Source organism: Acomys russatus, chromosome 5, assembly GCF_903995435.1.
Source record: "Acomys russatus chromosome 5, mAcoRus1.1, whole genome shotgun sequence".
In the NCBI taxonomy this organism is placed as follows: domain Eukaryota; kingdom Metazoa; phylum Chordata; class Mammalia; order Rodentia; family Muridae; genus Acomys; species Acomys russatus.
In genome coordinates, this window is record NC_067141.1 from 63105197 (window position 1) to 63247739 (window position 142543).

At 45.5% G+C, this 142543-nt stretch overlaps 5 protein-coding genes, 1 non-coding gene and 1 pseudogene across 6 annotated transcripts; 6 read left to right on the top strand and 1 right to left on the bottom strand.

The window, feature by feature from the left end:
• Positions 1 to 1077: 1077 nt before the first annotated feature.
• Positions 1078 to 33376, bottom strand: Pkd2l1 (polycystin 2 like 1, transient receptor potential cation channel). Its single transcript, XM_051146626.1, has 14 exons — positions 33143 to 33376; positions 32544 to 32657; positions 9661 to 9788; positions 9031 to 9284; positions 7804 to 8028; positions 7411 to 7639; positions 6870 to 7040; positions 5933 to 6114; positions 5514 to 5634; positions 4410 to 4508; positions 4079 to 4200; positions 2377 to 2503; positions 1651 to 1775; positions 1078 to 1396 (listed from the first exon to the last, which is right to left on the bottom strand). The coding sequence occupies exons 1-14, from the start codon at positions 33363 to 33365 to the stop codon at positions 1228 to 1230; spliced, it is 2289 nt and encodes a 762-aa protein (XP_051002583.1). The 5' UTR covers positions 33366 to 33376; the 3' UTR covers positions 1078 to 1227.
• Positions 29292 to 30552, top strand: LOC127189626 (COP9 signalosome complex subunit 5-like). The gene has a single exon (XM_051146625.1). The coding sequence runs from the start codon at positions 29411 to 29413 to the stop codon at positions 29726 to 29728; it is 318 nt and encodes a 105-aa protein (XP_051002582.1). The 5' UTR covers positions 29292 to 29410; the 3' UTR covers positions 29729 to 30552.
• A 12395-nt stretch (positions 33377 to 45771) lies between the features above and the next one.
• LOC127189896 (60S ribosomal protein L32-like) lies at positions 45772 to 49437 on the top strand (annotated as a pseudogene).
• A 17-nt stretch (positions 49438 to 49454) lies between these two features.
• Positions 49455 to 49558, top strand: LOC127190256 (U6 spliceosomal RNA). Its single transcript, XR_007830753.1, has one exon. It is a non-coding gene; the product is annotated as a U6 spliceosomal RNA (small nuclear RNA).
• A 29526-nt stretch (positions 49559 to 79084) lies between these two features.
• LOC127189630 (acyl-CoA desaturase 3) lies at positions 79085 to 92503 on the top strand. Its single transcript, XM_051146629.1, has 5 exons — positions 79085 to 79385; positions 83566 to 83696; positions 86097 to 86302; positions 87124 to 87356; positions 92283 to 92503. Exons 1-5 carry the CDS (start codon positions 79100 to 79102, stop codon positions 92480 to 92482), a joined length of 1056 nt encoding a protein of 351 aa, XP_051002586.1. The 5' UTR covers positions 79085 to 79099; the 3' UTR covers positions 92483 to 92503.
• An 11566-nt stretch (positions 92504 to 104069) lies between these two features.
• On the top strand, positions 104070 to 106311 carry LOC127189629 (acyl-CoA desaturase 1-like). The gene is made up of 2 exons (XM_051146628.1): positions 104070 to 104167; positions 105949 to 106311. The coding sequence occupies exon 2, from the start codon at positions 105964 to 105966 to the stop codon at positions 106294 to 106296; it is 333 nt and encodes a 110-aa protein (XP_051002585.1). The 5' UTR covers positions 104070 to 104167; positions 105949 to 105963; the 3' UTR covers positions 106297 to 106311.
• A 4626-nt stretch (positions 106312 to 110937) lies between these two features.
• On the top strand, positions 110938 to 116681 carry LOC127189897 (acyl-CoA desaturase 1-like). The gene is made up of 4 exons (XM_051146959.1): positions 110938 to 111048; positions 111604 to 111809; positions 112879 to 113111; positions 116467 to 116681. Exons 1-4 carry the CDS (start codon positions 110938 to 110940, stop codon positions 116664 to 116666), a joined length of 750 nt encoding a protein of 249 aa, XP_051002916.1. The 3' UTR covers positions 116667 to 116681.
• Positions 116682 to 142543: the final 25862 nt, after the last annotated feature.

The window sequence follows — 142543 nt, forward strand, 5'->3', positions numbered from 1 at the left end:
CTTCTGCTTCCAAGTATGAAGTCCCCTTGGTCCCAGGTATTCAGTGGAACATCAGATTCAGAAGGCAGGCTTCTCCAGAAGAGCCTTCACCAACATCAGTTTTATCACCTCTGTCGGAATCTCCACACAGGAGTCTCCTTTCCTCTCTTACAGGGAAACTCCTGTGAGGGAAGAGAATACCCCCACATCCACCCCCACCTGCCAGTGGGTGTGTGTAAGAGGAAGAGTAAGGGCTACTGGACTGTAGGAAGACATATCCATGGCCTACTCTTTGGGCTTCTACCTTTTGGCCAATCACAGCTCTCCGAGTTCTTCAGGAGAGGCACTGCCATCTCTTCCTGTCTCTTGTTTGTTATTGATGTTAGTCACTACAGCGGAAGTAAATGCAGGGGAAGTGAGAAGCCAGGTAGGAAGTGCTGCTTTCCAGAGCTGTGTGACTACATACACAAACACCAACGGACAAGCCTAAGCATGCTGCCCAGCTACGCACAAAGACACTGGTTCAAAAGGCCAGACACAGGGTGAGACTCCACAGCAGCTATCATGAGACATGCTGTCCTAAGAGTCGGGGCACATATGGAGAAGAGGCTTCTGGGAAGTCACAGAGAGAGGAACGTGCTGTCTGACTCTCTAGGATTTTTTTCCATTCTCCTGCCCCACCCCAGGGGGCTGAAGTGACAGTTAGGACTGAGTATACAGGTTCCCCCAGACAGCTGGCTCCTCCTGTTGGAAGAAAAAGGAAGAGCTCCTTTGAAGGAGTAATTAATTTCTTTTTCTCTGAACCTAATTACAGAGAGCCTTGGCTGCAATAAACAAATGTTTGTGTCTCCCCCAAAGTCATACGCTGATGTGCTAACAACCCCCAACATGACGGTACTGGGAAATGAGGCCTTTGGTGGGTCACGATGTCATGAGTGTAGAGCCCTTACAAAGGGAATTAACGCCCTTTTCCTGCCACCATGAGAACACATCAAGGATTCAGTGGTCCGTGAAGCAAGAAGCTGGCTTTCCACCAGATCCTGAACTTCCAGTAAGCGTGGTCTTAGACTTCCCAGCCTCCCAAGCATACTCCTGTTGTGTATTAGCAGTCTGATCTTTTATTGTAACAACTCAAAGAAACTAAGACAAAGACCCTCCTATAAGGTCAAGGTAGTCTAGAGGCTGACTTAAGCAAGTTCTGGGCCGGCCCTCCACCCCTATCTCCGCTGACATACTCCACAGGTCTTTCTAGAATGTCCTCTGTAAGATGGATTCTAACTGAAGGGCACTCACCCTTCCTGGGGAGGGAGGCAGTGCCTCCTTCCTCTCCAACATCTTCAGCTTTGAGCCCACAGCATCAACCTGGGACACAACTCCTTCTAGAACACTCTCCAGCTGCAGAACTCTCCTTGTGAGCCTGTGTGAGATTTGAGAGCGACCAGGGAAGCAGGAATGGTGTCTGGGCACACGCATGGGTATTGTATTGTATTAGATACAGTACAGTGGGGTTTGTCTGCATGGGAGTGAGGACAGTGAGGCCCAACCTTGTAGGCAAATCTCAGGGGAACAGGAACTCCCCCCTGGACTAGGAAAGGCAATCGGGAAGTTGTATAAAGAGTCTCAAGAGAAAATGTCGCAGCCGGCCATCCCTGGATCCCTGCCTCCACATACCTGTAGAATTCTTCTCTAGAAACCCCTCCTCCTTCTGCTCCTCCAGCAGCCTCGGTGCCCAGTTCGCCTGCTTGGCAGTTGCCAATGGACTGGCCTAGGTTCTCAATCTCAGCACTGAGGGCCACCTGATCCAGAAATAGATATTAGAGTGGAGAAGATGAGGCTGGAAAGTCACCCATGTTCACCCCAGCCTCGGGTGTGACTAGGGCTCCCAAGGCCAGCCTTGAGCTTTCTCTCTCTCTCTCTCTCTCTCTCTCTCTCTCTCTCTCTCTCTCTCTCTCTCTCTCTCTCTCTCTGTCCTTCCCTATCTCACCTATATGGAATGGGGTTGGAACCGGCATCATAGGATCAATTTCAAAATTCCAAAAAACAAGTCCTCATAGAGGATTACCAAGGGATTATCTTGGGAACTGGTCCCTTTTGCAGAGCTGTGGCTGTGTGCTGGAACCACCTTGGAAGTCGTTAGAAAGTTCTAATGTTTTAGCCCTACCACCCAGAGCTTCCAATCTGATTAGTCTAGGACGTGGGGCCTGAGAATGAGGGTGTTTAAAGGCTCTCCTGAATATGTAATATGCAGCAGTTTGGGAACTATTATTCTAGAGAGTTCTTTCTTGCTCATGGGAGGATGGACATTCAACTTGGATTTGGTTTGGGTATGCTGGGGAGGGAGGACAAGCGAGGGACGGGTTTATATATACTTCCTCTCCACCAACCAGTCCTGCTCACCCGCTCCTCTTCCAGATCTTGTCGCATCTGTTCCTGCTCCTTCTCATCCAAAGTCTGATTCCCATCCCGATCAAACCTGGTGAAGGCAGCCGTGAGTTCAGAGACCTCGTGCTCCACGTGGCCCAGTCTAAGAAAAACAAGGTGATGAAGCAACTGTAACCACCCAAACATGGACTCTCTGCTCTTGTACTAGATTCTTGTAACAGTCCTGACCTCAAGCCAGGCTTGGTGGCACATGCCTTTAATCCCAGCGCTTGGAAGACAGAGGCAGGTGGACCGCTATGAGTTCGAGGCCAGCCTGGTCTACAAAGGGAGTCCAGGACAGCCAAGGCTACACAGAGAGACCCTGTTTAAAAAAAAAAAAGAGTCTTGCCTTCTGAGTCTCGCTTTCTGGAGAAGAGGATCGCAAGAAAAAGGCAGGATCTTTAGGGCTTAGCGATTCTACTCCCAACAAGTTCTTTCATTTCTTCTTCATGTCCTGACTCTTACTGGTTAAGTGAGGACCTCAGGATCTCATACAGAGATTATTGCATTTCTTTGCCCCCAAATAACCTACTGCCACCCCAACAGCTATAGCTTCTCTTTCACTTCCTACTCCTGAGACCCATCCTCCATAACAAGAGTAATTAACATTTTAAGTGCAAGTTTAATATCTGAGCCTGGAGAAAAATGCCTATTAACTCTTAGGTATTTGGGAAGCTGAGGCTAGAAGAACTAAGTCAAGTTCAAGGTGAACCTGGGTACTAAAGTAAGATCCAGCTCAAAAATAATAAAATGTAATAGAAAAATGCACATCCAACAGCACCAATCCCCTGCTTTAAAGTCCCTCCTAAGCACCCTGTTCCTTGGATACAGTAGTGACATTCAAGGCCTTGGCCGTGGCCCCAATCCATTCTATAACTCATCATTGACTTGGTATCCTTTTTTTGAGACAGGGTCTCTCTGTGTAGCCTTGACTGTCCTGGAACTCTCTTTGTAGACCAGGCTGGCCTCGAACTCACAAAGACCCACCTGCCTCAGCCTCCCGAGTGCTGAGACTAAAGGCATGCACCACCTTGCCCAGCTTCACTTGATATCTTACCAATGCTCTGCTATCACACTGGCCTTCCTCTGCTTGTTCACTTGTAAGCTAGGCAATCTCCTAAGCCCTTACAGTCATCACCTCTCCCTGGAAGCCTTCCTTTACTCTCAAAGGGGATTGATAACTCTCTATATTCCATGCCTCTTTCTCTTCAAGTCACTTCTGTTCTTGAACTTAGTCTGTGTCTTGGCTTATTGGCTCATGTGCCTTGGAGCTCCTAGGGGACAGAGGATTTTGTCTCATTTAATTATGTCATCCCCTACTCAGGCCTGGTCTACAGATGGTCCTCACAATATATTTACCCAATATTTTGGATAGGGAATACACACACACACACACATACATGTATATATATATATATATATATATATATATATATATATATATATATATATATATATATATATATTTGCATTAAGTATAAGAGTTGTTCAACAATGCCCAGAATATGTATAAGCTATGATCAGAGATCTGTAAAGCAAGGTCACAGTTCTGAAGGTCAGCAACCCCTAAGTCAAGATCATGGGCCCATAGGCCAAGGCTTATCAGCAAAGAATGTATAGTTGAGGGTCACAAACATTTAGACCAATTTCAAGGAACATTGGATCTTTATTTGCTCACTCCCTCAAGGTGTTGGTGAAATCTTCAAACTGGATCTCCGGCTCCCCCCCCTTCAGGACCTTCTGCATATCAGAAACCCGCTCCTTCCTCAGGCGCAGCCTTAGGAGGGTCTTGTTGTAGCTCTGAAAGGGAGAGGAATCAGGTGGAAGGTCTCACGGGGCCTTCAGCACATTGGCCCCCGCCTTCATCTAAAGACCCCAAGCCCTCCGTACAGGTCAAAGGCATTCAAGAGCGCAGGCGCCTGCCCCAGTCAAGACCCGCCTACCATGGCGCAGCGCCTTAGACCCAAGCCCAGCTGTGGATATGCCACTCAAACAGACTGAGTAGTCACCTGCTTCAGAAGGTCAGAAAGCTGTAATTCATCCTGCTGGCCTGCCAGCTCCTCCTTGACCTCTGAGTATGTGTCATTGATGATGGCCAGGAACATGTTCTAACAGAAAAGGTAGGGACACGGGCATTTTGGCTTGTTTTGGGGTTTTGAGGCAGGATGTTTCTATATATCCCTGGCTATCCTAGAACTTGCTATATAGTCTAGGCCCCACCTCTTACCCTAAGTCCCACCCATACCTGCCTCTCAAGAGCCTAAAAATATGCCTCTCGGCACATTTATGTTAATGACAGACCATGTTCCCTCATCAACCAGAGGTTCCTCAGTCTCAGATGCTGCAGTAACCTTTCTAAACATCAAGACATCCCAGCATGCGGCATAGACCTCCCCTCTAAAACTCACTGGAGTCACCATTGTACAAATGCACTCTCTTTTTTACCAGTGACCCCAATTCCATACCTGTGTCTCCTTCAGCTAATCAAATAAGGACACATTTTGTTAATATTAATAAAAACCAGACTCAGGGGCTTGGAGAGATGGCTTGGCACTTAAGAGCACTTGTTGCTCTTGCAGATGATCAGAGCTCAGTCCCCAGCACTCACACCGTAGCTCACAGCCATCTGTAACTCCAGATCTGGGGAGACCCACCTCCCTTTTTTCACCTCTGCAGGCACCATACATGCAAGCAAAAATACATACACATAAACTAAACTAAATAAATCTAAAAAAAAAAATTTAAAAAGAAATAAAGCTCAGGTATTTCCTGGTTGTCATGAAGAGAGCTACCACAAACACTGGCAGGAGAAACCATCATGACCTCTGCAGAGGAAGGGGCCTCTGAGAGGACAGATTCTGAAGGCTCCAGAGCGTGAAGAGGAGATGGTTTTCCTGGAAGAATCTGTGGTTTCTTTATGCCCCACACAGCATCTGGCCATCCTGTATCCATTGTTCCATTAATTGACTCCCAGAAAACCCGAAAGAACCCCCCAACACACACTTCCCTCATGCCGTGAGAAACTGTTTATAGTCCGAAGTGGAAGGCCTGTGGGGTCAAAACCCCACCTTGAAGGCCTTCTATGACACCCACCCCCCCAGAGGGACCCTCACCAGGAGCACGAAGAAGACGAAGAAGACAAAGGTGACAAAGTACACAGGGCCTAGGATTCGGTTGGCACTGTCGATCGCATTGTAGTCAAAGTCCCCAAGGATTATCCGGAACTGAGTGAAACTGAGAGAGCATATCTGAGTTTCACCCAGAGCCTAGCCAAACATTTGCCCCAAGTCATACCCCATCTCACGTTCTTAACTGCAAACAGACCCCCTCACTGCACCTCATGCAATATACTCAATATAATAGAAACAGCAGATGTGTAAATTACTGAGCGCACACCTGAACTTTGGGACACTCTCAGATACTTTAAGCACTTGACACACCCATACACCTCCACCCCTCTTCCCCAAGGTTACACACACTCTATAAGGTGGGGGGCGAGGGGCCCAGGGGTGGGGGTGGGGGCAGGACACACATGCACTTGACAAAAGAGCTAAAGTTTTCCACTTGGGTCCCAAAAAGCAGGTAGCCGAGCTGCGCATAGGCGAAGAAGACAACGAAGAACATGACAGCGAAGCCCAGGATGTCCTTGGCGCAGCGAGCCAGTGTGGAGGAGAGCTGGGTCATGGTCCTGTTGAAGCTGATATACTTGAATACCTGCAAGGGGGCGAGAAGCATGGGGTACTCCCGGGATTGACGGAGGCCACAGAAGGTGTCCAATCAGACAAGGAAGACTGTGGCTCTCCTCTTCCCTGGAGGGCTGATGGCCACCAGCCCACTGAAGAAGGCCTTAAGCAGGACAGAGACCAACCACTCCAGGAACAAGTTCCACTTTACTCAGGGAGAACAAAGGCTATACAACCCTTGGGGAGTAGATGGGGGGGGGGGGCTTCCAGGATAGGTGTTCATAATTTGTTGAAACCAGGCAATTAAAAGATGCTTCTTTGGGGGCTGGAGAGATGGCTCAGTGGTTAAAGGCACTGACTGTTCTTCCAGAGGACCCGGGTTCAATTCCCAGCACCCACATGGCAGCTCACAACTGTCTGTAACTCCGAGATCTGATACTGCCACACAGACATACATGCAGGCAAAACACCAATGCTACACACAAAAGAAAGATGTTTCTTTTTTATTTGGCAGCATACGCCTATCATAGGGAGAGGAGAGCTAGCAGGAAGCTGTGTCAAGGGCCATATATCAAGTGTGATTGGGGGTGTCTATGTCTAAAGACACTCTCCAGATGGAGTCAGGCAGAGGGCCAGAGGCCCTGCTGAGGAGATGGAGTCCTGCACCTAATGCCTTAGGTCAGAATGGCTATCAAACAGCAGCGTCCTTCCAGTGGAAAAAACGAGGCTCATAAAAGGAATGTAAACAGAACCTTGTGGTGGAGGTGGGAGGCGACTCCCATGTACCTTGATCCAGGCAAAGAAAAGGTTAACAGCATTCATGTTGTTGTACTGCGTCTGCCAGAAGGCCAGGAACTCAAAGTCTGCATACGTGTCTGGCTGCCGCAGGAGCTTTCCCATCAGTCGGTTTACTTCCAGGGTTCGGAATACGTGGAAACCCACAGCCACAAAGGAGAGCTGCCATGCACGAGTCGTGGGGAAATGTCAGAGAAGATAAGGGAATCTTAAGTTCAAAGATGAACACCCACAGGAGGATTCAAATAGAAAAGAGAAGACAGCAGGGTTCGCAAGAGGTCAGGTCATAAAACAAAAAGCAGAAGAGGTTCAGAATAGATTCGCATCTGTTCTGATACCAAAGGAAGATGGAGGGCCCCTTTGCAGGTGAGGAGGAGAGGAGATGTGTAAGGCAAGACTTCCCAAGGTCTGAGCCCCCGGGAGACATGGCACAGTGCTTCTATAAAGTCAAAAGGAGGCCTTGAGCCTCCAAAAGAAAGAACTCAGGCCCCCTATCAAACCAGTCTCCCCAAGTATGTCCCAAGTCCCTCACCAAGACGACCACCAGGTCCAGAATGTTCCAGATGCTTCTGAGGTACTGAAGCCGATGCATGTGGATTTCCAGAATTTCCTCCACCACATAGTAGAAGATGAAAACACAGAAGATGACCTCACAGCCCACGATGAAGAAGTCCCAGTTACTCACGTAGCGGATCAGCTTAACCGTGCGGATTTGCCAAGACGGGATGGTCCCTCCCGTAGCTGGGAACTCTACCACCAGTCTGTGAGGAAGGTGAGCCGGCTAGTGGGGACTGGGCTGGGACAGTCCCTCCTACTTCCCTGGCTCCTCACACCCAACCTAGGGTGCTGGTAGGGAACCATCTCAAGTACATCAGAGGGACCAGGAAGCACCGACAGGGAGATGCCGTGGGGGAAGGGGACTCACCTCAGAATACAGAAAAGATTGATGTTGGCATTGTAGACTGAGAAGTCGATGAAGACCACCCGAGTGCCCCTGTCCAGCCACAGTCCCTCCTGAAGGCTGTGGAGGGCCTCTGCACTGGCTTGTCGAGATCCCGGAAGGTCCAAGTAGTAGCCACCTCCACTGTAGCTTGTGAGCCTGCCCCAGTGGGAGGAGCCCCCCAGCTCATTCTGTGAATGGTACGTCCACCTGCCAGGGGAAAAAAAGAAAAAGGCCATCTGAGCAAAGAGGTCAGAACCAGATTAAACACTCACCCCCTAAGGCAATTACGAAAGCCTGGCCTTACAGTTCCACATGCACTGTATATGATAATACTTACTGTAGGACTCATATATGTGTGTGCATATATTATATGCAGCACGCACATAATTTTGTGGGAAGCATATCTTATTCAGCCTGTAGGTGACGTCACACACAGTGCACATAATGTCGTGTACAATTCATGTTTCGCGTATATCATTTTGTTTGCAACTAACAATTATTTGGGAAGGGAGGGAAGAATGCTGTCCCTCTTTTGCAGGAGAGGAAATGAAAATCCAGGGACCTCCAAGATAGTCAGCTGTCCTGGTGATAGTCCTGAAGCTCAAGTAAAAGGCTTTTCCTTTTTCACTAGGTGAATGCACTCTTGGCCCAGGCTGTGCAGTGTACATAAGGGAAACACTTGGACCATACATCCAGAAATGCTCTTGCTGGTTCCTGTGGTCCTATAGCTCACTGGCCAAGCCCCAGGATTCCTTGGTTCTAGTGCCCTCTAGTGCCCCCCGCCCCCGTGTCTTTGTGTTTACTCCTTTCCTATCCTCTCTACCCTCTTCTTCCCACTCTCCTTCCTCATCCATCTTCCATCCCCTGATGCTTCTGGCATCAAGTCCTTGCATGGCAACATGGACCACACACCCCAAGGGACTCTGCCTTCAAGAAAGGATAGGACTGTCCCCTTGTGTGTGGGAACAAGTCTAGAGGCTGTGCCTTTTCTTCTAATCTGCCTCTTCCACACCTGAACGACACACCAAGTGTGTGCCCTTCAAGAGTCATTTTTGGGACTTAGAGAGAGGTCCTCGAGTCTCCGGAGGTGCCCGCCCTTAAGTTTTTCAAAGTTCAACACAAGTGTTTTCCACACCCTGGAGTGATGGCAAGCTCGAAGCAGGGGGGGGGGGGGGGCGGGGGCTGAGCTTTTGGCAGGGGCTCACTCACGCTGTGCCATTGAGAGGCCCAAAAGGGAGCTGATCTTCTTTATCTGGAGAGTAGACATCGTAGCAATTCAAAATGTCCTCACGGAAGTCCTCATGAACCACACAGGAGTCGTTACGCACCCGCAGCTGCCGCAACCTCGGGACCCCCAGCAGCAGGTTCTCATAGTAGATGAAGGAGTGGGAGCCATGACCTAGGCTCTGGTTGTTGTACCACTTTGTCCAGTACAAACTGTCCAGGAGTGGGCCCTGAGCAAACTGGACCAGCATCTGGGTCAGGTCTGGTCCAGCCTCCTGCTAACCCCAGTGCCCTCACTCCCTGGCCCCACCTTGCCTCTTGCCTATTTTTGGACCCCAGCAGCAGACCTACTGAACTTGACCAAAATAGTTTAAACTATTGTATTTTGACGTTCAGCTTCCCTTCTGACTCAAACACTAGCCTGGCTCCTGCTGGTCAACCCCCAAATCAATACCACCATCTCTCGCCAACTTCCCCCTGCACTTTATAGCCCAGTCTGCTAATTCAGCTCTATCCCTTCACTTGCCCTGGTTCCAGAACGATGTTCCGGGGTTCTTCCCTGTATCTCAGACCACTAAGAAGGCAGAGGAGGGGTGAAGGCCGTGTCATACTCACGTCCCAGAAGTCTGACATGCTGCCGATGGTCTGGAAGGAGACTCCAGAGACCGATGGGGTATGTAGGAACAGCTCAGACATCACTTTGGTGTAGTAATAGGCACTTGAGCTTGTCATTCCATAGGTCACTAGAACATAACCCGGAGAAGCATGGTCCTCAAGGTCCATCTCCCCAGAGGGGTCAGGAAAACCCATTGTTCTGGGGCCAGGTCAGGTGGGAGACTATCAGACCTTCCCCCCACCCCCCGAATTGTCTGGGGAGGGTGATGGCCCCACCAAGGGACGCTCCAGGGAACAGGGTGGTGGCTCCAGGGAACGGTGTGACTGCAAGGTCGCCTAGAAGAGCTGCACTCCACTTAGAGATCCTCTGTTGGCACTGTCATTCTGAAATCTCACCTTTCTCTCTAGACTCCGCTTAACTGCTCAGTCCTTGCATTGCCAGAGCCGTGAGATGTCTGCGCTGGGTGATGTTTCCCATTATTTTTTTCTCAATTTTAGTTTTTAAATTCTGGAGTAGGACTCATGCTGATCTCCTCTCAATGGAGAGGAAACCTCCTAGCTTCTAGAGTCATTGAGTCTATAGCCATGAGAGTAGTAGATGGCATAGCAGGGACCAGCATCTCCTGGAAACAGGAGGGTCTAGCCTCTGCTCTGAAGAATGGCATCTCACTCAACCACTCTGATGCCCACAGACCCAGCCCTGTGTGCCAAAATGGATAAGCCCTACGTTTCCTTGCTTGTAGGAACCAGGCCCGACTGGGCTGCCTGCCTGTCTTGCTGTTTCATGTCCTGTTTCTAGCAGCTTCCATGTCTGTGTTTATCTTGGCTAGCTAGTCATGTTTACTACTCTGAGAAGGCACCCCTCCCATCCTCGAGACTTTTCCTCCTGTGTGCAATCACCTCTTGAGGGATTTCACCTGGGAGGAGGATTCCTGTTTTGCTGCCTATAAGAAGGCTCTTTGGAACTCTGGGGAAGGAGAATAATAAACCACTGTCGCGGCTGCTGCAGCAGCTGCTGCTCTCTTAGCACGAAGGACCCGCTGTGTTAGTGTGTGTGTGTGCGCGCGCGCGAGCGTGTGTGCATACATGAGTTAAATCCGCAGCCCCTCGCCCTCAACTCGGTACCGTGGTGGCGCGGGTGCCACACTTGCAGGAAAGCAGGGCTTAAAATGAGCACCCCGCTTATTTCATAGGTTGTCCCTCACTGTGGGCTTGTCTGCTGTTCCCTCATGATTGCATTCAGGTATGGGTTTGAGGGAGACGTGCCTCAGGGGTGATCTTGTGTCCTTGACAGTACATCTCATCTGAAGATACAAGCTGTTGATGCCTTACTATTGAACTTACTTCTGATCCCTTATTAAGATGATGTTTGTAGCAGCCGGGCACGGTGGCGCATGCCTTTAATCCCAGCACTCAAGGAGGCAGAGGCAGGCGGATTGCTGTGGGTTCGAGGCCAGCCTGGTCTACAAAGCAAGTCCAAGACAGCCAAGGCTACACAGAGAAACCCTATCTTGAAAAACAAACCAAACAAGGTGGTGTGTACTATTTCTTCAATGTAAAATTATGGTTTTCTTTTTTAGAATTAATATTCATTCTGGGACATAGTCTGACGCTGTATAAGTATCTTACTACTAATTCACCTTTTACCTATGAGATGGAAGTACTCACTGATGGATTTTGTCTAATTATTACCAAAATGATTATCAAATGGTGAGTTTCTTCTCCATCAATTACTGCTTTTACATTTATTAGTTGATTGTGGTGGTTTGAATAATGATGGCCTCCAGAGACTCATATTTGAATGCTTAGTCACCAGGGAGTAAACCTGTTTGAGAAGGATTAAAGAGGATTAGGACTTGTGGCCTTGTTAAGGGAAGTGTGTCACTGAAGGTAGGCTTTGAGGTTTCAAAAGCCCATGCCAATTTCTCTCTCTCCTCTCTCTCTCTCTCTCTCTCTCCTCTCTCTCTCTCTCTCTCTCTCTCTCTCTCTCTCTCTCTCTGTCTCTCTCTCTCTCTCTCTCTCTCTCTCATCTTTCTCTCCAGTGCCTTCTGCCATGATAATAAACCTCTGAAACTGTAAGCCAGTTCCTGTTAAATGCTTTCTTTGGTTATGGTGTCTCTTTTCACAGAAATAGAACAGTCACTAAGTCACTGGTCTTTTCAGGAATAGATTCTGCTTATCAGTTTGGATTCCTGAATGATGGCTTTTTATCCCTTCTAGGCTCTAATTTGTTATTATGATTTAGCTTGTTTCTCAGTGGTTTTTTGTTTGTTTTGTTTTTGAGACAGGGTTGCTCAATGTAGTCCTGGCTGCCATGGAGCTTGCTATGTAGACCAGGCTAGACTTAAACTCACAGAGATATGCTTGCCTCAGCCTCCTGAGTGCTGGGATGAAAGACGTGTGCCACCACACCTGGCTGGGTTTTTTGTTTTTCTTTTTAACAAGATGAAAGGCTAAAAACAACATTTAATAAGAGCTTCTTTGATTGATTCTGGGTCACACTCTCTCTTTTGCTGTAACAGCTATCAGTAAAATAATTGGTCAAATTGTAATAAGGTTTGTTCATTAAATGACAGTACTAGATAAGTGGCAATATCTTATTTTGACAAAAGAATATTCTCCATCTTAAGAAAATGTATTAATATATTTAGGAATAATGAGACTTTACACAATAGGTCTTTAAGTTTACTTTCAAAAGAGAGTGGGGGAGGGGAGGCAGCATTTTCATATTTGAGTATCTAGGTGAATGTATGAATTATTTTTTAAAAGAATCTTCTTTTTTAAGATTTATTTATTTATTATGTATACAGTGCTCTGCCTGCTAGTACATCTGCAGGCCAGAAGAGGGCATCAGATCACATTATAGATGCTTATGAGCCACCATGTGGTTGCTCAAAGTTGAACTCAGGACCTCTGGGGGAGCAGACAGTGCCCTTAACCACTGAGCCATCATCTTTCCAGCCCAAATGTATAAATTCTTTACTTTTTTTTTTTGGAGACAGGGTTTCCTCTGTGTAGCCTTGGCTGTACTGGAACTCATTTTACAGACCAGGCTGGCTTTGAACTCCCAAAGATCTGCCTGTTTCTGTCTTCTGAGTGCTGGGATTAAAGGCGTGCACCACCACTGCCTGGCAATTCTTTACATCTTTATTATAATTTCCTGTATGTATATAATTGCACATTAGTAATTAGTAAAAGTAGGAATTATCAGCCTCTTGTAAACAATTCCTTGAAATTTTCCAATGGAACTCAGATACTAATATCTCACGAAGTAGAGTTTAAATCAAAATTAATCAGAAGAGCTAAAGAAGGTCACTTTATGCTGATTAAGGAGGCTATAACATTAAGGAAATAGTTCATTAGGAGGCTATAACAATTCTAAATATATATGCACCAAGCACTGTTGCAACCAATTTCATAAAACAAACACCAGTGAATATAAATGCAGAGATTGGCCTCACCACCATAAAAGTGTGTGGCCAAAAAAAAAAAAAGCAATGATTAAAGGAGTGGAGAAACAGCCTATAGGATGGGAGGGATGGGAGGGAAGTCTTTACCAGCTGTATATCTGTTAGAGTACTAATATCAGGAATACATATAGAATTTAAGCTAAATAAGAAAACAATCTAATCAATAAGTGTGCAAATGAAATGAATAAATAGTCCTTGAAAGATGAAGCACAAATGGCACATAAGCATAGGAAAATATCCTACATGTTTAGCACCAGGGATATGCAAATCAAAACTCCACTGACATTCCATCACACACTAGTCTGAATGGCGGACATTAAGGAAACCACAACAATAAATGCTGACAGGAATGGAAGTGGAGATGGAACCCTCATGTGCTGCTAATAGGAATATAAGTTAGTCCATCCACTGTGGAAATCAGTATAGAGGTTCCTCACAAGATCAAAACTAGATGTGCCGAGGGAGGGAGGAATGGGAGGATACAAGGGATGGGGTAACAATTGAGATGTAATAGGAATAAATTAATAAAATGTTTTTTTTAAAAAAAAAACTACATGTGCCGTGTGGTATGGCTGTACCTTGCCTAGGGATGTCTCTAAAGGAATCTGAGTCAGCCTATCACAGAGTCACCTGCAGATCCACATTTACTATTGTACTGTTCAATAGCCAAGTTATGCAACCAGCCCACAGGCCCATCAACAGATGAAAGCAAATACAGCACATATACAATAAAATCAGCTGTAAAGAAGACTAAAATCACAGCTACCACCTGTGGAAAAGTTGATGCAGTTGGAGATCATAATATTAAGCAAGATAAAGCAAACCCAGGAAGAAAAATACCAAATATTTTCTCTCACACGTTGATCCAAGCTTGATTTTACACAGACACACACATGGGGGGGGATAAATAGGGAGGGTACTAGAAGAGGGAGAAAGGGGTAAAATGGGAGGTTATTGAGGATGTAAGACTCTAGTCGGGAGAGTCTTCCTGGAAGCCCACAAGTGAGAGATGGAGACCGGATCGATGCAAAACCAAGAGATTTATTGTTCCAGTGCATGGGATCTACCCACACATCAGAGTGAGGTGACCCTGAGCAGCAAAATCGTAGGGTTTTTTTTATAGGTTTTAGACAAAGAAATGAGTTTTACAGTATGTGATTGGTTGGCATTTGGGCAGAAAAGCTGCAAGCAGGGAGTTACAAGTCTTGGCGTTTGGTGGTTGAGTAATGGGTTTTGGGGGGGGGGGCAAGTTGATCTATGGAAAAGATTGATTGAAGCAGTCATAGGGGGCGTTAGGAACTTTGGCCTGGCTTCCCCTAATTTGTTGCTGTTATGTGCTAGATCATTTACTGGTCTGCCCTGGCAGGTGGTTAGGGTCAGTTAAGAGTTGTGGCTCCTCTCAGAATTGTTTTACTGGCAGAGAAGGGAAGTGTTAAAGTAGTCTGCAGCAAAGGAGTTTTACAGACTTTGGCTTTAATGGGGGGGGGGTCCTTAAGGGAGGACTGGGTAGGCCAGCTTTTATATTCCCCCAGACTTTGGCCTTAATGGGGGTCCTTAAGGAGGGGGGCCTGGTTCCTTCAAGGAGTGAGTGTAATCAAAGTTTTGGTATACTTGAATGAAGGTATCTTTATGAGACCTGAAAAAAATATTTCAATAGATAAAGGCACTTGAGGACAAGCCTGATGGCAAGAGTTCAGTTCTCATGACCAACTCCCTCCAGCTGTCCTCTGATTTCCACATACATACCGTGGCATGTGTATGCATGCACACACAAAATAACTGATTAAGTAAGTGCACCACTATGTGTGTAAATACATACCAATAAGAACAGTAGCTTGATTTTTCAGATCTTGGGACATATTTTTCCTTTACACCTAAGTCAGGAAGAGAAGGATTTAGGCGAACTGGAGTTTATCTAGCGTGATCCCTGGTTACAGGTGCAGACACCATCCGTCACCATGATGGGACATTAGTAAAGAAAACAGCATCGACCCTTGCATTATCCCATCTGACCCTATTAATACTGCCCAAGACGTGGCTTTATTCCTAACGGGTCTGTGATTACATCCTCGGTATTTGGAGAAAGACAGGCAATGCTCTCAAATGGGCTACTGAGAGCCCAGTGGACTGAACTGGGCCAACGCGGCACTAAATTGTTACACTGCTGAGCGGCCACTAGGTGGTACACTTTCCCAGGGCTTTTCCTAGTCTAAGTCTAAATTAAAGCCCAGAACTATGGTAGCTCTGATGATGGGAGTTTAAGATCTTAAGTCTTTTGCTTGTTTGCTTGCTTACTTGTTCTGATACAGAGTCTCATGTATCTATCCCAGGATGCCCTTGGACTTCTATGTAGATGAGGCTGATCTAAAACTCCAGAACCTCCCGACTCCACCTCCCAAGTGCTGTGATTATAGCTGCCCCTGCGCCTGGTTTTATTTTTGTTTTTCCAGTACTGAGAATTGCACCCAAGGTCTTGAGTATGCTAGGCAGTTATCTACCGTTGATCTACAGGCCCAGGCTCAATAATCTGATTATTTTCTAAGAAAAATGCCTTTACCTGGTCAAATGCTTAGTAATACACAGAAATTCAGTATTCATTTTTCCTTTATGACTCTTCAAAGTTTATAAAAGCAAAAAAAAAAAAAAACTTTCCGGATTAAAGCCTAAACGTGGTCTCCTGATTCGGATACTCTCAGTTCCCAGAGCTGGAGAGATGGCTCGGCACTTTAGAGCACTTACTTCTCTTTCAAGAATCAATTTTCAGCATCCACCTGGTGCTGCCTGACTTCAGTTCCAGGGGCTCTGATGCCCATTTTGAGCTCTGAGGACACCAGGTATACATGGGATACACATATGTACATACATGCAGTCAAAACAGTCATACACAAATGCTCTGTGGTTCTTGTTAATGTTTATTTGTGAACATTCTGTACTTTGTAGACAAATGTTACCTTAAAGATAGGAAAAGGAAACATTGTATATCAGTTACCCTCAAATATTTATGTGTGTGTGTGTGTGTGTATGTGTGTGTGTGTGTGTGTGTGTGTGTGTGTGTGTGTTCATGTAGAGGGCAGGTTGGGGGGAGAGAATTATAGCACGAATAAGAGGCATCTTCTGTCATCACCAAACTATTTCAAATGTCATTTGGTTTTGATGTAGAGTGTATTATCAATCCAGATTATTATAAAGATGCTTTCTGTATTAATTATACAAACAGTATTTAAAGTCTAACATTGTGCAAAATACTTTGCTAGGTGCTATGATTCCACACCTCAGAAAATTCTATTGAGGAAGATCTGTCCCGGAATAATACCTTTCATCATGTTATAGAATACAAAAGTAACATGTCCAGGGTGCATGGAATATGATAGACTCACTTAGTAGACCAGGCTGGCCTCAAATTCACAGCAATCACCTGCCTCTGCCTCCTGAGTACTGGGATTAAAGGCATGCACCACTGTGCCTGGCTAATTCTTTTTTTTTTTTAAATAAGCATTTATTTATTTATTTTGGTTTTTTTGAGACAGGGATTCTCTGTGTAGCCTTGGTTGTCCTGGACTCACTTTGTAGACCAGGCTGGCCTCAAATCACAGCAATCTGTCTGCCTCTGCCTCCTGAAAACTGGGATTAAAGGCATGCGCTACCACCACCTGGCTAATTCAGTGATTCCTAAGATTGGGAGAGGCAAGGAATCAATTACACCTCTCCTGGAGCTCTTAACGCCTCCTTGAAGAGTTTGCAAAATGCACAGGACACTTAGAGCATGCCCTCCCCACCCCAGAAGAAAATCACAGAGTTCATTGTCCACCTGAACCACTGGATGTCACAGCAGGGCATCGTACCCTCTGGCCCCCTGGGGTGGAGGAATACTGAAAACAAAGTGTTGGGTTTTCTTTGTGTCTCCCTGCTGCATCCCATTAGTTTCTATTATGGTAATAAGATTCCCTAGTTGACTTTGTTGTCAAGAAGCAGTTTCTCTAACTGGAGTAGCTGGCTCAGAGATTTCTGAAAAGGATTCAACAGGTCTCTCTTCTCCTCATTCTTTCCTGTACCACGCAAAGAAAAGAGCCGAGTGCCCACTCCTTTGTCAGGACACCAATCCTTTGCCCTGTGCTGTGCACTTGGCACACTTTTTCATTTAGTCCGACAACAAACTATATGGTGACCGCTATGATGATCCCCTTCTCCGACCTCGAGAGAGGTCTTCACCTGCCCCAGGTACAAAATTAATAAAGTCAAGATTCAAACACAAATCTGCCTGCCTCCATGGGTAGGCTGAACAGGAACTGCTCCAAGAACAGAACTATGTTCAAAAGAGTGAATCTGTGGGGCAAAAACTTAGGGCTCCATAAAAGACAGCCCAGCTGGGTGTGGTGGCACACACCTTTAATCCCAGAACTTGGGAGGCAGGTGGATCCCTGTGAGTTTGAGGCCAGCCTGGTCTACAAAAGCGAGTCCAGGACAGCCAGGACTGTTACACAGAGAAACCCTGTCTCGGAGGGCGGGGGGTGGGGGGGAGATAGCCCTTCTGAGCCACTACCGTGTTCTGATATGAAATGGTCATTGTTCCAAACACTCCTTTTACTCCTGGGAGTGTCAATACAGACCATCTGCTGCTCTACCTGATCTGGGTGGAGCTGGCCTTTCTGTCTCTCCAAGGTCTGGGGAAGGAGAGCATTTTGCTCTATGTCTTTCAAATGGTGACACTGGACCAGGGAACGGAAAGGGTCAGAATTGGACTAAGAATACTGACTGCCAGTGTGTTGGTTTAGCTACTGCGGCATTATTCCGGATTCGGAGACCAGACACATTTGCACTTCAACACCAAGAGGAGGTGGCATCTTCCTCTTCTTCTTTCCCCTTCTCTTCCTCTTCTTAGAAGAGATGAAATCATCTCCCAAACCTATGATTGCTCAACTATATTTATACTCATGGCTTTGAGTCAAAGCCACAGTTACCCAAGCACAGTAACAATACCATGATTGATGCTTGCTGTCTCCAGGGCTCAGTATAAACCATCTATTGCAATGCTTACAAAACCTGCGAAAGTAGGAACTGCCAATCTCCGTTTCATACAGATAAACTGAAGTCAAGAATGTTGTTAATAGTGAGTTCCAAGACAGCCAGAGCTACACAGAGTGACCCTGTCTCAAGAGAAAAAAAAAAAGTAGGGCCTGGAGAGATGGATCGGAGGCTAAGAGCACTGACTGCTCTTCCAAAGGTCCTGAGTTCAATTCCCAGCAACCACTTGGTGGCTCACAACCATCTATGAGATCTGATGATCTCTCCTGGCCTGCAAGTGTCCTGGACTCACTTTGTAGACCAGGCTGGCCTCGAACTCACAGCGATCTGCCTGCCTCTGCCTCCCAAGTTCTGGGATTAAGGGTGTGTTCTACTATGCCCAGCCAAATTTTAACGTTTTAAGACCAACTTTATAGTCTATGTACTGTATATACGAATGGTCAACACCAATTCCTCTGAAGTTTACATCTCATTATTATTTTATTTCGGTTTTTCAAAACAGGTTTTCTTTGCAAAATAGCCGTGGCTGTCCTGAACTCACTTTGTAGACCAGGCTGGTCTTGAACTCACAGAGACCCACCTTCCTCTGCTTCCTGAGTGCTGGGATTAAAGGTGTGTGCCACTATGCTCGGAGACTCCACAGGCTAGTCCCCCCATTTGAACTGCTGGGAGACAGCCCAGCTCAGAGTGACAAGCAGGCAGCACTGTGCTTTGTGCTTTCCATTCCCAGGAACTGTCACCATGGCCACCGAGAGCTGCAGAGCATCTTCTTGTCCCTAGTTGTGGCTAAATGCAACACATCTGTGCCATTCTAGCCAGCAATTCTTTGGGCAGGACTGGGGTCCATTCCCTGAATGGACTGGCAAGACCATTGGCCGGCTGGGTTGCCTATACAGCAAATGTATAGAGCTTTTATGAGCCTGCTCTATTCTTATACCAGAAATCGGATGTTTCGGGTTGGTAAGACGGCTTAGTAGGTTTTAAAGGGCTTGCTGGTGGTAAGTCTTCAGTCCAGGTAGAAGAGAGAGCCGACTCTTGAAAGTTGTTTTTTGACTTTCACACATACACCTGGCACTTGCATGCCTGTAACACACACACACACATCATCATCATCATCATCATAATAATAATAATACTTTTTAAAATAAAGTGGATTTTTCTGTACAAATGGCTCTGTGTTGTTATGAATCTTGCTCTTTAAAAGAGATTTTTTTTTTTACTTTTTTACTAAGTTTATTTATTTATTCACTTTACATTTCAACTATAGCCCCTCCCCCCTCTCTTCATGGTCCCACCCTCCCACTTCTCTTCCCCTATTCACCCCACTCCTTCTTCTCAGAAAAGGGGAGTCCCCTCAAGCCTATTTGAAGCCACCCAAGCACTTCAGGTCTCATCAGGACTGAACACATTCTCTTCCGCCGAGGCCAGGAAAGGCAGCCCCACTAGGTGAAAGGGATCTGATAGCAGGCAACAGAGTTCATGTCAGAAACATCCCCCATGCCACTTGCTAGGGGACCCCTATGAGAACCAAGTGCTCATCAGTTACATATGTGTAAGGGCCTAGGTCCAGACCACGCATGCTCTTTGGTTGGTGCTTTAGTCTCTGTATGTCTCTGTATGCGTATGTGTATGTGTGTGTATGTGTACGGATGTAGTGCAGAGGGAGGGGATGAGTATTTGTGTGTGCCTTTTGCCGGCAGAGGCTAGAGGTATGGGAGCCCCCAGGAGCTGGAGTTACAATTCATTGCTGAGTCATCTCTCCAGTTGCAACAAAAACTTTTAAACAAGAACAGCCCAGAAACTAACCCCCAAGTCTCAGCAGATGGGATTATATGAAAATAAATAAATAAATAAAAGGTCTCTGTTCAGCAAAGGAAGCAACAGTGGCCTCAGAGTGAGAGGAACCCTTTACCAGCTCCAATCAGACAAAGGGCTGATATCCAGAATTTACAAAGAATTGCGGAAATTGCAAGAAAATAAAATGCTTTCAGATTTTGAGAGCCAAAAGCCCTTTGCTCTTTCATAAGCTGAGGAGAATGCTTACATCACAGCTTCTCTGGCTCTGGGGTCTGGGGTCTCTTTCCACCCCAATTCTTGTGCATATGGCTTCCACTGTTCTGTCATTTTCTACTGCAGCGCTTCTCAGCATACAATAGTAGTGTGTTGTGACCCCTTTGGGGTCAAAGGACGCTTTCACAGGGGTCGCTTAAGACCATCTGCAGATCAGATATTTACATTCTGATTCATAAAAGCAGCAAAAATTACATTATGGAGTAGCAATGAAATAATTGTATGGTTGGGGTCACCACAACATGAAGTACTGTATTAAGACTTGAGGTGTTAGGAAGGCTGAGAACCACTGCTCTCGTGGCTGAAGGCTTGACAGCACCCCTCAAGGCCTCCTCCTGAACCCCTCTTGCTGCTTGGTTTTTTTTGGGAAGTTCTCTAAAAAGACTGCACTTTTTTTTTTTCAAACTGGACCCAGCATAGCTTTTATCAAATGTATAATTAGGGTTGGGAAGAGACAGGGTAACATTTTCTAGTTTCTACTTTCTTATGGAAACAGTATCCAGTGTCAAGAGTTTACCTTTCCTTATGCCTTCCCTACAGCCTCCTATAAAACACTTTCACAGTACTTTCCCTAAACAGTGGAACGTCTGTCATAGTGGCGGGGGGGGGGGGGGGGGGGGGGGGGGGGGGGAGGGAAGCTTTCATCTGTCTCCCCAGTGATTTTTATCTTGGGAGGTTTATTTCAGGTCACACTCTGGTTTCTCCAGTTCTGCTTACTGTTGCTGCCTCCAGTGCCAGGCTATAGACAATATTTCTTCTCATTTTATCTAGCACTTGCAGATGCCTTTCTCGCTGTTCTTCCTAATAATATAATTTTATGTAGGGTTTGACACTGTCCAACCGAATGCCACATTATGAAACTTCCATTGTACGATAAGTACGGTAAACAGTTTACTAAGTTCTAGGAACCAGGATGGGAGTAGAGGGACAGACTTCCACTTAACAGCTCCTGTTTCATGTCCTAGGAGTGCAGGACATGCCTCCCTCTCTACCCTCCTACTTCCTCTGAGCTGCGGTGTATGGGAAAGGTCTTGCATGTTCATAGCCTACAGAGTTAGTAGGTCATCCTCCAACAAATACTGTATCCAGGCAGAGAGCCTGCCCCATTAGAATAAAAAGCAAGCTGATGGCAGTGACGTTGGGTCTCCTTGACAACACTTCCTCAGACTTTCGTGGATACCTGCTCCGGGCCCTGGAAGATGCTCTATGTCTCCCCTTGCTACTTTGTCTACTACATCGTGCCAGGGTTCTGGAACAGTCTGCCATTGTTGCATGCAGCACAACTGATGTCACTGTCGATTACATATCAGAGTCCTTTCTTCCTTAAAGGCAGATGCGCCTAGTATACTTCACAGTCCTTTCCAATCATCCTAAGGTTTAGCACATAATAAAGCTTCATACGTGCTTGAGTGAATGAGTGTGTGAATGCCCACTCACTCTTAACCTCATCTGCTTTTTCCTCCAGAGTGTCAGGTGACCTCGCTAAGAAAGCATAAGGCCCTGGGTTCAATCCCTAGCCTTTAAAAAAGATGACAAACACAGGGCATGTAAACATAAATGATATTTGTATTTAAAGCCACTATATTCTCTAAAAATAAAAACCACTTTTTAAAAGCTGAACTTGCAAGCTCCTTAGCATTCAGCTTAAGAGAGGGCAGCACAGCTGGGCGTGGTGGCACACGCCTTTAATCCCAGCACTTGGGAGACAGAGGCAGGTGGATCGTTATGAGTTTGAGACCACCCCGGTCTACAAAGTGAGTCCAGGACAGCCAAGGCTATCACAGAGAGACCCTGTCTTGAAAAACCAAAAAGAAAGAAAGAAAGAAAGAAAGAAAGAAACAACTAACTAACTAAATAAATAAATAAAAGGGGGGTGGGCAGCACATGCTGATGTTGGCTTTTGCAGTCAGTGTGTTGCAATCTGTCACTTTGACCAAGGTTGAGGAGAAAATGGCCTTACACAATTGTGTCATTGGGTAAGAGACACCATTACAATATCCCTGAAAGGGTCACAGGAACCCCTAGGCTCCACCAAGCACACCTCTGAGAACCATTACCCTATGCCTTACTTCTGAGCCTAGAACCCAGGCCCAGGGCAACCCTACAGCCTGACACCTGATGCCACCACCCAGGACACAGAATTTGTTATTGGTGTCCTCAGAACCTCTCACCTCTCTACCTGATTTCATAGCCTCCAAGATCTTTCTACAGACTAGCTCCTTGCACTCTGTGGCATTGCAGCTACCAGTAAGCTCCTGACCAAGAGCCTGCTGCCATGACTCCCCTAGGTACCCAGATTTCTCTCTTCCTGGAGTGAGGTTGCCAGACTCCCAATATCGAAGGGCTGCCAGTGACTAGCATCTTCCTTAGGCTTCTGTTGCTGTGATAAAACACAAAGACCAGAAGCACCTTGGGGGGGGGGGGGAAGAGTTTTTTATATTCCACAGCTTGTAGTCCATCATCGAGGGAAGTCAAGTAGGGCCTCAGGCAGAAACAGAGGCAGGAGCATCTACAAAAGGCGGTGGAGCAATGTTACTTACTGGACATGGCTTACTTAGTCTGCTTTCTTTCTCTCTTTCTCTCTTTTTTTGGGGGGTGGAGGGGTTTTCTCTGTGTAACAGCTTTGGCTGTGCTAGACTCATTTTGTAGGCCAGGCTGGCCTCGAACTCACAGAGATCCGCCTGCCTCTGCCTCCTGAGTGCTGGGATTAAAAGCGTGCGCCACAACACCAGGCTTAGCCTGCTTTCTTATAGCACCCAGCAACCCAAGTGTGGTACCACCCACAATGAACTGGAGGTTTTCTATATCGATTGATCAAGCAGCGATTCAAAAAATGCACCACGGTTTTTCCCACAGGCCAGTCTGGTGGGGGCATTTTCTTAGTCGAGATTCCTGCTTCCCAAGTGATTCTAGATTTTATTTTTATTTTATGTGTACGGATGTTTTGTCTGCATGTATGTCTGTGCACCACATGCATGCAGTGCCTACGGAGGCAAGAAGAGGATGTCAAATCTGGGACTGAAGTTACAGATGGTCCTGAGCTGCCACACATGAATTCTAGGAACTGAACTCAGGTCCTCTGAAAGAGCAGACAGTGCTCTTAACCACTGAGCCATCTCTCCAGCACTGATCAACTTTATTTTTTTAAACTCCAAAAGATAATCTGCCTCAGTGTCGCTCTTGAACCTTAAACCCCAGACCTTCCTCTCGTGAGCTGAGTTCTCTGTGAATTGTGTAGTTCAGTTTCTATGCTTTGCTCATGGCCATTCAGCAGGGTAGAGTCAGGGCGAGCACTCAGACTAGAGCCATGGGATACTAGCAGCCTCTTTTCCTCCTGGCCACTTAGACCAGCCAAGCCAGAGCCTAAGCTCACCCACAGTGAGATCACAGTGCCTTCCTTCCTTGTGCTTCCTGTAGAATGGCAACTGATATCTTTTGAAAGCCTAATCCAGGCACTACTTTCCCTCTTTGTTTCTATCAACTTTAGAGAGGCAGACATCAGCTTCCCTTGAGGAAGAGATCAAGGCTCAAAGAGATTTAAATATCCCAACCTCTATGGCTAAAAACTGGTAGCTCCATTACTTGAATCAGGTGACCTTATTCCAGGCCAAGCTTCTTCCATTTACTGGTGCCACGGCCCATGTGACCAACTGTTAATTTACGCCAGCATAACAGCGACACAGGGGCTCTAGGGTCTACAGACCCTGGTTAGATCTCCCAGATACATTTTGTTTCTTTCCTCCTAGATTCTAGAAATGTGCAGTGAAGAGAGACACACTTTTCCCGGATGATGTAAGACTCTACCTGAACCTTGAATCCATCCCACTGAAAGAGAGCAGAGCGATGGATTGGTGAGCTGGCTCAGCGGGAAAAGGTGATTGCTGCCGAGGGTGACAACATGAGGCTGGACCCTAGGGACCCACATGGTGGAAAGAGGGAACTGACTCTGGCAAGTTGTCCTCTTATCTCCACAGGTGTCCCCAAATATATGCTAAAAATAAATAAATAATAAAGGCAGAGCGAGGAAAGGCAGACATACTTCCGCAAGAGTCAGCAATGACAAGGAGCAATCAGCCCGCATTTCCTGATGGGTAGACATGAGTTGTAAAAGACTGAGGGTCTCTATACTCCTCCCCAACTCCACAGTGACCAGACTCAGGCTAGGTCATGGCTCAGAGCCTCTCCTCTATAGGGATAGTCCCAGGTGCACCTTTGAGATAACAAAAATGCTTCCAAAAACAAACAGCCTTTGTTCCTACACAAAGACCTTCAGTGTTTCCTCCTTCCACAAAAGGCTGTAGCCATCCCTCCAAGAAGACAAAAGGCTGGGAGCTCTTTCATAAATATGGTGATGGGAGGCAGGGAGGTGGGGGAGGGGCAGGACCATCACTCCCTGCCCTGTACTTCTCTGCTGGACAGTAGCTGAGACAAGACGGACTCCACCTAATAGGGGCCTTTCTGAATGGCCCCTCATCCCTGCACTCTTGCTAATGACAAGAATGACATTTCCCTAGTCTTTGGCATGGAAATAAGATTGCTATCCCTTACAGAATTGCTGTCATGGTCAAGTGAGGTCATAAGCATGAATGCTCCCTGTGGGGTTTCCAGGGCTGCATAATGACATTAGGAGGAGATGGATGGCTTCTCCATGTTGCCTGGCTGAAGAAGATAGCTCCCTATTAGCCAAATGAGTCACCAAATACTCATCAAGTTGCTAGAGCAAAACATAAGGGAGAGGCATTGGGTTGGCATGGCTGTCTGTGACAGGTTGTTCACAGGGGCTCATCCCAGCCCTAGTGGCTCTGAGGGCGATGTCCAACCTCATAGGCTCTTCTTCCTGCTCCCAGGATTCCAGTTTCCAAAATGAAGGCCCTAGTAGTTGGTTACCGCCACAGATCTAACAAGCCTTCATTCCTAAAACTGCCCTCTCTTTAAGACAGTGTCTGTCTCATGCAATTTATACGACATGGATTTGAGTCACAAAGTAGACATAAGAAAACTCTCTGTCCCTACTGTGAATCAAAGACAAGCAAATTAAGGCAGATTGTTATATCATTTTATACCTACTTAAGACTAAAAATAATAAGTGAGAGTATCTCATTTTGATGGACCGCTGGTGTACAGGCAGAGTGCTTTAATAAATATGTAAAATCTTCAACAGAGGCAAATGGCCATACACAGCACTAATGAGCTATCTCCATCTGTGTGCTTAATATCCTTAGAAACACCCTGTCTTGATTTAACAAGAGCAAGAGAAAGTAACAGGTATGGACATACTTACCCGTAGTGAATACTGAAGTAGTAAGAGAAAATTGTAATAAGTCGTGATATAATTGTGACCATAAAATTAAGATGTATCAACGGCTCAGAAACACAACTGACCAAACCATGGCTGACATAATTATATGTAAAAGTGCAGAAGGTATATGGATAAATGTTGGTAATAGTTTAAAAATTAAATGCCTTTGGACAGGGTGGAGATGAATTATAAATAAAACTGTTCTTTCACCTTGGTGGTGGTGGTGCCTTTGATCTCAGTACTCAGGAGGCAGAGGCAGGTGAAAGTCTGTGATTTCGAGATCACCCTGGTGGACAGAGCAAGTTCCGTTTGGGTAGGGAAGGGAGTTGATTTCAACTAGATGCAGACAGGATGGTGCTGGGTCAGTCAGGTCACGAGAAATACATGTCCTCAAGTCACTGAGTTAGGATGAGGTGACAGTAAAGCAACATTTGCATGAAGTACCCAGTGTGCTCCTTCAAATCTTCAGCCTTGGAGGTGGCCCAATAAAGACTGCTCAATTGGCTTCCTGCTTCTTCCTCTCACTTCCTGTCCCCAGGGAAGCTCTTTGTCATACTGAAACTTTTCCTTACCTGGGACATGGGAACACAGATTACGCAGTTTTGTAGAAACCTTGGGAACAGTTGATGACTTGTTACTTCAGAACCTAATCAGTAAAGCCGTGCTGTTTCTGCTCTCAGCAGCAGTGGTAATAAACAGGCCTCCGGAGAAATTATTAACTAAAAGTCTGGAGAAATGGCTCAGAGGTTCAGAGCACTGTCTTCCAGAGGTCCTGAGTTCAATTCCCAGCAACCACATTGTGGCTCACAACCATCTATATAATGAGATCAGTTGCCCTCTCCTGGTGGGCAGGCCAGGACACTGTATACATAATAAATAAATAAATCATTAAAAAAAGAGAAAAGAGCAGGGCATGGTGGGGCACGCCTTTAATCGCAGCACTCAGGAGGCAGAGGCAGGCAGATCGCTGTGAGTTCGAGGCCAGCCTGGTCTACAAAGTGAGTCCAGGACAGCTAAGGCTACACAAAGAGACCCTGTCTTGAAAAACCAAAATAAACAAATAAATAAAGTAAAATAAATAAAGAGAAAAGGGTCTGGAGTCTCTAGGAGGGTCCTCAAATGACACTGTCCCTCTAGATAGAACCAGATACAATTTTAAAAGGCATTTTCATATGTATTATTTCCTCATTTTTATTTTATTCAAATACTTTGCTAACAAGTATGTAAATGCAGGACATGCATGTAGTGCCTATGGAGGTCTCAAAAGGGAATCAGATTCCGTGGACTGGAGTTACCGACATCTGTGTGCTGCCATGTGGGTGCTGGAAATCAAACCTGGTCCTCTGCACGAGCAGCCAGGGTCTTAACCACTGAACCATCTCTCCAGGCCCCTCCTTTATTTTTAAATTGACAGATAATACTCCCATGAATAGATGGGGCAATGTGGTGTTTCTTTACTTATCTATGCTGTATATACTGATCAAACAAGACACTCAAAGCAGCCATTACTTCCAATACTTCTTGGGGTTGTGTGTGTGTGTGTGTGTGTGTGTGTGTGTGTGCGCGCGTGTGTGTGTGCGCGCGTGCGCGTGTAGTTAAAAAATGTTTAAAACCTCTCTTCTTTTTTAGCTAATTCAAAGTTTATATTTCTTTTTAATTAAGTGTAAAATTATTTTTGTTGCTTGTTTGTTTGTTTGTTTGTTTGAAGACAGAGTTTCACTATGTAGCTCCAGCTGGCCTGGAACTTGCTGTGTAGTCCAGGCTAGCCTCAAATTCAAGCAATCTGTCTGCCTCTGTCTCTGCTTCTTGGATACTGGAATTAAAGGCATGTACCAATACCCCTGTCCTAATAAAGGTTACTTTTAATATAGTTTTAAAAGTAAGGACCAGGGGTATAGATCAGTGATGGGGAATTAACCTTGCACGTATGAGGTCCCAGTTTCAGGACTCAGTAATGTGAAACACAAAAACCAGAGCCTAGTGGCTCAGGCTACCCCAGTGCCCAGAAGAGAAAGGCAAGATTGGGCTAACCTGGCCTATTGTCTCCACAAACAAGCAACAACAAACTAAGTAAACAAGGTCTCCCTGTGTAGTCCTGGCTGCTCTAGAATTCCTTGAGTAGACAAGGCTGACTTCAAACTCACAGAGATCCTCCTGCCTCCGCTTTCAGAGTGTTGGTGTTATGTGCCACTACTCCCAGCCTGATTTTGTTTTTCTTTTTTTTTTTTTTTCTTCTTCTTCTTCTTTTTTTAACAGCAGGTTTGGATTCACTGTGAAATTGAACCAAAGGCACAGAGATTTCCCATACACCTCTGGCCCCCATATAAACAGCCATTTCCTGTATGAAAATCCCAACCAGAAAGATACACTGGTCATAAAAGGAAGCTGACACCGTGTAACTGACACATGGGCATCACACTGAGTACTCTTAAAACCTTTCTCATCTGTTTCTTTCTCTGCCTTCAAGCCCTGCAACTGCTGCTGGCTCTCAGTCCCTTCTAGAATGCCATGTTGGTGCAGTGCACAACGTTTTTACACTGACTTTTTTCTTAAAAGATTTTTGTTCTTTTTTGTTTTCCCCTTAGTTTTTTGAGACAGGGTTTCTCTGTGTAGCCTTGGCTGTCCTGGATTCACTTTGTAGACCAGGCTGGCCTCGAATTTAGAGCGATCCACCTGCCTGTGCCTCCCGAGTACCAGGATTAAAGGCGTGTGCCACCACGCCCGGCCCAAGATTTTTGTTCTTATTTATTTTTAAATAAAAAATTTAAAAGTTAGGTGAGGCTGGAGAGGTGGCTCAGCAGTGAAGAGCATTAGATGTGCTTCCAAACGACCTGGGTTCAATTCCCAGCACCCATACAGCAGCTCACAACCGTCCGTAACTCTTGTTCCAGAGGGATCTGACCCCTTCATACAGTCATACAAGCAGGCAGAATATCAACGTACATAAAATAAGAAAAAGAAATACACCATTTAAAATTTTATAAGAAAAAAGAAACCTAGGCTGGGGGACCATGCAAGAATGGTGTGATCCCACTAACAAACACAATGATAATTACTTCCGGAAACTGAGTGGTATTTCTCCTGCGTGATATCCCCACAAGGGATCTTGTTATAATGTATAGGAAGACGGGTCTGTAGAAAGGCAGTTGAGATGAATTACAGCACTGGTGGCTGAAGTGGAAGAGCAAGGCTTCACAGGTCTAGTGATTTCTTCATGAGGAAAGAACGCAGTGTATCATAGTCACGGGCTGCCGTGGTGGTGAGGTAGGGCAAAAGGAGAGGCAGGAGAGTCAGACCCTTCAGTTTAGAGAAAGCTAATAGGTTTTCATGGAGTGTAGCTATAAGTCCCATATTGTGTGGCCTCCGTGAGGATAAGCATTGATAATGCAAGGTTGTCTTGTGTTTGGGTGGTAGGGAGTGGGGCAAAATGGTAACTGCAGGCAGGAAGGAGAGAATTCAGTCAGCTCTGTGAAAACTGCCAAGTTCTAACAGGTCTGCTTACAACAGAAGCAATGATGGCACAGGGCACTGTACCAGTTAGATGTCCCTCAGTGTATTTCTTCTAGTAAAAAAGCTCAAACTGCTCAGGGCTGAGATAGTCAACTACATGGTAAACATTCGGAGCTATTGTCAAAGCATGCCATGCTGAGCAAATGGCCCATAAAATGGCCACAGAGTCCTGATGGTCAGGTAGGGATAGAGAGGGAAAACTGACACTAAAAGAAGTTAAGTAACTACTGCAACCTCCGGTCTTAAGTGTCATGGCTGCCTTGAGAGTCTAGTGAGTGTGCGCCCATGGTGGGGAAGGTGCAAAGCCCGCACGCAGAGCCCCAGCAAAGTAAAGTTGCTACTTGATTGTGGAGGCGACAGCTTCTCTGGTCCCTCGGCCATGGCAGCTTCCGGGAGCGGTATGGCCCAGAAAACCTGGGAATTGGCCAACAACATGCAGGAAGCCCAGAGTATCGATGAAACCTACAAATATGACAAAAAACAACAGCAAGAAATCCTGGCGGCGAAACCCTGGACTAAGGATCACCATTACTTTAAATACTGCAAAATCTCAGCGTTGGATCTACTGAAAATGGTGATGCATGCCAGATCACGTGGCAACTTGGAAGTGATGGGTCTGATGCTGGGGAAAGTGGATGGTGAGACCATGATCATCATGGACAGCTTTGCTTTGCCCGTAGAGGGCACTGAAACCTGAGTAAATGCTCAGGCTGCTGCCTGTGAGTATATGGCTGCGTACATAGAAAATGCCAAACAGGTTGGCCGCCTTGAAAATGCAATTGGCTGGTACCATAGCCACCCTGGTTACGACTGCTGGCTCTCTGGGATTGACGTTGGCACACAGATGCTCGACCAGCAGTTCCAGGAACCGTTCGTAGCAGAGGTGATTGACCCAACCAGAACAATCTCTGCAGGAAAAGTGAATCTTGGCGCCTTTAGGACACATCCAAGGGGCTACAAACCTCCAGATGAAGGACCTTCTGAGTACCAGACTATACCACTTAATAAAATAGGAGATTTTGGTGCGCACTGCAAACAATATTATGCCTTAGAAGTCTCATATTTCAAATCATCTTTGGATCGTAAACTGCTTGAGCTTTTGTGGAATAAATACTGGGTGAATACCCTGAGTTCCTCTAGCTTGCTTGCTAATGCTGACTATACCACTGGCCAGGTGTTCGACTTGTCTGAAAAGTTAGAGCAGTCTGAAGCCCAACTGGGACGCGGGAGCTTCGTGTTGGGTTTGGAAACACATGACCGGAAGTCAGAAGACAAACTTGCCAAAGCTACTAGAGACAGCTGTAAAACTACCATAGAAGCCATCCATGGATTGATGCCTCAGGTTATTAAGGATAAACTGTTTAATCAAATTAATGTCGCTTAGCTACCACTGAGTACTTTTTCCTGAAAGCTGGTATGTGGAAGGAAAAAGAGCTCAAGTAACACTTTTAACACAGTTACCAAGACTCCGATTAGAAGACTAAGGTACTGTGCAGTGTCCTGAGTGTTAGCACTATAATAAAGTATCACATGAAAAAAAAAGTAACTACTGCAAGGTCCCCCAGTTGGTAAATGACAGAGTGAAGTGTTTGAACCTAAATCTACAGCTTCAGCGCTCAGATTTCAATCTCTGTGTAAGTCACCCTTGATCACTATGTGGCAGTGACTCCTTTCAGGAGAAAAAAAAAAAAAAGAGGAGAAATTCCCGAGCATGGGAACAGGCTGTCTAAGGGCAAAACGTGACCACTACACATTCATTCCAGAACTTGGAGGCTGCCACTTTGGAGAGTAACAGAAATATATAGAACAAAAGGAGAAAAGTCTAGAAATGAGGTAAGCGCTTGGAGCAGGAAGTCACGTATATGCCTTCTGTCCAATGTCTGGCACAGAGGAAGGGGGCTCCAGAAATGGGAGAAAGTAGAGCTGTCTGCAGTAAAATTGACGTCCTGCAAGACAGTGAAATCCTCACTGGGAGGGGCTGGTGGGATACCAGACAGAACCTATGGGAAGTGTCATAATGAGTGACCTATATATCCTGTGATCACCTATATCTGGTGAATCACCCATATCCTGCCTTGCATTGCTGCCTAAACCATCCTAGGATTTTCCAATAGTAAGTGAGTTTGGCCCAGGATACGAACCCAAGCTAGTCTCAGAGAGTTTGGCCCCCAATCAGAGCCATAAGCTCACAAGAGTTAGAAGTAACAGGCAGATAAGGCTCAAGCGTCCACCGTTCACCATTCCAGACCCATACCCAGCTGTGTAGGATAGTCCGTAATGCCTCTGGAGAGCTGGAAAAACTGCTAACCCTGTTCCAAAGCTTTTGTGTCTGGGGCGGCAGTTATTTGCAGAGAAAGGCTTTCTTTGTGAGCTTTGGCTGCCGTGGCAGGGTTGAAGGAGGAGAGGAACATCTGCCCTAACAGATGCTGACAGCAGAAAACCAACACATCAACAAACCATTGTCTGGTAGTCATGTGCCCAAAGGGCTTGAATGGGGCCCACAGCCCTTTGTCCCATCTCCTCTATCTCACACTGCACAGCAGCTTGCTCTAGGAGGGAAAAGCTCCAGACAGCACAGACCCAGCAAGTGCATCACCAGAGGGGTGCTCTCCTTTCAGTGGCTGGCCTGGGGAGCCTTCCCATCACACCTCCATTGTCAGACCCTCACACTCACTTGCTAATGATTTGTGCATGCTAAAAAGCAGAGAGCCTTCCGAGAGGACAGATGCCAACTAGTTGGGGAGGCATTGCATTGCGGTCGGGGGTGCCAGCTGCAGTTTTGGTCAACACAGAGAACACTTCTGCAGGAGGCAAGCACCACTTGCTGTGCAAACACTTAACTGAATATGGCATCGGTTGCCTCACCTACAGGCTGGGTAGCCTCTGTGTACTCCAGCTTTCTAATCTAGTGTGTTCTTTCACACCATCTTTCTAGTCTAGGTTGTATTCTTTCTACTTACTTCTCTGAACTAAAGCGCCCCAGCTGGTGCTCCACAGAGACAGCCCTACTTGCCTGTGGTGGAGTGGGCTTTCCCACAGGGCACTGCCACACTACTGGACCCCAACCCTTTTCTCCAGAGCCCTCGAAGGCCTGAATCATTTTCCTCCTGGCCCTAAGGAAGCACAGGTCAGATGTTTCACAGGGACCAATGACACAAAACCCACTAAACAGAAAGGGGAACTCTCCACCCTTTACAGAGGGCTAAACACGCCCACCGATCATCACAAGGCCATGGCTGCTGGCTCAGCATTAGGCATTTGGACTTGAACACTGGGTTACCAAGTACTTTGAGAGAAATCTCCTTTTATTAACAGATCTTTCTACCAACTGGGTTTCCTCCACTGAACTCAGTGTGATAAGCCACAAGGGTTGTATGTTCGTGTGTACACAAAATCCCCAGAATCCACACACTTCACACAGATGTTCAAGCATTGCCTGCATACGTGTGTACAGATACTTGGAATACGTGTGCCTCTCACGGGCAGATGCGCACAGGACAGCAGCTACTCACACAGACAGACGTCCACAAGGAACACGATGTACACCACAAGCTCCCTCAGGGTGGTCTTGACATAAAGTTCTCTGTTCTCAGCTGTGTTCTCAGTCAGGGTTGTCCCCCAGAGTCCTATGGGCGTGGAAAGAACCCAGAGTCCCCAACAGCACATCTTTTTAGTTGTCCCACTCCTACCTGTCCCTAGACCTCACTCATCTCCACCTGGTCCTGCCTCGCCCATTGGTAACCCCTGGGACCTGGTTCCTCCACCCACACCCCTGCCTGCCCTCCTACAAAGACCGTTTGGGAGACAGAGTGTGGACACTGGGTCGGAGTGAAGCCGTAAAATGGGCAGGCATCTGCTCAGGTAGGTGGCCTAGAGTCTCCTCACCTCAGCCCTCCAGCTCCCTCACCCCTGGGTCCCCGAATGATGACTATGCCAAACGACTTTTCAGCAGACCAGGAGCTTGGCCTCTGTCCTGGGGCAAGGCCGCTCTTTTACTAGCCGACACCAAGATTTCTTCTTCTTTGCGTCACTTTTGTCCCCCTCTCAAACCTTGAGGTGGTCCCTTTTCTGACTCTAACACCCCAGGAAGTCCTCTCCTCCTGCCCGGTACCTCTGATTCTGCGACAGATGTGAAAGCAGCAGCTGGACACCAGGGTTCTCTGTGGCTTCTGCGATTTGTCTTCAGGCTTCTTAGGTTGAGGCTGGGGGATAGCCGCACTGGAGACAGTGCAGATCTTCAGGGTCCCATTTGGGGAAGGAGGGCTACTGTAGGCAGGATTCTCCCAGGCTCCGCTCCCCAGTGTTCGCAGTTCCTGCTCCTTGGGACTTTCCATAATACTTGTGGGGAAGGTGGCACCACGGGTGTGCACTCTCACAGGAGACACAGGGACAGAGACCCAGACTGACACTGTGGCAGCAGAGTGCCTAGGGAACACTAACCGAGAGCAGCGGCTCTCTCTTAGCCTCTGCCTTCTGTCTGGGTGGGGGAGCTGAGCTCACCTAGTGGAGGGAGGAGGAAGGATGACACCATGGAATGGTTGTCAATCCTTACAGATTTCTCTCTCCCCCTTCGCCCTCCCTCTCCTCCTTCCTCTCTCCCCATCCCCCCTCCTTCTCCCTCCTCCCTCTGAGCCAGAACACAAAAGGAAAGGAACCTTAAGGGAACTGGAATTGAGATTTAAAGTGAAGAGGGAAAGGGTGTTGTGTAGGCTGAGGAGGAGGGGGGCAGTGCAGTGCAGACCGTCCAGGATGGGGCACCCAGACTTCCCACAGATGGTCAAAGGGCAATGGGAGAGAGGGCTGCAGACCTCTGCGGTGGGGACTGAGCCGATAGCCACTAAAAAAAACCCCAAAACCTTCTGAAAGGACTAACATGGATTAGGATGAAGATCAAGGCCAAGGATGGGAAGGGTGGGAGCTGTTCCTTTTTGGCAGCTCGGTCAGCGGTCTCTCATGCCCCTCAGTGTGCTTCCTTGAGCTGTCATCCCCTAGCGATTGGAGAAGGAGGCTCCCCAGTGCCCCCTTCCCTCATAGCTCAGCGAAAGACAAAGGGAAACACCATACCAGATCTTAGGAGATGGGTTCTCTGCCGGTGAGGAGAGGAAAAGGACGGCCGACTTCCACGTTGGTTTTATACTCCTGAAGTTTGACTTCATGGGTTATTGATGACACCCCACCCCCACCCCTAGAGTCGTACTTCTTGAGAATTTGGGGGCTTGGATTAAGAAAACAGTCTGTCTGGTGCCCCATATTTGACCACGTCCCCTTGATGGGGAGGCCCAGTGGCACTCAGAGGAAGCATAACAGGCTACCAAGAAGAGACTTGATACCCTATGATCATATACAGGGGGAGGAAGTCCCCCTCAGTCACAGTCATAGGGGAGGGGAGTAGGGGGAAGGCAGGAGGGAAGGAGGAATGGGAGGATACAAGGGATGGAATAACAATTGAGATGTAATATGAATAAATTAATTTTAAAAAGAGTAAAAACAAACAAACAAAAAAGAAAAGCAACATACAAAAGAAAGTTTTTTTGTGGAAAATGAGGACCCTTAAATATTTACTCAAAAAAAAAAAAAAAATCCAAAGGCAAAGACTAATTCACCCCAAACTCAAAAAAGAAAGATGACTTTACCAGACACAGAAAACCACTGAAAGCTAATTCAGAGAGCTGGTGTTGACTCAGTGACTGGACACCTACCCCTTCCTGGTCTTCCCCCTCACCTTCACCCATGAACCTATACATGCAGGCATCAGATTTGTATCAAAGGTGACACTGCAGTATATTGGATGGCCCATTGTTTATTTTATAGAAACAAGGTTTTGCTGTGTGGCACGAGCTAGCCTGGAACTTGGTATGTAGTCTATCATAGGTTTGCAGTCAGATTCTTCCTTCCTGAACCACCTAAATATGTGTGTTGGCGTTTGTCATACCTGGCTTAATGGTAAAAGATGCTGGGTTACTAATACTTGCTTTGAATTTTTTTTAACTTGTAATTTATTTCTTTAGGAATTTTATGTCGTGTAACCCAACCCCACTCATTTCCCCATCCCCTCAGATCCACCCTCTGTGCTTGCAACTTCCTCCCACAAAAAATAAAAAGACAACAACAACAACAAAAAAGAAAACAATCTGTGGTCTGATGGGCAGGACACATCACAGAGCCTAGGGCAAGGGTGAGGTGACTTGGGACCTTTAGGATATCTCTGTACCAGATGATCTGGTCGTCTTTTCCCGGGACTTTACTTAGCACTAGGAACTGTATGCATGAGGTGAGCATGAGGGCTACCGAGAGTGCTCCATAGCTTCTTCTCCAGCTTCCAGAATGGAGACTTGGCACGGCCCTCTAACCCCTGCTTGTGCCCAGCTCTGGCCTTTGATCATTTGTCCAGGTTTGACTATAAGCAAGAGCCGTGGCCCAGGATGGTGCTGGTGCTGTAGAGCTGGCAGTTCTTCTATAGGCCTTCATCCAAGGTGGCGGCAGAGGACTCTTCTAACCAAGGATCTTTGCCTACAGCTACGATAGCCACACTGGCTTGAAGCCCACCTTCAAGTTTAACAAAGCTTTGCAGCCTGGAGGAGATCTCCAACCTTGAGCACTCCCAGAAGGTGATCTTGACCTGGTTTAGGCTCTGCCCCGTGATTAAACCATGTCTCCTAAGTTCTAAGACAGGGAAGAAAAGGTAGCTGTCATGGCCCTGAACCTGTGACATGAATTTCCTGCCCAAGGCCTGGACGCTGGGAAGGCGTGACTCCCTCCATGGTCTGTGTCTGAGGACTGTCTGACTCTCCATAGAAGGACAAGTGTCCATCTCGCCACTGTACCAGCCAGTGAGATGCAGAGGTGATTGTTTTCCTTGGAGAAAAGGGTGAGCAGCTGCGCCAGCATGGAGCCTCGTGCATGAGATCAGCTGGGTGAGGAGGGAGGGAGCTGCTAGCTCTCAGCCAGGAACCTTTCAGTCAATTGCACAAAGACTCCAGACTTATAAAAATTGGACCCTGGGATGGGGTCAGGGATGGGATGACAACAGTGTGGTCCCTGAGAAGCAGAGAAAGGAACATGAGATCATTTCCTGGTCCCTTAGGCGATTCTGAGTTCTGGAGGAGACCTGCGGTCATCAGGGGTCTGAATGGATCTGAGGACAATGCTCATGTGACAAGTCTCCTCATTCTAAGAGCTCCAGATCATGATCGACTGCTTTATTCAGAGTCACCTACCTGGAACCTGTGCAATTGCTTTTCCCTGTTCAGTACTAAGAAGTCGTTTTCCTCATGTGTGGATCAGACCATACCACCCTATGGGGCAGGCTATAGAGCACAGGGCTGAGAAATCTTCCTTCATTCCTCTGCTGTTTTAAACTTACTCAAGAAGTCACAAGTCAAATAAAAATTTCATGATGATTTTTGCTTGATATTTCTCCAAGTTCTCATGGGTTCTTGACCCTTCCTGTTAAAGGGGGGCAAACTATGGCTGGGGGGAAGCCACAGGCTCAGGCTGCCTCTTGATGTCAGACTCTTGAATGGGAATTTGAACAAAACTCCTGGACCTAATGCTGGTTCTCTAACTCACCAGTGGAATGTCTCTGAACAAGTTGGAGACCAGCTTACTATCTGCAGAGTGTTGAAGACGATAGCTCCCCTAGACCCAAAGGGCTGTTTCATGCCTAAAACATCAAGTGGAGGAAACAGGGTTTCTCTGTGCGTATCCCTGGTTGTCCTGGACTCACTTTGTAGACCAGACTGGCCTCGAACTCACAGGGATCCACCTGCCTCTGCTTCCCAAGTGCTGGGATTAAAGACGTGTGCCACCACGCCCAGCATGTTGCAGTTTCTCGGCATAGCCACCTTGAAAGACTTCTTCAGAGATTTCCAGGTTCGCCAGACTCTGACAAGGTGGGGAGGAGTATGGCGTAGTGTACATGCTAAGTGTGAGAAGAGTCGCACTGAGAGAGATGGCAGCTCAGAGCAGCTCGTAGGAAGCAGGGTGAGGGAAGCCAGGATGGGAAGGTACCAAAGGGGGCAGGCGTTAGAAGCCAGCACTCCGGAGGCAGAGGCAAGTGAATCACTGTGAGTTCGAGGCCAGCCTGGTCTACAAAGTGAGTCCAGGACAGCCAAAGCTAACACAGAGAGACCCTGTCTCAAAAACAAAACAAAACAAAACAAAACAACAACAACAACAACAGCAAAACACCTAAAAAGAAAGAAAGAAGAGACAAAAATAAAGACTGGCCACCGTGTACTTACCACCCTGAGGCCAAGCACGTTACAGCATATTGTCTCAGTTAACTCCCACGGTAACTAGGACAAGGCTTTTGTTGTCAGATAAAGATGCCTGGGAAATCATAAAGAGAATCTCTTCTAGAATTAGGGTTCAGGGAAGTGACAGAATAAATTATGCCCTTCAGCTGAAGGGCACTGTAAAAGTGTTTTGTGCCACTAGGTGGCAGCAGGATGCGGGTGGGGTGGGGTGGGGTGGGGTAGGGTGGGGTGGGAGTTGCGGCTGAGTGTCTAGCTCAGTACAGATGGAGGCTCTTCTGAAGGAAAAGCAGACAGGCCAGTTTGGGAGGCTGTCTTCCCTCTCCCTTGCACCTTCCTGTTTCCTCTTCTTTTCCTGAGGGGGAACTGAGGGCTCTTGTCTGAATCTGTCAGTATTATCTTAGTCCTCAGGGATTGGCCATTCCAGAAGCTTCCTAGCCATCATGTGGAGCTTTTTCCTGAGAGAAGCAGACCAATGTGCAAGGCTATTAGTGAGGATAGCCCTGTGAGGAACCAGAAGGTGGCTGAGTTCACTGGGGGGTGGGGCAGGTGGGGGAGATGGGGGTGTGAGGTGGGGTGGGGTGGTGGTAGGGTGGGGTGAGGTAGTGTATCAGTCTTGATGCTCCTGTCTGTCCCTGAGTGAGGGAGACAGAGGGATTGATGGTTAGTGAATGACTGCAGCCTAACCTAAAAAAGGGGCTGGTAGGGCCTTCAGGTAATCAAAACAGACCATCAGGGGTGCTGGGTTCCATGGTGAAGAGCACCCAGGTTTGACTCACAACACCCACACAGTAGCCCACAACCATCTATAACTCCAGATCCAACGCCCTCTTCTGACCTCCACAGGCACCAGGCATGCACATGGTGCACAGACATACATGCAGGCAAAACATCCACACAACAACAACAACAACAAGAAGCACGTCTTTAAAATGAAATAGGCCACAGAAGAGCCCTGCATCCCCCAGGACTGGGCTTTCTTCCCTCCCTGACTGGCCTCTCTATGCCTAGTCTAAGAGCTATCACGGAGAATGTGTAGCTATACGTAAACAATCTTGGTCAGTGTCTCCTCCTTGTGGCCTCCATGCTGCCCTTCAGATAAGGGACAACCTCAGTTCTTGGAAGCGTCTACTAAGCACCATGCCTGCCCACCTATGAGAGGGCAACTCATACCTCATTGCTGTCAGTGCCTCCCAAGCAATCAGAGCAGAGGCTCCTCCCACCCTCCCTGAAAGGGACCCTTGCTGTCCTCCTGAACATCCAGACACACTATGTGAGCCGTAGCTCTTCCTGCATCCGCCATTGACTCATTTGTGCTTATAGTCCTGAACTGTAAATGCCTGTTAGCATCAGCCCTCTCCATCCTGGCTCCCAGCCCCAAACACCAGACTGGCTTGGAATGACTTTGATTGACCAACATCAGGTCCTGTGACTTTTCTGGACAAGCAGCTTCTCAGGTTACTCTACCCTGAGTCAACAATGAGGTCACTACCCTGGTGTGTTGGCTAATTTTATGTCAACTTGACACAAGTGAGAGTCAGTTGAGAGATAGGATCATCAATCGAGAAAATGCCTTGCCGGGCGTGGTGGCACACGCCTTTAATCCCAGCACTTGGGAGGCAGAGGCAGGCGGATCGCTGTGAGTTCCAGGCCAGCCTGGTCTACAATGTAAGTCCAGGATAGCCAAGGCTACAAAGAGAAACCCTGTCTCGAAAAACAAAACAACAACCAAAAAAAAAAAAAAAAAAAAAAAAAAGAAAGAAAAGAAAAAAGAAAAGGAGAGAGAGAGAGAGAGAGAGAGAGAGAGAGAGAGAGAGAGAGAGAGAGAGAGAAATGCCTTATTGAGGCATTTCAATAAGATGGCTGCAGGCAAACTTGTAGGGCATTTTCTTAATTAGTGATTGATGGGGGAGGGCCCAGTCTATTGTTGGTTAGGCCATCCCTGGATTGTGGTCCTAGGCTCTATAAGAAAGCAGGTTGAGCAAGCCGTCTGGAGCAAGCCAGTAAGCAGCACCCCTCCATGGCCTCCGAATCATCAGCTCCTGCCTCCAGATTCCTGTTTCCGGCTTCCTTCAGGCATGGATTATGATGTAGAAGTCCGAGCCTCTTACGTTGCCTTAGTCGTGGTGTTTCATCCCAGCAATGATAATTCTAACTAGGACACCTGAGCAAGGCCAAGTAGATGACTGGGCAGCCATAGCTTTGCCAAGTGGCCCAGAATATCTGGTATTTATCAAATATCATTAAGTATGTGCAAATACTTGTCTGTGGAAAACAAAAATGTATAAACAGAATCATGGGGGGAGTGGTGCTGGGTACCTGGCCTGTCCTAGGGTGGCCACAGTTAAGGTCACAAGCTCGCTCTCGGCTGCTGTGACTGTTCTTGAGGATGGGAATAGAAGACCCCTGCAGGGCTGGAGAGATGGCTCAGTGGTTAAGAGCACTGCCTTTTCTTCCAAAGGACCAGGGTTCAATTCTCAGCAACCACATGGCAGCAGCTCACAATTGTCTGTAACTCCAAGATCTGACATCCTCACACCAACACACACAAATTTAAAAAAAGACTCCTGCAGTTAGCCTAGGGGGATTGTCAAACTGTCTCTTGCCGAAAGGTCAGGGCTACAGTTTTCCAGGGTGTCTGTAGCCTGCAGTGGGCCTCTGGGACAGAGGTGGGTAGGTGGGACCAAGAGAAGCAAGGCCTACGAAATATACTTCAAACTTTCTGCCTAGCAATCCTGTTCTCTCGTCGGCAAGAACCACAGAACAGGCAAAATATGCGAAGTCCTTGTGCATATCTAGTCCATGTTTAGTTCTGATACCTCGCTACTGTGGAAAAGATTAAGCTTTGTTACAGGTGGAAGCAGTCTTGGCTGGCTTTACCCTTGGGGCACCCCATGAATACCTTGTGACAGACTGAGTGGGCCTGGAATTCAGGAAGCAGACCTGGGAGCCCCAACTGGGCTATTGTTTTTCTAATTGACCTTCAACGGGAGAAGGAGACCACCCTTGCCATGTGACTCAGGCAGGTGGGGAGGAGAGAACAACAGGTTCAGCCCGGGCTTGGGCGCATGTGGAGCAGCGAACAGGCCGGACCAGCACGTGGGCCAGAGAGACACCTAAGGACCCGTCCCGTGGAATGGATACCGGAAGGTTCACTCTTTTGTCCCTTTAACCTTTTTTCCTTCTTGTGTAAGCTAGTTGGGTTGTATAATAAAGTTTAATTGTTAAAAAACAGAGCCAACACAGTAGTGCTGTCTCTCCTTGCCTCTCAGAGGACCCAGCCCCACACAGAGGGCTACCAGATACCTGGAATGACCAGTGGGGGTTAGGATGTGTTGGCAGAGCAAGACATGAGCTTTCAGCTGCCCAGAAAAAATGGGGTGGAGTTACTCTTTTGTCCCTTTTAACCTTTTTTCCTTATTGTGTAAGCTAGTTGGGTTGTATAATAAAGTTTAATTGTTAAAAAAACAGAGCCAACATATGGCGCCCAGCATGGGGCCCGATGGGTTCCACAGTCCCTAATGGTATGAGGGAAAATTCAGTATTCGAAGGTATAGAAATGCTGTTTCAGGGTATCAGCAAAGTTGCAACTGCTGTTGCAAAACTCTTTTCTGCATTATACGTAGAGGGAATTCTCTGTTTTTTCATTGTCCTTTTATTACAATATTTCATGCTTAGAAGGATTAGAAGAAAGGCTAATGACATAGAAAAGCCGGAAAGGTCAGTAAGTTTTATCCTTTTGGAAAAGATTGCAGATTTGACTGGACAGATGGAAAGGCTGAGGAAAGAAAATGAAGGGATGGGAAAGCTGATAGAATTTTTGGTAATTGGTAGTGAGGAAGGACAGAAAATAGAGAGACCGGAAAGCCAGAAAAAAACGGAAGAGTCAATAAGCACTATCCTTTTGGAAAGATTTAATGACTTGACTGAACAAATGGGCAAAATGCAGAAAAAACTGGAAGGGCTGGAAAAGCAGAAGGCACCTTTGGCTAAAAAGGGTGGAGAAGGTCAGAAACCAGAGGCAAAGGAAGTCAGACTGACCAAAAGGTCTTTGGAAGTAAATGTCCCAGTGAAGGACACCTCTACAGTTGCCCAGACACCTTCAGCTTTTTCAGTCACTGTAAGACATGTGCTTGAGCAAAATGGTGCTGAGGGTTATGCCGAAATGGCCTGGCATCCTGTAGACATGATGGGTTTAAAACATTTTAAGGAATCCGTAGTCAAATATGTTATGCACTCTATCTTCATTAAACAAATGTTAAACAGCTGGGCCACTCAGAATAGACTTGGTCCCCGAGATTGGAAAAATTTAGTTTCAGCAGTATTGGAAGCAGCACAACAGTTACAGTGGTTATCATGGTGGCAAACAGAGGCTATGAAAATAGAACAAGAAAATACCACACAGGGAATAAATATTAATAGAGATCAATTGCTTGATGAAGGACAATATACTAACATTAGAGAACAAATCCAAGCTGAAGATAGAGTGATTGAACAATGTCGTAAGGCAACCTTGAGAGCTTGGGAGCTGGTAGAGGAACCTGGGAAAACAACTATTCCATTTACTAAAGTGCTCCAAGGACCTCTGGAGCCCTTTACAGAATTCTTGCAGAGGTTAGGATCTGCTATGGATAAGGTGATGCCAGATTCTGACAACAAACAGGCATTAAAACTTATCATGGCTTATGAGAATGCAAATGCTGAATGTAAGAGGGTGCTTAGACCATTAAAGGAAAGAGGCGCTCCACTAGATGACTGGGTAAAGGAGACAGTTAATATCAACTCTCAGGAGTATCAAAATAATATTATGGGACAAGCTTTAGCCAGAGAGCCCAGATATCATAATACTCGGTGCTTCAATTGTGGTAAAATTGGTCATGTGCAAAGAAACTGTAGAGATAGAAGGCACAATAACCCAGGAGAAAACGTAACCCATAGGAGAGAACAAGGAGGTTCTGATTATGACGGTAATGAGGTACCAAGACTCCCAGGGTACTGTAGTCGCTGTGGGAAAGGGAAACATTGGTCTCAGGATTGTCAGACTAAGAGAGATGTGCAAGGCAATATCTTGCCAACAGGAAACGGCAGGAGGGGGCCATCAGCTCGGGCCCCCATAAACAATGCCAGCCGAATTCCTTTGGCCAGTCAAGAAGTGACAAACCTGCAGGAAAACGGGAACTGAGTGTTAGTGATCTAATGCATGCTACTGAAGGCAGTACAGCCTTGGATCTGGCTTCAAATATGTCTCTTATCCTATCTCCCCAGGTTAAATGTTATAAATTAAATACTGGTGTTTTCGGACCTTTGCCTTCAGGCACAGTAGGAATGGTTCTCGGAAGAAGTGGGCTGACTTCTCAAGGTTTTATTGTGCATCCCGGTATTATAAACAGAGATTCTAAAGAGAAAATAAAAATCATGACATGTGTAAAAAAGGAGATAAAAATCGATGCCGGGGATAAAATTGCTCAACTCCTACTGTTTCCTTACATTAAGGGCAAAGCTGCCCCAGTGGAAAAGACTGGTGCATTTGGAAGCACAGGGACCCGTGTGTTCTGGCAAACAGTAATTAATGATCAGAGACCTAAGTTAATTATACAATTGAATGGTGTTAAGATAGAAGGCTTGGTAGACAGCGGAGCCGATGTCTCCATCATTTGCCAGAAGTCTTGGAACCAAAATTGACCACTTAAGAAGGTTTATACCAAAATTGTAGGAATTGGTAAGCTATCTCAAATAAAACAAAGTGTACAGTGGCTTGAGTGTGTGGGACCAGATGGACAGATAGAGAGGCTGAGACCCTATGTGGCTGACATTCCCATAAATCTATGAGAAAGAGACCTCTTACAACAATAGGGTACTCAGATTACTATTCCTACAAATACCGAGATAAACAAGGTTAAAACTATGGGTGAATTGGCACAGGCTTCTGGGGAAGAGATTCATGTAAGTGATCAGGGGCGACCACAAGCTTTGCCCATTGTCCAACCTCAGAACTCTTCAGGTTTAGAGTGTCAAAATTTATAAGAGGGGCCACTGCTGAGATACCAACCACCTTGCCCCTAAAATAGATTTCAGACACACCTGTATGGCAGGAGCAGTGGCCCTTAAGAAAAGAAAAGTTACAGGCGCTTCACAGTTTAGTGAAAGAGCAGCTGGAGGCTCAACACATTGGTGAATCTTCCAGTCCCAGGGATTCCCCTGTGTCTGTGGTACAAAAGAAATCAGGTGGATGGAGAATGATAACAGACTTGAGGGCCATAAACAAAGTGATTCAACCCATGGGTTTGCTTCAACCTGAAATTCCTTTGCCTTCCTTGCTACCTATGTCTTGACATATAATTACAATTGATTTAAAAGATTGTTTTTTCACCATACCTCTACATGAGAAGGACAGGGAAAGGTTTGCTTTCTCAGTACCTACTCTGAACAGTAATTCTCCAATGAAGAGATATCATTGGAAGGTACTTCCACAGGGAATGTTGAATAGCCCAACCTTATGCCAGTATTTTGTGCAACAACCTTTAGAAATAATTCTTAAACAGTTTCCTCAGTCTATCATATGCCATTACATCTATGATATTCTGCTAGCTGATTCTGATCCTAGTGTTGTAGAAAAAATGTTTCAAGAAGCACAAAGAATTCTGACATGCTGGGGATTACAGATTGCTGTAAAAAAAAAAAAAAAAAAAAAAAAAAAAAAGAAAGAAAGAAAGAAAGAGGAGATTCAATTACCTATTTAGTCTATAAAATAACTGAACAAAAAATTTGACCACAAAAGGTACAGATCCGTAGAGATCAATTGCAAACTCTTAATGACTTTCAAAGATTATTGGGAGATATTAACTGATTAAGGCCTACAATCAGGTTAGCTACCTATGAGTTAAGAAACTTGTTTCAAACATTACAAGGGGATTCAGATTTAAACAGTCCTAGATGTCTAACCGCTGAGGCAGAAAAGGAGTTAATTCTGGTAGAGCAAAAACTTCAAATGGCATATGTGTATAGAATTGATCCTGAACTTGGTTACATTCTGGTTATTTTGCCTTCAAAACATTCTCCTACTGGGCTTCTTATGCAAAGGGAAGACAGGATCATAAAACGGATATTCCTGACAAACAAAGCAAAAAATTAAAAACATACATAAAAAAATTCTAAATTGATTACAAAAAAAATAAATAAATAAGGTTGCGCCAATTGTCAGGGATGGACCCGGCGGAAATTGTAGTGCCTCTTACTGATTCTGAGATTATGCCATTATGGGTATTAATGAAGATTGGCAAAAAGCTTGTAGTAACTATTTGGGAGACATTAACAATAGATACACAAAAAATAAACATATACAGTTTATAAAAAGAACTAATTGGATCCTTCCAAGTATTGTAAAGAGGTCACCAATCTCAGGGGCACCCACCTTTTTCACTGATGCAAATAAATCAGGTATGGCTGGTTATAAGTCTGAAAAAATGACCAAAGTGATTAGAAGCCCATTTACATCAGTTCAAAAATCAGAATTATATGCAATCCTTATGGTATTGTTAGATTTTTCTGAATCTCTTAATATAATTACTGACTCTCAATATGCTGAAAGAATTGTTTTGCATATAGAAACTGCTGAATTTACTCCTGATAACACAGAATTGACTACCTTATTTATAGAACTGCAACAGGTCATCAGAAGCAGAAATTATCCCTTGTATATTACTCATATTCGATCCCATACAGGTTTACCAGGTCCATTGACACAAGGAAATGAAGAGATTGACAAATTATTGATAGGCAATGTGTTCAAAGCCTCAAAATTTCATGAAAAACATCATGTCAATGGTAAGGGGTTGAAGAAAAGATTCTCTATCACTTGGCAACAAGCCAGAGAAATAATTAATAAGTGTACTACATGTTCCTTATATAGTCAAATACCATTACCTGCTGAAATTAACCCTAAAAGTAACAAAAGGAATAAAATTTGACAGATGGATGTGTTTCATTTTACAAAATTTGGGAAAATGAGGTGTGTGCATCATACCATTGATACATATTCAGGTTTTCAATGGACAACTGCCTTAAGTTCTAAAAAGGCTGACTGTGTGATTACTCATTGCTAGAAATAATGGCATTATGGGAATACCTACACAAATTAAGACTAACAATGCTCCTGCATATGTGTTCCTTAAGATGAAAAACTTCTTTATGTATTATAATATAAAACATGTTACTGGTATACCTCACAACCCCACAGGACAAGCAATTGTAGAAAGAGCTAAACATACCTTAAATATATGCTTATTAAACAAAAGAGAAGGGTAAAGACACCCAGGGACCAATTAAATAATGTTTTGTTTACTCTAAATTTTCTTAATGTGAATGATGATGTCAGCTGCGGAGAGACATTGGGTGATAGAAAAAACTGAAGAGTTGGGACAACCAATATTCTACAAGGACTTGTCAAGTATGAAATGGAAACCTGCGGTAGTTTTGAGACGAGGTCATGGGTATGCATATGTTTCCACAGGGAGTAAAAAAATATGGCTACCAACTAAACTTATAAAGATTAGATCTGATCATATAACAAGTGAATCTTAAGAGCTACCTGGTTCTTAACAACTTGACATTGTTTTTTACAGCTTAAAAAACTAATGCCCTCTTCTGTGCTGTTGGTGTATATGCAGGTAGAGCCCTGTATTATTTACAAAAAACAAGACAATGCTAAAGACAAAACAGACAACATGGGTGATTTAACCCCAAAAACATGCCTCTGCCACCTTGAACAAGGTGCCTCAACTGATGTTTCCTTAAAAAATTATACATGTACTAACATACCTGTACTAATGATTTCAAAAGTCTGCTTACTTTCAGAACAAAAAACAGGACAATTATAAAGATCAAACTTCTGCCTCTGGCACTACTGCTTCTTCCAGAAGTTGCATGCATATTAACAATAAATCAGCTAGCCAAAAAGATCGATCCCAAAAGGACTGGACAAAAACAGCTAGCTTTTCCAGTGCTTGGCCAATATATTATTTTTCTAGGGTACCCGAAAAAGATTTTTCTCCTAAACAGTATAAAGTAATTTTGAGAACACAATGCCCACATTCCCAGTAGGTGGGATGGGTGTTTTTGGTGGGTCACCGATGCTCATCTTTGTCTAACGGGGTTAGTTACAATTAACAAAAGTTCATTTGGGGATTTCTTTCTTCTATCTTTCTTTCTCTCTTACTTTCTATCCCTTTTAATATTAAGGAAAAGGGGGAAGGAAGGGAGGATACAGGTTTGTAGAATAAAAGGTAGATTATTGAATCTACTAACTTCAAAAATCCTACACTGGTATTGTAGATTGATGAAAATTTAAGACTTTTGATTGATGGAAATTTAAGACTTCGACTTTTGCTTCATTGGTAAGAATTTAAATTGTATATTGTCATTCATTTTTGCCTTATGTATTGTATGTTATATGTTGACAAAATATTATATATTGTATGTTAGAAACTTAAGTTCATTTTATTCAATGTTTATTTAATGTATTATTCATGTACCACTAATGTCTTTGGAAAAACTGTTCAGGAAGATCGGGGATAAAAGTTGGTATTTAGTTACGTAGAAATCCTACTAGATACTAACTTAATTTGTCCTAGAGCAGGTTTGTTTAATTTCTTGTATATGTCTTCAAAGGAATAGACTGATAACTGTAAGAATAGATAGAGTTGGTCTTCAAACTCTTCAGAGATCCACAGAATATGGCATTTAAGGATGAGGGCTTTCCTGACAGAGAGAGACATCTGCTCCTGGTAGCTTCTCCATTTGCATCATTGAAGATGGGGGCTTCAAGAGACGCGGGGGACAGAATGGTCACTGGACGGAGAAACTGCTCTTATCTCTACTGCTGATGACAGGCTGACTGTCTACAATGATCAACAGTGATGCTGGAAAGTTGACTGTCCAGCTTTGAAGAGACTAGATGGACCAGACCGTCGGATTTCCTGCTTCAAAAAGCAGTTTGTTGGATGTTTTGGGCCGATAAGACTGAAGACTGATTGCCCCAATGAAGGAGAGAATCCGGTGACTATCGAGGCGGGCTGCTCTCTCTGTCCTATGCAACTTGGAAGTTGCCCGCCAGCACTTCCTTTATTAGATAGATTTTCCTTCTTGGGTCTCTGATGGGATTGAAGACTAGATAGCCACAGTGTTACTAGAAGCTTTAGTTTAAGAATTAAAAACACATTTATAGATTGATAATTACAATTTCTCATAGAAGAAAAGGACTCTCTTTGGTAGGATAGTGGAATACTTTCTCTCAGGTTAACAAGTATAAAAGGACTTGGTTATGTACTTGATACCTGATGATTATGTATATATGTATATGTGTGTATATAGTTCTTAATTTTTTTAAAAGAGAAGGGGGATGTGTAGGAAAGATTAAGCTTTGTCACAGGTAGAAGCAGTCTTGGCGGGCTTTACCTTTGGGGCACCCCATGAATACCTTGTGACAGACTGAGTGGAGCCATCTTGGGCCTGGAATTCAGGAAGCAGACCTGGGAACCCCAACTGGGCTATTGTTCTTCTAATTGACCCTCAATGGGAGAAGGAGACCACCCTTCCCATGTGACTCAGGCAGGTGGGGAGGAGAGAACAAGAAGTTCAGCCTGGACTGGAGCGCGTGTGGAGGCGGACCGGCTGGACCAGCATGCGGGCCAGAGAGACACCTAAGGACCCGTCCCGCGGAACGGATACCAGAAGGTTCACTCTTTTGTCCCTTTGAGAAATTATAAAATTATAAAATGTAAGACCTGAGGCTTCTCCCAGTTCTCGTTACTGCCAGCCTCAGGAGTTACACCCTAGTTCCCAGAATAGCTACATGCGAGCTCCCCACTATCAAAGGTCTCATATGGTTTCTAGTAACCGCCCTAGGGACCCACACCCAAGTCCCCACAAGAGGTCTCCCAACGCCAATGCCCATATGGTCTAGTTTGATAAGCAACCCCACCTGCTTTGCGGTTTTAGCCTTTAAAAACTAGTCTGTAACAGTCACTCAGGGTCCTTAGCCTCTCGAGTGGTGTAGGACCCTGGCGCGTCAGCATTAAACCTTTGCTTTTGCATCAGTGTGTTGTGCCTCGTGTGGTCTCTCACGGCGACCCCCTTCCCAAGTTGGGCGTGAGGGTCCAACACCTTTAACCTTTTCTCCTTCTTGTATAAGCTAGTTGGGTTGGATAATAAAGTTTAATTTTTGAGAAACAGAGCCAACACGCTACCATGGTGTTCCCAATGCCAGGAACTTCGCTGATCCTTGCCAACAGCTAATGTGTGGATAACCATGAGCACATTCTCAGACCTTCCACTACAGTGCACACAAGAGGAAAGTTTAAAATGCTGCTCTATCACTCCACCTGAAGCCTGTTCCCCTGTCCTGCCTGATTCTCTGAGCTGCTTTACCGAGCAGGCCCATTCCCCATTTTATAGGGTTGTGTTCTGCGTCATCGCATGTTTGCATGAACAGTTTGCTTTGGGCCTTTGTCCCCTTTGTCCTAGAAATTTGTGTGCTCCAGCTAGGTGTGGTGCCACATGCCTTTAATATTAGTGCTTGGGTGGTGGAAACAGGAGGATTGAGGGTTCAAGACCAGCCTCAGCTACATAGCAAGTTCAAATCCAGCCTGGGATACATGCGACCCTGGCTTAGAAAAGAAAAAGAAGCTTCTTCCTTGGTGTTACCTACGAGGTGGCTGACATCTCTTTTGCGGCATCACAGCTGCCCTCCGGCCTCTGGTGAAGCCCAAGATTGTTGAAAAGAGGACCAAGAAGTTCATCAGGCACCAGTCAGACCGATATGTCAAAATTAAGCGAAACTGGCAGAAACCCAGAGGTATCGACAACAGGGTCCGGAGAAGATTCAAGGGCCAGATCCTGATGACCAACATTGGTTATGGGAGCAACAAGAAGACCAAGCACATGCTGCCTAGTGGCTTCCAGAAGTTTCTAGTCCACAATGTCAAGGAGCTGGAAGTGCTGCTGATGTGCAACAAATCTTACTGTGCTGAGATTGCTCACAATGTTTCCTCCAAAAACCGAAAAGCCATGGTAGAAAGAGCAGCACAGCTGGCTGTCAGAGTCACCCCAATCCCCCAATCCCAACGCCAGGCTACACAGCGAAGAAAACGAGTAGATGGCTTGAGTACGTGTTTTATTTGTGTTTAAATAAAACTACAAATGGAACGATACAGAGAAGATTAGCGTGGCCCCTACGCAAGGATGACATGCAAATTCGGGAAGCATTCCATATTTTTTAAGGATAGCAGGCCACCAAGAAGAGACTTGATACCCTATGAGCACATACAGGGGGAGAAGGTCCCCCTCAGTCACAGACATAGGGGAGAGGAGTAAGGGGAAAATGGCAGGGAGGGAGAAATGGGAGGATACAAGGGATGGGCTAACAATTGAGATGTAATATGAATAAATTAATAAAATATTTTTTTAAAAGATAATTGATTCATCCTTTGTAACTACAAACTGCAGCCTGCCAGTAAAGAAAAGTTGGCTGAGAAATTACCTTGCTTGCTTATACTCTGTTAATATGTAGCAAGTTGCTTGTATAAATAACTTGTTATTCATGTTTGTTCCTCACCCATAATACATAAAACATTTGATCATGTGAAAGTATTGGAGAACAAGTCTTTCTTATGTATATCCATAGTAATCATTTATTTATAAAGAAATAGAATGTAAACACATTGTGATCTTTGTACTGCTTGAAAGATTTTGTTGGGATATATAAACTATGAAAATAAGGATAAAAAGAAGAAAACAGATAAGAATAAGGATAAAGATGAAAATAAAAAGATAATAATAAAAAGAAGAAGAGGCAGCTTGTTGAAAAACAAACAAACCACAAAAACTGCCCCCCAAAAAAAAGAAAAAGAAAAAAGAAAAAAAGAAAGAAAGAAAGAAAAAGAAAAAAGAAAAATAAAGAAAAAGAAATAAAGAAAACAAAGAAACAATAGAAAGAGCTGGGGCGGTGGTGGTGCACGCCTTTAATCACAGCACTCGGGAGACAGAGGCAGGAGGATCGCTGTGAGTTCAAGGCCAGCCTGGTCTACAAAGTGAGTCCAGGACAGTCAAGGCTGCACAGAGAAACCCTGTCTTGAAAAACCAAAACGAAACCAAAACCAAAACCAAACAAACAAAAAGAAACAATAGAAATCTGTGGGCTCCCAGGGGTTTCAGTGAGCATGGCTTAGTTTTCCCCACATGAAGAAGAGCACTGCCTTCTTGCTGCACATGGGAGTCTCAGCCTGCATTCACAGGCAGGTGGTTGGTGAACTTGGTGCAGGGGTATAGAAATGGAGAAGTAGAAAACTCCCAGCTGGGAAATGGTGCCCGAGCACACACAAAAGGATGGGAGAGTTAGGTCAGGTTAGGTCAGAGCATGGCCAGTTGCTCTCTGTGGCCTTCTCAGTGCAAACCAAGGGTGACATCAGAGTAATGAGGTTACTATAAGTGAGGGAAGGTGGGGACAGTGGCTGCCCGTGCTCCTGGCCTCTGAGTGCATGGAGAGAAAGCAGAGAGAGGGAGAGCGGTTGTAGAGGGGGAAAGATGTCCTTGAAGGGACAGCAGTGGCCAGGATGTTTCTTGCACCTAAGGGAGAAAGGGGGATACTATTTCAGGACCCCAAGAGTATCCAGCTCCTCCTCCTCCTCCTCCTGGGCTCTTGTGGCCAATAGTTGGCAGTCACGGGAGATCAAGTGCCTGTGTCAGCCTGTTGTCCACGTCCATACACACGGAAAGTTTGCACACAGCACAGACTGGTTCTGCAAGCTGGGGAAATTCCTGTATGTCCTCACAGGAGGGAGGAAGCAGCCTAGGGCCTGAGAAGAGGAGTCAGGCCACCTCTGGCCCTATCCTGATACCTTTGTCCCCTGCTCGGAGCTATGCGGGCTGTCAGCCCGTGACTACACGCCTTGCTCCTCGGATGTTAGGTGTCTCTGTCACACTCATTCTGGTCTGCAGACCTGGACCAGGACTCAGATTCAGGTGGGCACAGCCTTCTGGAGACCACTCCCTGGCTCCCACACCTATCTGCCTCCTGTAGCCCCACCCCACATATACTCCATTTCTGAATCAAACATGGAAGAAATAAGGAGAGAGAGGGGAGAGAGAGAGAGATTGTGAGCCACTCCGTGCATTGTGTGGACAGACAAATGTCTTATAACTCAGGGACAAGGTCACTGACCTCTTCACTATCAGGGCTTCCAGCCTGAGCCTGGGGAGAGTCTTATTTCAATGCCTCATCTATATGCTTATGGTACAAAGAGCCTGTTGCTTATTTTCTAACTGCACTCTTAAGCCAGCTCTGTGAGCTGTAGCACATCAGCTTTGGCCCCTCACTCCAAGAAAACAACCATAATGGTGAAAAGATGAACAGTTATTTTAATCTGAGTGGTCAGTTTGGAATGACAGAAATTACGCATTTCAGCTCATCTTTGGGGTCCTGATGTTGACATTAGCTTTAAATAGAGGACGAGTTGAGATGGGGGAGAGAGAGGTAAGCATACTTATGCAGCCTTGGTTAAACTGTGGTTCAGTATGTGAGTTCTAATTCTGAAAGAAAGCCGTGGATAAGTCCCTGTATCTTGAGAGGACAACCTAGTTTCCAAGAGATGAGTGTTTCTGCTTGGGGGTAGCCACAGCACAGGGTGATCTAGACTCGCCTCTGCCGTTCCTGGAATCCAAGGGGGCTGTGGGTTTGGGACAATGACTGGAGCCTTTGCAGGGGTATGGGGAAGGGAGCTGACAGCAGAGCCCTTTTGTTTCTCTTCTCCTTGTGCCTTTGGCCGTTCATTCTTGACTCCAGTATGGCTGGGTTATAGAGAGACTCTGTGAGTGACTGACATGACTCCTGCAGAGCAGAACAGAAATCTGTCTCAAGCTGACACAGAGGGGGGGGGGGGGGGAGAGGGAGGGATGGAGGGAGGGAGAGAGAGAGAAAGAGAGAGAGAGAGAGAGAGAGAGAGAGAGAGAGAGAGATTCAAAATGGAGAGTGCTTATACTGTTTTCTGCTTTTATTTTTTAACCTTAGGGGGTCAACATGAGGCATTAAAGCACTAAGCAAGTTTAAGTGGTTGATAAGGGCTGGCGAGATGGCTCAAAGGGGAAAGATTGCTGATAACTCAAATAACCTGAGTTTGATCCAGCAACAACCAATCCCTAAATGTTGTCCTCTAACCTCCGCTTGGGCTCTGTTGCTTTTGAATCCTCATTCTCACCCTCTACTTTATTGCAACACACACACACACACACACACACACACACACACACACACACACACACTCACACACACACTCACACACACATACAACACACACAGTCACATACACACAACCACACAGCACACATAAACTCACAAATACACACACACTCACACATATACACATACCACACACAGTCACACATATACACACAGCACACACAAATACACACACACACAGCTGTGTACTTGGATAAAATATAGTTAATTTAATGAACTTATTAGTGATTTAAAGACTCTGATAGTCCATCTTCTCCAAAAGAAGCCGGTGGAACCCAGACAGGCTGCAGAAGGGAGGCCAGCCTGAACTCTTGCCTGGACAAAGAGGGGCACAGACCGCTTGCCCCATCTCTCCTGGATGCCAGCTATCTGGACAGGGAAATTCTCACAGTCCCATGGGCCCCTGTCTCCTGTCTCTTCTTACCCAGAGAACTGTCTGAGACAGACCTGGTACAGGAGTAGCTCTGGCTTCAATTCCTCCTTCTCCACTGCCCTCTGCCATGATGTCCAGGGTGAAGACGGCAGTTTCTGCACCTCTGATTCTATTGTCTCAAAGCCATGAGCCACGCTCAGTGTGGAGGGGGGATCTGAGGGGCTGTTTGCCTAACAACTAGTGTGCTTGTTCATTTAAGCAAATTGACAGCATCAGCAGTGGCTGCACCACAACCAACTGGAAGGGTTTTTGTGATTTTTTATTTTTTAGATATAATCTCTATACCCACTTAAATAAAATAATGTAATGACATTGGCTTATTCACAGGTTAATCCCAACATCCCCAAAGCAACCTTGAATTCCTTAGCCATCCCTATAGCCAGCAGCATGTCCACAGTCCTTCTAAGTTTCCAGCAACAACTTCTTCTTCTTCTTCTTCTTCTTCTTCTTCTTCTTCTTCTTCTTCTTCTTCTTCTTCTTTTCTTGAAACAGGGTCTTGTTTTGTTTTGTTTTTGAGACATATTTCTCTGTGTAGCTCTGGCTGTCCTGGACTTGCTTTGTAGAGGAGGCTGCCTCCCGAGTGCTGGGATTAAAGGTGTGCGCCACCACACCCAGCTCCAGCAACTTCTTACCTAATTTCTCTCTCTGTAAAGTTGCCTTTAGGAACATTTCCTAAAAACACAATCCTGTAATATGTGGTTGTCTGTGTCTGGCTTCTTTCACTGCTCATTTGGCTTTCACTGCCTATAGTGGGGAAACAGAAAGGATTTTTTATTGCTTGACCCTACAAAACAGGAGTTAAAAAAATTTTTTTAATGCAATTCAGACTATCACTACAGGCCAGGCATGGTGGCACACGCAGAGGCAGGCAGATCGCTGTGAGTTCCAGGCCAGCTTGGTCTACAAAGTGAGTCCAGAACAGCTAAGGCTACACAGAGAAACTCTGTCTCAGAAAGGAAAAACAAAACAAAACAAAACAAAAACAAAAACAGAATGTCACTACAGTTCAATTTGTTGTTTTCTAAAACCAAGAATTACAATGATATGGAACTGAGGTGAAATATTTGAGCAGGGCAGTGGTGGCATAAGCCTTTAATCCCAAGACAAAGGAAACAGACAGGTGGATCTTTGTAAATTCTAGATAAGCCTGGTCTACACAATGAATCAGGACAGAACCCCCTGATGACAAGATAAAGCCACTTACAAAAGACAGGCTAGGAATCAAAATTTTCCTTAATGTTACTATGTACGTTTTTTTTTTTTTCTTAATAATGGATAATAATGTCCTTACTGATCTAGAGGATGGACACACATCAGTCCTAGGTTTATGTAAGGAGAGGATCATGTCACACTGCCCTGAAAACCAGCCAGTCCCCTCAGGAAGTGGAGCTCCCATGGGAGAACTGCTGCCAAAAAGCATTTTGACCTAAAAAGATATTCTGTAAGTCAATGTAAGGACCCAAAGTTAGGCCCAAACCTCTAAACAGATACAATGTGCTTAGGGTGTGCCTGAGTACTAAAGGTAGAAAGGAGTTTAAATAAAGTTGATTTAAAAGGCAATGCTTTTCCTGTTGCTCTGGGTAGCAGGCCAATCCTCATGAATGCAAAGCTCTTTCAGGTGGCTTGGCTTATGCAACAGGCCCCAGGGTTCAGAGTAAGATATTAGGGTAACGTATACAGGGCCAATAAATCTTTGACTACCATATCCTCAAAGCTTATCATGCCATTCTTTTTTTTTTTTTTTTTTTTTTTTTAAGTTTTTTGTTTTTTCCTTTCCGAGACAGGGTTTCTCTGTGTAGCCTTAGCTATCCTGGACTCACTTTGTAGACCAGGCTGGCCTCAAACTCACAGCAATCTGCCTCTGCCTCCCGAGTGCTGGGATTAAAGGCGTGTGCCACCACCACCCAGCTCATGCCATTCTTTTAAATGGCATAGATAATTTGGTTTACAATCCAGACTGGTTTATGGAAGGCAGGTCTTTCACCTGGTCATACAAAGAGCAAAGACACATCCTTACTTGATCTGTGCATCCTGCACATCTCATGCATCTATACTTCTAGGACTGTGAGAAATTATATGTTTTTAGAGCCAAAGAACTGGGTGTCAATGATGCTGGCTGGGATACTGACACAGGATATTCCAACATCCTGTATGTTCCAGCATCAGATGCTTCAATTGCTGTTCTATCAAAGCCTGCTTCCAGGACAGCTTCAAAGAAAGCTACTGATCACAATTGGTCCAGCCTTCCAGATTGTTCCAAACATGACTTCTATTGAGCCTGAAATTTCTCAACATTTTCAGAGCTGGACCACAAAGGTTATTACTAACTTGCTTAATCATTTGGGCCCTCCGAAAAGCCCCCCAAAAAGGATCCCTAGGCTCCAAAATCAGCAGGAAGCAACCTTAAGAAGAATGGTGTGCCATTTCCCTTAAGGTGGGGCAGGTTGGTTTTTGGGTGTTTTCTGGGCTAGGTATATTTATTATAATTTAGGGGATGGTTATAAGTTATTAATGGTCTGATTCAGAGAAAGAAGGGAGAATATAGAAATATCTTATAGGAATAGTAAGACAAAAGGTAAATTATTGAACCTACATTTCAATTTAGAACTTTGTTATTTTTGTTTACGTTGTTATGGAGTATTATATATTGATGCAGATTTAAGATTTTCATTGATATAAATTTTGGTATATTGATACAAATTTAAAGTTACTTTTGTTACACACACACACACACACACACACGCACACACACATACACGCACACACATTTAAGGTTACTTTTGTTACACACACACACACACACACACACACGCATACACACGCACACGCACACACGCGCACACATATATGTTTCTACTCTGGTATGAGGTACTGTACCCATACAACTCATTTACCCACTGCCCAGCCCATTTACAAAGTTTAGTTCCAGTCCTTTTAAAATCTGCTATTACAAACTGTTTAGGATAATTAAGTAATGTAAATTAATAGTAAGTTGATCAAACTCATGGTCATGCCAGATAACTAGTCTAGCTTATCACAGAAATATGCTTCCTAGGTTAAATAGATAGTAAATAGCTAAGTTCTTTGCCCATTCAGATATAATATAGATAATGAGTATATGCACAATACCTCAGAAACCTATAGAATATGGCATTTACGAATGTTTTTACTGGGCGCACGCCTTTAATCCCAGCACTCGGGAGGCAGAGGCAGGCGGATCGCTGTGAGTTCAAGGCCAGCCTAGTCTACAAAGTAAGTCCAGGATGGCCAAGGCTACACAGAGAAACCCTGTCTCGAAAAACCAAAAAAAAAAAAAAAAAAAAAAAAGAAAGAAAGAAAAAAGAATGTTTTTACTATTTTAAGGACTCTTTGACAATGAGACATGCCAGCTCCTGTCAGTACCCCCAGCCTACCTCAAAGAAGATGATGAGCATCGGAGAACCTCCATTTCCATTAGAAGATGGCTTCAAATGTGAAAAGCTAGCTACTGGTCAAAGAAATGCTCCCACTCCCTCTGCAGACAGAATCTGTCCAACATGGGCAGACTTGGAGGTGGGGAAGCCGACTGCCAAACTCTGCCAAGACAGGGTCAGCAAGTCCTTCATAGTTCCTGCTTCACAAGTAAGTCTGCCAGGTGTACTAGGCCAGAAGGCTGAAGATGATGCTCCAACATTATTGAGACTTTGGGTGACTGTCCAGAACTGTCTTTGTCATATTTATTTTTATTTTGGAAGCTACTAGTCTGCACTTCCTGCTCACTCAGGTAATAAGTTTTATTCCTTCTCAGGTCTCTGATGGGATTAAAGATTGGATAGCTATAGTTTCAGAATTAAGCTTAATTAAGATGTTTTTAGACTGATAGATACATGGTATTATAGAAATAATTTCAGTATAAAATTTTAAATTCTCCTAGATAGGATAGACAATAGTTTCTTCAAGGTTGCCAAATACAAATGATCTAAACACTGTGATGACTATAACTCTTATATATGGTTGTTGGCTTTGTTTCTTAATAATTAAACTTTATTATCCAACAACTAGCTTACACAAGAAGGAAAAAAGGTTAAAGGGACAAAAGAGTGAACCTTCCGGTATCCGTTCCATGGAATGGGGCCTTAGGTGTCTCTCTGGCCCGCCTGCTGGTCCAGCCGGTCCGCTGCTCCACATGCACTCAAGTCCACGCTAAACTTGTTGTTCTCTCCTCCCCACCTGCCTGAGTCACATGGGAAGGGTGGTCTCCTTCTCCCGTTGAGGGTTAATTAGAAAACAATAGCCCAGTTGGGGTTCCCAGGTCTGTTTCCTGAATTCCAGGCCTAGGATGGCTCCACTCAGTCTGTCACAAGGTATTCATGGAGTGCCCCAAGGGTAAAGCCAGCCAAGACTGCTTCTACCTGTGACAAAGCTTAATCTTTCCCGCATATGGTTTTCCTGATTGTTTAATAATCGTTTATATATATGTATGTATTTGTGTGTGTGTATCTTTTTTTTTTTGTACTAAAACAGAGAGATGTTAGAGAAAGGTCTTGTCCACTGTGTTTTCAGATGCTGATTTCAGTGCCCTGAGATCTGGTTTCGCCCCACCACAGGCATTGACATGAATGTTGAACCAGCTCTTGTACCCATGTGATGTAAGGAATGTTCCCCAATTATCCCTGATTGGCTAATAAATATGGTGAAGCATATGACTGGACAGAAGAAAAGACAGACTGATAGAGCAGAAGCTGCCTGCAAGTCATCCAATTGGCAAGTGATTGGTCTTTATGTGAATTTAAGGGTAGTAGGATTGGATTAGCTCAGAGTCAGAACCCAGCATAGTAACTACAGCTTAATGATAAATCATGGTCTTTCTGTCTATATTGTTTTGGAAGCTATCAGGGTTAAAGAAAACTGTTGCTTTATTAATTAGGATTTTATACTTTATTATTTATTACTACCCTTTACTTAGTGCATTAAGGCTCATTCTGCTTAAATTTTGGATGCTATGAAATTCATTGACAAAATCGTATGTGTATGTGTGTGAGTGTGCAGGCGCATCTGTTTTCATTTCTGTTGAGTATATACCTATGAGTGAAATGTGCGTGATCTGAGTGATATTATTCTAGAGGGAGGAGAGCAAAAGAGAGCTGGTGTGGTGGTTTGAATGAAAATGTCCCCTGTAAGCTCATAGGAAGTGGTGCTATTTGAAAGGATTAGGACATGTGGCCTTGTTGGAGCAAATGTGTCACTGGGAGTGGGCTTTGGGGTTTCAGAAACTCAAGCCAGGCCCAGTGGTTCTCCTTCTCCTTCCCTCTCCCCTCCCCACCCTCCCACCTCAGCCTGCTGCCTACAGATTCTGAGGCAGAACACTCAGCTACTCTCCTGCACCCCACGTTTGACTGCAGGCGCCCATTGCTTTCTGCAATGATAATAATGGGCTAAACCTACAAACTGTAAGCCAGCACCGACGAAATGCTTTCCTTTTTAAGAGTCGCCGGGGTCATGGCGTCTCCTCTCGGCAACAGAACACTGACTACAACAGGAGGGGAGATAGGGAGTGCGTTTAGAAGTCGGTAGTCATTACTGTGTCTCTGCCTGTGGCTAACTAAGATCAAGTGTAAAGATTGGTTAAAAAAAAAAAAAGCTGGCTGTGGAGCTGCTACACACCTCTACTTCTGGTGCTGGAGATGCAAACTAAGGAGAATGTGTGAATCAAAGGCCATCTGGGCTTCAGATGATAAGATCTTCTCCCAGAAACAATATAAACAAACAAACAAACAAACAAACAAAACCCAAAAAACCAGCAGAGAGAGCAGAACAGAAATGGGGAAAGAAGAGAGAAGGAAAGAAAAGAAAAGGAACTGGCAAGAGTAGAGTGTGCTGACCTATATTATACAAAGCAGGAAAGGAAATAAGTCTGAGAGAGACATTCGGAAAAATCGTGGGGTTATTTGAGACCTAAGTAAAGGAGTCCGCATGTAAGGTAATAATAACAACTGTCACTGTCACTCACTGTGCAATTGTAACAACCCACTGAATAGACAGAGCAACCTTACAAAACCAAGTATCGTTCCTATCACAGAGAGGGGGTTACCCAAGGCTTAGCTGCTGTCTCATCTCAGCAAGCATCAGAGCTGGAAACTCAACTTGGCCTTTCTTTTTGTTGTTGTTGTTTTGTTTTGTTTTTGTTTTTCGAGACAGGATTTCTCTGTGTAGCCCTGGCTGTCCTGGACTCACTTTGTAGACCAGTCTGTTCTCAAACTCACAGCGATCCACCTGCCTCTGTCTCCCAAGTGCTGGGGTTATAGGCATGCGCAACCACTCCCAGCTTTGGCCTTCCTTCCTTCCTTCCTTCCTTCCTTCCTTCCTTCCTTCCTTCCTTCCTTCTTTCTATAAAATTGTGTTATATTGTTGAGACCACATAAATACCTACAACTGCATCCTATTGGACTAGACAAATGGCTCAGCAGTCCAGAGCATTTGTTGCTCTTCCAGAAGACCAGAGTTCAGTTCCCAGCACCCACATGGCAGCTCCTATTCATCTTTATCCAACTCCAGGGAGTTTGATGCCTTCTCCTGACTTCCTCAGGCACCAAGCTCACATATGGTACACATGCACATATGCAGGCACAACATTCACATATATAAAATAAAATAAAATAAATAAGTTAAAATTTTTTTAAAGATTGTAACCTACAAAAGAAATTAAATAGCCTGCTTGTGGACATCACTGTAGCTGGAACAAGTCTTCTGGTGCTTTGACCCAGACTCCAGCTTCCAGATTGAGAAATACATGTCTGTACTGACTTGGCTTCACCACAAGCAGCTGGTGCAACCTTGGGCAAGTTGGTTTTGTTGTTGTTGTTGTTGGTCTTCTTCTTCTCCTCCTCCTCCTCCTTCTTCTTATCTCTCCACATCTCACTTTCCTCCTTTGCACAACGGACCCAGGGAGTACCCACCTCCCAGAACCCAGTGAGGGTTCAACAAACTGTCTCTTCTGAGTTGATTTGCACCTACTCCATCCTTATTTCTATTGCACACACTGGCCCTTTAGACTATTTTGGGTTAAAATGCCTGTCTTTGCTTCCTGCCCAGATTCTAACTGAGTGGTGGGGCATGGAGCTCAATGGTAGCCTGTCTGTTTGACATGTACAGCACCCCATGTTCAAGCCCCAGCACCAAGCTTCCATCTCAACAGGCAGGAGACTCTCACTAGCATGTTCTGGAAGTGTGGGCACCGGAATGGGATTGCTTGCTGGTTCCTGAGGGAGGTGCTCCCCTGCAGAGCATGCCTAGTGAGTAGGGCTCATCTGCAAACCCACAAGTCTAGGTGTTTGTCTGACAATGTTGCCAGATCCCAGAGCCCTGGAGCCCACAGGCAGAACAAACTGTTTGAGCCACTGCCATATGATGGTTCCCTTCCCCCAAAGGCTGTGAGGAACGGAAAGGGAAGGTGGAGTCACAGGTAACAGGCAGCACGTTGGCTTCCTGTTCTCTCTTGTGCATCTGCCCCAGTGTTTGCAGTGTGTGTGTGGGATTGCCCTAGGCTTGGACCCAACCCTCGCTACTGGACCACAAGCTCTCCCTCTTCTAGAAATGAATGCCCAATGTGCCCCTGAAGTCACAGGGTGATGGGTGGAGGCCTGGAGGCTAATAAAATTAAGAAGGGGAGGAAGAACAATGAGATGATGCAAGAGGAACCAGAAGATTATATTCAGCCAATGGCAGCAGTGGGTTAAGGAACTAAGGACAAAGCCAGAGTTGGCAAAGCATCTTTAGCATTTTCTCATGTAAAGAGCAGGGGCGGGCCTGTTGGGATACTGAAGCACTCCATCAGTCTGGCTTAGCCTCCATCTGACTGTATCATCTCCTGGCCTCCTCCACAGTCACCTCAACCTCAGGCTGCCCTTAGGCTAGGCAGCTCTGCACACCTTCACCCTTACTGGCAGCAGATAAAAGATCTGTGAGGAAATAAGACACAGTCACTCAATGCCAGCCAGAGCCTTTATTTAAATCTGTCGCTTTGGGAGAGGACACACACACACCAAGAGTGGACCCCGACAACCACCCTATGTGGAAGGCACAGAGGAAGGTTTTGTGACAGCACCAAGCTTGTTTTTCAGAAACAGGCTTTGTGGCAGAAGCCTCCTCTGTCCTGCAGTCCCAGACTCCCTCAACTTTTGGTCTTTGGAAGATCTTCTTGCACCCAAGAGCCGGCATGCCAGGGCACCTGCTGCAAGAAGAGGTGAGCTTCCATGGCCTGGATCCTCATCAGGGTGTGCAGGCCCAGACTGAGCTTTATTATCTGGTGTGAAAGCGTTGAGAATTCCTGGAGGGACTTATCTACCTTTTAAAAGCCGTGCTGCCTCCTGTCGTTTGCGGATGTAGGACTACAATCTACATATGTGATTATCCAACATAATATTCCTTTTTCATGTGCTTTTGTACTGTGCATGTATGTGAATGCATGTCTACATGTTTATAGGCACGTGTATATGACTGTGTGTATGTGTTTATGAGTGTAGAGACCCAAGACTGAAGTTGGGCATCATCACTGACCAATTTTAAGTTTATTTATCTTTTTTTTTTCTTTTTTTGTTTTCATTTGGTTTGGTTTGGTGCTTTCTGAGACAGGGTTTCCAGCAATCTTGGCGATCCTAGGCTTGCATTGTAGACCAGGCTGGCCTCAACTCACAAAGATTTGCCTGCCTCTGCCTCCCAGAGTGCTGGGATTAAAGGCATGTGCCACTGTGCCTGGCTGGTTTATTGATTTCACTTTTTATATGTATGAATGCTTTTCCTGCATGTACGAATGAGCACAGCATGCCTGCCTGGTGCCCATATAGGCCAGAAGATGGCATCAGGTGCTCTGGAACTAGAGTTCTAGACAGTTGTCAGTCTCCATGTGGGTGCTGGGAATTGAACCTGGGTGCTCTGCAGAAGGAGCAAATGCTCTTAACTGCCCCCATCGTAATGATTCTTGTACCTGATTCACTGGGGCCAGAGCTCTCTGATATGGCTAGTCTGGCTGGCAAGTTTTGTCGTCCACTAGCACTGCAGGCCTGCTGCCATGCCTAACAGCACTTACCTGAGTTCTGGAGATCTGAACTCTGGCCATGATGCCCGTGTGGCAAGCATTTTAACCACTGAGCCATCTTGCCAAAAGTAAAAACTACAACAAGTTTATAGATTTAACAAGGGGAGGGCTTGGGCTGGAGAGATGGCTCAGAGGTTAAGAGCACTGGCTGCTCTTCTGAAGGTCCTGAATTCAATTCCCAGCAACACATGGTGGCTCACAACCATCTATAATGAGATCTGACTCCCTCTTCTGGCCTGCAAGTCTACCTGCAGGCAGAGCACTACACATAATAATAAATAAATCTTTTTTTAAAAATTAAGGGGAGGGCTTCTATTGGACAACTGCAAAACCCTGCATTTGGCAAGACAGAAATTTTTAAAATGAAAAAGAAAAACTTAACCATGCATTTGGCAACATTTGCTGCAGCCTGGCCTTAAGATTTGTCTTTGGGGATTTGGGGATTTAGCTCAGTGGCCCTGGGTTCAGTCCTCAGTTCTGGGGGCAGAAAAAAGACCAAATAACAAAAAGCCAGGCGTGGTGGTACACATCTTTAATCCCAGCACTCAGGAGGTGGATCGCTGTGAGTTCAAGGCCAGACTGTTCTACAAAGTGAGTCCAGGACAGACAGCCAAGATAACATAGAGAAACCCTGTCTTGGAAAACTTTAAAAAAAAAATTGTCTTTGGAGAAGAGCTATGCACTCCAGCTCTCTGTGCTTAGCTACCGAGGTGGCCGCTCCCTGAGAGAGTCCTGACTATAAGGAGACTTAAGTTTATGTGTGGTCCTTAGATAAGTCACAAGGAATTCAAATGGGTGCAGAATTTTAAAAAAAGAAAAAGAAAAAGAAGAGCCTGTTGTTGGTGGCACATGCCTTTAATCCTAGCAGGAGACAGGAGGATCTCTGAGTTCGAGGCCAGCCTGGTCTACAGAGTGAGTTCCAGGACAGCCAAGGTTACACAGAGAAACCCTGTCTTGAAAAACAAAACAAAACAAAAACAAAAAACAAAACAACAACAAAAAAAAAGAAAAGAAAAGAAAAGAAAAAAGAAAGAAAGGAAAAAAGGGTAATAAAATATAAAGAATTTTATGAGCTACAAGGTAATTCAGAAGCCCATTTGAACTAGTCAATTGGATGCCAAAAAGACATGCTGTTTTTTTAAATTTAGCTGCTTCAGGAGCACATGAGTGTGTGTGTGTGTAGAGCTTCTGTGGATTCGAACTCAGGTCCTCGTATTTCTACAGTAGGCGCTTTTCCCCACTGAGCCGTCTCTGCTGCTGTATAAAGGATCTTTAAAAAGAGGCAAGGGAGCTTTTGTTTAGCATTGCTTCAGAAACTTCTAAACATGGAAAGGTACCCTGGCTGACTTAATTTGAGTCTTTCCTTCCCCAGGGCTGCAAATGAACTCTAGGTCCTGGCCTACAATAAGCTAGCTACCTTTGCTGGTCCCAGTGCCTGATATTTAGATATATAAAAAGGTAACTGGAAGGTGGAAAACACATTTCTTTAGAAAGTAAAAGTTTTTTGTTTGTTTGTTTGTTTTAGTTTTTTCAAGACAGGGTCTCTCTGTGTAGCCTTGGCTGTCCTGAACTCACTTTGTAGACCAGACTGGCCTCGAACTCAGAGCGATCCACCTGCCTCTGCCTCCCGAGTGTTGGGATTAAAGGCGTGCGCCACCACCGCCCGGCTTGTTTGTTTGTTTTTTACGGTGAATTTTGGGTCTTCCAGAGCTAAAACTCTAAGGAGGAAACACCCTGGAATATGGCCTTGTCATACCTTTACGGTATTCTTTCACTGCAAGGGCATTTTCCCTGTTTTATTGCCATATATCCTTCTGTCTGCAAGACAGTTCATTTTAGCTGGCATGTGCCCTAAGCCTTCTTACATGCTGAAAGCATACCAACTGGTCAACCTGTAATTTAGTTCTAAGACCTCCTGGACATACTTAGCCAGTGACTCCTCCCCATTTAGTAAAGGATACATCTTAGAGAAACTTGCGCACACGCCACATATGCAACACAGAGAACCTGTCTAGGACTTAGCACCAATGAAGAACCTAAAAGCTGGAGCTCATATCCATGTAATGTAGAAGCCATGGCCTCATTTCAATTCCCTGTTGGCAACTGTGACCTGAAAATCTTAAATAGAAGCTTCTAGAAGTAAATAAATCAAAAGTTGTTCATTTGTGTGTTTTCAGATAGATAGACAACCCTTGATCTCACACTAAGGTTGGCCGGAACTCATGATCCTCCTGTATCAGCCTTCTAAGTGCTAGAATTAAGGACACTGCCACCATGACTGGCCCATCAATTTAAACTGTACACGATTTTTGTCAGCAGCCCTACAAGTCAGAATGCAGTTCCACATTGTCGGCCCTGGCAGCCCAAGAGTTCTTTTGGAGACCTTTACTCAAGGGAAGCCAGAAGTCTTGACTTTGTAGCAGAAAAGAATTCCAAGATGAAACAGTGTTAGAGTTTATTTTTATTTTACTTATTTTTTTATACAGTGTCTCTCTGTGTTAGACTAGGTGGGCTTCTATCTCCAAACTTCTGCCTGCCTCTGTGTCTTGAGTGTTGGGACTAAAGGTGTGTGGCACCATGCCCAGATGAGTCGAGGTTTATTAAGAAAAGGTTTCAATGCTGGACATGGTGGTGCACATCTTTAATCCCAGCACCTGGGAGACAAAGTCAGGCAGACATCTGTGAGTTTGAGGCCAGCCTAGTCTACATAGTGAGTTCTATAGGGAGACTTGTGGCGGACTCTGTCTCAAAAAACAACAACAACAACAAAAAACAGTTTTAATATGAATTTAGCTTGGAGAGGAGAGGAGAGAAGAGGAGAGGAGAGGAGAGAGGCCTAGGAAGAGGACAGGGCGTATCGGGCATAAGCCAGGGCCCATTTTTAAGTGTCTTAACACAATAGCCAATATGCAAGTATGGTAGCTTCTGGGACTACACTGTTCAAAGAATTTTTACAGGTCTTTTATTTTCCTTTCACTAAATGGGATCATAGAGTACTTTCTAAGAAGCACTAGATAGTTACATGTAGATGAGATTAAAAAAACAAAAACAGCTGTGTGTGATGGCATACGTCTTTAATCCCAGCACTTGCGAGGCAGAGGCAGGTGGATCACTGTGAGTTTGAGGCCAGCCTGGTCTACAAAGCAAGTCCAGGACAGCCAGGACTACAAGAGAAACTCTGTCTTGAAAACAAACAAACAAAAACAAATTGTTGGCCAGGAGTGGTGGCACACACCTTTAATCCCAGCACTTGGGAGGCAAAGGCGGGTGGATCGCTGTGAGCTCAAGGCCAGCCTGGTCTACAAAGTGAGTCTAGGATAGCCAGGACTACACAGAGAAACCCTATCTCAAAAAACCAAGACCAAGACCAAAACCAACCAACCAAACAAAATCAGAGCCAAGTCAAAGGGTTAAAGAAAGGAGCCCTTACTGTGTTAAGTCAAAGGGGAATTGAGACATGTTTTTTTTTGTTGTTGTTGTTTTTGTTTTTCTTTTAAAGTTTTTTTTTTACTTATAATGTATACGGCATTCTGCCTGCAGGCCAGAAGAGGGCACCAGATTTCATTATAGATGGTTGTGAGCCCCCACGTGGTTGCTGGGAATTGAACTCATGACCTTTGGAAGAGCAGTCAGTGCTCTTAACCTCTGAGCCATCTCTCCAGCCCCGAGACATGTTTTTACGGCAAGCAGAGTTCATAGTGTTGTAGTACAAAAATTGCCACACAAGCCACTCAAGCACCAATCTCAGTGAGACGTTGATGCTTTAGTGATACACCCAGGACAAGTTGATTGCAATCAAGGCCACAGAAAGGACTCCAGAGCCTAACTGGGGATGGAGAGGTGGCTCAGAGGTCAAGAGCACTGACTGCTCTTCCAGAGGTCCTGAGTTCAATTCCCAGGAACAAGCACGTATAATGTGATCTGATGCCCTCTTCTGGCCTGCAGGCATACATGCAGACAGAGCATTGTATACATAGTAAGTAAATAAATAAATCTTTATTTAAAAAAAAAAAGAGAGAAAGAAAGAAAAACTGTAACAAGATAAGAAACATGTAACCAGGCAAGAAGCCAGGGGAGGGCAGCATGACATCATTTTTACTAGATAAACACAAGGAGAATTGATTTTGTTCCAAACACAATGTATCCAGGTAGCTAGATAAAGCACTGTAAGCTGATTGGCTAGGATATAGGCTTGGGGACTTTCCAGTTTCCCACTGTTCTACAAGAAAGGAACATAGTAGGGCATTGTGGTTTTGTTTAAGTAAAACATGTATCATTAATTCAAGCTGAACGTTCAACAAGTATTGAACTGTAAGTGAAAGGCTGTTCAAGCTCCCAGGCAGGTAGAGTCTGAGAAGCTGAACTTAATTTCACCTTATGATCAAAATGGAGACTTAAAAAACAAAATGGCTACAACTATGCTATGCTAAAGGCTGAAGCAGATCTCAGCCGTAGTCTTGTTTGTGAGATTCTCAGAAGTTATGGGTTTATAGCTGGTCAGGAATAAGTTGAGATTGCATATGCTTACACTTACTCAGGGGTCACTTCTATTTCATCGTTCTTATTTGAAATATCTCTATTAAAAAAAAGAATATTGCTACTGAACATGAGTTTATGGTTAGGAAAATCATGAGAGTCTTTCAGCGGTGTATGGCTGGGGCGACTGTGGTGTCCTTCCTAGCGTACTTTGGAGCTAATACTGGAGCATGTAGAGACTGATTCCACGTTTAACCCTTCTTAAGAATCTATCTTAGCCCAGGCATGGTGGCAACACCTTTAATCCCAGCACTTGGAAGGCAGAGGCAGAGGCAGAGGCAGGCAGCTTTCTGTGAGTTCAAGGCCAGCCTGGTTTACAGAGCAAGTCCAGGACAGCCAGCACAATGTAGAGAGATTATGTCTCAGTAAACAAAAACAAAACAAAACAAATCCGTTGTTCTTTTTGTTCGATAATATTACCAATTACTTTCTCCAGAGACAAACTTCAAAACCATGTAGGTGGCCAAAAATCTAATCATTGTTCTTTCTCTTTTTAATATGTTTCTTTTTGTGCATTTGTGAGTACACATGTGTATGTATGTGTGTGAATATGTGGTGTGTGTGTGTGTGTGTGTGTGTGTGAGAGAGAGAGAGAGAGAGAGAGAGAGAGAGAGAGAGAGAGAGAGAGAGAGAGAAACAAGGCTCATGTGGACAACTTGCAGGAATCTACACACACACACACACACACACACACACACACACACACACACACAGACCATTTGGGCCCTGAAGAAGAAAGTCAGGTCCTCATCCTTAGCAGCAAGTGCCTTTACCTGCTGAGTCACCTTGTTAGCCCTCTGTTTTCTTTTTTATTGGCATAGATAATTTATAATGTACTTCATTATGACATTTTCATGCATGTGTATAAACCCTCATTACCCCCAACTCTATTGCCTTACCCTTCCTAACCAGTCCCCATTCTACTTGCATGTCTGTATGTGTGTCATGATGAGTTTATTTAGGGCTTCATATATGAGCGTGGGTGAGGGGTCATTTACAGGAACATGTGCAATTACCATTGACCTATACCTGGGAGGCAGAGACAAGTGGATCGCTGTGAGTTCGAGGCCATCCTGGTCTACAAAGCAAGTCCAGGACAGCCAAGGCTACCCAGAGAAACCCTGTCTCAAAACAAAAACAAAAAAACAAACAAACAAAAGACCTACACCAGTGACGAAAGTGCTGCCCAATAACCATTAGCTGCCAGTAGCTCCTCTGGGAGGGGGTTGGCCTTAGAAGTGCCCCTACTCACAACAACCATTGATAAATCCTCACAGGAGGGTAGGGTCCTATAAGCCCCACCCCATCCCTTCTCCCTCACATTGTTAAGGCCAGTTGAGGCTCCCTAGGGACTGGGAAGGGACTTCAGGGCTCCTTTAGTTTTCCTTCTGTCAGTGACGTCATCTGTAAGGATGCATGGGGTCTTGCTGACTGTGTGGCTTGCCTTGGAAGTTCTGAGGGCAGTTCCCTCTGCAATGATCCTCCTCTGCAGAATATGCGCAGACTAGACTTCAGCCTCTGGAGTCTCTATGGTGTCTATAGAGGGTGGGTGACCTACTTGAAGTATAGGGTCCTTTCAGAGGTGTCATAGTACCTCACAGGAACTAGATAACGTAGGGCCAAAACATTGGCTGGCCTTTTCTTTTCTTTACCCTCGTGGGCTTCAGTTTCTAAGTTAGGCTGTGATGATGGGCAGTCATAGCAGTTTTTTTATTTTTTTAAAAAAATTAGGGAATTAAAAAAAATTTTTTTAACGTATGTGTCTGTATGTGGGGTTTGTGAATATATGTTCAAGTGCCAGTGAAGGCCAGAAGAGGGTATCAGGGCCCCCTGGCAAGCACTTGGGTCTGACAGTCCTTTGCAAGCGCAACAAGCACTCTACCTCGGGATTTCTACTGCTGTGATAAAGGACGAGACGGTCAATTGGCTCAACATGTTGTGCAACATGTCGTGATCCTGCCTTGAATTTGTTGAACCAGTCCATGAGCAGGGGACCTGCTGATGGGAGACAACAGCCAGCCAGAAGGGCCTTTGTTTTAAGCTGCCAGGTTTTAAATCTCAAGTTAGGAAGGTGAGGAAGAAGCTGGCCATCTTGGAAATTCACCACCTTTATTACCTATTCTTGGCTCCTCTCCCTGTCTACCTACCTATTGGAAATCTATCTAAAGCCTAGTCTTTCTCTGAGTGTAATTACCTATGTAGGTGAGTAACAGGCCATGAAGGCTGCCTCTCATAGGAAGGGATAGTTTGCCCTTGATCTTTACTAGAAATAAAGCCTTGGGCTAGATAATCATCTGAAAATAACATTTAGCTGGGTGTAGTGGCACATACCTTTGACCCCAGTATTTGAGAGGCAGAGGCAGGCAGATCTCTGAAACTTGGAAGCTAGCCTGGTCTACATAGTTCCAGGGCAGCCAGGCCAGGGATATATAGAGAGATATCCCGCCTTAGGGGGAAAAGTATTTGTCAAGTATTTGTCTTGTTATGGGGAGCCCACCACTCAGACACAGCTTATAGCTTATTGAAAGTCTTTATCCCAATTAGCTGGGACTACACTCAGGTACTTGGGTATTCAGGACTGAAGCGTAGCATCAAATATCCAGAGCACAGGGTTTTTGAAGGCAGAAACCACGTCCTGGCATCTCGCTCCTGCCCCTTCGCAGAAGCAAGCAGTTTAAAAGAAGCTAGGAAAAGCAGTTAGCTGGCTGGGGCTCCACATAAGCAGGCAGTCTAACACAAACTAAGATAAGCTAGCTGGGGCATCTTAGCCCGGAGTTCCTAGAATAGAGTTGCATAATTTTTTCATGGAATTGCCTGTTAAGGAAATCAAATTCTAGTTAAACTTGAAATGATCTCAGCAAGAATATAAGATGAAATAACCTCTCCACTGTCTAGGCCCACCACAGTCTATTACCGGCCTACCAGGCAATTCATCACACCACATCTCCACCCAGGACCAGATATAGGACTCAGAACCTGATATTTGTTTGGCTGGGTTTGGTTTTGGCCATTAATCAGAATCCTGCCATTTTAGTCCATGGTTTTAAGGGCAATTCTGAACAAGGGTCCAACCACAATGATCTCCATGCCTTCTGATATTTACAGCCTCCTGCTGTAAATACCCTGACAGGAAGACAGATATGCTAAACACACAACATTGTCCTTCCCTTTGGCTATGTACTCCAAAGAGTTAAAAACTTCCCAGAAATCCTATCGTAAGGGCCTAAAAAACACTGAAGGAAGACCCCAGACTCAAGTAGTATACAAAAACATAGAGTGTTTATTCTGCAGGAACAGGCTGTGTGCAGGAGTTAACTATTCATACAGGCTCTTTTAAAGGCTTCTAGGGAAATCTTTTTTTTTTTTTTTTTTTTTTTTTTTTTTGCTTCTAGGGAAATCTTATCTGTGTCTATGTGACTCTAACTGGGATTGGCCAATGCCTGTGGAGGCAGCTGGTGCTCATGGAGACTCCCTGGCTCTAGCTACCGGCATTTTTTTGTTTTGTTTTGTTTTTTGTTTTTTGTTTTTCGAGACAGAATTTCTCTGTGTAACAGCTCTGGCTGTCCTGGAACTCCCTCTGTAGTCCAGGCTGGCCTCGAACTCATGGAGATCCACCTGCCTCTGCCTCCCAAGTGCTGGGAATAAAGGCGTGTGCCACCACCGCCCAGCCACCAGCCTTTTTAGCAATATCTATCCTCTCATTATGCTGAAGGAAGGGAAAAGCTGCTTTCTAGGAAGAGATTTCACACAGTATTGACAATGATGGGTCACACCGGACTAGGACTGTTTAATTACACCTACCTCTTTCCTTCTATTTCAATATAGCCTCATGTCAATCCTCACAAAGATGGAAAAGGGGCCAAGCAACATATGATAGGGGTTGATGCTGGACTTAGCATCACAAACTGTGTCCCAACAAGCCAAGTTCAGCTAGCTATTCTCAATAAGCTAACGAAAAGAGTCAAACTAGTAGTGAAAAGCAGAAGTTGGAATGTATTCAACATGGCCACACTGGGACTGGAAAATCCAGTGACCACTAAGTCCAGTGTCAGGGTCCTGATACAAGTTTGAGGTTTAAATAGAAGGCAAGAGATATGTAATTAAGTAGTTCTGGTCAGGGTGTGGTCCTGCCTACCACTGAGCCAGCATTGTCTTGACTCTGGTCTTTCCTGTGGAGTCTGAGAAACAGTAGCACTGTAGGAAATCCCTCCCTATTTCTGCAAGAAACGTTCTGCCTCTATTTGGCTTGAGCTTTTGACTTTTGCTTCTCCCAGCATGAAATTCCTTGGGAGATTCCACTTCCTTAGGGTGCCTTGTCTCAATAATCCATGAAGCCAGAGCTCAGGAAGCAAGTGTCTCTTTAGAGTATGCCCATTTCCTCTAGGCATCCTGTTTCAACCCGGCCTCTTAATTTACCGTAACAATCGTGAGGCTATAAGTCACACATAAGGATAGTGTTGATAAAAATGAGTTTATTAGGGAACCAAATAGGAGCCTAAGAACACTGATTTACACCCCAATTTTCATGTTCCAACAAGGAAGTAGTTTCATGAAGTTTTTACATTATCAGAACAAAGAAAGCCATAAGGCAAGACATGTTCTGAGTACCTTGGTGGAAACACAGGAGAGGCAGGTTACAGCAAAGCAGGGAACTCTGGGATAGGCCTCAGACGTGGGCTGATGACACTCTTGGTCTTGCGTTGGTAAGTTAAAACATCTCAAAAGTTCTCCCTGAGAGTCACATGGGTGCTAGATAGGACCCAGAGGTGGGGAAGCAATAGCTCGTAATGGGGTGACAAGAGCCCTAGTGGGATGTGTGGGTATAATTGGGTCACACTCATGCTGTCATCACCGTGGGCTCAAGCACCCAGGAGATGGGTCCCAATTAATCTGCAATTATATTTGCTCTCATTATAAAGACGTCCTGTCATACACATGTATTGATAATTCATGTGAAATACTAATTTCTGGATAAATCTCAGGGCTGTTACCCACCCTAAATAGTTGAAGGGAACCCATTTGGGACTCAGGCAGTTACAGAAATGCTCCCCAAAACAGAAACAGAAGGATGTGACCAAGCTGCTGGGTGAAACAGCAGGAAGTCAGGGGGGACATCTGACTTACCAGCTTGGATACAATTGCCGGTATAGCTGCTTGGTTACTTGGGACAGGTTGTTTTTTGTTTTTGTTTTTGTGTTTTGTTTTGCTTTAAAGGCTAGCATTTGAAGTATCCAGGAGTTTCCCCTTTGGCTACATGCCTCCTCTGTCTAGGCTCAGCCGTTGATGGCCACCTTCTCATCCTTGGCTGCCAGACTCTGCTGTCCCCCTGGACACTGGCAGCTGACTCAGATGAGAAGGCTGCTGGGAAGGCCCACCGCAGCCAGCCAGCAGGGCCCCATTACTCTCTGGCCCTCTAATGGAAACTATCTGCCCTGCTGTGAAAGCTCTCCCTACCTTCCCATCCCCTGGCCCCTTGCTAATTTTCTGACTTCTGTGGATATTCCAAATGAAACACAGATATCTAAAGATTCAAGTCTAACACGAAAAAAAAAAAAAAAAAAAAAAAAAGAAACAGAACACAGGACATTTGTCTTCTGAGTCTGGACACCCGGGGTACCTCACTTAGAATTATTGTTTCCAGCCCCATTTATTTACCTGAAAATTTCATAATTCCAGCATTCGTAACATCTGAGTAACACTCCACTGTGTACATCACCACATTTCACTGTCCACTCCTCTGCTGACTGACATCTGGGCTGTCCCGATCTTCAAGCTACTGGGAAGAGCAGCAGTGACCATGGACGGTCAAGTATCTCTGTAGTAGGACCTAGAGTCTTTGGGGTGTATGGCCAAGAGTGATATAGCTTTCAAAGCAGGGAAGATAGTTTTCCTTAGGGGACAAGGGGGGCCTGGGAGTAATGGGGCCCTGCTGGCTGGCTGAGGTGGGCCTTCCCAGCAGCCTTCTTGTCTGAGTCAGCTGCCAGTGTGGGGATTAAGAGCACTGACCTTTCTTCCAGAGGACCTGAGTTCAATTCCCAGCAACTACATGGTGGCTCACAGCCATCTATAATGTGATATAATGCTCTCTTCTGGTGTGCAGATGAACTGCAGGTAGAACATTCTGTATTTAATAAATAAATAAATCTTTTTAAAAATATGGAAAAAAAGAAGCAAAAGCCAAAAATGGCTTCTGTTATGTTAGAGACAAAAGCAGGTATTAAAGGGGGAGCTATGGTTTTAAACAGGTTACAACACTTGGAAAAACAGAACAAATGCCCCAAAAATGCAGATAGAAAGAAAATATCAAAATTGTGGCTGAAATTAAGAAAAAAAAAAAAAAAAAACCAACACAAAGAATGAAGCAAATAAAGATTCTTTGAAGAGTCACAAATTTGACTTTTAACTACATTAACTACTAAAGAATCCAAATTAACAAATTTAGAGACAAAAAGGAGAAGATGACAGCAGGCGGTGAAGAAATTTATTGCTTTTAATGAAAACTCAGTAGCATTCAGATGAAAAATAAAATCTGCCATGGGTAGTCCTCCTGTTTGAAACCCTGGTGTGCATCTATTTGGTTCTGTTAAAGAAACAGGTCGTCGTTGTATGCACCCCCAAACTGAATGTGTTGGTGTGCACATGTAATGCTTTCACTAGGCAGATGGCAGCAGGAGAGCTAGAAATTCAAGATTATCCTTAGCTACATAGTGAATTTGAGGCTAACCTGGGCTAAGAGTGTCACAGAAACACACAAACAAACAGACAGAGCTCAACTTTGTAACTCCTTCTACTTCCAATTTAAGAATCTAAAGAGTAACTTCTTTAAAAGACGCTAAAATATAAGCTGCAGGACAGACAGAATTCAGTTCAGGAATGTTCTCCGTTCTCCACCTGGGGAGTCCTGAGATCATGCTAAGCTACTTTTTTTGTTTTGTTTTGTTTTGTTTTTTGAGACAGGGTTTCTCTGTGTAGCCTTGGCCATCCTGGACTCACTTTGTAGACCAGGCTGGCCTCGAACTCACACATGCTAAGCTACTTATTGCTTGATCTTAGCATTTAAAAAAATGGCTTTATTGACATTGACTCCTTAACATCCGTCACTCTATGCCTTAGTTAGAGTTTCTTTTCTTTTTTGTTGTTGTTGTTGTTGTTTTTCTGTTTGTTTGTTTTGTTTTTGTTTTGTTTTTCGAGACAGGGTCTCTCTATGTTAGCCTTGGCTGTCCTAGACTCACTTTGTAGACCAGGCTGGCCTTGAACTCACAGTGATGCGCCAGCCTCTGCCTCCCCGAGTGCTGGGATTAAAGTCGTGCGCCACCACACTGGGTTCCTTAGTTAGAGTTTCTATTGCTATGGTTAAAAAAAATAAAAATAAAAATAAAAAAAAAGACCAAAAGCAACTTGAGGAGGAAAAGGTTTATTTCAAGTTATAACTCTAGGTCACACTTTTTCTTTTTTGAGACAGGGTCTCTCTGTGTAGCCTTGGCTGTCCTGGACTCTCTTTGTAGATCAGGTTGGCCTCGAACTCACAGCGATCCACCTGCCTCTGCCTCCTGAGTGCTGGGATTAAAGGTGTGTGCCACCACGTCCAGATTCAGGTCACACTTTTAACACTGAGGAAGTTCAGAGAGTGGACTCAGGGCAGGAACCTGAAGGCAGGAGCTGAGGCAGAGGCAGTGGAGGAGTGCTGCTTACTGGCTTGCTCAGCCTGCTTTCTTGTACAGTGCAGGACTCCCCACAGTAAGCTGGGCCCTCTCACATTAATCATTAATTCAAAAAATGCCATGTGGAGACTCCTACAGGCAATTTGATGCAGGCACTTCCTCAAATGAGGTTCCTCTAGCTTGTGTAAAGGTGACAAAAGCAAACAAACACAAATCAAAACAACAACAACAAAAAGAAAAATTCAAACAGGATATTCTCCAATGGGGGGAGGGGGGTCAGATCAGACCAACAAGGACAGATCTAGAAACATGGCCAAAACCAAACCATAAGATGGTTAATCAGTGATTGTAAGACTGAGACCTCTGGAGAGATCTCTAGTCTATTCCCGGAGTCCCCCCCCCCCCCACTAAGAGACGGAGTCCATTGTCGATGCAAATGCATAGGAACAGGAATTTATTGAGCCATCGCGATGGGGTCTGTGCAGATATTTCAAGCTGCAGACCCCGAGAAACGGAGGCACAGGCCTTTTATAGGTTTTAGACAAAGAAATGAGTTTTACAGTATGTGATTGGTTGGCATCTTGGCGTTTCGTGGTTGGATAATGGGTGGACGGGCAAGTTAACCTATGGAAAAGGTTGGTTGAAGCAGTCACAGGGGGCATTTAGGAACTTTTTTAGTTGGGGAGGGGTAGTGGAAATTTTAAACACAGCTGGTTGTACTTGAGTCCAGCTGGACCCTGACACAGACTGAGACCTTGAGTCAAGTTGGATTCTTCAAGGTTTTTCCTGTCCCTGCCACACACACACAGTGATCTGATATCTGTCTGTCCTTGGTTCAAGCTGGATCCTCTAGAAATGTACATGCTTTGGCCTTAATGGGGGTCTTTAAGGGAGGACTGAGTAGGCTGACTTTTACATTTTTCCAGACTTTGGCCTTAATGGGAGTCCTTAAGGGGGCTGGTTCCTTCATGATGTCTTCAGAGGAAGTCAGTCAAAGGCAAGGGAAGAAGTTGACAGAATCAAAATGAATTGTTGCTGGGTGTGGTGGTGCTTGCCTGTAATCCCAGAATTTGGGAGAGACTACAGTTAGCAGATGAGTTGGAGGGTAGCCTGGATTTCAATGCAGGTCCTTATTTGAAAGCCAACAACAAAAACAGTCACTTGTCCAATCCTGTGGAAAGAAACTAAAATGAATAAGCTATGGAGAAGTGATTCATTGTTGCTGTTGTTGTTTTGACTTTTGTCTTTTTGAGACAGAATTTCTCTGTGTAGCCTTGTGTGTCCTGAACTCACTTTGTAGACCAGGCTGGCCTCGAACTCACAGAGATCCACCTGCCTGTGCCTCCTGAGTGCTGGGATTAAAGGTGTGTGCCACTGCACCCAGCTGATAAATGATTCTTTTCTTTCTTTCTTTCTTTCTTTCTTTCTTTCTTTCTTTCTTTCTTTCTTTCTTTCTTTTTTTTTTTTTTTCAAGACATGGTTTCTCTGTGTAGCCCTGGCTGTCCTAGACTCACTTTGTAGACCAGGCTGGCCTTGAGCTCACAGCGATCCACTTGCCTCTGCCTCCCAAGTGCTGGGATTAAAGACGTGCGCCACCACGATTCTTATGCATGACTATCTGACACTAATTTAATGTGCCTTAACCTTGGCTCTCACTTTTTTTCTGTTTATATTTGTTTTACTCACTGACAGAGTTCAGAAACTTTTACAGTAAATCCAGCAGATTGCCCGAATTCAACTGTCTAAAACTAAAAAAGGACATTTTAACTGCCCTGGCGAGAAAGGAGATATTCTAGAGTCATTTGTGTCCCTCCCTTTGGCCATCAGACTACATGTAAATGGCCCATATAACCCTTTGCATAAACAAGCCAGAAATTAAGTCTTATTAACGTCTTATTCAAAGGTTCCACAGAGCAAAAGTTGCTTTCCTGAATCTCTCTCTCTCTATATATATATATATTTTTATTATAATTTATTCAGATTACATCCCGATTGTTATCCCCTGACTTGTATCTTCCCGTCCCCACGCCCTCCCTCTTCCACCCTATTCTCTTCTCCTACATCTCTGATGGAAGGGGACCTCCTCCCCTACCCTATGACCTCACATAAAATCAAATGAATATTAATTTTAGAATTTTTAAAAAAGAAAGTGACTTCATAGAATTCTGACGACTTATTAGGCCTGACCGCCTTGTTCAACAGACTGAAGCTGAGACTATGATGGGTCAATGAGGGGGGGCCCAGACCTTGGCCAGCGCTCCTAATTATGCGTATCCTTTGCCCTCTACATAAACCTAAATCTTACATCATATCCCTGAGGACAGCCGTGGCACTTGCTTTCATCTGTTCCCCTTCCCAGTGTTCACGAGACTAGAAGGCAGAAACCAGCCAGGCACTAGTTTTAGAGCAGGGACCTCTCGATCGAGCAGTTCTAACTCTTGTCCTTGGCCAGAAGTTGGCACACTCCTTGGTTATGTCTTGGCCAGAGCCTAGAAGCAGGCAGACATGTTTGGGGGGCTCTGGTCTGACAGCTTGTTATAGTCTGCTTTTACACAGCTGCCCAGAAGGTGCGCATCCCTTCTGCCTGGATATTCGCAGTGGGAATGGAGACCATATACTTCCTAGTGATGCCATTAGTCTCTGGCCATTATGCTCTCATCTCCATCTCCATGTTACATCCTCTTGTTTACAGTGGACCTATAGTCATGTGTTCTGTGGAAGTCTAATTCCACATTCCTATGTCCCACAATCACCCTCCAAAGCCTGTACATCAGCAAGAATGGAGACCCGAAGCTTTACTATGCACTAATTTTAGCCCATCTCCTGAATAATTTTTAGAGTCTCTATTTCAATGGGGAAGGTTACAGAGATTAGTGGCCTTGGGGACCATGGAGAATGGATTCTTTTTCTCATGGTTTGGGCCACACCTTTTATTTCCCTGATAACATTAAAAGAGAGGACATCACATGTAACCCTCTTTAGGATTTAAAATATCGAATAAAAAGATACCAGGGATTCTTTTGAGGTCTGGTGAGGAAAAGCTACTTCCACCTGGTGAGAAGAATTGAATCTGAGGCCAACCCTGGTCCTGGGTGGAGACAAGATATTCAGATTCTATCTAAGGTTAAAACAATACAGTAAGAGTTAATCCAGGGGGCGGGAGAGATGGTGAGCTTGCAGGCTCCTTTTAAAGCCAGTTAAGGGAATTCTAGAAACATTTAGGTCATCTTTATTTCTGTGGGTGTATGCTTGGAAAGCAGGTACAGGTGCCCTGGGGATAGGCTGGCACTGAATCAGGAGGTTGTCATGAGTTGGGGCCCGCTAGCCTGGTAATTAAGTAAAATTGCCTCTTTTTGACCAGATTACAATGACATAATCTTGTCTGGCCAGATGTCCTGTCCAGTCTTGATTGGCTGCCGATTCTGTGTGTGTGTGTGTTTGTTTGTTTGTTTGTTTGTTTTAGTAACTGAGGTTCCATTTCTGAGAAATAGAAACTCAAACCCATACTGGCTAGGTGAAAAAAAAAATGCAGCCTGCCAAGGAGTTGTCCCTGTCCTTGGACAAGACCCTCTTGGGGTCTTAACTTATGCAGGGGTCTCAAATGGGGTCCCCTCTGGGGCCTCACGATGGGATGAGTAATTATCCTCTTAATGAAATAGTGCACATACCTCTCAAAAGCCCCTCTGGATGCACAGTTGCTTACAAAACTTCTGCAGTGCAACACTGCTGAGCTTGCCAAGTCTTCTGAGTTCTACCTCAAGAAGAGTAACTCTTTCTTCTCTCTCTTTTGTGGATATCAACCCAAAGCCTCAGCAAGCTTCCCCGGACAGTCTGGGCTTTCTCCCTTGCTGTCTGAAGCACCTGCCGCCATTGTCTTGCACAATGCAGCAGCTTGACAACCTCCCTGCTGAACACCCCTGCATCCCTGGACCCTAAAGCAGAAGGCCTGGCTTTCTCTCCACCTCTTCCCCATCTTCCTCCTCCTGGGAGCTGTTGAAATTTACAGCTTGCTTGCTTTGCTGTTTTTCCTTCAAAAATCTAATAAAATGGTCCTTAAGTTTCCTCTTGTGGCTACTTTTAAATTATTTCACTAGCCGCACTAAAGCTCAAGAAGGGAGCCTCAATTTCCATAGTAACAATATGCTTACATGAGATAAATCTCCCGTGTCGTGATCTTCACCACAGTCTCTTTAATTGGTATGGGGGGGGGGGCGGCGGCAGGTGACAGATGAGCTAGCATAGCTTGCTGGGGACTGCTGTAGCATTGGGTTTGACCCTAACAATTCTGATAACAGTCTCACTTTGGATTGGTCTGCTTTGTTGGAAACTCATATAGGAATTCAGTCCCAAATTGAGAGCTTCCTATAATTTCTCTTCAATTAGGGCACTGGAGTCTTGAGTTGGTGCTCCCGGGACTTGCAGGTGTCCTGTAGGTGAGGGTGAGACTGTTGAAAACTCCAGATCATTTTTTTCTAAGTTGTCCTGCCCTCAGTTGGTAGAGATATGGGTGGCATTTCGGACACTTGATTTCCTAATTTTTGTTTCATAAGCTTAGAATGATCTGGGTCTGCCTACATCTATGTGTATACACAAGACTTTCTCTGGCTTCCCAGTGGTGTAAGAGGTTTGGCCCTTCACCTTGAGGTTTCACAACCAATCTGTACAGTTTCCAGAGACTTACTCTGCTACCTGCCGTTAGTTAAGCCTGGCACTGGAGTAGGGGGTTGGACCTCTAATGCACCCTTCAGCCAGCTACATGCCAGAGGAAAGTGCCTTCTACTGGCGTTTGCTCTCCTAATTCTCTACTGTTTGTCCTTGTAGATGGCTCCTCTATATACAACCACGACCACCACCATCACAGCACCTCCCTCCGTAAGCCTGCAGAATGGACGAGAGAGGCTGAAGACCGTGCCTCTCTACCTGGAAGAAGACATCCGCCCTGAAATGAAGGAAGATATACATGACCCCAGCTACCAGGATGAGGAGGGGCCCCCGCCCAAGCTGGAGTACGTCTGGAGGAACATCATCCTTATGGCCCTGCTGCACGTGGGAGCCCTGTATGGGATCACGCTGGTTCCCTCCTGCAAGGCCTACACCTTGCTTTGGGGTAAGCACCTTTCTTTGCTCTAGGCCAGTGTCTCCAGTTTCTTCCCTCTCTCTCTGAGGAAGGGGGTCTTGCAAAGAGCAGTGACCCCTCTGTGTCCAGGTTTCCCCAAACCTTTTCTCTGTGGTTCTTGATAAACTGACTGAACACAGCCCTGTTAGATTGGGAAGCGAGAGTATCTGTTCTCTCTCTCTTTCTCTCTTTCACTGTCTCTGTGTGTGTGTGTGTGTGTCTGTCTATCTGTCTGTCTGTCTCTCTCTCTCTCTCACTGTCTCTGTGTGTGTCTGTCTGTCTCTCTCTCTCTGTTTCTGTCTCTGTCTGTCTCTATCTTTCTCTCTCTCACTCACTGTCTCTCTCTCTGTGTTTGTGTCTGTCTGTCTGTCTCTCTCTCTCTCTCTCTCTCTCACTCTGTGTGTGTGTGTGTCTGTCTGTCTCTATCTTTGTGTGTCTGTCTGTCTCTCTCTCTCTCTCTTTCTCTCTCTCTCTCTCTCTCATTGTCTCTCTGTGTGTGTGTCTGTCTGTCTCTCTCTGTTTCTGTCTTTGTCTCTCTCTCTCTCTTTCTCTCTCTCTCTCACTGTCTCTCTCTCTGTGTCTGTCTGTCTGTCTCTCTCTCTCTAATGAGAGAGGTTCTCATGTGGCCTTGGCTGTCCTGGAATGATCTCAGTAGCAGAGAGATTGGCCTTAAGCCTCTGACTTTATGGGTTCACGTCCCAGGTGCAGGCATTATAGTGTCCATCAACACAACTGGTTTATTTGATTTGCTTGCTTTTTTAGAATGTCACTCTGTCGCCTAGACTGTTCTGGAACTTTCTCTGCAGTCCAAACTAGCCTTGAATCCATGGTGATCCTCCTGACTCAGCCTACTTAGAATATTTTGTTGTTTGTTAAACCCAAGACCTTGGGTACACTAAACAGGTACTCTACCTCTGTGTCATATTCTTAACCATTGGGGGTACTTTAATATGAGTGCCAGAGGCCAAGCTCTGAAACCATGTGCAGAGCTCATGGAAGTGAGCAGTGAGGCAACCAGCCCCAAACAAAGTTTCTGAATCACTAATAGGGCTGCCTGTCCCAGCCCTTCCTTCCTGCCACAGGAGAACTGGCCCTGCCTAGGGGACATACCAATTCCATGGGCTACATGTTGAGCCCAGCCAGGGGACATGGTAAGGATGTACTACAAAGAAGGAGAAGCCATTGAAATGAGGGTCGCTTACTCATATAGTCATTCAGACCTTAACTCTGGGCCAGGCCAGGCCATGCTGACTTCCCTGGAGGAGGGTGAAGCAGACACCCATCACACCCAAGTGTATAGGAGTGTGGCTCTGCTGGTCCAGGTAGCTCGTCAGGATGCAGTATATGCCAGTCAACATGATGCTCTTCAGACATTTACATTACAGAAGTGTCACGGGTTCTGATCTCTATCCAGCCTACAGCTGCCCCATTCTCCTAAAGCCATATCGTGCCATGGTATTAACACCTTCTAACACCAGTTGTCTTTGCCCTTCACCCATCTTTCCTTGGCAGAGACAGCCATGTCAGAGACCAGAGCCTTCAGGAAGACTTTTGGTCTACAGAAGCTCTAACTCTAGGAGCTCTGTGGATGAGGGACCTTTTCTTTCTCTGAGGGCTTCTTTCCTAGATACTCCTGGGATGTTTGGGGGAACAGAGTCAGGTGTGGAGACTCTGACAACTCTCTCATGTGTGCGCTCTCTCGGAATGAACTGGCATAGAAAAGCAGGTGTTATCCAGTCTGTCTCAGGCCGCTTCCATCTTGTAGGTGGTGAGACTAGGGCCCTTAAGCACTGTCTTGGTAAATACATCCAATGCCCCAAGAAAATACAACTTGGGATATCCCCTTCCTTAGGACCTTGGGTTTTCTAGTTACCTAGTGAGGCAATGACACATTTCAGAAACAGAAAGACTGGGTGTGGAGAGAGTCTTTAAAGTAGTTTGAGTCCCTGTAAACTCCCTCTCCAGCCGAGTCCTCCTTACAGGCCTCATCCAGTTCAGCTCTGTGTTTGGCCAAATTGCCTGTGTTTGGCTGGCATCAGTTACTGCTGCAGGAAAAGAGATACCACCCAAAGCCAGGATGATGGTCATTTGCTTCTGTACCCTGCCCTTTGGCATGTGCAATGATTTTGGAAAGGGATTTGGCACACAGAACCTGCATGGTGGAATTATTTTACTCTTCTCCCTGGGCTCTGGTGGGTAGACTAGCTCACAGAATGATGGTCGTGAAATGCAGGTTGCAAAACTCTGCCTTCGGGAGCAAGAAGGATCAAGGCCTCAGTTGGTGGCTCCTCCTTCCTTTAGGTTTTAGGGGCTTTTCTTGTTTTACCCAAAAGGAAAATGCATAATTAGCAACTGACTGTGTATGCATCATTTTCCTGACTTGGGGATTTTGAAAAGCTTTTCTCTCATTTTAGAACCACTCAAAGCTGGGCACGGTGGTGCACGCTTGTAATCCCAGTACTGAGGGAGGCAGAGGCAGGCTGATCTCTGTGAGTTCAAAACCAGCCTGGTCTACAAAGGGAGTGCAGAACAGCCAAGGCTACACAGAGAAACCCTGTCTCGAAAAACCAAAAAAAAAGAAAAGAATATGACTCAATGTATGAGGGCTGTCACCCCAGTCCCCTGTGAAGGTGCGATTGTTCGTGCTCTGGAGCCAGCATACCTGCATGACCTGCAGCGTGAAGCAAATTCAGACACTTTCCTGGTACTCTTGCTCTGCCCCAAGCCTTCCCTTTCCTCCTGTGATCTCAGGACTTGCCCTCACTGGTTTTCCCTGCTACGGGTTACAGCTACATCCTCTGTATGGGAAGATCTCAAGCACCACACAGCCAGGGGCTGCAAATCACCAGAGGCCTCATCCCGCTTCAGAGGGGTATGGCCAACACTTTCCTGAGGACAGACACTGTCTCTGTGGTTGTCCTGAGGGTCCTACAGAAGGAACTGGATGCAACACAGGAGGCGGAAGAGAGGAGGAAAGGGGCCACGCAGAGAACTATTAACTCTTGATGCAAAAGGACACATGGCAGTTTGTACAATGTTTGGTGTCTCCAATCTCAGCTAAGGTCTGTAGCGCCCCCCCCCCCCCCCCCCCCCAAGGTTCTATGGTTTCCAGATGTCCCTGAAGGTACTGCTTTTAATAAGGCCGCAGCCAAAGGGCGTAGTGCTACCAATCGGAGGAACAGATGGGTGTACCCAGCACCCACTCCCCATTAGAGAGACTGATCTCGTAGGTTCTAAGTCACGGTGCTATGTTACTAGGAAGTGTACCACATGACAGGAGCTGGGACAGTGCTGTGACCCTGGACGAACACTTAGCTCTTAGCTTCATCAACATACTCACCCAAAGAGATGACTCCGACAACAAGGAGTGAGTGACCAAGTACAGAACCCTTCCAGCTCTGCCTCACCATCCGTGTCACCTCACATATGGTATGACATGTGCACTGACTATGACCACTCTGGCAATCAATAAAGCTCTGTGTAAATGTGTGCAGGCTGACTTGCCCTGAGACCCCTGCTCCAGGGCCGAAATGCTGCAGTAACGAGAGGCAAACAGCCATGGCCCTGCGCCCCTTGAATCACCCCTCCATCTAAAGGGTCCTTCAGCTGAGTTCTGACTGCCATTTTTCAAACATTTAGGCCTGGAAGACTGATTGATGACCTTGAACCCTTTGGGAAAATGACCTGAAGGTCAACAGGCCTAGAACCGGGAAAAGTGTTCCTATGGTCTGACAACAAAAGCTGGCCAGTGCCGACCTGTTTTCTTTCCAGCATCCTGCCTTGCTACCTGCTTTGTGCCTCGGTCTCCCATTTTTTGTTTTGTTTTATTTTATTTTATTTTATTTTGAGACAGGGCTTCTCTGTGTAGCCTTCGCTGTCCTGGACTCACTTTGTACACCAGGCTGGCTTTGAACTCACAGAGATCCGCCTGCTTCTGCCTTCCAAGTGCTGGGATTAAAGGCCTGCGCCACCATGCCCGGTACCCCTCAGTCTTCTTAACTCACCTCCATTCCTGGGAGGAGTGGCTTGAGGTCATGGGGATTTTTCGAGGTGAATGCCACACACTCCTCCAAACCCAAAGAAGCGTATACTCTTGTATCTGGAGGGTTCTTCTGATCTCTCTCCTGCCTGGACACTTATCAGTTAGCTGATTCCTCTGTTGTCTTGGCAGCATTTCTGTACTACATGATCAGCATTAAGGGCATCACTGCTGGAGTCCATCGCTTGTGGTGCCACAGAACGTACAAAGCACGGCTGCCACTGCGGGTCTTCCTCATTATTGCTAACACTATGGCTTTCCAGGTAAGAAGCCGTCACTGTTCGTTGTGAGTAGAGGACATCAGCACCCAGAGAGGAAGTCTTGGGTGGTCTCTTCTCAAGCACATACTCAGTACAGAGCTCCCTACGATGGAGGACATCCCGGGGTCACTGGGAAGGGAAACAGGACGTTAGTAGAGCAGATTTCCAGGCATATCTTTTTTGAAACCTAAGTTCCCTGGGTTATCACATAGTATGGCTGCTGTAGTCCTTTGGTTTAAAGACCCACAGACTATCATCAAGACACTGACTATGGTTTCCTAAATACTCAGCCAACAATAAATCATGCTTTGCTGCGACTGTCTTTGGACTCTACTGTAATAGGGTGTGAGATGTGTCACAGACGCACGAACTCTCTCGTTCCAGGTAATAAGAGCGGATATGTCTATAGCTGCCTGTGCTGGACACTGGGCCAGCATTTGACCCAGATTAATTCCTTAAGTCCTCACAGCCACCCCAGGACATAGGCCCTAGAACAGATGAGGAAACTGAGTCACGGAGACACTAAATAAGCTGAACTTCTGTCTTATCAAGGAGTAGCATGGTGGACAGGCAGCCCAAGCACTGATGACGTTTCTTGCAGCAAGTTTGTAATGGATAGACTGGAGAAAATTAGGCAATGGGGTGGAGACACACACCTAGCCAAAGGCTGTTGCTTACAGTACGGGATTTGCCTTGGAAGACTAGGGGGAAAAAAACCAGAAAACTAATTACTTTGCCTTGACGATATTTGAGGTTCTCATCACGTGTGTGATCATCTGGCCCTGACAATGTATGTGGTAAAGGCTCCAGCTTCTATCTTTGGAGGACAAGAGGAAGAGACACCTTACCACATTCTTGAAGGAATGGATAAAGTTCAGAAAAACCCAGAGGTCATTCAGAAATGTGCTCAGGCTCATAAGTTATATGTTGGTCCTCTTGGGTTGGGTGACAGGCCATTTGTAAAGGCAGTGACATGGAGTGTTTGCACCTTTCCTACAGAGCAGAATCTTGGAACTGAAGGCCATCTGTCTCTTAATCTCTCTGCCCTGGACATCTTGAGACAAACCTCGCCTCATATTACTTGCTTAAAGAGTCATCACGTTCTCTGATAATGAAACTCTTTGACCATTAAGACTCACCTCCCATCTCCCCGCCATACAACCTTGGAGAGCAACAGTGCTATTCTTGTGCTCTGGACTTTTGAGTTGCTTTTCCACATAGGATGCAGCGGAGGGTGTTGGCCAATGCCTCCTTTGTAGGCAGAGTCACCTGTGAGTGGGAGAGAGTCCCAGGACCATACAGACATTTAGGTTCTTGAAATCTCCCAGGAGGACATTTTTTCTCAATACTGGGCTCCTTGTTGAATGATTTTTGTTTTGTTTTGTTTTTGTTTTTCAAGACATGGTTTCTCTGTGTAACATCCTTGGCTGTCCTGGACTGGCTTTGTAGACCAGGCTGGCCTCGAACTCAGAGATCCATCTGCCTCTGCCTCCCAAGTGCTGAGATTAAAGGCACGCGCCACCACCGCCCGGCATTGAATGATTATTAATATTTATTATTGATTTATAATTTTAGTATAAATCAGTGGTTACTCTTTGATCAGCTATATATCCAAATAGCCACACAGAGAGACTAGGATCTATTTAATTAGCCTGTAGCACAATGCTGTGTAATAATTGTTCTATCCTAAACCTCCAAGGTAGTATAGCTTCCTCCCATTCAGATTTCCCACATTATACTTGATTTTTTCTCATTTCCTAGGTCTGGCTCATTCCTACTGGTACTTGTCAGTCCTCTCCTCATGCATCCTCCCATGCTTCCTTTTCTTTCTCCTTTCTTCATTAGACCAGGATGTCCCACTCTATTCTCTGTTATTGCTCAGCATTGGCTAGTTGGTTTTTATTGACAATACAAAGAACAAACGGTTACATGTTTACAAACTTGAGACAGGAGATACTTAGAATAAATATCACAGTGCAATGCCTGAATTAAAACCATATAGTGGGGTAGAAAAATCAGCATTTGAATGAACAAGAGTAAACTGTATACACTCCACAAGAACATTATGCCAACATTTCTCCCTTTAGGTCCAACAAAAGGCTCCTTTTCTTTCAATAATAAACTAATATACAATAACAATTATGGGGGCTGGAGAGATGACTCAGAGGTTAAGAGCACTGTCCACTCTTCCAGAGGTTCTGAGTTCAATTCCCAGCACCCACATGGTGGCTCACAACCATCAATAATGTGATCTGATGCCCTCTTCTGGCCTGCAGGTGTACATGTAAACCACTATGTGCGTAATAATAAGTAAATAAATCTTTAAAAAATAACAGTTATGAAAACTATTAGGTAAGATTTACATTTGCAATGTCCAGTTTATTCTCCTTCCCGTCCTTCCAGAATGATGTGTACGAATGGGCCCGAGATCACCGTGCCCACCACAAGTTCTCAGAGACACACGCCGACCCTCACAACTCCCGGCGTGGCTTCTTCTTCTCTCACGTGGGCTGGCTGCTTGTGCGCAAACACCCGGCTGTCAAAGAGAAGGGCGGACAACTGGACATGTCTGACCTGAAAGCTGAGAAGCTGGTGATGTTCCAGCGGAGGTGAGTGGGATGGGGGTGGAGCTTGGGAGATAAGGTTTCAAGACCTCCTCATTCTTCTCAGCACCTAGAATAGCTGAATGAATTCCTAGGTTTATATGTCCAAAACCATCCTTTCAGCCAAGTGTTTGATCCCAGCACTGGATTTCAATTTCAATCCCAGTTGATTTCAATCCCAGCACTGGAGAGAGAGAGGCAGACAGATCTCTGTGAGTTCCAGGCTAGCCAGAGCTACATAGTGAGACTATCTCAAAAACAAAGCTACTCTGGAGACTGAAAAGATGGCTCAGCAGTGAAAAGCACTTCCTAGTCTTCCAGAGAACCCTAGTTCAGATCCCAGCACCCATATAAGGTGCTTTACTTCTATAAATCCAGCTCCAAAGGATCTGACCTGCTTTTCTAGCCTTCGGGGGCACAGCGGCACAGGTGGCATTTACTCACAGACACACACACACACACACACACACACACACATGTAAATGAGTAAAAAAAAAAAAAATTTGAAAAGCCCATCAGCACAAACTGTCTGAGGATGGAGTTGGTCCTGATTTGCTGAGTAACTGGCCTCATCCCTCTATGAGTAAGAACAGCGGAGACCTTGTTCTATGGGCAACTGGCGGGGTTATTTTAGGACAATCTCAGCTCAACGCAGACTTATCTCAGAAAGGATAACACTTCATACTGAGACCATTTTCTACCTCATTCTTTCCTGAGGGGACTTCCACTCCACCCCTGCACTCACAGCGTTAGGGGAACAATAGCAGCCCCTCCCACTGAAAATAACTTCTCCCCCCCATGGACTCAGTGTGTGGTCTCTCGCGTAGGTACTACAAGCCTGGTGTCCTGCTGTTGTGCTTCATACTGCCCACATTGGTGCCCTGGTATTGCTGGGGAGAAACTTTTCAAAGCAGTTTGTATGTTGCCACTTTACTGAGATATGCCACAGTGCTGAACGGCACCTGGTTGGTGAACAGTGCCGCCCATCTCTATGGCTTTCGCCCTTATGACAAGAACATCCACCCCCGGGAGAGCGCCCTGGTTTCCTTTGGAGCTCTGGGTAAGTCAGCAGTCTATGGCGTTCTCACATTCAGTGGTCTCCTTACGCGGTGAGCTTTGAGGAAGACCTGAATCGCCTGTTTTAAGGCACATTCTGCCTCACATCTTCCATTGTAAAACTAGGGCCTGTGTACTGAAGAAAACACGAGAGTCAGGCAACATACTTTATGTAAAAAAGGAAAGGATTAAAAATACTGCCTTTGATCGGAAGTTAAAAAAAAAAAAAAACTCCAAATGAGCCCTTTTCCAGTCATCTCTGATGCATTTCTTTGAGCTCGGCTATTCTTGCTTGGATCAGGAGATTCATAAATAGAACAGTAGGATCAATGGAGAATACAATAAGCCGAGCATGTCATGACTAGCCAGGCCATATAAAGAAAAAGAAAACAACCAATCATGACTCTGTTCAGCGGACTTAAAAGTACGTCATTCTTAGAGTATTGGCTCACTACCCTCATGTGGTTTCATGAGCTCCCCCCATCAGCCAAGTTTCGGGGACCCCCTCCTCCCACTGTGCATGTCCTTCCATCCACCAGTGTTTAAGTAAATCAGCTCTGCCCTATAATCGTCACAGGAACGGATCACATGGACTCAGTTGTATTCTGCAAGTGACATTATACTGCACTTTCCCAGCTCTAGCCACAGGACTTGCTGGTGTAAGCAGAGGCCAGGACCTTGCTTTGTCCCTGTTGTCATTTCTTCTCTGCACCTCCTCATTCCTCTCTCCCTTCATCTACTGCTCCTCTCTTTCCTGCTATTCTTTTTTTTCTTTTTTTTTTTTTAACATATACATTTATATTATTACACATGCATACAATAAGCTACCTACAGCAAGAAGAACCAGCAAACAATCAGGAATTATATATATATATGTTACATCCATAGTGTTTTGGTTATTTGTATTTGGCAACTTTGAAGAGAACATCTTTCCTATCTTGGTGAGTCTAAAATTCTGAGTGTAAGTCAATATCTATCATATTTCATCTCTATCAACTTAAAACATCTATCTAGACCTTAAAAACATCTTAACCCCTAAAGAACTAAGCTTAATCGTAAAACTAAACTATCTGGTCTTCAACCCCATCAAAGACTTGAGAAGGAATAAAATTAATTATCTGAGTAGACAGATATGTGCAGCTTCCACAATGAGAAAATGACAGGGACAGTTTGATGCCTGAACAGTCACCCAGATTTCTCTATAACGTTGGAGCATCATCTTCAGCCTTCTGGTCCAATATATCTGACAGACGTATTTGGGAGGCAGGAATTATTGAGGACTCGCTTAGCCTGTCTTGGCTGAGTTTGGCCATTGACTCTGCCTGCATCCAAGCTTGCCCATTTTTAGGCAGAATTCTCTCTGTGGCAGAAACAAGAACATTTTACCCAGTGGCTGGTTTGCCACATTTGAAGCCAGGTTCATTGTTGCTCATCATCTTCTTTGAGGTAGGCTGGGTGTTGCCAGGAGTTAACCTGTATTGTTGTCAAAGAATCTTTAAAGGTATAAAAAACACCTCTAAATGTCATATTCTGTAGTCTCTTGAGTTTTTTTTGAAGACCTTATCTAACTATTTTACCTTATCTTTCTATAGAATCCTATTTATCTGTTAAACCTAGGATATATATTCTTGTGATAGAAATAGACTAGTAATCGACATGACCATGATTTGACGAACTAACAATTCACTTGTATTACTTAATTATCCCAAGCAGTGTACAATAACACGTTAAAAGCATTAGGAGTGAGCCTTGTATCATAGTTGAGTTAAATGGGCTCAATACTTCATATTAGAGTAGAAATATATATACTGTGTGTGAAGAATAATCTTAAATTTGAATTCTATACCAATGTATCAAAATTAAACTTATTTTGCATCAATATACAAAGCTCTAGACCAATTAACTAAAAATAACCTGTGAGTATGTGTCCTGCTATTCGAATCTTCAATTTCTTCCTCCTTTTCCTCTCTTTTTACTTTCTCTCTCTCCTCCTCCTCCTCCCTCTCTTCCCTTTTGCCATTACCCCACTCCTCTGGAAGTACTGGGGGCTAAATTTACAGCTGTGTGCAAATGCTCTGCCACTGGACTGAATCTCCAAGGCCTCTATATAGTTTTCTACATTGTGAAACAGGAGCTCACTAAGTAGTCTAGGCACTCACTCTGTAGCTTAGGCTGACCCTGAATGTCTCCAATAAGCTTTTTGTCTAGTTCTTTCATTTTTACCTTGGAAATCTAGTCTTTCTAATTTGTCCTGGTCGGATTTGAATTTTCTATCCTCCTGATTCAGCGTCAATGTAGCTGGGATTACAGACCAGTGCCACTTAAAAAAAATGTATAAATCCAGACCCCCAGAGTCAAGGAGTTTACCTGTTTTGCAATATCTCATGATAGATCTTTCAGTAATTTAGTTCCATTCCATAAAATTTAGCACGTCATATGTTGATGTTATCAAATCTTCGTTCCTGCGTGTCTGTGTACACAGAAATTGTAAAAGGGAGTTAGATTTTCATACTTTTGTTTTGTTTTGTTTGAGACAGAATTTCTCTGTGTAGCCCTCCCTGGCTGTCCTGGAACTCACTCTGTAAATCAGTCTGGCCTCAAACTCACCCGCAGCTGCCTCCCAAGTGCTGGGATTAAAGGCATGCTACCACTGTTGTAATATTGACAAAAAGATGCCGCGCAGTAGATCTGGTACAAAAAGGTTTATTTGGGGGAAGGGAAGGGGAGAGGAATTAGAGCCTGTGTGAGCCATGAAGGAATGTTATGATATATAAACATAGAAAGACAGAGAAATAGACAGTGGAAGAACATAGGAGGCAAGAGAGATGGAGGGGAGAGAGAGACAGAGAGAGAAATAGACAGTGGGAGAGCATAAGAGAGAGAGAGAGAGAGAGAGAGAGAGAGAGAGAGAGAGAGAGAGAGAGAGAGAGCTATAAGAGAGCAAGAGAAAGTATGGGATGGCAGGCAGGTCTTTTATCCCTAGTCCCTGGTGACAGCTGCAGGTGATGACATCAGAGGTTGCTAGGCAACCTAGAAACAGGCTGGTGGGAGAGCATAACACACCTACAACCACCTAGCAATTTTTATACTTCTTGAAGTCACAGCTCATATGTTTCTTGCAATATATTTGTGTAAATATTCAGCCAAATACCCATTGTCATAGAAATAATACATTTTCATCCAAATAAATCAGAAACATTAGAAAAATGTTTTAATTATCACATTATATGAGGAACCTCTTATTATAGTGGTCTTGTGTGTGTATTAGTCAGAGTTCTCTAGAATAATAGACCTTAGAGAATGAAATATATATATGTATATATATATATATATATATATATATCTAATAAATATATAATATCTATATATATATATATTAGAATGACTTAAAAGCTGTGGTCCAGCTAGCCCAGCAATGGCTGCATATGAACGGAAGGGCTGAGAACCCAGTAGTTGCTCAGTTCAGAGGCTGGTTGTCTCAGCTGCTCTTACTTATAGCCAGAATCCTGAAGAAGTAGGCCAGTGAAGAGGTGGACTCACAAATGAGGTGAGAGCAAGCAGACCAAGCGTGAGAAGCTTGCTTCCTCCGTGGCCTCACCCAGGCTTCCAGCAGAAGGTGCAGCTCTTCCCACCTCATAGATTTCAACTAGAAGTGGATCTTCCTGCTCCGAATGATTTACTTAAGCAAAAACTCCCTCACTGCTGTGTCCAGTCATTTTGGAGTTTTAGTTAATTCCAGATAGAGTCAACTTGACAGCTACGAACAGCCATCACAAGCTGGTCATAGTGACACACGCCGGCATTTGGGAGGCAGAGGCAGGTGATCTCTGTGAGTTCAAGGCCAGCCTGGTCTACAGAGTAAGTTCCAGGACAGCCAAGGCTACACAGAGAAACTTTGTCTCAAACTGCGCCCCTTACCCCCACCCCCAAAAAGAATAGCCATCACAGTGTGTGTGGCTCTGTGGCTATGTAGCTGTGTGGTTGATGTGGGGAGGATGGTACATGCCACAGTGCCTGTGTGGTGATGAAAGGACAATTTTGTAGAGTCAGTTCTGTCCTCCCACCTTTATGTGGGTTCTCTGTATCAAACCTGAGTTGTTAGGCTGGCTCCAACAGTTTGTGTATCTTACAACATACCATATGTAATAATACATATGTAAATATTATGCTATGCAAATAATTTAGTAGTTAAATTATTTAAATTCAATATGTAAATAAAATGACATGTAAATAATATAATATGTAAGTATTGTGTGAAACATTCAGTTTGGCTTACTATAAAAGTAACTGTCATTCAAAAAAATCAGAAATTTCAGAAAAAAATTAATTATCAGATGATACAAGAAATGTTTATTAAAGGGGTTCTATTTTATCAGCACCTCCCTGCACCGGAGCCAAAGCTCTGAGCAGCAGCAGCAACAGCAGCCAGCCACTGTGAGCCCCAGTGACTGAAAGTCCCACCTGGGCTAGGCTCTGGCTCCTTTGGCTTGGCCGCTGTTGCCTTTTCTATTGTAGCTGCCTAGACTTATAGGGCACACCAGTACCCCAGGGAAAGGTGTGTTGCCTACTCAGCTTTGTAAGAAGCATAAACCTACTGATGGGCTTTCCTATCCTGATTACTTACACACAGTCAAGGAGCCTACGGTAGCTCAGAGCATTCTGACATTCTGGCATTTTCCAGTGTAAAATGTTTTCCCAGAATAATCAGCTTCTTATCCTGCTAGCTTTAGAGACAAACTTTTCTTCCAACATGCTTTCAAGTATTAAGGCCAACAGGGTCTCTCAGCTCATTGCTTCAGAGCAGAAGGCAGTGAGTTATGCATTCACTAAACAACAGCAAAGTATTCTCTTATCCACTGGATCAGGGATGTGCAAAGAGAAGGAAGCAGCAATCGCTGAGCCCCTAACACTCTCCCTGCTTCTGTTCCAGGCGAGGGCTTCCACAACTACCATCACACCTTCCCCTATGACTACTCCGCCAGTGAGTACCGCTGGCACGTCAACCTCACCACGTTCTTCATCGACTGCATGGCTGCCCTTGGCCTGGCTTATGACCGGAAGAGAGTGTCCAAGGCCGCCGTGTTAGCCAGGATTAAAAGAACTGGAGATGGGAGCCACAAGAGTGGCTGAGTGAGCTAAGTGCGGTGGTGCACATGCCTGTAATCCCAGCACTCGGGAGGCAGAGGCAGGTGGATCTCTGTGAGTTCAAGGCCAGCCTGGTCTACAAAGCGAGTCCAGGCCAACCAAGGCTACACAGAGAAACCCTGTCTTGAAAAACAACAACCACCACCACCACAAAGCAAAACAGAAAGAAGAAAGAAAAAGAAAAAAAGAGTGCTGAGTTTGAGTGTCATCTGGGTTTCTATTCCAAAAGCCAGCTGAACAGAGGTTTAATAATATTGCTTAAATACTGAAAAATGCCACCAATGTTTCAAAGAGTCCCATTTCAAGACAGTATTGTTGTAAAATATTCAAATATTAAAAGGCAAAAACTCTCAGGTGGAGAGATGGCTCAGAGGTTAAGAGCACTTGTCTGCTCTTCCAGAGGTCCTGAGTTCAATTCTCAGCAACCACAAGGTGGCTCACAACCATCCATAATGTGATCTGATACCCTCTTTCGGCCTGTGAGTGTATATGCAGGCAGAACATTGTATACATAATAATAAATAAATAAATCTTTTTTTAAAAGGCAAAAACTCTCTTTTATGATGCTAAGCAGAATTTTTCTGTTCTTGGTCTTTTGTTTCAGGGGTCTTTTTATTGCTTGGTCCTTCTCACCTCCCTTACTACTTCCTTCCAGGTGAGCTGCAGACGCGCAACAGGTCAGGAAAGACCTTTGAATGTGTAAGACTGAGACTTCTAGAAAGATTTTTAGTCTATCTCTCTACTAAAAGACAGAGTCTATTGTCGATGCAAATGTATAGGAATAGAAATTTATTGAGCCATCGCGATGGGGCACAGGCCTTTTATAGGTTTTAGACAAAGAAATGAGTTTTACAATATGTGATTGGTTGGCATTTGGGCAGAAAAGCTGCAAGCAGGGAGTTACAAGTCTTGGCATTTGGTGGTTGGATAATGGGTGGAGGGGCAAGCTGACCTATGGGAAAGATTGGTTGAAGCAGTCACAGGGGGCATTTAGGAACTTTTTTAGTTGGGGAGGGGTAGTGGAAATTTTAAACACAGCTGGTTGTCCTTGAGTCCCGCTGGACTCTGAGCACAGACTGAGACCTTGAGTCAAGTTGAATTCTTCAAGGTTTTTCCTGTCCCTGCCACACACACACAGTGATCTGATATCTGTCTGTCCTTGGTTCAAGCTGGACCCCCTAGAAATGTACATGCTTTGGCCTTAATGGGGGTCTTTAAGGGGGCTGGTTCCTTCAAAAGCTCAACAAATGCTTTAAAGGACCCCACTGGGCCCCTACTCTTTCCTTGATTTCTCTTGAGCCTCAAGGAAGGCATCTCAAACAGAAACTCCAAGCAGGTGTTCCTGGGTGTTGTCAGGCCACAGAAAAGAAGAAGAACACACACACACACCATCACCACCACCACCATCACCACCGCCGCCGCCGCCGCCGCCGCCACCACCACCAAAAAGACAGTAAAAACCCTAACTTCTCCTTGGCACAGCTCTGGCATTGCACTGAACTATCAGGGGAGAGAGTTAGCATGCCAGGTGTGATCCCTCAGCAGGGATGGTGTTACAAATGAATTACACAAACAATCTTTCCATCTTCAGACCCAGATGCTTCCCAGGGGGCATGGAGCCCCTCCCTCAGCATCTTCCTTTCTGTCTGGTGTCCCAGAGTCTGGCAATGAAATCCTTCCCATTTCAAGACAGAGATGGAGAGGTTGAGGGATATGGTTGGTGGGAAGATTCTGAGAGTGTTCTGTGGAAAAGCTGTTTGGATTGAAGATATGTCCTTCTGAAATAGTTTCAAAGCTGGGTCCCTTTACTACTCCAATTTGCTCCTTGGATTGATAAAAAGCCAGGCATCCCTGTGCAGCGTTTTGCTCCTTGCCTCATTCCTTCCTGTTAAACATTATGTTCATGATTACCCCAGGCCAGTGAACAGTTGTTACATATAACTGGATAATGAAACAGCTGGAAGATGCTATGTAGGCTGCCAGGGGAGGGTTTTCACCAACAATCTTCCCACTGGACAGTGGCGGTGCATGCCTTTCATCCCAGCACTCAGGAGGCAGAGGCAGGCGGATCGCTGTGAGTTTGAGGCCAGCCTGGTCTACAAAGCGAGTCCAGGGCAGCCAAGGCTACACAGAGAAACCCTGTCTCAAAAAAAAAAAAAAAAAAAAACACACACAAAAGCAAAACAATTTAAAGTTCCATGAGCTGGTTTATGCTCCTTATCTTGGAAAATCTTGTTTTGTAAATGAACCAGTAAGGTGATTAATGAGGCACACTATTTTGGTTTAGGGATCAGAAAGGACTGTGAAGCCACAAGGTTACAAACTTTCTGGCCTTAAGTAAACACATTTGTTGTCTCAACATGGTTATTTAAGATGCCTTCTGGAAAACACAGTATCCCTAGTTGAGTTTGAAGATTCCTGACTCACAGTCAGTGAGCACGGCAAGGTGGATGCCAGCATCAAAGGCTTCATTCTCTTCTGTGTTCCCATAGTGTGTCCCGCACTGCTCCACCATGCCTTCCCTACCCTGACAGACCTCGGAAACTGTGAAGCCCAAGTTAACCCTTCATTTGGGCCCTTTCTGTCTTTCTTTTTTCTTTTGTTTTTTTGAGACAGGATTTCTCTATGAAGGCCTGGCTATCCCTGACTCGCTTTGTAAACCAGGCTGGCCTTCATCTTACAGAGATCTGCCTGCCTCTGCCTCCCAAGTGCTGGGACTTTCTTTTTTTAAATATTTATTTATTCACTATTATGTATACAGTGCTCTGTCTGCACGTACATCTGCAGGCCAGAAGAAGGCATCAGATCACATTATAGATGGTTGTGAGCCACCATGTGGTTGCTGGAGGACCTTTGGAAGAGCAGTCAGTGTGCTTAACCTCTGAGCCATCTCACCAGGGCCCTTGGGCTGTTTCTAACAGTTATTTGTCCACATTGGTGGGCAAGTAGTTATTACAGAATTTTTTTGGTAGGTTATCTCGGCCAACGGAATGAACTAATTGAAGCCAAATTAAAAGCATAAAATCGCCGGGCATGGTGGCGCATGTCTTTAATCCCAGCACTCGGGAGGCAGAGGCAGGCAGATTGCTGTGAGTTCAAGGCCAGCCTGGTCTACAAAGTGAGTCCAGAACAGCCAAAGCTACACAGAGAAACTCTGTTTCAAAAAAACAAAACCAAAAGTATAAAATCAGGTCTATTGGAGGTGGCTTTCAGGCAGGTTCACCAACCTCACAGGAGGGAGTCAGAGAACGCCTACAACAAAAAACTGGGATGGCAGGCAACCCTTTTATTGGGGTACATGCCTGTCACACCTGGCAGTGAAGGCAGGTCATGACATAAGCAATTGCTAGGTCCCTGGGGGCAGGCTAACATTTCTCCCTTTTTGTTTAACTAAAAATGAGGAACAGAAGGGGGTGGTGGGGGCCAGGAGTGAGGGCGTTGTGTTCTTCAGACTACATCATGCTGGCTGGGGGTTAACATCATCTTTGAGGCCCCTAAGAAAATTGGGATGTTGGCCACATCCTGGGAGAGCTGGCTGTTTCACTTGACTGTCCAGGCTCTGTGGGACCATCTGTAGCTGGGAGAGCACCAGCCTTGCTCAAGCAGTCTGCGAGGCTGGACAGGAGCACCTGTCCTGTCGGGTAACTGCTTTAGAGCTGTCCTAGATGCAGATTTTGAGGAAAAACCCATACTCTGGCAGAATGCTGGACAAGATACATATATATATTTAGGGTACAGAAGATAAAGTTAAGTAGGTTAGGGAGAAAACCTGTTCTTTGGGTGTGCATTTGAAACTTTTAGGCCCATGGTCTCAGTAGTTGTGGTGGGAGGTAGGGGTGTCCCAGGACCAGGGAGAGAGGAAAACAGGCTGCTGATTGACAGTACTTACCTGGAGTCCATTTGACACGTGAAAGATGGATTCCAGAGGATTCCCTCAAGCTTACAAGAATCTTTTTAAGTTTACAAAAAGAGATACATTTTAGATATGTTAGCATCACCATTGTTTGTAATCTGTACTGACATCCACACTGTAAAGAATGCAGTAGACTCACACCTTTGTGTCGTGTTATAAGCTTGAGAAGCAATTATTTACCACCACGAGACACAGGTGGCTGATTACTCAAAGAAAAGTGAGTTCCTTTAGATAAAGAAGTAGTAAAAACTTACTTCTTTTACTAGTTTAGTCCTCAGACCTGTCAGAGACCTGCGGATGGCCACCCCACTATGCTCCTAGGGGAGCACCCATCTTTGGCTGCAGACCTGGCAAACGGCTGTCCTATCTTTGGCTAAGCAAACCAGGCAGTTAGTTTTGCAGTGTCCTGTCTGTCCACAGTTTGGGCAGGGTCCTGGCAGTGGGTGAGGCGTTGTGGCAGTCTTTCCCAGTGGGGAGCAGGGAGCCCATCACCGCTAGGATTTGGGAGTCTCTGTTTGTCATATACATTTAAACATCTTAAATGCCCTATTCAGCAGGTTTCTGAAGGGCCTGAGGCCCATCTATCTGTCTGAAGTACATTTGAATAAACAAACTTTCTTGTTTCTAATTATGTTACCCATCCTAGACTTAACCTTGAAAACATATAACAGGAAGCTACAAAAGGCTTATTCCTGTTAGGTTTGAGCCTTAAAGCTCACAAATTAGAATTGAAGCTCTTTTAGTATCAAAACAAAACTTTTAATCATAGATACAGTCTTTAGAGACTGGCAACTTTATTATACCATTATTAAGCCACTGTAGTTTTCTGTATGGCTTAGTTTACCAAACAGCTAAAACTTAAAAGAAAAGAGAAGAGTCAGGTGGCCACAAGGAGGCGCAGTTTTGATACCTCACTAAATAAAGCCAGTGGTCAGAAAGCCCAAAGGTAAATTAAATTTGAGCCTAGGGAGCTGGAGGCAGGAGAAAGAAACATCATCTTTACTCAAGCATTCAAGAACAGTCAGAAACAAGCATGCAGTGGCCATGCACTAGCAAAGACGTAAGTAGTTAAGACATTCACTTTAAAATAGCTTTTCTTAATCTGAATAGACCTTTATAACCTTGAAATTTCATCATCACACAAAAATTCATACCAATTTAAAATATGAGACTTGTTTTCTCAGTCTAAAAGGAGATACAATAAAAAACACAGTTCATTAGGACTGCATGTACACCTGCATGCCAGAAGAGGGCACCAGATCTCATCATAAATGGTTGTCAGGCACCATGAGGTTGCTGGAATTGAACTCAGAACCTTTGGAAGAGCAGTGAGTGCTCCTAACCTCTGAGCCATCTCTCCAGCCTCAACAAAGTTTTATAATTGTTGCTTTATACAATGCGGTCATCTTAAGATGGTAAAGTCACATGCCAGGTTGCAAGTCATGTGATAAACATGGCTGCTATTTAAAAACATGTATGTATGTATATTATATATACAAACTATATATATATAATTTGTTTGTTTGTTTTGTTTTTTGAGACAGGGTTTCTCTGTTTAGCCTTGGCTGTCCTGAAGTCGCTTTGTAGACCAGGCTGGACTCGAACTTACAGTGATCTACCTGCGTCTGCCTCACGAGTGCTGGGGATAAAGGCCAGCCTGGTCTACAAAGTGAGTCCAGGATGGCCAAGGCTACACAGAGAAACCCTGTCTCGAAAAAAACCAAAAAAAAAAAGTTTTCAGCATAATTTTAAGATATTACTTTTTTCTTTTGAGAGCAGAGTGCAAGGAAATCAGAAATAAAAAGATTTTTTTAAGAGTAGGGAAGTAGCCAGGCGCTACTAGCACTCGGGAGGCAGAGGCAGGCAGATCACTGTGAATTTGAGGTCAGCCTGATCTACAAAGTGAGTCTAAGACAGCCAGGGCAACACAGAGAAACCCTATCTCGGAAAAAAGAAAAGAAAGAAAGAAAAAGAAAAAGAAAGAAGGAAAGAAAAGAAAAAGTGGAGAAGTAAAGTCCAGGAGAAAGAGCTGTTGGGAGTGTAGAGCAGAGCAAGTTTAAATAAAATGCTTGGCATGTTTGTCCATTGGCGGTGAGGATCTGTAAATCAGGCGTGCCAATTTGTAATAAAAATCTTGAGTCCATGAAGGAACCAGACAGTGCTTAGCTTACTGCCTGCCAGCTGTAGGTAGCCAGGAAGAGGGAAGGGCCTGTGGTCCACCTGGGCATGCAGAGGGCCAGAGTCAAGTGGAAGACAAAACTGACTGAAGAATTGGACTATAGAATTTGTAAGTTTGGGCAAATGAGCCTACATTCCTTAGGAGGCTTAGCTCAGCAGTTTGGTTGGAGCGGCTGTTGCTGCGGGCAAGGAGGGGAGGGGCGAGAGCTCGGTTCCCCAAAAGCATGGACTAAAGGTGCCTCTACAGGGTCTGTCTGTGACTCAGTTTGGATACATTCCACAGCAGACATGCCAGGGGGTGTCTCGGGATCGATTTTAGACCTGACAGGGCCAATCTTCCTAGATTTTGCAGGAGACCCAAAACTATGGAGGTGACGTCCCACCGATAGCCTGGCGTACAGTTTTGGGGGGTAGCCTCAGATCAGACATCTGTACCAGAGGCTCCCCAGAACAAAGACTGTCTTTGTTGTGAAATGGGTTTGATCTTGCGCGACTCTTGGCAGGGGATCCAGGGGGGTCTCGAGACCCTCGGAAGGAGCACCCAGGGCCTCAAGCCTGCAGGGACATTGTTACGGATCTCATCAGGTGAAAAGAAGCACTCACCCACCCTCTATCCCCACACCCCATGGCCGACTTGCGCCGCCCCCCCGCCCCCACCTCCAGGCTTAGCGGTGTGCCTCTACCCCTTTAAGATTGGACACCAGATGATAGGTTATCTGCACTGATGGATTGAGCCAATTCAAACCAAGTTAAAAGTATAAAATCGGGGTTGTTGGAGGTTCACCGACCTCATAGGAGGCGGTTGATGAAGTTGCCATGCAGAGGGAGACAGAAAAGTGGGGCTGTGTGGGGAGGGGCGGGGGTGGTAGAGAGAAAAGGTGCGAGTGAGCGCTGGGGTGTCAGGTGGTCCTTCTATCGGGTCACACACACCTGTTGAAGCTGGTGGCAGCAGCAGCAGCAGCAGCAGCAGCAGCAGCAGCAGCAGCAGCAGCAGCTCATGCCTAGATCCCTGAGGGCAGACCAGCAGAACTGCCTGCACGCTAACACTCTTGTTTGTTGGATCGATTGTTTGAGACAGGATCTCACTACATATCCAAGGCTGGTCTTGAACTCATACAGATCCACTGTTTCTGCCTTCCCAGTGCTTGGGTTTATTAGACTCTCTTAACATTAAACCACAGTGGAATTTTAACAGGCCTCAGTTCACCCTATTATGGTTCCGCTCCTCGAGGCCTTCATTCCGTGCTGGAACATTTCCTTGTGGCTAAACAGTCAGTGCACAGTGAAGTGAGCAGATCTCAAGTGTGTTTTGGTTCTGTCTCTGCTACTAAACACGGTAAATGTCACAGTGAGTATGAGTCCGATGTTGTGACCTATATTAACTTTCTGTGATGCAGACAAAGACTTATTTTGCTCAGTGGATTTGGAGCAAGGGACTCAGATAATAGTCACAAGGTACAAGAAATGGTGAGTGTACCTTGAAGACAAAGAGGACTTACTCCTTAGGCCACTCAACTCTGTCCCACCGCATGCCTGTCCCCAGGCTTCTCTATCTGAGCTATAAAGGAGTAGCTGGGTGGTGCTGACTCATAGTAGGTCTGAGCCTTGTGATGCTTGCCCCCCCCCAAAAAAAAACAAACAAAAAAAACAAAACTAAAGAGGTTCTCATTCTGGGCCATTGCTCGTAGGAAGCAGTAATATTCTGGGTCAGGAAAAGGAAAGTGCCAGCAGAGGGCGCAAGAATAACTCATAGGTGCTTATGCCTTAGAGGCTTTCGGATGACCTAGAAGACGCTCAGCTCCCCACTCCCGCCCTGTTTCTCTCTTGGTGTAGCCATTTAAAATGATTTAGATGTTCACAACACAAATTAGCCATCTTAACGTGGACAATTATGCAGCCAGAATCCCCGCATCTCCACGCCACGCTACTCCTGGTATGCTTGAGTTTTCAAACAATTTGCTGGCCTGGATTCCCTGGTGGGTACAGTCAATGCCCTGTTCCTACCCAGCTCCTAAATATGCCCTACTGAGACCCTAAGAATTTTATCTTGACCAAGTTTCTTCCTCCATCCTGATTAAGACATTGCTACGAGCTACGTATGGTAACTGTAAGTCATTTAATTTTCTTCTGAAGTAAAAAATGATAAAAGTCAAAGTGACCAATTCTGTGGTATTTAGTATATTCACAATGTTGTGGAGCCAACACACCTAGTTTTGAAACGTTCTTTTCATTCCAAAGAGACTCTACCTACCTAAACAGTAGCCCTTTGCTCACTCACCTTCCAAGCCCACTCCCTGCCCTGGCAACAGCCAATTTCTCTTTTTTTCTCTCTCTCTCTAGACTTACTTGCATCACAGAAACAAGATAGAACATATAAGTTTGACATCTGCCTTTCTTCTTTCAGCACGTTTCGTACATCTGTAGACAGTGTAGCACCAATCAGCACCGGATTCCTTTTATTTTTTTCTTATTAGCATCCCATTCTGTGTGAACAGAACAATCTCTTTCTCCACTTCTCCAGTGCTGCCTGACTAGCTGGCCTGGGAACTCCTGGGCATTCATCTGTCTCTCCCTCCCAGAACTGCAGATCTGTGCTCCCACATCTGGCTTTACCTGGGTTCTGGAGACTTGCAATCAGGTACTCACGTGGCAAGGACTTTATCCGCTGAGCTACCTCCCCAGTCCAGTCTGTTGTTTTATCCGGGGGAGCAGCCTCCTTTCTCCAGTTAACCTAGTTCACAGCTACATTTGCATATGGTCTCAACTTTGTCCACAGATTAGATTGTAAAATGTACAGCCACGTTGGAAATAAAAGTATGATCCCCATACTTTTGGTCAAACTGTAAATAGGTCCATTTTGCTTGCCCAATGTCTATTCCTAATTCCTTGGGAATACAGGTGTGTCCATCTTTTTTTTCTCCCTACTGTTAATAAAACGCCGTCAAAAGCAGCATAGGGAAGGAAGCTTTCCTTTTGGCTCCCATGGGAGACATGGCCGGGAAGGGCTCCAGCTCTGCTTGCAGGAACATGAGGTGACACTGTGTCTGAAATCAGGACAGGCTCCTGTCCAGCTGCCTACGACCTCCTCTTACCTTTTTAAAAAATTCAGTCCAGACTCAAGATGCCACCCACATTCAAGGAGGCTCTCTCCACTCTCGGCCCATTCCGACACTCAAGAAGTGTGTCTCCCTGATGATTCTCAGTGCAGTTAAGCTGATAATTAAAATTCATCACAATGAGCAAACTGAGGTGGCAAGTTTATGGCCCCGTGTGCCTGACCACACTCCTATGAGCATTGTGCACCATTACCGGAGTGCTTACTTCCAACTGACTTGGGTGTGTAACAGGAGCGGAACTGTGTGATCTTGAGGTAATTCTCCTAACCTTTCCTGCGATCACCAACCCGGTTTACATACACACACACACACACACACACACACACACACACACACACACACACACACACACACACACACACACACACACACAACGGCTGAACCACTTTCCACCTCTGCCCGCAACGGTTTAGCGCACCCTCTTTGCTTTATCAAAACTGCCCAAGGACGGGTCTGCAGACTCCTTACTCATGGGGTGCAGGCTGTGGGAGAAGCCTTTTCCAGTTTAAGGCTGTTTCAGGAGGTTACTCCTGAGCCACTAAGGCACATTCGCCACATCCGATCGTGGATCTCCTTAAGCATTTTTCCTAGAGACCTCCACTCGGCCTCACCTGGAACCCCACTTAACTACCACAAAGCTGATGCCTGAGGCAGAAGGAAGCAGCAGTGCTCAAACGTTTCACCCCGAAGTCCGGTCGGCTTACACAATCGTGCGCAGCCCGGCTTCCGCTCCCACGCCCAAGTCTCTGCCCTCGCAGGCCTGGAGCCTAAAGCGGGAGGAGGAGACAAAGGGAAAGCGCGCGGCCCCTCCCGGGTTACTCTCGGTCAGCACCCGCCCCCAGGGTCACTTGCGTTCACTCGGCCCACAGCGCCTGACCCCACGCAGCCAATCAGCAGCCGCCCTGCGCCCGCTCCAATCAAGACGCGCCGCCCCTGCAGCCTGAACCTCAGCCTGGGAGTGCTAGCTACGTTGGGATGCTGTTTGTCCCTGTCGGGGAGACACAAATGCAGAGCGGTGGCCTCCATACAGGAACCCTGTCATGAGACATCGGACAGTAGGGTTAGGCCTCAAGAGCTTGGGCATCAGGCATACATTTCTGTTCTGAACTCCTACTTTCACCACAAATTGGCTGGTGTGACCTTTACCAAGCTATTTGATAACTCCACTTGACTCAAACAAAACAAAAATTCTACACAGGGCACCAAGAATCTTTCAAGGGCAGGAGAGATGGCTCAGCTGTTAAGGGCATTGTCTGCTCTTCCAGGGGTCCTGAGCTCAATTCCCAGCAACCACATGGTGGCTAACAATCATCTATAATGAGATCTGGTGCCCTCTTCTGATGTGCAGGTATATATGGAGACAGAACACTGTGTATGTAATAAATAAATATTAAAAAAAAAAAATCTTTCAAAAGCTCCAGTGTGTTCTGAAGACATAGACACAGGTAGTGGATGGGTGGGGGTGGAGCAAACGGACCGGTGGCCACTGGTTGCTGGCAGAGTCCTTACCCTGCGGGGCAACCTGTTTGCTAGGTCTGGGGTGTGCATGCTCCCAGAATGTGTGATGCCCAGATGTAGCGCTGCAGGGTTAGGATAGCGTTCAGAGTTTGTGGGAAGGTCAATGCCATAAATTTCCCCTGACCTAGGAATGCTCCTCTACAGGTGAAGGCTACGACTGAGGCCTTGGCTCAAAAATCAGTGCCATTTTCCCTCTCTCATGATCCTGGGAGAACAGGAGAACAGCCATTCATCATGTGCTAGAGTCACCCTTTATTGCTGAACAAGATACTATTTTCCAGAATGATATATTTGTGTGTGTGTGTGTGTGTGTGTGTGTGTGTGTGTGTGTGTGTACATATATATACACATCCATATATACACACATATATAGGCACCACTTGAGTGCCCGGTGTACTCAGAGTTCAGAAAAGGGTATAGAGTCCCCTGAACTGGAGTCACCATGTAGGTGGGACCTCTGGAAGAGCAGCCAATGGCCTTAGTCATTAAACCATCTCTTCAGCCCTGCATAACATTTTCTCATGGGAAAAGATAGGGATGGGGTTTGGGTCCTATGTTATATTAGGGTCACATGTAACGTATGCAGCGCCATACTGTTCTGACTTGGCCAGTGCCTGCTTTTTTGTCCCCTCTCCCTTCTTCTACCCTTATCTCTGCCTCGGGCTACCCAGGCCTGCCACCTCTGCACACCTTGCCCCTTTTGGCAGGGGATAAAAGCAGATGAGGAAACAAAGGGATCAGCCATCCAAATGTCTTTAAATCTACAGCTCTAGGCAACAGCCTACACAGTGAGCCTGCTCCTGAACAGCCACTATATATACACACAAGACAGAGGACAGGGTTCAAGTTCAGCAGCTGACTCGCTTCACAACTCCTCCACGCTCTGAAGCAGAACCCAGCTTCAGTGTTGGAAGTCCCGAATTCTACCCTGTGGTCTCCGGTCTGGTAAGTTCTGGGCATCTGAGAGCCAGTATACTTGCAGAAAGAGAAGGGGAAGTTCCTAAGCGTCAGTGTGTGGGGGCTTAGGAAACATGGGGTCCCTAGTAAACTAGAGGCCAAGTGAACTCAGGCTCCCAGAAGGACCTTCCATATGAACCAAATCACCTGAAATGGTCAGGGGGGTGTCTGAGTTTGACAAGACAGATCAATATTTGATTCTACAGTTAACTTATAAAGTACAAGACGTGGGCATATCAAGGAAACAAAATCGGAGGTAAAGCATTTCGTTGTGTGTTCTGGTCATTTTGAGAGCAGCTGTCCACAACACTAACCTTCCAGTTTTTGTTTTGCTGTAAAATTAGACTGTCTCTGCTTACGCCTGAAATACTTTAATGAAGTGTGTGTGTGTGTGTGTGTGTGTGTGTGTGTGTGTGTGGCCCAGCTCCAGCTTAGAGGGCTTCAGGACTCCAGGAGTTCTTATTCTTAGTGAATGGGTGGGACAGCATTGAAATGGACACCCATGGACATGTTTGGGAGCCATAAGAAGAAAACAAAGATGAAGGGATCCAGGCTCGTATCAGAAAGGTTCTGAAACATAATTCTACTCTCTGTAGCCACATTTCTACCAAAATGTTTAACGTAGCACAACGTTGAGATTTTGAGTTAAAGAAACGTAACTGGAAAGGATAAAGCATTATTTATAAAATTGTTTCTTGGGGGGGCTGGAGAGATGGCTCAGAGGCTAAGAGCACTGGCTGTTCTTCCAAAGGTCCTGAGTTCAATCCCCAGCAACCACATTGTGGCTCACAACCATCTATAATGAGATCTGGTGCCCTCTTCTGGCAGCCTGGCTCACATGCAGGAAGAACATTGCATACATAGTAAATAAATAAATCTTTTTTTTTTTTTTAATTGTTTCTTGGGCCAGAGAGATGCTCAGCCATTACAGGATAGGCTCACAACCAAAAGTGTCAGAGTTGGGCTTCTAGCACCCACCCCTGCCTCTCCATCCATGAAAAGCATTTTTTTTCCTTACTTGCATTTACCTAATTAGGTAAATGCTAACATCTTTTTTTAATTGTTCCTGGAAAGGACGGTTACCCATCTTCCAAATTTGGTGTTGTGGCTGTTATTTTGTCTTGTTTTGAGGAGGAGGTAGCCCCGCGACAGTGTCTGACTCTGTAGTTCAGGCTGGTCAGGAGCTCGCTGCATAGGCCATGCTGGCTGTGAGCTCACCTCTTCTAGCCTCTGGCTCTGTAATGCGAAGAATACAGGTACATGCAACAACTCCAGGCTTATATTATTTTACAACAGATCTGGAAATTGTCCAAAAATATTGGTGCAGGACCCAGTGGCACTTATGTGAAATCCCAATACTCAGGAGCCTGGGACACTGAGATTCTGACATGCAGGTCAGGTAATATACGGCCTCACTAACACACAACACACACACACACACACACACACACACACACACACACACACACACACACGCATACACACCCCAATAAAAACAATAATAGTTCCTTGAACCATATAAAGCATAAGGCAAATACAAGCCACTTCCTCTGCTTTCTACTCCCGTAACCAAGGCGTAGCAAGCAAATTATTCTCGCTGAGCAATCTGTTCTTAGTTGGATTCATAGGTCAAGGGGACTTTCCCTGCAGCTAAGCCTACTTAACCTGGGCACTGAGGCAAGACCTGCGCTTGTACTCCATTCTTCCCTGACCTGCGAGAACATAGATTCCATTACTCTCTCCTGACTTTCCACTCCCTCTTCTGACAGATTTCCAGCTCCTCAATGACCACCACAACCACCACCATCACAAAGTCTCCCTCTGTGGGGCTAAAGAATGAAGGAGAGACATTAGAAAAGATTCTCCAACAACTGGGAGAAACCATCCGCCCCGAAATGAAGGAAGATATACATGACCCCAGCTACCAGGATGAGGAGGGGCCCCCGCCCAAGCTGGAGTACGTCTGGAGGAACATCATCCTTATGGCCCTGCTGCACCTGGGAGCCCTGTATGGGATCACGCTGGTTCCCTCGTGCAAGGCCTACACCTGGCTCTTCGGTGAGCAGCTCCTCTTCCTTGCCTTGAGCCAGTGCTCTTGGTTTTTCCCTTTTCCTTAATGAAGTCCACTCTGACCCAGGTCAGTGGTCATGTTTTGAATAGGATTCTCTGTTCTTTTTCCCTTTGGCTCCTAAGGGGTTGGCTGGACCTGAGACAAGAGCTTAGTTGGATGAGAGAACGTCAGTTTTGGGAGGCCTTAGCATGGATGCTAAGCCCATGTGCATGGTGGCTTGGAGGAATAGACTTTTCTGTGTGTGTTCCTTGCTTGCCTGTCTGCCCTTTCCCTGCCTGCCACAAGAGAAGCAGGGTCTCCCTAGGTACTGGACCAGGGGCTTTCTGAACTTCACTTAGAGTCAGTCAGGGAACAAAGCAAAGGAAGACTGTACAGGAGAAAACAGAACACGGCTATCCAGTTATCCACACAACTCTTAGAACTTCACCCCTTGTCTAGACAAGGCTGGTTTGCCCTGGAGGAAGGGGACACCATCTCCCAACTCAAAGGCACAGGTGTGTGTCTTCTCTACACAGTGCAGCATCAGGGTGCAGTATATGCTGGTCAAGATGCTCTCAGAGGGAATCCAAGATGGCGGCGAGCAGTGTGGACCATGTTTAGAAGCTCCAGTTTAAAAAAAAAAAAAGAAAGATGCTCTTAGAACGCACAGGTAGCAGAAATGTCCCATGCCCCTTCTCCCATCCAGCCTGCCACTGCTCATCTCATCCCTTCCAGTGTTAGGGGCAATGCATTAGTCTTCCCTGTCCCCAGCACACAGTTCTTTGGCGGCCATCATAAGTCTCAAGCAGCCCAACCTTCAGGCTGTTGTACTGAGGGAGACAGTGTGTCCCTGGCCTGCCTTAGCTCTGGCCCTCGGGGAGTCAAGGGCCTGGGCTGATGGCATTGCTGCCCCTGGCATCGAGATCTGTCACTTCCTGAAACCTGAACCTGGAAGAGCAAGCAGGGCCTGTGCAGACGCCTGGGCACTTGCTGCTCTGGCCAGTTCTCCTCAGGAAGACGCTGGGAGGTTGTCTAGCGTTAGTGTCAGCTATGAGTTCTTTCCAGGCACTCTCTCTTGGAGGGTCAAAAAAAATAAGGCTAGTAGGAGAGATGTTAACTCCATCTGCCCAGCTGCTCTTAGGTCTCATGAGAGATCTGGACTCCAGTGCATCATCTAGGAAGTTTTCCCATTGCCTCGGGGAATGCAACTAGGACCGTTTCTTGCCTCATGACCATGAACCAGTGTCGCCTAAAGCACACTTTCAGGTTTGGGAAGATCTTGCTCTTCTCATCACATGGTATGACACTCCCACACACAGAGATGGCTTATCTGTAGGTCATGGATCTCCAGATCTCCGTCCTGTTCAGGCAGCTGCGTGGCTCTCTTCTCCCTCTGAGAACCCCAAACTCGCGCTGCAGCATAAGAGACCCAGAGCATGGGTAGCATTCCCCTATAAACTATGGATGCCCCCCTTTCCTCCTCCTCCTCCCTATACGCTGAGGGGCAGGGGAGCACGTGACTTCAAATAGTTTCTGCCCCTACTAGTTCCTGTCCAGCTCAGGCCCTCCTTGTAGGTGTCATTCAGTTCAATTCTGAGCTGGACAAAACTACCTCTGTTTGGGGGGCCTCAGTTGTTATTCAGGAAGTGCAATGACATCCTAAAGCCGAGGTTGTACTTGACCTCTTTTTGGTATCTTTCCACTAGCAATCTGTTATTTTTGCCTTCAGGAGGACATAGGGCCATTTGCACGATGTGTGGGATCTTCCAGCCTTAGAGTTCTGTAGCCTTTGAGGACCCACTGTTTCCAGGTGTCCCTTAGAGTATATGGCCGTTGCCAAAGTTGTCATTGTTTTAAGCAAGGTCCCAGCTTTTATGCTACCAATCAGAGGAACAGATGGCTACACTCAATTCCCATCACGGACTATGCAACTTCCTGACCTCTTAGAGGTCAGTGAGGTGGGACATTGCTGACGTCAGGAAGTATTGCTAGAGCCGGAGCCAGAATAGACTGATTGCTGCTAGAAACCCTAGCTGCAGCCCACGGTTCCACTTTGATCAGGCTCATGCTCCTGGAAGAACATAGCATGTACGTCATGCATCTCCTCAACTGTGAAGTCATGTTAATAGAGCCCAAGCCATTTAAGGTATACAGTGAAAATAAGAATATTAATATACTTGCTGAAGCTCGGGCCTCTGCACATATGATTTTTATACAGAGCTGGCTGTCCCTGATATAGCCGGCCTTCTGACATGCTATTGTGCTGGCTGCTAACTAGTCCCTGCTCTCCACTGCATGTGTCTCTTCTGATTTGGCAGTGCTCAGATTGATCTGGCTGCTGTTCTGAGAACACCCATGTTTATGGGTCCTTAGCCCTGTAGGATCCGTTGATGGCCTTCTGCCACGGACTGAGTTCTAGAAGCATCGGTGGGCAGAAGATAGGCGAGTGACAAACAGAGACAAACCCAGAGGTGCTGTTTGAATCTGAGTGTATTTTTCAGGCAAGCAGGCTAGGTTTTTATACACATTTTGAAACAGGGGTGTTTTTTCGTGGTTACATTTTTTTTTCATACAATTCAAAATACAGGATGCAGAGTAATAATGTTGGCATAAATCTTGAACAATCATTCATAAGTCATTAGATTGGTATCAGTGCATGTGCCCTCTTTATCAAAGGTCAGTGTTCTCTCATTATGCTAAACATCTGTGAGTCAAGACAGTTTTTTTTTTTCCTTAGCTCTTCCGCTAACTTAAACACTTTATTTGTAAGTCATAATCTGAACTATGATTAATTCTTAGCCATGTTTTATTAACAAGTGGAATGGAACTTAGCGGTAAACTTGCCTGATGACCCTTGGTTACAGTTTCAAGTTAAGGGTCTCCTAGCAACACAGTTACACCTGAAGAGTTCTTGATAAGAAAGTAAAAACAGAGGCAGAAAAAGAAACCAGCCAGGATGTTCCAAAACAATGAGAAAACAGAAGAGCTGTAATCAGTTACTCCTGGCAGGGACATCAGACCCCTTTGCAGGAGGCTCTCCCTTGGGTAGGTGTCATCGCTTCGGGTTCTGTAGGAACGTTTGTCACACAAACTCCACTGGAGGGGTCGTGACAGCCTTCAACACAGAACCTGACATAATGCTCCCTAACCCTAACCTTGGCTTGTCCTGTTCCCTGACCTATGTCCTCAGTGCCTGGCCCTCCTTAGCCCATCTCCACTTCTAAGTGCAGAGTCTGTGAGGAGATGGTGTTCTACTCAAGTGGTGAAAGTTTTTTGGCTATAGAGGACAAGGCCTCCCTGGGACAGTTAGAAACACTTCAACAGGACAGAGGCAAATAAGCTCCCAGGTCTTGAGCTGGTTACCGGGTGAGCCAAGGCACGTGCTTGCTTCCATTCCTCTCATGTGTTCTGTAGGCAGCTGTATCAGCAGATGCTCTTAAAGTTCTTCAGAAAGAGGATGGGCCTCCCTGCCCACTGATTACCACTTCAGCCAATTAGTGAAGGTTTGACTCTCCCTCTGTTGAGAGGGCAGCCTGGTCTCCTCTCTGGCTAGTTCTCTTACCCATATGTTAAGACAGTGCCCTGCCTGTATGCCCATATATTTGAATAGGCCCCATTTCCACTGCTTTGGTGCCAAAGGATCCTGCTTCTATTCATAACCCTAGGATTCATGAGAACACAGATTCCCTTTCCAAGCCTTACAAAGACACAAGAGAGCATCAGAAAGGGTGTCCTAGCATTCTTACCAGATGAACTTGGCTGCTGGTGACCTCTACTGTCTTTTCCTGCAGTATATGTGTCATATGCATTTTCTGGCCTGGGCATCACAGCTGGGGCTCATCGCCTGTGTGGCTGCTGGTGACCTCCACTGTCTTTTCCTGCAGTGTATGTGTCATATGTATTTTCTGGCCTGGGCATCACAGCTGGGGCTCATCGCCTGTGGAGCCACCGAAACTATAAAGCTCGGCTGCCACTGAAGATCTTCCTCATCCTCGCCAACACCATGGCCTTCCAGGTAAGAGTCCGGCTCTGCTCAGCTCTTGTGTATCACTTCTGCTGATACTCCAGGGCAGAGTAGAGGGACTGGAAGGCCTGAGAGGAGCCAGCAGGGCAGCCATCACCTCTCCCAGTCTTCTGTGCTCAGCTCAAGTACATGCTTAGTTCTGAGGTTGACAGACCAGGGGATAACTCAGAATCCCTGGGTAGGCAACAGCTCTCTGGTTACTACTGGGTCCTATGCTTGCACACAGGGTACTTGAGATGGTCTTTTAGCATAAAAAGCCATCACACATTAGTTAGATACTGACCCTGGTTTCCTAGACCATCAATAAACATTAAACTTACACTCTGTGATGCCTCTCATAGGACCCCACCCCAATGGGAGTGAAAACAAAGTGCTGCAGACCAAGGACTCTTGTTTCAGATGATAGGTGACTCTGAGCGGGCACTGTGCTAGCATTTGACAGAGATGAACTCATTAAGTTCTCCATGATGCCTTAAGAGATGGGTGCTGGTATTATCCCTCATTTTAGACGATGGAATTACATTAGTAAGTAGTTTCATAGACCAGTGCTGGAATACTGCCTTGTGGTTTCCATGCCCGCTAAATCGCTACTGAGGCTGTTTGAGACACAGAAGAAAGGGAGTTAGGGAGGTTGTAGGCAGCAGATAGCTTGTCATGTGGAGTTCATTGTGCAATAAGAAGAAAATGGGAAGCAAAATTAATTTTCTTGTAAGAGGCTCTCAACATCTTTATATAATCATCTCTGCCCCAGCAGTTTACACCCTGAGTTCTCCTGATCTCTTTGTAGGGAAGAAGGTGAAGCTATTGGTGTATAATTAAAGGGTTAGAAAGAGTCTCAAATAAGAAGCCCTTAGGAAATAGCCCCAAGCTCAGTAGTTACGTACTTACTGGTCAGGTTACTGGTTGAGCAACTCGTCATTGTGAAGGTGCCAACACACAGCTTCCCACATGTGTATTCACGGACGTGCCCTCCTGCCTCATATTCCCTGTGTCCCAGGACCAGGCTTCCATCAGGATCCTGCCCAACACTCCTTGTTTGAAAAACTACTGTTCTTTGCTAATGAAAGTGAGAGCTGTGACTCACCTCCTTTCTCTCTACCACACAATCTCGGGAAGCAACAGTGCTGTTCCTGAGTCTGAGACTAGAAGTTGCTTTTCCACAAAAGCTTAGGGGGCAAGTGTACCGGAGAAGGAGCTCCCCCAGGCCTCCTTTATAGAGAGAGTCCCAGGACTCGGAGTTAGAGTGAGAGTGCCAGGGCCTTGCCGACATCTAGGTCCTTGCAATCCTTCCCCACACCCCCACAAGGGCATCTCTTTTCAGTCCTGGGCTCCTCCTTTCCTTCCTTCCAGAATGACGTATACGAATGGGCCCGAGATCACCGCGCCCACCACAAGTTCTCAGAGACACACGCTGACCCTCACAACTCCCGGCGTGGCTTCTTCTTCTCTCATGTGGGCTGGCTGCTTGTGCGCAAACACCCGGCTGTCAAAGAGAAGGGCAGACAACTGGACATGTCTGACCTGAAAGCTGAGAAGCTGGTGATGTTCCAGCGGAGGTGAGTGGGATGGGGGTGGAGGATGAAAGGGAAATGTAGCCCAGGGCACCTTTTCTCTTTTAACTTGTAAATTAAAGCTGAGAGCTTCCGGGCTCAGAGGCCGCAGGATACTTGACTGTTTTGTTCAGTTCTACGCCCTTTTGGAAATTTTCATGAATGCAATTAAGTGCAATTTCATCTAACGATCACTGGTCTAGCTAGGGTAGACAAAGACATAAAAGTGAATATAGCCAAGTGTTTTCCTCAAGGAGTTTCTAGCCTGAGAGTTAAGGGAAGGGTGAACTAGTCATGATTACAGGGCAGAATATGCAGAATATCATCTGTCCCTAAAAGGTACAGAGAAGGAAGTTGCCTCATTGGAAATAAAAGGGCAGGATATCACACACACACACACACACACACACACACACACACACACACACACTCACTCACTCACATACTTACGCACACACTCATACACACACAGGCACACACACTCACATATTTACACACACACACACACACACACACACTCATCAGACACAATCGATTCCCTTGAAAAGAGGAAGGGTATCCTGGTCTGTATGAGAATAGAGTGGAACAGAGGCACAGAGACCTCCCGGATGGTGAAGGGCACTCAGTGGACTTTCTGAATGGAAAGCAGAGAAAAAGAGGTGGTTGGAGGAAACGGAGCCAGGGCATATGCTACCATCTGTGCCAATGACCCTGTCAGGGGAAGAAAAAAAAAAGGGGGGGACTCAAAGGTAGATGGACAGGAGCCCAGTTTAAGGAACATAGTTTTGTGTACCGTGTAAGAAAACAATGGATTTCTTGTCAGGAGACAGGCAGCCCTATGCCTGATACACACTGGCTTCCAGTGGTGTGCTCCAAGGAAAGCCTCATTTTAAAATGTATATAAGAACATGTATTTAAAAGAGCATCCACCCCAATCTCTCCTGACAGTTTTTGCTCTTGCCCTTTACCTATACTCACTCCGGTAGGAGGAAAAGCACAGGTACCCCGTGGGAGTGGCCACTCCAGGTAGACTTGAGAGTCCTCGCTCTGTATTCAGTGTGTGGTCTCTCCATAGGTACTACATACCCGGGCTCCTGCTCATGTGTTTCATCCTGCCCACGCTGGTGCCCTGGTATTGCTGGGGGGAAACGTTTGTGAACAGCTTGTGCGTGAGCACCTTCCTGCGATACACTTTGGTCCTCAACGCCACCTGGCTGGTGAACAGTGCCGCCCACCTCTACGGATATCGTCCCTACGACAAGAACATTGGCGCGCGAGAGAGTATACTAACTTCAGTGGGATCACTGGGTAAGTCAGCTCTCGATAGCATGACCACATTCACTGGTGTACTAGTTAGGATTTTTTTTTTCTAGAAACCTAAAATACCAGATAAGCTTTGCCTGTTTTAAGTCAAGACTCACTCTGTAACCCAGGCTGGCCTCCAAGTTGCAACAGCATAGCTGCCTCAGCCTCCAAAATGCTAGAATTGCAGGTCTGAGCCTGCAATTGTGATTCATATGCGGCTCCTAAATTTGTTTTTAATGATCATTAGTGTCTCAGTTCTTCTATCTTAAAACTAGGGTTTATTAGCTGAGTACAAAGCCAGTCTGATGTACATAGCAAGTTCCAGGCCAGCCAGGGTTACCTAGAGAGACCCTGTCTCAAAAGTAAACAACAAAAAGCTAAACCAATTAGATATTAAGAAAAGACACCTATACAAAAGTCAGGCAACAAGCCTGCTACAAAAAAAAAAGAAAAAGTGAAAAACATCAGATACCGAAACAGTCTCCAAATGCCACTTGCGTTAGGCCCTTTTTAGACAGGGTCCACTATACAGCCATGGCTGCCTTGACTTGCCATATAGACCAAACTGGCCTCGAACTCACAGAGATTCACCAGCATTTACCTCCTAAGAGCTGGGATTAAAGGTGTGGGCACTGCACCCAGCCTGTATTAAGCCCTTTGAAGTTTTTCATTCTCCTGTTACCTCTGGGTTGATGTCATCTCATGTCGGTTAGGAAATGAGTGAATGGGCCAGCAGGATTAATAGGATTGACAGTAAGCCTAGTGTTTTGCACTTACAACAGCAATTCTGGCTTAGTTCCCTCAACTTCAAGCACACCATTTTGAAATCTTCCTGCCCTACTTTTCTAAGTCTAGTACCTTCAACCTCTGAACATGTGGCCTGAGATGCATTTTGTTTTGTAACCGGAAATGTGCTGAGCTGTAGTTCACGCCGCACCCCCCCCACCCCCACCCCCCCACCTCCCCTTGATTGGCTGTCCAGAGTGGCTGGTGGCCTGTTGCTTTACTCCACCTTCTTACTTGTTCTTACCTCACCCTTGGCTCTTCTCCAGCTGGTTTCTGTTACTCTAGGGTTTTTTTGTGTGTTTGGGGCGGCTTGGGGGGGGGGGTGTTGGTGTGTTTTGTTTTGTTTTGTTTTGGCTTCTTGAATTACCTCATTCACTGTCATATGCTCATGTTACCTGAGAAAATTGATCTTTCTTTCTTTCTTTCTTTCTTTCTTTCTTTCTTTCTTTCTTCTTTTCTTTCTTTCATTCCCCAGTTGCTACATATAACCTGTGCTTCATTCTGTTTTAAATCTAACACCCAGAGCCCTGAGTATAGACGTTACAATCCTCTGGCTTAGGTGTTCTCCTACCTGTTTCAAAGTCCACATTGTGGACAACCTGCTGTGCATGCCCTGGTTAGGAGCATGCCTGTGTCCGAAATTCCTTTACTTTCTTGGTTCTTGTATCACCCCTAATCTAGCTGAGGGTCCTCAGGGTCCAAATCTCTTATTAGTTGTTCTTTATGCTAACTTGCTGAGGTCAGTGTGTGTTTGTAGGACTCTTATAGTGCTTGGTTTTGAACTTTATTTTATTTGGGGTATTAAAAGCTCTACCTCCTTTCCACCAACCATTTAACCCTGAGTAAGAGAAAGAAAAATAGTGGGGAGAGGGTGGCAGACCCCTTTGCTTCTCCTGTCTGTTTAGGGTTGAGTTCTCCTCTGAGGCACAGCGTTGAAACATTTCTCTCTGCCTGCCACACCACCCATCTCTGGTCTCTCCAAACTACTACATACTACACACCACACACCATGCTTCCCCATCCCCCAGCCCCATTTATGTTCCTTGGAGTCCTAGGCCACACCTCTCTCTGTGCCACAGGAGGCAGGCTGTTACCAGCAGCAAAGACCACACCCTGAATGAGACAGTTATCAGTTGTGGAAAAACTAAAGCTCAAACTAAAATCCCACACTTGGGATTGAAACAAAAACATATTTACATAACATAACTGAGTTTACAAAGAAACCAAAACTTCCATTACAGGAATCAATCAGACAGGAAAGTTCTGCCAATGATCTGCAGGGTTTTTATTTCTCTGCCACAGTAATTATCCTGAATTTAAAATATGTGTATTTTCCATTCGGTCAAAGTGAATACTCATCCTAAGAGGTCTCAGAATATCAGCAGTGGGAAGGAATTGCCAAAGGCAGAGGCGGGTAGAGCTCAGAGTTTGAAGCCAGCCTGGTCTACAAAGTGAGTTCAGAACAGCCAGGGCTCTGCTCCACAGAGAAACCCTGTCTGGAAAAACCAAAAGAAAAGAAGAAATCTGCAAGAACTTTCAGAGTGGTTCTGATTTATCAATAGCCCCCTTCACCCAAGATCAAAATGAAAACAGTGCTCTGTGGACTAGCAGCAGCTGAGGGAACCCTGGTCCTTGACCTGCTTTCCTTTGACTTTTGGCTGCTGGTGCCTTTTCCCGCCCACATTCACAGAGAACACTGATACCACGAGGGTGAGCTTGTTCAACTTTGTAACAAGCATACATACCCTCCCATCCCCACCAGAACACATGCATACAGGCACAGAGCTGCTGGCTCTTGGGTCAGTACTTATGTTTGCTCTGGCTTTCTCCAAGGTGAAGTATTTTCCCATCAGAATACTCTTGTCCTGTTCAGTTATCACATGAGAAACATCCTTCCCTAAAAGCTCCCATACCCTATCAGTAAGTGAGATCACTCCATACATTTAGGATACTCTGAGGATACGTGTTTTCTCCGAATAGAAGACAGTGGGGTTATCTATGCCAAGGTTCAAGGTACCATCTAGGTAAAAGGGTGTCTGGTGGGACTTTCCGACCTGCCAGTGGAACACAGGGTCTTTTAAATATTTTAAAGCTTAGGCATTTTAGCTGGGCAGAGTCCCAGACAGCTTCCTAGCTCAATATTACTAAACCTGGCATTATGTTACTCCTTGTGGCCAGCTCTACATCTCTGCTCCTGGTCATGTCCCTTTGTTCATTCCTGTGTCCCTCTGGCCTCCCTTCACTTTCTTTTCCCAGAGACCCTCTCATTCCCAGAAGTTCTGCCCTCCACTTTCTGCCCAGTTATTTATTGGCCATCAGCTCCTTATTATATTCTACAGGCAAGTGAGGAAAGACTAATGTTCAAAAAATAGGAGACCGGTGTTGGGCCATAGAATTAACAATACCAAGATCCAGCTGGTAGGCTAGCACTTAGCTCTCTGCTGGCTTAGCAACCAACAATCAAATATACAGAGACACACCTTCACACAATGTACCCCAACAGAGCTGTGCCAAGCTGAAGCAGCCAGCCAGCCACTGAATGTCCTAACTGTTCTCCTTGCTTCTGTTCCAGGCGAGGGCTTCCACAACTACCATCACACCTTCCCCTATGACTACTCCACCAGTGAGTACCGCTGGCACGTCAACCTCACCACGTTCTTCATCGACTGCATGGCTGCCCTCGGCCTGGCTTACGACCTGAAGAGAGTGTCCAAGGCCGCCATCTTAGCCAGGATTAAAAGAACTGGAGATGGGAGCCACAGGAGTGGATGAGTTCCTGTTCCAAATGTCACCTGAGAAGTTTAACAACTATAGAGCAACACAACCAGGATGCTAAAGATGATCTTAAACTATTTATGTCCTGTACAGTACTCTTTTCTTTGCTTTCTTCTTCTTCTTCTTCTTCTTCTTCTTCTTCTTCTTCTTCTTCTTCTTCTTCTTAATTTTAAGACAGGGTTTCTCTGCATAACCTCCCTGGCTGTCAAGGAACTTGCTCTGTAGACCAGGTTGGCCTTGAATTCAGAGATCTGCCTGCTTCTGCCTCCTGAATTCTGGGACTTTTGCATGCACCGCCACAGCCCAATTATGTACAGCACTCTTATAAAATGTTCAAGTATCAAAAGGCAATATGTTTCCTTTATGATACTAAACTGATACAGCTGCCTTTGTATCCCGTTCTTTCTCTGTATCTCTCATTGTCTCTCAGGTTAATGGTGTCATGCATAAGTTCTTTTTTTGTCTGCCTTTGAAAGTTTAGCATCCTTTGGCTAGTCCAGTGGTGAAGTCTTTGACTGAGAAAACTCTCACTGAAGTTCCCTGTACTTCAGGGTAGGCAGCTTAATCTAGAGATACAACAAAGTCTGGGTAATGCATCTTGATTATCACGACCTCTTGTTGAAGTTATTTTTGTAAAACAGTGTTTGTTTCTCTTAGCTTCTTTCTTCTCCTGGCTATCAGACAGATAATTGAGACTCTTTTTAATACAAGGCTTCCCAACACCATCTGAGCAGTTCAAGTCTGTTCTTAACTTGCTATACTTGCACTTTGTAGCTTTCCTGGGCTCCGGCTCCTTCCTTCTGATCTTCCTTGGACCTCTACCCATGACTCAATCCCCTGGTTCCTCTCCTAACTCCTTCCCCGCCTGGCTAGCAGGAAGTCCGGCCCTATTCTCTCCCCTGCTCATGCAAGAGTATTGTGAAAAAACAGTCTTTTAAGTCGATTACTATTACAGGCCATGACCTAGGTAACAAAGAAGGTAAAGGAATTCCAGGCTGTAAAGGACCCATTGGTTGAATTACTCTACCAACTGCTCTTAAATCCCATTACCATCCTCCATTTTCTTAATTTCTTTTTTACAACAAACAGAGGGGAATCCCATGGGCTGGTAGACCCTTCTATATGGTGAGCCTCCAGCTGCTCCTGTGCCAGTTGTTGAAGTGCCTGCAGTTTTTCTTTTGTTATTGGGCCACTGCTCTTGCCACACGGGTCTGTTTGATAGCCATTTTAGGGGCAAGGCTGTTGGTGTGTCAGCAGTGGCCCCCTTTATAGGTTTGGAAACTCACTACTCCGTGTCTGGGCAACGGACACAGTTCGTGGCTGCTCTTCATTGCACACATCAATGCCTTCCCCAGGAGCATCGACCATTTTACCCCGAAGTTCATCATTGTCTCTCTCTGTGACTGCAGGAATATTGACTTGAGTACGCCATTGTTGTAAATGGTCCCTTCCCCCATAAATTTATGGGCATGTCAGCCACATAAGGTCTCACTTCCCTGTTTGCCCTGCTGGTCCCACACATTTAATCCATCGTAACTTTGTCTTATTTGAGGTAATTTACCAATTCCTATAAACTGTGTATAAACCTTCTGAGATCCTTAAGAAAGGATCATGACATCTGCTCTTGTATCCATCAAACCTTCTATTTCAGCCCCATTCATTTGTAGCACTCTTCTTCAACCCTTTTGGCCTCTCGGCTTCCCTTTCTTCCCTAGCCCCTTCCACATGCATGTGCTCTGAACGCCTGGCACATGGAACAAGGTGGGGCGGCAAAAGCGGAGAACTCCCATTTTTAGTTACCAAATTTGAATACTTATTTTTCTCTCTTTATCAGTGGTGCTATTTGCTTCCCAAGTGCTTCCTTCTCTACCGGTGAACTGTCTGGTTGTACTGCCAACTCTGAAATCTTTTCCAGAACTATAGGATTTATTTAGTGACACTTCTGGCTTTTCATGTCTCATCAGTCTTTCTTCTCATCTTTTTAAAGATGGAATACAGGAAGACAAAGCAAAAACAGAAAATCCCTTCCGTGTGCAAAGCAGGAAAGAACCCTGCAGCAGAAGTTGCTATTTTGCTGACACCTTGAAACAGTGTCTTTACACCTTCACAACCTCTATTTTCCTCTCTAACATTAGAAGTTAAGGTGCCCATTATGCCCAAGCAATGTTGGGTGCCACCTAAAGTCTTTGACTCAGAAAACTCTCGCTGAAGTTCCCTGTACTTCAAGGTAGGCAGCTTAACCTAGAGATACAACAGTGTCTGAGTAATGCTTTTTTGTTTTGTTTTGTTTTGTTTGTTTGTTTTTGTTTTTCAAGACAGAGTTAATCTGTGTAGCCTTGGCTGTCCTGGATTCACTTTTGTAGATCAGACTGGCCTCGAACTCACAGAAATCCACCTGCCTCCGCCTCCCGAGTGCTGGGAATTAAAGGCCTGTGCCACCATGCCTGGCTTGGGTAATGCATCTTAATTGTCATGACTTCTGGCTTGCTAGATAGGAGAGGAAAATGCTAAGTAGGGACTCCGTGTGCAATTGATAGTGTCCCTTTATTAATTCACATTGCTTCTTGGATTGATAAAAATCCAGGCTTCTGTCTGCCATATCATGCCTGTTCTCCTGTATCCCTTGCTTTGAACCATCCCTTCCTGTAGAGCTGACTTGGGGGCAAGGTAGGAACCTCTAACTCTCCTTTATCTACCTTCTGGCTCTACTCCATCTTTCTCTGTTCTCCTGTGTGTGAGTTCTGTTCCTGGACTCTGCTCCTCCCCCTGGACAGGAAGTCTCCAGTGTGTACTTAGGGCAGCGAGGGTCTGCATTCTGGCAGCTTTGCTCCTGTAGACACAAAGCCATGGTGCTGTCCCTTGTCTTTAGCAGACAGAGCTGGTTGTTTCCTTCCCAGATCTTCTCCAGACCCATCTCTGGGGCTTCTACCACCTTGACAAGCCCAGACAAACTCCTGTCTGCCAAGGTGTTCTAGAGATATTGCTAGCCCAGACAATTTCTCTGTCATAAACCTTGACCACCAAATGCTGATGGTGTAGCTCTTAGCCAGCCATGGAGCAGGCATCTAAAGGGTAAGATGACCCACTGTGGCTTTGGGTGGCACTCTGTCCTCTGCACAGGTCTCTCCACACCATAGTTGTTCTTTCTCCTTGTAGGAAGACCACAGGGTTGAGGCCTCCTGTCTGAGAAATGAGGGGAAAAAAAGGAAAGGCAAGCCATAGAATGAAAGAAAACATACACAAACTATGTATCTCATAGGGGATGAGACCTCAGAATCTAAAAGGAACTCGCACACCTCAGAAATAAAAAGACGAATAGTCCCATTCTAAACTAGCAAGCGTGTTGGACCTCCCATTTCTGCAAAGCAGAAGCAGGACTAGCCAATAATTACATGAAAAGATGGTTCTACATCAGCAGCCACCAAGGAAACACAGTGAGTTAGCATTCCATGCCCACTAGATGGCTGTAATTGTAATAATCAAACAAATAAAAAACATAAAAAAATGTTGCTGAGGAGATGGAAAAATTGAAAACCATTGATACGGGAAATCTAAGATGGCATATGTACTTTGAGAAACACACTAGCCATTCTTCAGAAAATCAAAATGTAATGTATCATGTGGCCCAGTAATTGTACTCTTTGGTATACCCAAGGGAATGCAAACATATGTCTACAAAAACCCTAACACATAAATGTTCTGAGGCCACAAAGTAAGACACAAAAGCCAGTATGTTGTATGATCCCTTTTATGTGAGATGTCCTGAGTACACAGCTGAGAGTTGCCATGGGCAACAGGACAACAAAAGCTAGTGACTGTTAGTAGACATTGTTTTTTGTTTTTTGTTTTTTGTTTTGTTTTGTTTTGTTTTTGTTTTGTTTTGTTTGTTTTTCAAGACAGGGTTTCTTTGCATAGCCTTGGCTGTCCTGGATCACTTTGTAGACCAGGCTAACCTTGAACTCACAGCGATCTGCCTGCCTCTGCCTCCCGAGTGCTGGGATTAAAGGTGTGCGCCATCACCGCCGGGCTACTAGGCATTGTTTTATGGGGACTGATGAAACTGTTCAAAAGTTAAATCACTGTGTTAGTTGTGCAGCTTAATGACAAAGCCTGTGAGGAAAAAATGTCTTGTATTTTTATTGTTACCATAGTTTATACTTGAAACCCAAACCCAAATAAAGTAATAAGGTCTTGGTTAAGTTCAAGTTTTTTGTTTGTTTGTTTTTTGAGACAGGGTTTTTCTGGCTGTCCTGAAACTCACTGTAGATCAATCAAGCTGGCCTCAAACTCAGAGATCTGCCTGCCTCTGCCTCCCCAATGCTGGAATTAAAGGCATGCACCACCACCGCCTGGCAAATTCAAGTTTTTTTTTTAAAGATTTATTATTTATTATTATGTATACAGAGCTCTACCTGCATGTACATCTGCAGGCCAGAGGAGGGTATCAGATCGCATGATAGATGGTTGTGAGCCACTATGTGGTTGCTGGGAATTGAACTCAGGACCTCTGGAAGAGCAGCCAGTGCTCTTAACCGCTGAGCCATCTCTCCAGCCCCATCAAGTTTTTTTTATTAAGAGAAGCATGCTATATTTTCATCATTCCAAAGATGAAGTTCTTCAGTCTCAGGCTTTACAGAAAATCACACGAGAAAAGCAAGTCTTGCTGCAACCAATTACAGCACTGGAAAGAAACCCAGATTCCACCTTCAACCTGAGGCTAAAAGGCCTATGCTACTGCAAACACACAAAGCCAAGTCCCTCAGGAGCAGGGGACTCACACTCTGAGTCCACTACATTGAAGATGCCATCATGACACGCACCACGGCATTTCTCTGGCTGGATGCGGGCAGGCGGGAGGGAGTGTCATCTGACTGAACCAACAGCAAGTGCTCTGCCTGCCTGACCTGATCACTCACTAACTGAGGAAATTCCTTACGTTTATCTGCCTACAGCTTGGGTTTAGGAATGCATTTTCTCAGCTGAGGTTCCCTTCTCTCAGATGACTTTAGCTTGTGGCAAGTTGACATAAACCTAGCCAGCACACCCAGTTCTATCTGAAGGCACGGCTTGGCGGCACGGCCCTCCTCCTAGGCTAGCAAGGGCTGAACGTGTGTTCAGTACACAAGATTCGGTAACAGCCCATCTTAACATCCAACCACACCTGATTTTAAGGACCTCCCTCAAACCACAGAAGCTAGCCCGCCATCACTCTCTAATTTTCCTACCATATTTTAACCTCCTGTACAATTCTGAGCTCCTCAAATGCATCTTACTCTCCTGGAAATGCCTCTTTGTGCCTGGGGCCAGTACTCAGTGATGTGAGGCAGCAATCTCATGTCTTCTTTACATTATGTTTCCATGACAAACCAGAAAGTGCCAGGGTCCTATTCTCTTCAGTTTCTAAGTGCTGATTTTTTTTTTTCAAGACAGGGTTTCTCTATGTAGCCTTGGCTGTCCTGGATTCACTTTCTAGACCAGGCTGGCCTCGAACTCACAGTGATCTGCCGACCTCTGCCTCCCAAGTGCTGGCACCACCGCCTAGCTAAAGTGCTGATTCTTGAACAGTGACCTTGGGACAAATGCCACAGGTCCCCAAATCAGAACTGATAATCTGTTCTGGGATTGCTACAGGCAGTTGTCCCCAGCCCTTCCACTGTGTATACTCAGGGCTTCCTTAAGATACAGAGATCTCCTAAAGGAGTGATATGTACTGTGGTGCCTCGGGTTGCCTGTGGGCCCAGGCGAAGGCCTGGTCAGAAAAGACAGTCAAGCCATTTCTCATATAGGAGCAATGCGTAGCCCAGGCCAGGCCAGGCTATAACAAACAGTATAAGCCACAGAGGAAAGCGACTGTGAAAGGTAACTTTATTTCATATATTCCCGTGCCTAACTAAAGTGGAATTTCACAATATAAAATACAAATGCAGCCCAAACTGAGCAATTCAATGCATTTGGTACCTTAACAATATTGTGTAACCACCATGTTCTCTAAAACATTTTCTCTTTTTTTTTTCTTGGTTTTTCAGGTCAGGGTTTCTCTGTGTAGCCTTGGCTGTCCTGGAACTCACTCTGTCGACCAGGCTGGCTTCGAACTCACAGAGATCCACCTGCCTCTGCCTCCCGAGTGCTAGGATTAAAGACGTGCGCCACCATGACCCACTATTCATCACCCTAAACTCATAACCGTTCACCCCTGATATCTGATCTTTTCACCACAAGCCAACTTTTCCCAATGTCCCCAATCAATGTGCTGTCTGTAAAAAACGGACTTGTCTTATACTTCATAGATAGGGAATTAGGCAATTTATAAGCTATGTGCGCTGGCCCAGGACTATGATTTGGGCAAATCACCCACTGGGTAGCATATATCAGTAGTATCTGGGTTCAAAAGAAATCTCAGGACAAAAGGCTGTAGTGCCTCTTAGCATGTCAAAGTGTCTGGCTCCTCTAAGCTCTCTCCTGGCCCCCTACCCTAAACTTTCCCAGCTCCTGGGCTCCCCTCCAGACCCCTACCTCTACCCACCCCCCTCCCAGAGCTTCTCCTAACAATGTAACTCTGTCATTTTGGCCACGCAGCCTCCACCCTCTGTCTCCTTTTGTCTACTACTTTCTCTCCAGGCTCTGGACTCTTCTAGATGCCTCTGGCTGTACTTCCTCATAGCTATAATAAACACCCTCTTCTCAGCCATGCCTTGGAGTGATCACGTCCCCACTTCATTCAAATAATTCTTCCCTCCTTATGGCTGCCAACTAGGTACTTCACGTGTGTGGAGCGGCCAGTGTTTCAGTTCATCAGCTGATGGAGAACTGAGTTGGCTCCACCTTTTGGCAAGTGTGAAAAGTGCTGAAAATATTTGCGCACAAATATTTGGGTATCTGCTTTCGTTCGATTTGTGTACATATCCAGGAGTAATTTGCTTGTATGCAATTCTATTTAACTTTCTGTGGGGGGTCACAAGGCTGTCTTCCACGGCGTCTCATACACTTTACTTTCCCACCGGGATTGTCTTAAGCACTGCATTTGATTCTTCAAATGAACAAATCCCTTTCCTTTTCCCAGGGAACACACAGACACACACACACACACACACACAGACACACATACACACCCTAACACCTGGGAAAGAGGATGGGAGAAGCTGCACCTCAAATTAACAGGACTGTCAACAGTCAACCTCCTGCCTTTTCCAGAAGAGGAAGTGTAGTCAGGAGCAGGGAAGGCAGGCTTCAAACTGCTAAGAGTCCCTAAAAGGCATTCCTGTCGCCCCACCAACACTACTGTCCTATGGACCTTCATCTTTCTCGGTAAGGGCCAAGTGCCCCCATTAAAGCCCTCAGAGCTTTCTGAGGGAGGGAGGCGGTGACTGCACAAAAGACCTCCGCCCTGCTCTACTGCAGGTGGTGCTCACTCGCCTAGCCCGGCCCTCAGCCAGCTCGCACCCAGGCCGACCCAGGGACCCGCCCGAGTCACCGCCCGTCCCTCACAGCCCCGGGGGTTATTCGCGAGCACTCGGCCCACAGCGCCTGACCTCGTGCAGCCAATCAGCAGCCGCGCCCGCTCCAATCAGGAGGCGCCGCCCCCGGCCCGGGAGAGGCTCGGCATCTTGCGGTCGCCCTCCCTTTTACAGCCGAGGGAGAGCTTCTTGAGGGATGCTGTAATTGCCCCACACACACAGAGGCTTCCTTCTCAGCCAGGGAGGAACGCAGAAACCTCGGGTGTGGGCTCTGGCCCACCGCTGCCTTTGGAGGTCACGGGACCAAAGGCGGTCACGTAGGAGGCAGAGTGCCACCTAAGCAAAGCACAGGGAAGACTGGGTCATAAAATCATGCGAGAAAGCACGTCAGCCAAGAGTTCAGGAGCAGTCCAGGCTGATGTCACCAGGGATCAAAGTGTCGGCTAGCTACAGCCTGATCTATGTGGCAAGGAGCCCGTGTGTGTAGAGACCACAGGTTTGACAGGGTGTTTTCCATTGCTCTTCATTTTCTTCAGTCTCGCTGACTCCAGACTATTCTAGCAAGCTTGCCCAGGAATCCCAAGCCAGCCTCTTGAATGCTGGGACTACAGATGCTTTTATGTGAGTGCTAGGGAGCTCAACTCATTGTCTGGCAATCACTGAGCCATCTCCCCAGCTACTTACCTGGGTTTATTTGATTTTATTTGGTTTTTTGAGACAGGGCTTCTCTGTGTAGCCTCGGCTGTCCTGGACTCACTTTGTAGACCAGGCTGGCCTCGAACTCACAGAGATCCGCCTGCCTCTGTCTCCCAAGTGCTGGGATTAAAGGCGTGTGTCACCACTGCCTGGCTTTACCTGGGTTTATAAAGCAAGCTCATACACTCTTAAATACCAGGTGAAGGTGCGGCTTTTCCTTTTGCCTTGACATATATGCCTTGAAGATTACATCTTAATTTAGATTTCTCACACTGGTCAGAGTCCTAGAGCCATAAGTAGTGACGTGGGCAGAGCTGCCCTCCCCCACACCACCACACTTCAGCCCTTTCCAGAAGGAAGTTTCCCTGGAGATGATTAGAAACCCCTTTCACTAAATGCTCATCTTCTCCACTGTCTGGGTGTTCAGCACCACACACCAGGCTCTCTCCACGTGGGTGTTTTGCTTTATTACATTTCAGCTCAGCACCCAGTTGCCAGGCAGTCCCTTGCAGAGGTCCCTCACCCACATACACTGTGGAGCCCACTTCTAGGCACCTCCGTCCACCAACATGCAGACCATATGCCTCGCTTACTCAGTTTCGTTCGAGTTGATCATCACACAGGAGGGGAAGAGCAGATGGAAAAGAAGAGAGGAAGGAAGTGAAACAGCATGGCAGCATCAGGGAGTCTATTGCTGTCATGAAACACAGTGACCAAAAGCAAATTGGGGAGGAAAGGGTTTATTTGACTTACATTTCTACATCAGAGTCCACGCTGAGGGAGTCAGGACAGGAACTCAAGCAGGGCAGGAGGCAGAAGGCAGAGGCTTTGGAGGACAACTGCCCTCGCCCTTGAATTGCTAATTAAGAAAATGCCCTACAGGCTTCCCTACAGCCCGGGTCTTATGGAGAGATTGTCTCAACCGAGGCTCCCTCCTCTCTGATACCTCCAACTTTTTAAATTATAATTAAACAATTTTTAATTATAAGACAGGATCCAAATTGCCCAGGCCAGTCTTGAATTTGCAATCCTTTTTTTTTTTTTTTTTTTTGTTTATTTTATTTGCATTAGTGTTTTGCTTGCATGTATGTCTGTGAGAGGGTGTCGGATCTTCTGGAACTAGAGTTACAGACAGTTGTGAACTGCCATGTGGGTGCTGGGAATTGAACTCAGGACCTCTTGAAGAACAGACAGTGCGCTTAACCGCTGAGCCATCTCTCCAGCTCCTTGAATTTGCAATCTTTCTACCTTAGTCTGGCTGCTTATTTTCCAGCTCCACTACAAGTGTGATGGTGTAACGACGAATGAGTTCTTTTTCTTCTTAAATTACATTTACTTAAAGCTGGAGAGGTAACTCAGTGGTTAAGAGCACTGGTCTCTCCCTAAGGGGATCAAGGTTTGATTCCCAGAATACACATGGTGGCTCACAACTGTCTGTAACTCCTGTCCCAAAGGATCCGATGTCTTGTGGCCTCTGTGGGCAAAGTGTTCAGTGAACATACATGCAATCAAAACACCCATATTAATATTGTTCCATGGTCTACTTAAATCCAACATAAATCCAACATAACTCAAACACCAGGTGAATGCAGATGACAAAAATGTAACCAAGATGTTACTGATCAGGGCAGAAGAACAGACTAGGGAGCTGAACTGCGACCCAGAACACAGCATATTTAAAGGATAAACCAGTGAGCAAGGGGCATCAGGGTGGGCTGGGGCATTGTCTGATCCTATTTTTGACATAAGGGGTTGAGCAAAGGCATTTCCACCAACGAGGATAGGAGTCCGTCCCTGGGCCTGAGAACATGAACTTGTTTTGGCCCTACCAGCAAGATGGAAAAGCTGTCCCTGAGAGGTCTGGACTCAGACTACAGAAGCTGTTCAGCTTTTGGGAAGTCCCCGCCCCTCCCCCGAGCAACTTGGGGGAAGGGAAGGGCTTATTTTGCTTGGTGTCCACATCACAGTCCATCATCAAAGCAAGTTAGGGCAGAAACTGAAGCACAGGGCCATGGGGAAATGCTACTTATTGCTCCTGATTATGACTTGCTCAGCCAGCTCTGCTGTGTACCCCAGGAACACCACCCAGGGAGGATGGGCCATCCCACATCAATCATGAGTTAATGAGGAAACTGCTCCACAGTCTCGCCTACAAGGCCAGTGTTATGGGAGGATTTTTCTCAGTTTTAGTTCTCTCACCTCAGTCAAGTCCAGCTTGTCCCGGGTTGAAAAACAACAACAAAAAATGAGGGCAACATGAAATAAAATAAAATAAAATTTAAATTGTAGGGGGAGCTGGGCGTGGTGGCATACGCCTTTAATCCCAGCACTCGGGAGGCAGAGGCAGGTGGATCACTGTGAGTTCGAGGCCAGCCTGGTCTACACAGTGAGTCCAGGACAACCAACGCTACACAGAGAAACTCTCAAAAAATCAAAAAAACAAAACAAAACTGTGAGGGGATGAGGGATGCCTGCCTTAGCACATATATAGAGACCAGAGGATAACTTGCTGGAGTCAGTTCTCTCCTTCCACCAAGGAGAGGCCAGGGATGTACCTCAGGTCATTAGACTGCATCACGGACCTCGACCTACCGAGCTGTCTTGCCAGCCTCACATGTGAGGTCTTTAATCTGTGTTGCTTTTCTCCATGTAGTACCCACCTCTTAGGATCACAGTGAAGGTTCAGCAAAATTCCAATGGGTAAACAGAAGAATCTATCTCCCTGCTGTCCCTCTGGTACTCTGGATGTAAAGGCAAGAGAATGAGAACCAATGGGGAGCAGCACCCGTTGGTTTCTGACAAAGTCCATGCCTTCAGAGCGTGCCCAGTACATGGGTGCGGTGGTTCCATGTTAGCACATAGAACAGAATGCGTGTTTGCACAGATCCTCAAGGTACTGGTCTGGCACCCTGGATTTTTGTGGGTTGGGCAATGCCATTCTGTTTCTGTTCCTTGCCCTGAGTGTCTGTTATAAAGAACACCTATGTCCTTGGCCCAAGACCTTAGTCAAGTCCCTCCTCCCATGTACCTGGAAGAATGGTGGAAACTACCGTGGTTTCTCTACTGTTTGCAGTGGGAATGTTCCAGTCATTCTTTTTAGCTTAGCAGGCTGGCTGGCCAGTGGGCCCAGGGATCTGCCTGTCGCCCAGTTCCATATCATTGGGAACACAAACATGTGACATACTTTATAACGTGTGTTCTAAGTCTGGGCTTTGTGTTTTCATGGCAAGTTTCTTAAGCTTATTAAGAATCAAAATTATAGCACATTTAGTTTTAGTTGACCTTAATTTACAGTTTATTCTTCAAAATATGGTGAAAGCGCTAATCGGTCAGTAGCAGAACCTTAGGTTTCCTTTAGGGGTTTGGATTTGTTTGTTTGTCTAACATGAAACCAAAAATATTAGATGACTTCAAGCTACATAATTGTCAGGGTTTAATAATAAAAGATTGTCTTATTAGGATGAGGCAGTCAACCACAATCTCCTGTTTCTAAGAAAAAGGTGGTTTGCTGGGGCAATCTATCTGCTTTCTCATAAAGTTTCAGTTAGACCGTGTGGCACTGAGCATGGGTGATGACATTGAGGTTTGGTGACAATCCTGTGAGCTAGTGTCCCATGACTGGGTCTTTTATTCTGGTGTCTTGGGATGTCACAGGAAGATGTTGTTCCCTTTCATATTGGTTTATAATTTGAATGTCTCCGCTGACGGATGGGACATTTTGGTGAAGCCTATGTGTCGTCCACACATCAGGCAGGAGAGTGGTTCCCTAAATTTATATCTGGCTCCCAGCTCCAACTCCGGGGGCTTCAGGACCTGAATGACTCATGTTCTTGGTTACTTCCTGGGACACTATTGGGCTGGAGAAACATGGACGGGTTAAGGATGTAAAAATATGCAAAACTCTACTAGTTTCTCCTGAACTCATATTTTTAATATAACTTCCAAATTACAATTGAACAAAATAGAATGTGAAAATATGAACAGTTCAATTATTTTTGTTGTTGTTTTGCATTTACCTAACTCTTTCTTGTTTGTTTATTTGAGACGGAGTTTTTACTCAAGCTATAGACCAGGCTGACCCTGAATTCACAGCGATCTGCCTGCTTCCACCTGGCTTGTTTTTTAAAATAACAAATTTTATTTTGTTTATTTAAAATAACAAAATAAATAAATAAAATTTAAAAATACTTTTTAAAAATGTATTTATATATCGGCAAGGTGATGGTGGTGCACCCCTTAATCTTAGTGTGTGAGAGTGTGTATGTGTGTGTGTGTGTGTGTACCACATGTATGCAAATGTCTGCTGAACTCAAAAGAGGGTATTAGAGGCTCTGGAGCTAGAGCTACTGACAGATGTGATTCCAGCCATGTGACTGCTGGGAATCGAACCTGAGTCCTCTACAAAAGCAGCAAATGTTCTTCATCGCTGAGCCATCGCAATAGCTCTTCACCTAACTGCTCATCATTAAGAAATGATTTGTCCCAACAGACACCCAGTGGAATAAGGGGGCAAAGACTGTAAGAGGCAACAACAGGTCAGGGAGTTGGCTGTGACATTGTGTCTTGCAGTAATGTCAGAAGCTACACCCATACCTCACCAACGTGACAGGCGGGACATGAGCTGAGCAGCAACAATAAATGTGCTAACGTGGACAGAGGGAAAGCCCATGGCCTCAACCGGACACAAAAACTAGAGGCAGCAAAGAAGTGCTGGCAGCAGCAGCAGTAGTCACGCCCAGGGAATAGTATTCCAGTTGGTTATGGGATGCCAAACAGGCAGCCCTGAAAACACACACACAAGGAGCTTTATCCAGAATGAGCAGGTTGCATTTATGTACTTAGGGTAAAATGACGTATTTATAGTATAATCCCCCAAATTGAAAGAAATCATTTTTGTGTGTGTTTGTTTGTTTGTTTTTGGTTTTTCGAGACAGGGTTTCTCTGCGTAGCCTCGGCTATCCTAGACTCACTTTGTAGACCAGGCTGGCCTCGAACTCACAGCAATCCGCCTGTCTCCACTTCCCAAGTGCTAGGATCAAAGGCATGCACCACCACACCTGGCCCAAAAGAAATAATTTTTAAAAGAAAGTGATTTAATTTCTCCTTGAAAACAAGGTTCGTCATCATTTGCGCTCAATTTTTTTTAAAATATCAACTGGCATCAGTACTTCAGAAACAAAGAGAGTAAGAAGCTGAAGGCGTTTTCCCCATTTCTTTTCTATGTCCTTAAGTGAAATGCACACACACACAAAAATAATTCTCACTGTGCTTCTGCTCAGAGAAGTTGGATTGGCATGATAGTGTTATGACCCCAAACAGCTAGGATGTAACAACCTCATTTACCTGGTAAACCCATGCTAAGATTTAAGGTTGTACTCCTATTAACCAATGCTGACAGTTCTGGAGACATTTCTGCTCATCTATGAGCAGACTATGCCAGAAATGTAAACAGATGTGTCTGTGTCTTGTCACAATGTTAGAATTTATTGAACAGTGAAAAATATGCAAGGCAAGCCGATTCCCGTTGGCTGTAACTCACCAGAGAATCCTGATTTCACTTGATAGTATAGTTATTGATAATCACAGATTCTTTTATTCCCATCTTAATTACTGACACTAAATCTCAGATCATACATTGCATTATAAGTTATAGAATAATTTGGGTTATTCTATATAATAGAATATAAGATATATAGCCACGTGTAGTGGTGCACGCCTTTAATCCCAACACTCAGGAAGGTAGAGATAGATGGATCTCTGTGAGTTAGAGGCCAGCTTGGATGACAAAGTGAGTCCAGGAAAGCCAAGGCTACAAAGAGAAACCCTGTCTGGAAAAAATTTTTAAAGAGAGAGAGAGAGAGAGAGAGAAAGAGAGAGAGAGAGAGAGGAAGCAAACCACACATTGCTCCTGTTTTGTTTTCTTTTTTTCTTTGTTTGTTTCAAGGCAGATTTCTCTGTGTAGCCTTGACTATCCTGGACTCTCTTTGTAGACCACGCTGGCCTTGAACTCACAGAGATCTGCCTGCCTCTGCCTCCCGAGTGCTGGGATTACTGGTGTACACCACATTGCGGGCAGCACATTGTTCCTTTTATAAAATGTAATACAGAGGCTGATGACACATCTTTAGTAGAAAAAAAAAAGAAACAAAATTATTAACAAAAAAGGCAATGTTTAGAAAGAGCCAAATGCACTGGACAAGTTATAGCAGCCAGTCATAATCCAGATTAGGGGTTTGAGCCAGATGGTGAGCCTGTGCTTGATGTGTGTGCTTTGAGGAATTCATTTATAAGAATGTGTATTTTGTATGGATATCTTCAATACCTTTTGTACTACAACTGAGTTTGTAATTAGTCATATATTACTCTGCACTTTTGTTGGGCTCAACTGAATTCTTTACATCTGTCAGTTGTTTATGGAAGACATTTAATAGCATTCATCAACTTTTACACCTTCTGAATCTGTAATAATTCAAGCAATTCTGTGCCTCAGTGATTGACTTATGACATATTACCTATATAAGGACTCCCATATTCCTAGCATATGTGGGTATAGTCATCATATATATTGAACCTATGGGGGTTAATACTTAAGTGATTAATAAACTGATAATAGCCATATATATGCATATATCTATATTTTTTCCATTTTTGTGAGCTATCCCGGTATATTTAAGTGCCTTAGGGTTTCTATTGCTGTGAAGAGACACCATGATCACAGCAACTTTTTAAAAATATTTATTTATTTTTATTTTTTGGTTTTTCGAGACAGAGTCTCTCCGTGTTAATATTCATTTTTATTTTATGTACATTGGTGTTTTGCTTGCATGTATGTCTGTGTGATAGCGTCAGATCTTGGAATTACAGACAGTTGTGAGGTGCCACATGAGTGCTGGGGTCCTCCGGAAGAGCACTCAGTGCTCTTAACCGCTGAGCCATCTCTCCTGTCCCCACAGCAACTCTTACAAAAGGAAAACCTTGCATTGGAGCTGGCTTACAGTTCAAAGGTTTAATCCATTATTGTTAGGACGACACACAAGCAGACCCTCCTTCCAGAGCTTCGAGTCTGGCTCTCCCTTCCCACAAGCACTCTCCAGCTCTTAAAAGGAAATAGAAGACCTTCCTCCTCACAAACACTTTGACCCTACCCAATCCACCCCTGGAACGTCCCGGAGCCAATCATGGTGCACCTCCAAGTTGGAAATGCGCATGCCCGCCACCGCAGAGGGTGATTGCGTTAGGCAGAAAGCAAACAAACACACAAACAAACAACAAGAGAGCCGGGCGTGGTGGCGCACGCCTTTAATCCCAGCACTCGGGAGGCAGAGGCAGGCAGATCGCTGTGAGTTCGAGGCCAGCCTGGTCTACAAAGTGAGTCCAGGATGGCCAAGGCTACACAGAGAAACCCTGTCTCGAAAAACCAAAAAAAAAAAAAAAACCAACAACAAAAAAGATCCCAATGACCCCAAAACAGTCTGCTTTCGCTGCCGGAAAGGTTTCGACTGGAAAAAAGAAATTGATGGCATCTGGAACTCAAAGCTCTCTCGCTGGAAGTTGTCAGTGAGGTCTGCTGAAACTCAAGAGCTCTCTAGCCACAGGGTGCTAGTCAGTTTTTCAGCTAAGGGCCTGTCAGCACTGAGCAGTTATACCCGAATTCCAAGAATGACAGACAGGGTTTTGCTGCTGCAGCATGAAATAACGCAGCTGGCTCAGAACTTAGAAATTTCCTGCTTCTTTGCTTGATTTTTGTTTAAATGTTTTCTGTTTTTCCTATAGCAGGAATAACTCATTATTAAAGATCCCTTCATGGGAACTTTCTTTTCCTTAATAGGGAAAAACTTGAAACACACAGTTAAGTGAAAAACAAACAAACAAAAAAAACCAACTCCAGCTTCAACATATCTGCCCTCTTGAATTCCATGGAACACCCCTGGGTTCCATATGAGAAAGAATTCAGTGGTTGGGGGGTGGAGAACCTCATTATGAGCAGCTGATAGGTTGGCAAAGAGCTTGAAACGAATTCTTGAGACTGACTTCAAGATGTTTAAAATGTCAATTAGGCAGATAACACAGCTGCTAAGAACCGCTGGATTTTAGAAAGGACTGCTAAATTAAATCAGCTTACACACCTTAAGGATGTGTTAACCTCAAAATAAAAGTCAAGAAATGTGTTGTGTTAGGGGAGAGGTTTTGCTCTTCTTTCAACAGGAAGAAACAAACAAAACAAAACAAACAACAACAAAAACAAGCAATGGATTCCTTCAAAGTTAATTAAGATTAGATTCAACCAGGGAAGACCTCTGAAAATCTTGACTATTTTCAGAACAAAAGGACCAGACACAATGCCTGGCTGATGACTTCCGGGACAAGCTTGACTAGGCCAGCGCCCTCCACCAGGTTCTGGTTCGATACCAGACCATTCCCAACCCAGAGGCTGATGACGATGATGATATATCCCCTTTATAAAAAAAGGGGAGGTATGGGGCTGGGGAGCTGTGCGACTCAGGGAAGCAAGCACCTGGAACTCCTCTTTATGCAAATGAGGCATTCCCAGCACCTTGGGCCCCTGGCCAATGGTGTGCACACAAGCAACCTGCCTGAAAGCCTCTACCCACTCCTCAGAAGGTTAAATTGCCTTCGTTGTTGTCCCAGTTAAACGAGACGTCTTGCTGAAGCTGTCTCCCAAGAAGGCAAGGAGCCTGGACACCTCAGCAGGTGAGCAGAAGTCGGGTGACACAAGACCACACCTACTCCAGCAAGACCACACCTCCTAATATGAGCCTATGGGGCCATTTTCATTCAAACTGCCGCAATAAGCCTTTACATATATAGTACAGTTGGCTTTTTAAAGTTTGTGCTCTGTATTCTATTTGTCATGGTATATCCATTGACTTGGTAAACTATTTGTCTCAGGAAGAGACAAATTTATGCAAAGAATATAGCTAGTTCATTTCCTACAGTGTTTTCTATAAGCTGAGCTCCTCAATTATAAGAGCTGCTAATGTTTTAATTGCTTCTAAGTCAACATATAATCCTATACAGGTATCTACCATTGTTGCTGAATGTTTTTGTGGGTACTGTTGTATATTGACCCTGAGTACTTGTACAATAAAGCTTAAATAAAGGCTTAATAAAGGCTTGTAAGAATCTGCTGGCATTTTCAAATTACACACTGCCAATGCAATTTGACATTCCTCACATGTACAAATGCATGTTTATTTGATATTTCTTGTGGTATGACTTTTAGCACGTGGACTCTCACCCCACCCCACCCCCCGGCACCCATGTGCGTGCTTTTTTCTCCCTGTGAAATGCTAAAGCACCAGACTCCTGCAACACGGAGATGTGAGGCTTAAAGAATTGTTGGTCTTCCAGGCAGGTTTGAATAAAACCCAGTTCCTTCAACTAGCATGTCTCTAAATACCCTTAAAAAAAAAAATGGTGATTTTTGGTCATTTTTCAAAAAAAAAAAATGCTGCTTTCCTGGCAGTCTGGTTTTAGAGGCTATTTTTGTATTGTGATGGTGCCATAGGAACAATGGGAAAGCTCGGTTGGGGGGTAAGTGACAGAGCCCTGCAACAATAAAGCCTGGTGGTGACAAGGACAAAAAGAGTGTGTATGTCGGTGTACATTCATGTGGGATTTCCTTTCTTACTAGAGGAGCTAACATTCCACCTCACTCCTCTGCCCAGTAATATTGGGGTTCACGCCCAACCTTATCTATTGGTTTCCAGGTTCTGTCCTATCAGGGGACAAGCTTTACTGTCACTGTTACTCAGACAGACGCAAGGTCAAGGTGTGTGCTTCTCCTTCTGCCTTCCTCCAGCCGCATTACAGATCAAAGTGTTCCCTACAGCTTCCTTGTGTCGGTCTGCTCCTGTCTACGCTCGCTCATGCCGCTCCTTGCAGACCTCAGTTCCTACAGGAGTCCCCCTCTTCCCTTCACTGCCTCCCTCTGAGGGCCTGAAGGCTAGAAGATAGGGCCTATGCTTCCAGAGAACCAGTTTGTGATATCTGTCACCGTGAATGCCAATGAGCAGAGATGGGGACTGACTCGTTAAGCTGTGTTTTATAGAGGGGCAGGGTGTTAACATCACAGAAAACTGTCTCACAATTCCTCTCCAGTCACCAGGTTGTATAGGGAGCAGGACAAAGTCATTCCAAAGGTCAGCCTTGCTTGCCCCTCTGGTGAGGCAGTCCAGCCTCATTCTGCGCTTACCATCTCCTCTACTTCCCTCTCAAGAGCGTGTCTCCGGACAGTTGGGTTCAGGACACAGGACAGTGAGTCTAGTAGGAGACTGTGGGCATCACTTCTGTACTCCTCCAGAGGAGGAGGAATTAACCTGTGGGGGAATTAACCCAGAAGAAACAAGCTGTGCACATGCTGAGCCATTGGTAACATGTACATGTAGACTCTTTTCCTGGCCTTGTATGACCGCAGATATCTCCCTCCCATCACCTGACTTTCAGAGAAGATGCCACGGAACTCAGAAGAAGACACACCCTGAAATAAAAGACATGTATGGGCTGTTACAAGGCGACCGGGGTAAGGAGAGTAACACACCCAAGGTGGGGTGTGATGAGAGATACACCATCCTCATGGCCCTGCCCCATGGAGGAGCCCTATGTGGGACCACACTGGCTCCCATCTGCAAGTTTATACCTGGCTCCCTTGTCCCTCGGTTTTCTTAGGGTCCTCTGACCCAGGGCACTGGCCTTTCTCTTTTCCGGTTTCCCCACCTACTTTTCTTTGGTTTATAAGGCTAGCGGGGCTAGAAATAGATTAGTAGGATTGGGATGCAAGAGTGTCAGGGGTTTGTTTGAATGGGTACACCTGTGACAGAACTGTAGCTGTCCCTGAACGGCCCTTGTTGTGTGAATCACTTGCTTGGCTGCCTATCCCAGCTCTGCCTGCTACAGTGAATGGAGTTCCTAGCCAAGAGGCATGGGAACCAAGTCTATTTTGAGCTCAGCCAGAAGATAGAGCAAGAGGAGACTACTGAAGAGGAAAGACCATTGAAAAGGAAGGAACAGTAGGCAGTCATCCACAAAACTATTTGGACCTCACCCATGGGCCAGACCCAACTGGTTTGCCCTGGAGGAAGTAGGTTCCTGTAAAATACACATGCAGAGATGTGTAGCTTTGCTATAGGGTACAACACATGCCAGTCAACACAAATATTCTTGAAATGAAATAAGGCTACAAAAAAAAAAAAAAAAAAGGTTTCATATTTTATTCCCCATCTAGTCTGCGTCTTGCCCGTGTCTGCTAAGGCCAAGAGATACCGATGACTGAGTACATTCTAATATCAGTGCTCACTGGCTGCTTCCATCCTTCCTTGGCAGGACAGGTCAGAGAATAGAGTCTTTAGCGGCCCTTGTCTTCAAGATGCAGAACTAAGCCTGGTGGTGGTGGTGGTGGAGTGTAATGGGAGATACCTGTCATCCCAGCACTCAGGGAAACAGAGGCAGGTGGATCTCTGTGTGTTTGGGGCCAGCCTTGTCTACAGAGCAAGTCTAGGACAGAGAAACCTTGTCTCAAAAATCAAACAGAAAAAGGAAAAAGAGAGAAATAAAAGAAAAAACAAGAGGAGGGATGGAGGGAGGGAAGGAGGGAGGGAGAGAGAGTAGATGCTGGACTAGGAGAGACCAGTTGTCATTGGCACTATCCTAATTTAGCTCCTTGAGGGTCCATGGTGTGGGATGTTGGCACAGCTGCTCCTGACCTTTAAGTGTTTCTACTTCTGACCCATGGAGTCTGTGATTGATGGAGGAAGCATCTGTATTTCTTAACGCCTCTGAGAACCCAGAGGCTAAGCGGTGGCCTGATGATGCCCCTGGAGCAGCAGACTGTGGATGACCTTCTACTCTGTCCCAGGAGGGGAGTCTGCACACATGGTTTCATCTCCCTATAGCCCCATCCCGTAGGTCTCAGTCCCAGATCTGACCAGACTGCCTGTGACTGGTGAACCTCAGATGCCAAGACAGGCATCAGAAATCTGTCCCAACCTCAGGGGTTGCTTCCTTTTGGGGTTCTGGTGATGGGTGTGTGCTGTAACTTTGGAGAGATTGTTGGCACACAGAGCCTGCATGGTGACCTACTTACTCCTGTGCCCGCACCATCAGAGGAGCAGCTAGGCTGAGAAAATGATAATCAAGAGATGTGTGATCCGGGCTGGAGAGGTGGCTCACAGTCATCTACAATGGGATCTGATGTCCTCTTCCAGCCTGCAAGCATACATGCAGGTAGAGCACTCATATACATAAAACAAATAAATAAAACCTTGAGGGAGGTTGTGCTCCAAATCTCTGTAGTAGAACACAAAGGGCACGTGGTACAGCTTGGTCATCTTTGTCTCCCACCTTTAGAGTAGGGATTCTTCTTGTTACGTCACAAAGAAAACTGCAAAATTGGCAACTGGTTATGGCTTTAGTCTAGCATTTGCCAGATTTCCAGTTTCAGAACGGGGTTTGGCTCTTGCATTTTGCAGCGGCACAGAAGAGCTCAGAACACAAAACTAAAGCAATTCTACCAATACTGAGGGCAGAGCCCTCTCCAGTGCCTTCTGGAGACCATGCTATGAGATACTGTTTGCTCTCAGTGTGGACACTAGCAGTCCATCCTTTGGGGGTAGGGAACAAATCTAAATCAAAGTGACCTGAGACATTACCTAAGAGCTGTGATCAGAACAGGCCCCAGAGTGCATGGATTCTGGTTCTGGTTTCCACTAGGACAACTTGCTACAGTGTTGTGAGGGCACTGGTTCAGAGCGCTCTACAGTATGGAGTGCCTGTTGCTGGTGTTCTGGAGCTCCACAGAGGGCTTCCACTTTGTTCCCAAGTGTTTCTTTCCTCCTATGGTTGCGGGGGCTCAAGACCCAATGAGGTTTTTCTTGGTAGGGTATGGTCAGATCCTGTCTGTGGGACGCTCTCAATCTAAATAGGGTCAGCGGTAGCAAATCCTCTTGGGCTTTGTCCCAGCTCAGAGGGAATGTGGCCAGAGCTTTCCTTGTTTAAACACTGTCTCTGTGACTCTTGTGGGGATCCAGCAGAAAGAGCAGGGCAGCATTTGAGAGGCAGGAATGGGGAGGGAGAAGGCTGTTTGAGAAACTCTTACCTCTGCTTGTGAAAAGCAGAGGGAAGTGTTTGTATAATGCATGACGTCTCCCCTGCAGTCTCTGAAGACCTATTGCTTACAGGTGAGTCCGAGGGCTCTTTATGCGGTCTACTGTGGCTTTAACTAGAAAGAAATGAGTGCACCCTGTGCCCTACCCTTCCGGTTCAGGGATAAAGCAGATCTTTATCCCCCAACTAAAGGCCCCCTGGAAACACCAGAGTGTCCCTGACACCCTCCCCAGAATGGAACCCGCCTGCCAATGATTTCTCACGTGCTTGGTCCCACAGCATTTCCCTGCCATTCGCGCTGCATGCTTGGCGCCTAGGCAGCTCCCTGACCCCCCGCAGCCGCCAACCTTACAAAATGCAGTCACCCTTGTGGTGCTTCCTCATCCGTGCCACTGCCTGGACAGTTAGATGGCACTGCTCAGTTTCCTACCCTTGTGTAGTCAACACAGAGGTTCATATCTGAGGCCCCAGAAAGAACCCAGACAACAGCAAGGGCCCCTGAAAATATGGTCACGAGTTACGCCCTGCCCTTGTTATTGGGTTGGGTGATTTATCCACAGTGAAGGACTCAGGTTGGAGAGCCTTTATCAACAGAGCATCACTCTAAGACCCAAGGCCATCTGCCTTACACCCTCTGTGCTCAGGGCTTAGTAAACGCTGTAGGAGCCGGTTCCACATACCTTGCTTGAAGAACTGTCTGTCTGTGAGCTGTGACTCCTCCCTCCTCCCCATCTCACTGAAGTAGCAGAGCTCTTCCTGTGCCCTAGAACTTTACATTGCCTTTCTGCACGGACTTCAAAGACTAGTGCACAGGAGGGCAGCCCCAGCATGTGCCGCTGCAGCCAGAGTCTCAGGGACCTTATGCAGTTGAGCTGGGAGGCCTAAGCCTTCCAAAGATCTTGGCATTGGATTCTCTCAGGAGAGCATCCCCCCTCAGTCTTGGATTACTCTTTTTAGTCTGTCTAGAAAAATGTTTATGAGAACATTGTGTCCACCACAGGTTCATAGAAACACAGTTCCTGCAGTAGATTTTTCTTTTGTCTTTATTTTTTTTTTTTCTTTTTCTTTTTGTTGTTGTTGTTGTTGCAGAGTTTCTCTGTGTAGCCCTGGCTGTTTTCAGCAGGCCAGTCTGGAACTCAGACATCTGCCTGCCTCTGCCTGCCAAGTGCTGGGATTAAAGGCATGCACTGCTGCCACCACCACCACCCGGCTAGATTTTTCTTTTTAATATTTTTTTTAGATTTTTTGTCTTTTCATGTGTATGAGTGTTTTGCTTACATGTATGTATGTATGTATGTATGTATGTATGTATGTATGTATTTATGCCGTGTGTGTGCCTGGTGTCTTTAGAAGTCGGAAGAAGGCAAGAGATCCCCAAGGATTGAAGTTACAGATGGCGAGGATCCACTCTACAGTGCTTGCCAATCAAACCTGGGTCTGCCGAGTAGCCAGTGTTCTTAACTGCTAAGCTATTGCTCTGGGCCCCTCTTCTTTGATTTAAAAAATTACATCCATGTATTTATTTGTGGGGGCTCATGTGTGCCACAGCATGCATGTGGAGCTCAGAGGGCACAGTTGGTGTGAGATCTCTCCTTCTACCTCGTGAATCTTGGGGATCAAACCAAGGTCATCAAGCTTGGTGACAAGTGCCTTTACCCACTGAGCCATCTCACTGGGGCTTCCTCCTGCTGGGAGAAGCGTTTGTGTGTGCCTCCCCTCCCCCACCCCCACATGGATTGGCTCCTTGTGCACCAACACCCAGCATCAAAAAGAGAAGGGTTCATTAACACTGTCTGACCAAAGAGTTGAAAAGCTGGTGAGGTTCCATAGAGGTGAGTGAAGGGAGATGGGACCAGAGATGTGGCCCCAGGTACCTGCGGTTTACAGTCTCTGCTTTTTCTCTTAGCCATCATAAAACAACAGCTGAGAGATTTATTTGGCTCATTCATCCAAAACTCATCCTTTCAAATCTCCTTAAAAAAATACAAAACAAACCTTGTGTGGTGGCACACACTTTTAATTCCAGCACTTGGGAGGCAGAGGCAGGTGGATCACTGTGAGTTCGAGGCCAGCCTGGTCTACAAAGTGAGTCCAAGACAGCCAAGGCTACACAGAGAAACCCTGTCTCAAAAAACCAAACCAAACCAAACCAAACTAGATAAACAGCTTGTGCATTATTGCTGTTTTTTACCTCTGTAAGGTATTTTAAAGAAAACAATTAAATGCAATAAATATGTGCTGACCTAGCAGTCTAGAGGTTGTTGTTGTTGGGGTTTCTCTGTGTAGCCTTGGCTGAGTGCTGGGATTAAAGGCATGCACCACTAAACCCGGCTACTTCAGTCTAGGGGTCTTAATCAAGGTTGTTTTCTCTGCTGGTTAAAGAACTAACCGGCCTGAACATTCCCAAGTGAGATGGGAGCAGCAGGGAAATTCCCCAGCCCCAGAAACAATCAATTGGTGAAGAAACGGTTTTATTAGGGGTGAGGATACAGCAGGCACAGGGAGAAAGACCCCAGACAAAACAGATAGGGGGGTCTCGGGAGCCCAAAAAAATCCAGTCTGTCCTGGAGAGCTAGAGTTGTCTTTGAAGTGTTGGTCAGCTTTAAACAAAGACAAGGTGACTGATGAGCCCACAGTTGAGGTGTAAACACACCCGGAACCAGCCTTGAACTCACAGGCCTGGCCCAAGGCAAGGACTTCCCTACTGGTAGAAGAAAAGCCCTTGGGGCCTTTGCATTAAGCTGCCAGGCCTTTTGTCTCTGGCTGGTCAGCAAAGCAGGAAAGAAACCAGCTATCCTGGAGGTAAAGAGGCTAGCTGTCTTGGAACTTCCATGTGTTCACTACTTTTCCACAGCCCCTTTCCTGGTCTACCTGCTTACCAGAGAACCTGCCTAACTCCTAGTCCCTCACCAGGACAGACAGACACAACGATGAACGTTGCTGCGTCCATCCATTCAGGAGTGTACATGTGTGGGAAGGAGGTTGACGAAACAAGCACACAAGCAGCCATAATGCAATGGACAATGCACTCTACTCAAGCGGTACAAAGAATAGAGAGACTGCTTAGTGGGGGGTGTGAAGGAAAGGTTTTATGAATGGAGAACTCACCCAGGGTTAGGTTTCCTAAGTATGGGTGAGCAGGAAGAGACTGAGCCGAAGCCAGAACCAGTATTTCTGCTGCAAGGCTTTCCTGTGAAGGCCTATAGGCCAACCTAGGGACAACTCCCTCAGCAAGAGGGAAACCTTAGGGATTCACCAGCAGCCTATGGAACTGTTGGAGATGGATGCAGGGACTCTAAATGACAAAAAAGCCAAAGCCACCCCTTATGTAGTGATGAGAAACAAGAATGGGACAGGAACCCACTTGTATTGACGAAGAACACTCAGGCTACCATTGGGGGTTAAATAAGATCAAGTAAGTAGGAGGGGTAGGAGGAAATTGGGGGGGGGCAGTAACACACCAAAATTCCAAACAGGCAAGAAAAAGGAGGTGTTAACAACACACTCATCAAGGTGGGCGTGGCGGGGCAAGCCTTTAATCCCAGCACATGGGAGGCAGAGGCAGGAGGATGGCTGTGAGTTTGAGGCCAGCCTGGTCTACAAAGCAAGTCTAGGACAGCCAAGGCTATATAGAGAAACCCTGTCTCAAAAAAACACCAAACAAACAAACAAAAACAATACACTCATCAGCCTAGGGCACAGTACTTCAAAGGAATCTGTGATTTCGCCCTAACGGTTTAAACCAATATGGCCTGATACGTCTATGAAAAAAAGAATTAGCTTCTAGCCAAAAGGCAGGTGTTATTTGGATGTGGTGGTCCCTGCTGGTAATTTCAGCACTTTGGGTAGAGGTAAGAGAGGCAGGAGTTCGAGACCAGTGTTAGTTACTTTGGGAGTTTGAGGCCAGTCTTAACCCCTTCCTCCCAAAAGAATAGGTAGATGTTTCAACCCTTGGCACTGTAGGGCCTAACAGGCATTTAATCCTCCAAAAGGCACTTAAGCCTTTGCCTCATCAAAAACTTAATATTTAACAGAGTTTCAAACTGCTCCTTCCTGTTGGCTTCGGCCTCCTAGCCTCATGGTTAGAAAGGAAAAACGCAGCCCAGCCCAGAGAACACAGACAAGCAGGCAAGGGTGAGAGTCTCCTCTCTGCAGACTCCTGCCCCACGGATTCACCGTGCCCACGCTGCTGCCCTGGTGTTGGCACTTTTATAAGAGTCATTATGGTGCTAGGCCACTTGGCTGATAAGCTGTGCTGTCCATCTCTATGCATATGATCCCTATGACAAAAACATTGACCTCTGATCAAATGCCCTTATTTCATTGGGAACTTCTGTGTGTGTGTGGAGAGGGGGGAGTGTGATTTGATTCTTTTTTGAGACAGGCTTTTTCTATGTAGCCATAGCGATGCTGGAACTTGCTATGTAGACCAGAATGGCCTTGGACTCACAGAGATCCACCTGCCTCTGCCACCCAAATGCCGAGTTTTAAAAGAATATCTGACCGTGCCTAGCTTCACTGGAAACATTACCCAAGTCAACACTGCACTGCATGACTTCTAGTGGTCTCCTGATTAAAATTTGCATGAGAGGGCAAGAAACA

What these genes read in the sequence shown, in the direction of transcription:
- LOC127189626 (XM_051146625.1), top strand. Translation starts at nt 29,411, where the DNA reads ATGGCAGCTTCCGGGAGCGGTATGGCCCAGAAAACCTGGGAATTGGCC.
- Pkd2l1 (XM_051146626.1), bottom strand. Translation starts at nt 33,365, where the DNA reads ATGGAAAGTCCCAAGGAGCAGGAACTGCGAACACTGGGGAGCGGAGCC. An exon ending in GCATGTCAGACTTCTGGGAC is followed by an intron (nt 9,285 to 9,660) that starts GTGAGTATGACA and finishes ATGCTGGTCCAG; the next exon opens with TTTGCTCAGGGCCCACTCCT. An exon ending in TTTTCTTTGCCTGGATCAAG is followed by an intron (nt 6,115 to 6,869) that starts GTACATGGGAGT and finishes GCCCCCTTGCAG; the next exon opens with GTATTCAAGTATATCAGCTT.
- LOC127189630 (XM_051146629.1), top strand. Translation starts at nt 79,100, where the DNA reads ATGGCTCCTCTATATACAACCACGACCACCACCATCACAGCACCTCCC. An exon ending in GGCCTACACCTTGCTTTGGG is followed by an intron (nt 79,386 to 83,565) that starts GTAAGCACCTTT and finishes TTGTCTTGGCAG; the next exon opens with CATTTCTGTACTACATGATC. An exon ending in GGTTTCCTTTGGAGCTCTGG is followed by an intron (nt 87,357 to 92,282) that starts GTAAGTCAGCAG and finishes CTTCTGTTCCAG; the next exon opens with GCGAGGGCTTCCACAACTAC.
- LOC127189629 (XM_051146628.1), top strand. Translation starts at nt 105,964, where the DNA reads ATGACCACCACAACCACCACCATCACAAAGTCTCCCTCTGTGGGGCTA.
- LOC127189897 (XM_051146959.1), top strand. Translation starts at nt 110,938, where the DNA reads ATGGGAAGCAAAATTAATTTTCTTGTAAGAGGCTCTCAACATCTTTAT. An exon ending in ATCTCTTTGTAGGGAAGAAG is followed by an intron (nt 111,049 to 111,603) that starts GTGAAGCTATTG and finishes CCTTCCTTCCAG; the next exon opens with AATGACGTATACGAATGGGC. An exon ending in AACTTCAGTGGGATCACTGG is followed by an intron (nt 113,112 to 116,466) that starts GTAAGTCAGCTC and finishes CTTCTGTTCCAG; the next exon opens with GCGAGGGCTTCCACAACTAC.